Genomic DNA, 135546 nt, shown 5'->3' with positions numbered 1-135546 from the left:
CACCACCACCACCTCCCTGGCTCTCTCCCTCCTCGCTCTCCCTCGCCTTTGTATGACTAAATTTGGTCCGAGTGTGGAGCCGGGCCAACATTTCCACGTGTGCGTTCATCCCAGCTGAGAGAGAGAGAGGGGGAGAGGGAGAGAGAGAAGGGGTTCTCTTCCGGGTAAGGAGACAGCGAGGAAAAAAAAGATCAAAGGCTTTTCGGTTTTGGAAGCAGAGTGTGGATTCAAAGAGCCGAGACTGGCTGCATTCCAGAGTAGAGCGGAAAACGCACGCGCCCTTACGCACACACATACACGGATACGCACGAGCATTACGCACGCGAGAAACAGGCACCAGCACACGCACGTAAACACAGCACTGAAAGAGAGAGAGTTAATTAGGAAGATTTCACACAGGCAGTCCCAAACAACCATCCTTTCATTAAAAAAACCTTTAACATTATATTTTTTGTTTCCAGCCCCAGAAATGAGAGGAAATATGTGATACAAGCTAAAAACTCTGGCTGTTTTTCTTTCCTTCTCTGTTCTACTTAATTACAGCATTTCTTTAATTTAATTATCCGCCACTTTTTTTTCTGGCACAGTTTAAAATGATGCTACCTACACGCACCCTAAAACCAAGCTAGAACAACCTCATTGCCTTGAAGTATATTTTTCTTCTGTGTCTCTTTTTTTCAGCTTTCACCTAGGATATGGTTTTAATCATAAATTTCTGGGGGAAGGGGAAATCAGAAGAAAAGCGATTTTTAGTAGGCCTATTAAGTGACTAAAAAGAGACAGTGCAGGCCTGCGGGGCCTGAGGTAAGAGGTGAAGAGATGCAAACTGTGGAAAATGAAACAGATTAAATAAATCACAGGACAAAATGATTCATGTTGGGTTTTTGGCTTTGGTTTATTGGCATTGTAAGGTATTATAAAATGCAACTTTGTTAGGGATACCAACCTTAATCCAAAAGCTCTGTTTGTCATAAGAGACCCAAGGCCTTCTTTAAAGCTTTACCTCATGATATACTCAACACTTCTCTGAGATTATCGTGGTTAAATGCAGTGAATTTCTGAAGATAATCTAAATAAAAAGGAATCCCTAGAGCAGCATATCTGGTTGACCCCACAAACTCTGAGAAAATAAGCCAGTGTCAACAGAACTGAACAGCATATCATGATGCAGGCATACCCTGCTGAGGGATTTTATAATCTAACAAAAGCTGCATTGTTGAATAATGAAAAAAAAACAGTGATTTAAAAAAAAGCTGATGTAGTGGGAGGTATTCCATGCAACGAACACATAAGAAGTAAAACAGAAGAATGCATATTAGTGGCCCAGTTTTTCAACATATAAAACAAATGTTAGAGATGCAGTTTTTTAGGATGCATATATGCCTTTAAAGAAGCATGTAGAAAGATATTTAGGGTATGAAGTGCACCTCCACAGTTTTTTTTAAATAGCTCCAAAGTTTGCCTTAATTTCATATTCTGGTCTTGTAAAGGGAAAAACAGTTTGTAGAGGTCTTGAGTGAGTGAGAGATTCATTATTTAATGCCCTCTGCAGCATGATGAGAGCCCACTGCAGAGAGGTCCGTCTGCCTGGTTAGAAGGCCTGTGATGAGGGGTCATTTGTTCAACACAATCATACCTTTCAGCGAGAAATACAGATTTTTAGAGGTCTGTTGAATGTATTTTATGAATATTATAAGTAGCAGTAAATTAACTTTGTCACAAGCCCACAAAATAAAAATGAGGCTTTGTTTGTAATGATTTAGCTTGATGACAAGGCCACAAATGGCAGTCACAACCAGTCACACTTTATCTTTAAAATAAAAATGCATTATATTTTCCAGCATGGCTTTGTGTATCAAAGCGCTGATTGTTTAAAAAAAAAGCACAAAAAAACATGGAAATTGGAGTGGAGAAACGGTAGAGAACGAAGGAGGGGAGGAAGAAACAGAGCTACATTTGCATTTCTCTTCTAATGAGTTCATAAGAGTGACCCCTCTGGATCTCACATGAAAAGGAAGATTTCCTGCTGCGGTGTGACCTCATTTCAGTTGTCTCTCACTTTAGATACTACATTTTGCATGTTATATAAGGAGGAAATATATCTATACACACGGCATAATTTATCATCAGAAGATTTTGATTTCTTATCTCTGTCCTTAATGACCAGTGGTCAATCTGTGGAAGGAAATAAATGTATTTTCGGTCTATATATAGTATAGTGGTGAGATACCCAAGCGTCAATGAACATAATGCACAATAAGCATATTTTGTTTTATATAATGTTTTCACCCTCACAAAGTTGGGAGAGCATATCAGTTTAGTAGACAACATGAATTGTGTCAAACAAAATGCTCTTTGTTGGAACAACATTCAGTCAAGGTCCTCTTTAGATCTATTATTGTCTCATCTTTTATCTGTTCTATTTTCATTGCGACGCATAATACTTCAAACAAAAATTACCCTAATTATCCCCTGTTTGTGTTTTGTGCTTCATTTGTGTGTGTTCTATTTTCCCTGCGGTGTGTGTGTGAGCGAGTCAGCCTGTTCAGCGTTATGATTTGTCAATACCGGTTCCTAAATTCACCTGCCAGGTGAGTTCGGTGGTGAAATCTCTGCTTTGCTGTCTATTCACCTGCTAGTCATTCATAACAACTTCCTTGATGTAGAAATTACAGCCCTCTAGCTCGCAGCCATCAGCGAGAAAACGACAGGAAACAAACACCAAATTATGATGAAAAGAGCTTCCAATTAAAGTAAGGAAAAAGACACCATTCATCAAAGGTGCTAATCAAAAACGGGGGAGGTCCAAGGTGAGTGATCATTTGGGCTGCTCTTGATTGGTAGAAGATGAGTCACCCTCTTGAAGGAGAGGAAAGTGTCTTGGGGGTAAGGTGAGGAAGAGACGGGAGGATGTATGATCTGTTGATTTATGACAACGCTGTCAAGAGGCTGTCTGAGACAAACTGTCATTAAATAAAATTATCTCCTTGATGGAAGAGGAGGGGAATTTGTCATGCTATGTATATATTTAGGAAGTGTCCAATTTGGAAACCAGAGGCTAGACTAGACCAAAAAAAAAAGGATTCACTAAAAAATGTTTTGCCTTCAGCTATTAAGCAGTACAGACGAGCAGGAGCTCCATGCTAAGACATATTAGTATGATGATTTTTAGCAAAATTTTTAACACATTTGCAACCTGAGTCTAGTGTGTTAGCTAAAATGTGTTTATTAAAGGTGACATATCATGCAAAATCGACTTTTTAATGGTTCTCTACCTGAAATATGTGTCCCTGGCATGTCTACAAACCCCCCGAGAATGAAAAAATCCATTCTGCCCCTGTTTTGATTTCTACACCTTTCTGTAAATGTGTGCTGAAACAACGCGTTTCAGACTTCCGTGTTTTGTTACGTCACAACAATATCCGGTCTGTCACGGAATCAGAGCTCGGAGCTTGTTCAGCTCATAGACTTTATAAAATAACACTGAACTCCCTCTGTTTTTCATACCTGCACACATGTGTGGTAACAAGGGGCTTAGGAGGGAGGCATGCTAGTTGTAGGCTGTCTTAATAAACACAGAGGTCAGTTTTACTCCCCACGTCTGCAGATTTGAAGATCTAGTGGATGATTTTTATTTTTCATGGAAAAGTACTAGCGCTAGTTAGCATAGCCACATAGCTACATATTTGAAGCTGTGTACCAAGACACACCTCAACATACTGACAAATGAAACAACAAGAAACACAACATCTGTGACCAATCCTTCAGAAAGGTCCTGCGGCAGGCGCCTCTCCATCAGGATCAGATTCTGGATCAGATTTAGAGGGTTGAAGTAATGCGGGATCTGTGAGCAGCCGTGTATATTCAGCCAATATGTAAACATTAGATCAACGTGCTGGAGAGCCGAGGGGATATCCACTTCCTGAGGGGGCGTGGTCAGAGAGAAAACCGACCGTTCTGAGCAGGGCTGAAGAAGAGGGTTCTTCAGGCATGCCAAATCTGATTTCAAAGTGTTTTTTTTGAGTATAAACTTTAAAGACATGTTTTGGGGACCTCTTAGACCAATATTATTTTGATCAAAAGTTTTGATGTCACCTTTTAAAAGTCACTTGATGGTGGTTAGTATGGTAAAAGGTTAAAGGCACATTCACACCTGCATAAAATGAAGATAGGCAAAGATTCACTTGTTCAATTCAAATGTATAAAAGAGAAGGGGTAAATAGTCCTGTGGCAAAGATACTTTTTATCTTCACAATGATACGATTTAAACACTGATGAACATTTACCTACACTGGCCTAAACTAATGGCAAATAAGTGTAATAAGTATTTGTGGATGATCCACTTGGCACTTCTGACATACTAAACATCAAGATACATCTCTCTTCCTGTCCTCTGTAAATCCCACCTTTTAGGCCAAGTCAGTTGTGGAAGATGGCTGTGCACCAATGAGTCTGGTCTTACTCAAGGCTACTGCCCATTAAAATTAAGTTTTCCTTGTCCACAGTTGCCAAGTGTTTGCTCATTAAGGATTAATGTTGGGTCTTTCAAAGAGTTTAGTCTTATTGGGCTCTTAGTGAAGTGTCCTGAGAAAGCTCCTCTTGTGGAGAAACTGTGCACTGTTGCTTTTGCATGGACTGTAACTCTGATAGGGATTACCCTGCGAGGTTAAACTTAAACCATCAACAAGGACTTTTGTGTGGTGACCCCAATAAGAACTGCCTACTTTCAGTGCAACATGATACAGCCACAGTTGATGGCCATTTGCCTTATTTGCATGCGTCGTGACCAGCTTTTTCACAAACTATCTGACTGGACTAATGAGTTTTCAAGATGATACAAAATGGGGAGCTTCTGCAAAACATTTTTTAAAGTTCAGAAACATTTGCACCAAATTCAATAGCAATACACTCCGTAGATGTTGATACTTTTAACCGCAGCTATAAAATTAGCATAACATTCTTGCTCATCAGTGATGTCATACTCAGAGGGCCATGGATGGATGGAGAGCTGGGGACGAGCAGAGGCTAGTGGCAGAGAGAAACCAGGGCCAATGCAACAAAGTATGATAGACTCTTAATGTGGAGTGCGCACACTTTAAACACCAAGCTAAACCTCCCCTCACGCAACCATAAAGCCCTTGATATATTTAAACCAAACTGGGGGACCAACCAAGTGCACCACACTGCAGTTTAAGTCCTGCGGCTAACAGGGCTAACAATGCAACATTGCAGCATCTTACATGGGTTAAAAAAACGTTCTTTCCTTCTCTATGAAGAAAATATTGTAGCCAGCAGCAGACTCCTCAATTGTCTTACTACAGAGATAAGCATGAGTCACACCAAGTGGCACCTGACTCCACCTTTCTATCCTTGCCAGTCAGTGAAGCTGACAGAGAAGCACTGAGTCACTCCTTAAAGAGGGAGAGACATGGAGGTTTAAGTAGCATTTTCTCGTGAGACTTGGCTCACAATGGAGACAGCATCGATTTACCTTCTCCAAGACTCAAAACCCAGGTGCTTGCATACAGCAGTCATCATTAGACAACATCAGGCAAAATGCACATGCAAAGACACAATCACATCTCTTCTTTCACTTTCCTCAAGCTCCATCACCTCAGGCACAGTTTCATCCAAGTGTTGCATCACTGCAGCCAAAAGAGCAATCCTCTGGGGCATATAATATCATGCAGTCTTTCTCTTGTGTGTGTGTGTGTGTGTGTGTGTGTGTGTGTGTGTGTGTGTGGTGTGTGTTAGCGCCGTCCTGCTGCCACTAGTGAAGATTAATAGGCAGATTAACACTTGGCTGACCCAGGTTGCCTTGAGGGAAATGATGGTGAGGGTGTTTACTACAAACTTCACCCTGATGGGACGGCCACCATCTCTGCAGAGGACTCAGTTTGCAGGAATTTGTGGAAATCTGCTGAGCGGAGGCAGTTGGGACCATGCTTTTCTGTTGTAGATAGGGGTAGCGGCTTGACTCTGTGCTTGTGCTTTAAATTATTATTGAATTATCTATCCCACGTGCAACAGTTGTTCCTGAAAATTTTAATCCCCCAAGATCTTACCACATTTTTGTTAGACCCACTGTGGCCTAAAGTTCTGATTCTGGTGCAGCTTTTTTAAAACCGTGATTCATGTTGTGATGTTTTGAGTCTTTTCTTGTTAACAGCTGCTAAGAGAAAACTATCTGATAAAAGCATCCATTGGAAGGTGTTTGAAATCATTTCTGATACATAATACATTACACAGGGGGAAAATAGGTATTGGCCAATGTGCAGATAGTTGCAGTGATTAGACAAAAACGCAAGGCCAGGAAGAAAGCACAAGGACTGGTTGAGTTTGTGTGAACTGTTGCAATTGAGACATATACAAACGTATTTTCAGATACACTGTGGGAAAGGACAAGGTCTCCCTGGGTCTAATTGATCAAGGCAGAGAGGTATGACAGGCTCTTTTTTATTGAAAGGGCCAACATATGACAGGTCCAGCCTCACCACCAGCATTCCCCCTCTCTGTGCTGCTGTGTTGTGCAACATTTTTCAGGTCTAAAGGGGAAGTGGTCCAGTCTTCACCGAGCACAGAGCTACTCCATTCACCCCAATGTGTTATTGGAGAAAGCATTGAGCAGTGCGTCAGGGCCTGCTGTGTCAGGGTCAGGGGTCAGAGCTGACCTGCAAGAGGTCGTGGGGGCCCCCGTCAAGTCTGTAATCAAGCACACAGCACACCTCGCTGACCCCGGCTCTCCGTCTGTCCCGTTGGCCAGCCACCTTGGCTGCTTGAGATCAAAAACAGAGCGGCTGTACCTCTGGCCCTGTGTGTTATCAGCCCGGGTGTCTCATCACATCAACACACAGGACCAAACAGTAAACACAGCCCGACTGGTCTTGCTCACTATGTGTGTTCCTGGTTGTGTGTACAAGCTTGTGTACCTATCAGTATGTAAGCCTATGCATGTATTCAATGTATGAAGGTTGGGGAAGATATTGTTTGATTTATCAGTCCACATTTTTATTCCTTTATCATTTCTGACTCCTACAGAATTGTTGTCTGAGTTATGAAACAATTACAACATTCAATACTTTTTTAGTTTAAGTTTTGGCTCCTGGCTTTCCAACCATTTACTGGGTTCACCAGCTGTCTCAAACTTTGCCGACTGTTCGGTGCAGAGCATTTGGGTTTTTTAATACATTTTAACAGCTGGGTGTAACAGAATATGACTAAGCCTCAGGTATTCAAACCAAAACATCGAGCTGAATGAAGCTTAAAAACACCTCTGATGTGAGGGTTAACTTTAAGTAGGTTCATGATAGAGTGATACCTTTCATACACACTCAATTTAAATCATTTATTTAAAAATCAAACAGTAAAAAGCTGTTCAATAATACTCCAGATATTTTTATGAGATTGATGTATGCTAAATCACTACACATCGCCAAATGTAGAACACAGCGATGGTTGAGTAGAGGGCCCCATGATGAAACGCCTTTTATTAGTTTTCTAACAAGTTGGGTGTTGGTGGCAGCATTGACGTGTCAGAAAAAGGACAAAAAATTACAAGTGTGGGAGGTGATGGTTGGATTTTTGTGGTCGTCAGGGCATTGGAAGTACAAGATTTACTTTTGCAAAAATACAGGATGGATGAACATTGCAAATCCATGAGAAAGAAACTAATTTCACCTTCAGATAAAGGCAAACCGTCAAAAAGCTTAGACGTAGCATTAGTGAGGAAAAACAAGTTTCCTGTTATAAAACGTATTAGAACAGGTGACACAAAAGTGCACACAACAAGGTTTTTTCAGACTGTGGCTTAACGTTTACAGAGTAGGGCCCACTGTTATACTATTACTTTGACTAGAGACATCAAAATCAATGCAATGATACTGAACTATGTACATGCGCCCAATGTAGGCGGTTGTCCTAGTCACAGGTACCACTAATTCGATTCCAACACTTGTCGTTTTCTGTCTCTCTCTTCCTGATTTCTGATTCTATCCACTATCCTATCTCTCTAATAAAGGCACAAAAAGCCCCCTTAAATAAAATAATAATAACTTATACCTTGGTTTCAGGAGTTGTGAAAGAAGTTGAGTTGAAATGTAGTATCTTCGTACGAAAGTGCGGTGCAGTTTTGAGCCAGACATGTGGCTATACAGGTTTGTTTGATTGCACATCTAAGTACATTTCAAAGAGCATACTATAACCACATCAGCTCTGGTAGTACCATCAGTGTTATATAAAAGGTTTATTAGAGTCCACAGCTAAAGAGAGCCTGTGTAGAGTACCCAAGAAAGCAATATTTAACCAGTTTTGTTGCTGATTTCCTGTGTGCACCAGCCCACACCATCAGGATATTAACTGTTAAAACCACTGGAGTGTGATACTTACTCGTGCTGATTGATTTCTTTTCGTCTCACAGAGGAAAAGTCCACAATTCCCTAGAGTTGTTACTAGAGAGGAAAGCGTTTCCAGACACAGGCACATGCTGCCAATTTGACAGGTTTAGTTAGGCACCTTGGCTCGCTCCTTTGTTGTATTTAAAAAGCATCAGATGAGTGTGTTGTTTTTTTTTTCAAGGCACACTCTGGTTGAGTGTGTTTCAGAGCGGGGAAACAACTCATTTCATTCCTTTGTCTGAGGGTTTTCCCCCACGTCTCCCAACATGAAGAATTGTTGCAAATGAGTCATTTCGTCTTGGCAGGCCTGAGGCGAATAGCAATAATAAAAAAAAAGAATAGCCACGTACTGAGTAGACAAAAATGATTTACTTACCTGTCAATGCTTAATTACTTCTGATAAAGTGGTTATTACTTTATTGGCATGGTATTTTTCTGTGATATCTTAAATTACATCTTCAACAGTGTATTGTCCTCACTGGGTTTGAAAAAGTGATATGTCTCAGACAAACCAACACAAAAGTAAAAGGTGGAGTCTAGGATTGAGTGTTTGGGTTTGAGTGTGTGTGCATGCATGACTTCATGTGTTGGTAAATGAACATTGTTCTTGTTGGTCAGGGAGGGGAGATCAAAGCAAACCTCCTCTCTCTGTAATGGCCTTTGTTCTGCTCTGACTCCAAACTCAAATGTCAGATTTTCTCCTCCGACTTCCTTCGAGTTCCAACATGTGGTTGCAGGTAATATTTTTGAAGTAAAATACATACAGTACGTGGGGCCTGAGACATTGGTTTACTGTAAAAATTACCGCCTGTTTTGTCTTGTTGCTAGTTTTATACAGCTGAAATATGCGGCCAGGAGAGCGTTTGAACTCTTGGCCCCAGTCTCGCCCAAGTCGCGGCCCAATTTGAGCCAGATTTGAAACAGTAAAATCCCAGAGGATGTATAGTAAAGAGGCTGTGCCAAAATCCTCCTCGCTCAGCCTCGCCCTGCCATCTGCTTCATAAAGTGGAGTCACGAAAAGGGCCTGTGTGTGTGCCACCACCACACCTTAAAGTATTCTCTGTAAACACTTGTGTGTCTTTTCCAAATTTTCCTTGCATTTAATTGACGTGTATAAGGAAGGCATTACATTCAGGAAGTGGGACCAGCTGCCCCGGCTGATTTTTCCACTCTTTGTACCTTTCCACTGCTGTTTATGTCATTTGTCGTCCTCAGATTTACGTGACTTGACTTGGCTTTGACTTTGGAGTGATGCTCATGAACAAGCCTCCCTAGTGCATTACTCTGTTTTTATCTCAATCCAGTGCAATCACTGCCCAGAGGTTTGATCCATCTGGGTATGCATTTGTGTTGGGGGGTCCCAATTTTAGGCACTACGTTGTCAGATGGAAGGATAAAGAGACAGAGAGAGGTAAAAGGGAAAACCTGCCAGTCCTCGATATACAACACTGAAGTGTTCGCACCGCTTCCCCTCCCACCACACATAAAAACACACAACAATGTTTCCTCTCTTGTAGACTGCCACTGGTCCTGCTTCAGACTTAAAAGGCATTTCCAACCTCTTTATCAAGCCTTGAGCTCATTTTTATATCGCTTTAAGACGACACATTCAAGGACTGCTTCAGGTTTATGAGGATTCTAAGGGTCAATGATACACAGCTGATATGGGATAAAGTCCAGTCCTTCACAAACATATCAAAGGGGGAGGACATGCAATGCATTCGCAGACAACATCTTAAACGTCTTTATTTCAGCAGTTCAATATTTCAGATGTATCCCTTCTTAGTGGCAAAGAGAATGTCCTTATCATGGGAACCTTGAAACTTATTGTAGTTTATCTTGGTACGTACTGAACAGTTCAGTATTTGGGGAAGTACGATAAATTAGTGGGGAGTTACAAAAACAAGTATTCTTTTAAGATTTTTAGTTATATCACTGCTGGGCAAGACATATAACAAAACAAAAAAACATCTCATAACATTGCAAGGTCAATTTTAATGCACCAGTTTTTGGAGAATCAAATAAAACACAGATCCTATTAAATGGAGAACTTAAGAAGTGAAGGCAGGTGGATTCTCTACTTTTGAGCTGCCAGGCAAGCTGCTTCCCCCCATTTTAAGTTTTTATGCTAAGCTATTTTGTGCTTTTCATGCAATCCTCCACTAATTCACGAGAATTAACATATTTCCTGAAAAGCCAATCTACTCCTTAAGACCGAGAGGACACCCAGGGAAATGGAAAACATCCACTCAATAAGACAGTTTGCCAAAATTTCAGGGTTATTTTGTGAGTGTTAATATGGTGCACTAGCGCTGTAACTATCCAATCCTCTCTCAGTCTGGACTGCACTGGAAAAATCATGACCCAACACAGAAGAAGGGAGAAACACTTTTCGTGTTCCTCTGACAGAGAGAGAGGCAGCTCTCCATGCAAAGAATTCAGTGTCGTCGCAGGCCAAACAGCATGAATGGAGACATTATTAGTTATAGGTCTACAGCAACACTATAACCAAGCTGGACAGTGTTGCGGCCCAGCATGAGTGTTGGAACACTGAATGTATGTTTTAGGCACCCTGAACGCGGCTTGGCTGCGTTGCATTAGCAGATCCAGCCAGATGCTCAGTGTGATTTGTCAGAGGGGATCGGGCAGGATCACAGCGGGTGAAAATGAAATTAATCTTGCTGAAGCCCAACTGTTTCTTCTCAATGAGATGAAAATGATTACAAAAGAAAAGGAAACTGTGGCTGTGTGCTGTGGCTGTGTGATGATGTGAGAGTGTTGTGTGGGGAGTTCTTTGTTCTCACAATTAAAGGTCAAATGTAATGATTAATGAAACAAAAAATATTTTCCCCAGATGCTGTCGTCATGATGACAAGGAGGAGATTCTTCTGAAAGTCTAATTAAAACATTCTTTTTTGATTTATAATTAAACCAGCTTAATATATAATGGAACCACTCAGGTGAGTAGAAAAAAATCACGAGGTGTAACTTAAATCCTCTGATACTGAAATTATTGTAAGATTATTAAAAAGACAGGAAACATAAATACAGATTTAAAAAGTTTTCTGCATTTCTTTAGTATGGAATTTCAGATTTTGTAGTTTTTATAGATTGCTCGCTATAGACAAATATCTGTTGGCTCATGCTACAAAGAAATTTAGAATATTTATGTGCAAAAAAATACATGTCATATATATTTTTTAGACATTAAGTAAACATGTAGCTTATTTTTTGTTTTCATTATTGACTTTTATGTCATGTATCGTATGTAAACTGGGCAAAACAATAAAAAACAACATAAGAAAAGACAACAACCATCACAGAGTGGTATGACTAAATGTGTCCCCATCCTGTATACACACCTGATTTGAAATCTGTGTGAAAGGATGCTTCTCAAAAAACAAAGCTCCTCATCACACCCTTCCTATTTTGAGCAGATGACACAGCCTTAGCATACATTACACATGCATATTATCTCCACTAATCACTCTATTTGTGGGCCTGATTGCGGTGTTACTTAAGACGGGGTGAGCGGGGGGCTCCTTTGTGCCCGAGCTAATGATGTCCCTTTGTGATGGCGCTGGGTGTGAGGGTTGAGGACACTGGGATAGACTCGAGGAGCTGCTGTGTGGGTCTTAGTGTGACTGGCAGCTGCAGTAATCCGCCCTTTGTGTCTTCAACAGGGCCCCACTGAGCTCCCCTGACAGGGACCGATGTTCCCAACTCCAGCAGACAGCCCAGATGGGCAGAGTGACACTGAGAGAGGAGGAGGAGGGAGGAAGACAGAAGACAGAGAAATAGATACAGGGAGAGAGGAAGTCAAAAGAGGAGAGGAAGTAAAAGGAAGGAAATTAGGAGATCATTTGGGGGTAAAAACAGAACCTGAAGGAGAAAGAATGGAGGAAAGGAGGCTCTGTCCCTGACTGCCTCATGAAAGCTCTGTTGCTACAAAGACAGGACAGTCTTCCTGCCTTGTTTGCCCAACATTTGTTTTTTGTTCCCTTGCAGTCACACTGAAGTGTGCCTGAAAAAGGAATGTGATTGGACGAGGCACTCTGAGCACAGCTATATTAAAATCCATGCGATAACAGCCATGGCATTTATTTACATTATGTGGCCTCCTCATGACGTCTGGCAGCATGAAAAGTTTTTTCTGTTCCTGCTTGTGGTTTGTGTTTGTCTCATGTCATTAGTCTCACAATGTGGTTTTCCAACACGTCTTCAAATACGCAATCTAAGCAAAGGCTCACGCAATAAGGCCCCATTAACACTTTTCACATCTGCCTCAACCACATCCTGCTCAACAACGTCACTGCAGATCATCCACAGCAGCAAATCTCTTACCAAATCACTCATATCGCATTTAAGTAGCACAAACATTTCCTTGTGTGAGTGTTACACAACAGACTATTCAGTCAGGGGAAAACACATGTACATCTATTTAAAATAACACTGACACTCCTTCATAGTCACCTTCTGTATTACTATACTATACCAGACTATACTATACTATACTATACTATACTATACTATACTATACTATACTATACTAGTTTAGTCAGTGAAGATAGAAAAGTGGTTCTATGTAGCTTAACAAAGTGGGAGCTCAAGAGAGTGAAGATTTTTGTGGTGGAGATGTGTGTGCTTTGCTTTAATGATACTGAAGTTTCACTTTGTTTCATTTCACACGCTGAGATTGGACGTTGTTATTTTCTCTGTTTTTAACAAATTGGTTTCAGCAGCCGAACTTGAAACAAACGTCATCAGTTAGATGTGTATCTAGAGATATTGTTTTCAGTTTACACAAGATGCAATCTCCAGTCTTGAACTGTGAAGCCAATGCAGAAGCGCCAAAAACTGCAGTTCCTCGAGTGTCCACTTGAGGCCGGCTCAAGGAGCAGAAGCCACACACACGTCCATTCTTATAGCCTGGTTGAAACAGTGGTTTTGGTCTGAACAGCTAGCCAGGAGACTAACAGCCCACTTGAACTCCACCTCTTTGCCTCATGTCAGGTCAACCAAAAGATATTCAGTATTTCCATTAGGGGGACCGCCGTCAATAGGCTACAAAACTCCACATCCGTAACCAGTGGGGGCGTCACAGAGAATATGTCTATGTTTTACACAGTCTATGGGTTTACAGGTATTTTCAACATATTGAAGCAGCCAAAAAAGCTCAGGGAAAAAATAAATGGATTGACCATTTGTCTGCTTACTGTATGTTACACTAAGTTGAATAACATTAAGTTTGACAGAATTTTTTCATAGCAAGTCTCCTAGCTGAGTTCCTCATGATCATTTCATAAAATAAATGCAAACTCTGTGAGCATAGTACCAGATTCTGATTTTGGTAGTGTTCTGGTGTCTGTTTGTAGTACCAGGAGTCTGTTTGTAGTTAGAAAACACTACAGGTGTTTTGGAAAACATGGTCTGTGTACAGGAAAACGGTCTAAAAGGAATGGGTGCAATTTGTGCCATCATGATTTCCTAGAACACATCGACGGTAATCCAGCATCAACTACGTTTTAAAACCAAGGTCATTAAACAGAAATCTGCATACATGTATAGCTAACAGATCACTCTTAGAAATCATCTGTCAAACTTTCTGAGATTTTAGTTAAAATGTAAACTAAGTCAAACACACAAGGGGAAAGTCTTGGCCAAAAGCTCTTCATCACTTCCACTGGAAGTTTCAAAAAGTTGGTTATTGCTTCCAGAGGTCATAACATTGTTAGACAACATCTGATGGTTTCCAAAATTGGAGGTACAACATGTAACTGTATCTAAATTTTAACAAAAATTATGTATTTAGACATTTACAGAGTTCTCTGCCATTTCTATATTTGATTATCACGATACCAACAACTGCACAGACAGAGCAGGATCATTTAAAAGCACTCATCCCACAGTCTGGTTAATATCCCATGGGGCTTTTCACTGGTCCTCTCTGGCGATCAATAAGTGGTTTAAAGATGTGGTCAGCAGGCAGAGAGCATCAGAGTCAAAGACAAGCCCAGATAACCTCCAGTAGAAACAACAATTTCCTAAAGGCTTTAAAACTAACCAGTATACCCAAAGTCCCGCACCGTGTATATCGCTCTTACTGCTTCCAAGTGAAGGTCTTTGATTTCAGTGTGAATGAGATCTTCACTTGAGACATCAACAGAACATAAGCACGGGGATTCAGACTGATAGAGGCCCCATTGATCTTCCGTTCTTCTTAATTTATATTAACCATTGGCTTGGCACCAAAAAGATTGTGTTTATGGCCTTCTGAAACCATCATTAATTTTATGCTAAACCCAGGCCAAACAATGTTGTAAATAATGGTAATCGCACATGAAACTGAGTGATTTCACCATCAACATTCCTCAAACAGGGCTGGTTTACCCCGGCTCCCACAACAAGCTGTTGAGCCTTAAAGTCTTGTACTAACGAGAGTAGAGAAGTAATGTCTGCATTGAATTGCATGAGCTCAAACAGGAACTTCTATCAGATGTGTGTTTGGAAACTAATTGGGAGACAGACATACCAGTAGCTTGGTGACAGCTATGGTGCAGGGAGCTGGGTCAGTGTAAATCAAAACTGAAATAGACTTTAATAATATTAAATTCATGATTCAGACAACAAGCTGTGGGTAGGAGGGATGTATGTATGGCTCTACGGCAACATAGCAGCTTTAAATGAATCTAGTCACTAAATAATGTGTTAAAAGTTTTCAGCGCTGAAACAGGAGGATGACCCATAACTTTACCTTTCTTTAAAGTCAAGATCAAACTCATGACCTCTATTCTAGAGTTACATAAAGTGATAATTTCCAATTTTTGAAAGTCTTAAATTATTATGACTTTTTTTGCAAATAAGAGGTAAAATACAAGCTGTTTTTTTCACATGTAAAGTGAATATCACACCAATGTGCTCTAGCCCATCTTAGTTTGCTGACAGTAACACTGTTAACAATTTTGGTTGATTTCTAACACTCTAAACCTTGTTGTTCTCAGGCTATCTAAAAAAAAAATCACATTCTGCTTCATAACAAATGGCACACAGAGCAAGTTATGGTCAAAATGTTGGAAAGACAGAACCATTTATTTGCTAAAAAAAAAACAGGATTTTGACTCAGGAGGTGGAGGAGACCGAAAACAGAGCCAAAAGAGGGTTGAAATTAAACTTGGCCACCAAAATTAATTGTCTGCTAATGTTGCTCTGTTTCAGCTGGATAGTAAATAACACTACATTATTAAACTTGTCACTGTTTATTTCACCCATGTTTGTCAGCATGCACAGAAACCTGGACCCCTGGAAATGGGGAAACTACTTCACATGGATGGTCAAAGCAGGAAGAAACATAAAGAAAACTTTATGCTTCAGGTTGTGATAACACCAAACTGAATACAAAAAAGCTTAAATTGAATAATGTTCTTTTTTAAAAGGTTTAAATTTGAATTAAATCAACAAAATAAAGCCTTACACTCTCGCCTCCATATTAATTTGTGTGTGGTGTTTGTGTGTGTGTGTGTGTGTGTGTGTGTGTGTGTGTGTGTGTGTGTGTGTGTGTGTGTGTGCATTGGTTTGTGGAAGTAAAATAGTCCCTGTATGGTTTCACAGATGTGTTAAATGAACAGCAGCAAGGGATCCAAATCTGATGCACTAGGGCTCTGAAGATTTCCCAGTTCTGGAGCGGCTTGGACACTGGAGATCTGCACATCTTTCAGTCTCTGTCTAATTGGCAGTTCATAATTGCCACTGCACAGAGCTCAATGAAGTTTGGACACTGAATTTTTGAAAGCTGCTCAGCAATTTCTGAGCGGAGCTGCAGTGTTTGAGGCCTGCAATTCAGTAGTTCTGGAAACAGAAAAGCTGAGAGCAGGGTTACAATTCAAGATAATTAATGTCAATCTGCATCTGGTGACTCACTTTTCCTTTCCCTTGAACTAAAAACATATATACATGAATAAAGATCTGAAGATAACCAACTGAGAGACTACAAACAAGAAGCAAGAGCTGACATCCACAGTACAGAAAAGTATACTGTAAAGGGCCCAACAAAACTTTCCAGGGAGTTTATGCTAGTTTCACATAAGTCATATTTGAGCTTGGTCTCAAGTGCTGCTTCATGAACATGATGAAATGGCCTTTTAAAGTTCTCTCAGAGGAGCCAACACTTCAAGGGCTTCTTAGAACCCACACCACTGCCTCGTATCACCCCGGGAGAGGGAGAAAAGAGGGCCAAAGAGAAATAAAAAGAGATAGCGAGCAAGAGGGAGAACAGTCTAAAACCAAAATGTAAAGAGTCATAGGGGTTGAGATGAGCAGAGAAACGCTCACAGAAAAAAAAGAAACTCGAAATGAAAGAGCGAGGAGCTCGTAAAAAAACTTTTATTCTGAGTCGATCCTCAGATCAGATGAGATAAGAGCACAGTAAGTTCACTCTCCGCTTGCAGCTGAGTTCAGGCGTTTCTTTCTCCAACTTACTGAGTGTTGGACTAAAAGGAGGACCAGAGGAAGAAGGAGGCAGGAGCAGCATGAGCATGCCCACTAGCTTTTAGTCAGGAAGCCTAATGAGTTCCTGTGGATGGGGGCCGCCTGTCAATCATCCTCATTCTTCACCAACAGTACGCTGTGTCGTCCTGTATGCGCAGAACCAAGGGGCATGAAATAATTAGAGATGGCCGAACAACCGCAGCGTGACTCGGTTGTCTGTCTGGCAGAGGAAGGAAGTCACAGCGTGTCTCTCTCGTGTCATTTGAATTCGTTGGATTGCGGTGTTGGAAGACACTGTACCCACCTTCACTACGATGCTAAAATGTGACAATGAGGTAATAGTGTTACAGCCTATTGCGTAATGTTGCTGAGATTCCTGACCCATTGTGAGGGTGATGAAAAAAAAAAAATGACGAGCAACGGGTTCAGCATATGATGAAAGGGAGCCCCTGCTGATAGGGCATCTGTGAGCCTCTTTATAAGGCAGTAAGGCAGAGAATAAGATTAGAAAGAGGGGGAATATGAGGCCTATTGTTCCGCTCATTTCTTTAAAAAAATGGAGGCAACAGAGTGCATGAGGGATGCTGTTTAGAGAATGATACCAACAATAAAATATTAATTACTCACTATCTATAGAATCATTCAGCACATGCAGGGGTATATTATGTAGACCATCTGATCATCAATTAACATTTCTGTACCATCCTGTTTCAGGGCTTAACCTCTTTTTTGACAGTGAACGAATAAGACGCATAGAGGGGGAAGTGCTATGAGAGGGGGAAGCAATGACAAAAATGAGCCAATCTTGAAAAAGAAAAAGAAAAGGATTTAGTAACATCTGTTTGTGAATAAATGTTGCCCAACATTGACAGAGGCAGTGAGGGCTTTATGTAATTGCTGATGAACAATGTCACAGAACTGGCAGGTTGAGGGAGGAGACAGTTTAGACTCTAAACTGTCTCCTCCCTCAACCTGCCTCTAAACTTTAGAGGGTCATGTGACGAGAACTGTCTTTATATTGTAAGCAGCATTTAAGCAGTGAGACTGTGTAGATTTAAAATTGAATGGAACACATTGACACATGATGTATCGGCTACAAGTAAATCAAAGTGAAGGGGAACAGTGGGTGTGGTCTGCAAAATGGTGCAGTGTGGTTTACAGAAATAACATGGTAGACAGATTGTTGGGTAAACAAGTCCTCAAAAATCCTGGTTCTTACGTTGTGAGCATAGACTGTATAAATAATGGACGCAGTATCAGTGACGTCACCCATCTGTTTCTGAAGCGCTGTTTTGAGGCTAATCGTCGGCGGGAGCCATATTGGATATGCTGAACTCAACCTAACTGCTGTCGAGATAGTGTGAGGTAAAGAGGCGGGCTTTGAGCCTCCTAGCCACAGTGTGTGCCGATTGAAAAATTAGCTATCCAGATTACACTTGTTTTTTTGTACCAGGCTGTAAACATTTTATTTCTGCTGTAAAGATCTCTTTTTTATGGGTGTGTATGTGGTTTCCGGTACTTCTGGGACCAGCCTCAAGCGGACATTCAAGAACCTGCAGTTTTTACCACTTCCGTATTGGCTTCAATTCTCGCGGCCTGAGGCTGCTGCTTGGTTGTGAAAAGTCCATCTACTCACAAGATTTATGGAGATGCTGATTTGCCCACAGTGCCAAAACTACTACCAAATGGTTTGCCATTTAGTTTTACCACGGTATTACTGTGCTTAATTCGCCAAATTTGCCGACCAGAACTCTATTACCTCTAATATTGACAAAAATACAGACCAGCTGAGGGCTGCTATGAAAGCTACCTAGGTTTAAAAAAAAACCTCAGCAGTGTTACAGGTGCCTCAATGCCACACAGTACTGACACAGTATTTTGTGTTAAAGGAGGCCAAGTATCGATTGTATAAATGGATTACAACACGGGCATGACTGCATTGCATTCTGACTAAATTGCAACAGGGCCTGATAATGCTTTATTCACTGTAGCATGTTTCTGAGGCGTCAAAAGTGGCTCTTCTCCTCATTTGTGCAGCTAACAATCCAAAAACCATTGAACTTCAGCTCACTGCAAGATAACACAACTATAAGGCAATTGTTGCAGTTGAAAAGCTGAAACCTACTACTAGGCTTGAGATGTGACTTGGAAAACAAGAAATCATTGACCAAAATAGTTGCAGATTAATTTGTCTGATTGTAGAAGCTCCAAGTATTAGCATGCTTTTCGCTGTTTACATAGTTGTGATGCAGCCAGATCCCAGGCTGAGTGAGCCTCAAAGGTTAATGTGAGGCTTTTTTCATTCATTTAGCTCCCCCTCACACTTTGCTAACAGTTCTGACTGTTAGCTAACCTGCCTTCAGTATCCCTCTACTAGTCTTGACACAGAGAATAAACAATCATGGTCCGAGGTTAATTGCATGTCCATCTCTTAACAAAAACACTGCATTGTATCCTCTTTGGTTTGTGTAAAAATCTGGCATGGAAAAGCGGGATTGTCTGTGCCAGCGGTGGTGGGCTGGGCTTCAGCTCAGGGGACGGAGTGTGAGGGTGTAGAGAGCAGCCAAGGTTGACCTACGAGGCGGGGCAAGAGAATTGGCTCGGGATCTGAGGCAGTGGTGTGAGGACGCAGGGGGGCCACTCTATGTGGGCACCGAGCCAGCTATGATTGACTGTATTTCACCGTCAGACAGATGTAGTGATGCCGTGAAGAGAGGACAGAGAGAGGAGAAAACAAGAAGAGAAGTGATAGTTGTTAAAAGGACAGTATGGGATAGGCAGAGAACAAGTGTGGAGAACCTTGCACTAAATGGCTTGAAAACAACCTGAGTCTGGGTAACAAAAATCTGTTTTTCTACATACCCATCTGTTCCATATTTGGTGTCAAAGGTGTCCATGAGAGGGGGCTGGCGAGCACACATATAATGAAAAAAAAAATGTTTATCAAGTAGGGCTGACGCATTGTGACGTCATGACACCATAGCCGTAGATCTTCAGTTGGCCCCCAATGAATCGCCTCAGTCTGTGAGTTTTGTGATTCTTAACAGGGCTAGGGTGCTACTGGATCACAATGCTCTCTGATCTCGCAGCGCATGTTTTACGGAGAAGGTGCTAAATAACTAGCAGAAAACCTGATTTAGGGTCAGGGTTACGCTCTGTCATTGCAAGTGATTGAAGGTCAGCCCGTGAACCTCTGCAGGCATTGCTGCAAATGGACCTCCCTTTGCCTGGAGCTCAAGCAGAGTAACGGAGATTGTATTTTATTTGTACAGTATTATCCATCTCCAAACTTTTGTTTGTTTTTGATGCTGCTGTTCTAGTTAGCTGCATTTATGCAAACTGGAAATAACTACCATCAATTAAATCATTTGATTATGACATGCCTGTCAGCCAACTATGGGGTTTCTCCCCTGTGACTAGTCATAAATTGAATCAAAGGTGTAAATGATCAGCTGGTCTACTCTCTGCCTACTCTGTACATTTCTTTCTATTCTGGCAGGGATCCTCTGTTGTTTCTCTTTTGTTTCTGTTACAGTATGTCTTATCAGCTGAGGAGCTGCAGGTTCAAAGAATGAGAATATCGTTAGTTAGATAAGATAAGACAAGATACTTTGTTGATCCACAGGGGGAAATTCCGTTGTTCAGGTTGTATGTTGTCCAGGTAGTAATCCATCTTCAGTAACTCAACAGCTTCAAGGTCTGCTTGTATGATATTGATATGTGAGATTCAGACTGAAGGACACTAAAACCCATGATCCTCTTTCTTAATTGTTATAAAGGGACATTTTTGTAAACTTTTAACTTGACACGATCAGTAGTATCACTGACCAAAGCTCAGTACTGGTGGATTTATTTTTCTTGAACTACAACATTACATAATTGTACTGAAACCCTTAATGGGTGTAAAAAATGTGTTTTAAATCTCCCACATATCCTCATCTTGCAGTACTAAGCACAAAGTTATGTACGACTACCATCAGTTGATGAAACATAAATATTTTGAAGTTGTTTTACATGTTATTTGACAGCAACTTGGCAAAAGAGACAAAATAATAGGGGCTTAAATCTCTACCTCACAAAATCATCCAATCCAATTGGACAATTCATTAAAATAAAGAATGATTTAGCTCAGTTGAGTTTGATGCAAATTGATAAGTGAATAATCAGAAGCTTAATGCTTTGTTTTAGGTCTTGTCAAGTTAAATTGAACTTGCATCCAATGCACCTAATCACTCCTCAACAAAGTGTGCTGATGAGAAGACTTTGGAAAGTTTCACCTCCTTCAGGTTAAGTCCACATCACTTGATTCCTGAGGAGGAGAGTGTAAATCACTCTGACGCTGTAGTTTTCTTATGAGCTAACCAACTCTTACTGACCAGCCACCTAAGCTAACATTCAAAGGTCAAATCAGAGGCTTGCAAGAGACTGGAGACTCTGAGCAAATTTTGAAGAAATAAAACAGTAAAACCTCAGTCAACCTGCCTACAACTTAGAAACCAGGCCATTGACCGGGGTGCAGATGACCGGATCTTAAACATTAAGATCAGTAACTTATTTGGATCAGTGAATCTCTACATCACTAGATAAGATGGAAAAAAAGAAAGGACCACACAGAGCGTAGGGCCTAGGTTGGAATTGAACACCAGCTTAGAGACCTCAATGGTCATTTTCTTATAAGGTGATGTACCAGGGTGCCCCATTATAGCAATATTTTTAAAACATCATCTTTCTGCAGCTTCTCTGTAAATTTCTTAGGAGTGAGTGTTTGTTTTGTTCTAAAACAACTAACTTTTCTTACACTTTCCTTGTGAAAAACAGTTTTAACTTTAGAGGTTGAATTTCAACTGGTCATGCTCTAGAGGGGCAGAGTAATGGGCAACCATTGCATGTTATGTCAAGGTTCCCAAAGATGGAGACAGAACACAATCTTCACTCTGTCTCCATCTTCCAGAGGAATAACTCTCCAACTTAGTACTGTTTAAGTTGTTTCTTCCTCTCAAACACACACTCTTTTCTATTTCACTTTTCTCTCATTCCCATTCCCCCTCTCAGCTCCTTCCCCTCTCTTCTCCCGTCATTTTCCCGTTACTCCATTTCTCTCCTCTTTCTCCTCGGCCTCTGCTGTCCCCGGGGGGTATGAGACAGGCTGGGAGAGTGGCTGTGTGTGCTGCTGTCATGGCCTGAGCTCCCTAGTTGAGGTTCCTTTGATGGTGTTGGGGATTATTCATCCTGTTCATTGGGCCGTACACCACTGTCACAGCAGCATCACATACACAGACATACACATACTGGCACACACTTAAAAAATAACTGCACCAATACTTCCTCCACAGGAATTTCTGCTTCTTTCATTTTCACTCTTTGATGTCTGAACTGCTGTTGTTGTTATCTAGATGCTGTAAAGTTACAACATTAACCCAGAAACTGATATAAACTATGTGGTTTCTTGTGCTCAACAGTTTGACAGGTCAGATTGCCCTGTTACAAAGGACATTTTTGACAATCCATAATATTCAACAAAACTACATTCAAAACAATACTAGAATTAGTTGAAGGGACCTCCGATTCATTTTTGATGCATAGCCCTGCCGTACTGCTCGTTCAGCACCTATCATCACCATCAGACAGAAACCTTGTATCTCCAAAACCACTACTTTCCAGGATGTTCAAAAAAAAATTTGGCATAACTTAACCCTGCATGAGACTCGAACACAACCTTTTTTACATTTCATCTGGAAGGAATTGAAACCAAATAAAATGATTAAATGTAGAGATACAAGGTTTCTGCCCAACAGCCATGATATCAACTATGTTTGATATTTACAGCTAAGCGTCTAGACAGGTTTTATAATCTGAAATCTAATCCTGCAGTAAAACGTGCCAACAGTGAATGAGAGCCAAACAGACACTGATATGAGATGGGATTTGTATATAAAAGTTTATAGTTTTCTCATTAAGTGAATTTTTAATATCAGTAAAACAAAAATGCAGAAGTAGATCCCAGGACAGTAGCTCTCCAAAAACTGAGCTGCTTTGATGATTATGTAGTGGTGACAAGGCAAACTCTGCCTGGATTATGTACAAAGTGCAGAACTGAGACACCAGAGTGCAGGGTTTGTATCCACACTCAGGATTGTGGTTTGCTTTAGGCAACAGTGGCATTTAAGTCAAGGCAAAGGAACGAATACAAAAATACTACTTCAGTAAGCCGCCCTAAGTCGTATGTCACTGCTAACATTTTCAAATCAAAGATAAGCAGACAATAAATTAATGATTTAGTCACTACAATTACACTTATACATTCAGGATCAACCTTTTTCCAATCTTTGTTTTTCTCTCTGTTGTATGACTTTGATTTTGAGGTGAGGATCTCAAAGATTACAATCAGCAAGATGAGCCTGCCAAATTGTCTCTTTTCTTCAAAGACATGATCTCATACCTTCAAAATAAGAGCAGCTAGCCTTGGGGCACTGGTTTGGTACCAACTGTTACATCCTGTGTCCCCTTGTACAGATGCTGCAGCCCTCAAAGTAGGCAGCTTGGGTTCAAATCCAACCCATGGTCCTTTCCAGCATGCCTTTCCCCACTCTATCTTCCCAGATTCCTACTCTATCCACTACCCTATCCACTCAATATAGGCATGAAAAAGTCCAACAAAGTAATCTTTAAAGAAAAGAATAAGTGAAGGGCTGTGTCTTGATCTCATTTATTTTTTATCTCAATCATTTTACTTCTTAAAAAACGACTGTTTAGAGCAGGACTGTCTGAACAAACAGTAAACTGGTTTGACAACTATCTTACAGATAGCACTCTGTGTTCAGGAGGAAGGTTACTCTTCTTGCTCACTTACAGTCACCAAAGGAGTGCCGCAGGGGTAAGTCCTTGAACCCCTCCTTCCAATCCTCCCTATCAAGAATATCAGTCAAAATGTCTGTAACGCAAGTTTTCGTTTTTATACTGACGACACCGTGACGTACTGCTCTCATCCACCCCAGAACAAAATCTCTCCCAGCTGCAGCGTGCTTCCATGGCACAGATTGAGTGTGTCTCACTACAGATATCTTAGTATTTGAACTGATTAATCTTATTTTTATGTGTCATATTTAACAACTGGCGAGAAGATTAAAACTGAAACTGTTTTATTTTAGGACCAAATCCTGATGTTCTTTTCAGTCTAGTGATCTGTCACTTTTATGTTTGTGCTGGACAATGGTGATGTCTTGTAGTATATGCACGTCTCCTCTCAGAGTTTACACTGAATATCACAGAGAACTGAAGTTCATCACTAACTTTCAAGTCCTCACTTATCAATGTTTGCTTTATGAATGTGTTGGCTGGTCCTCTTTGTCTGCAGGCACACTTAAACACTGGTGTATTCTTATTTACAAGTCTATTTTGGTTCTGCTTCCTTCCTACCTTCTAACCTACATCAGACAGAAGAGCACAGGAACTTATAATCTTCTGTCCCAGGACCTTTTCTTAGTGCCTGTTCCAAGGGTCAGAATTGAGTGGGGGAAAAGGGCGTTTAAGTTTTCTGCTCCCTTCACTTGGAACAAATTACAAAAAGACCTGAAGCTAAATGAACTGGTATCATTCACTTCTTGTATTGTGTTTGTTGAAACTTTATTAACTGCTGCTGCCGATCTTTGCCAGGACACTCAGGAAAAGAAGACTACTAATTTCAGGAAGTTTCTCCTGGTTAAATCAAATAAAAAAAAATGTATCCATGACTGACTGATTGGCGCTTGAGCAGCTCTTCAGGGGTGGTCAAGGATAAGTCTGCTGCAACTGAATTTGTGATATGTGTAGTGTGTGTGTGTGTGTGTGTGTGTGTGTGTAGGTGTGTGTGTGCGTGTGTAGGTGTGTGTGTGCGTGTGTGTGTGTGTAGGTGTGTGTGTGTGTGTGTGTGTGTGTGTGTGTGTGTGTGTGTGTGTGTGTGTGTGTGTGTGTGTGTGTGTGTGTGTGTGTGTGTGTGTGTGTGTGTGTGTGTGTGTATGTTGAGATGTAGGGTGTGGCAACTGGCAACTGGAGTGTAGATCTCACCCAAACTCCTGTGTGACAATCTTGAGTGCCTTTTTTTTTCCCTTTCTAGTCTTTTCTTTCAGGGGTCCCTGGAGGAATTTGGGAGCATCTCCTTAATGATGGTGAACGGTGCACAGTGGCAGTATGTGGGGGCTGCTGGTGTGTAGGCGATGGGAGATAGAGCAGCGGAGCTCCACAGCACCTCATTAGGGCCCAGGACTCCCGAGCTGGAGCCACATTAAAGAGCAGCCATGCCTTTCAACATGTGCCGGCTGGTCTCCTTTCCGCTTTCCCCTCAGCTGGAGCAGTCTCTCACATTTCAGATGCAGCCACACATACACAAAATGTAAGGGGGAGAAGGAACAATAAAGTGAAGGAAAAAGGGAAAAAGAAGAAAAAGAGGAAGTTTTTTGATCCTCCCTGCTCTGGTGTTTGGTGTGATGCTTGCTTTTCGGCTGTTTTAAGATTGTACGATTCAATAAGAGACATCATCCACAGATCTACAGCACACCAGAGTCAGTTTGACTCCCATTTATATTCAAGCAAAGTGACACTAGGAAAACAATGATGGCAGCAATGGATCCTCCTAATATTCCTCCTCTCTTTGAGCTCAGACGCTCCCATGCGTGTGCCAGCCAGGCAGGGATCACAATAATCCACCAAAGCCCTCCACCTCTTCACACACTTAACAGAAGTGGCGGGAGGCTCCTTCCCCCTCTGTGAAGTTTGGATTTGGAGGCTTCATGAGGTCAGCCCCGTTGTTATAGTTGTTAGATTGATGAAACAGCTCGGCTAGCGATGGCTTCGCAGCCCGCCCATATTCCATCTGACAGCCCGGCGCTCCTCTAAAAGGAGAGAGATTAAGTTGCTCCCTCCGAGAGTGCATAGAAAGAGTACAAAAAAAGGGTGTATGCCAAGGATTGGTATTGAAATTGCTGTGGGAATTTTGCACGCATGTGTTTGCTATCTGTGTTTATGATTTAAGCGGGTTTCGCTGTAAACAAGCAGCCATGAGAGAGCTGTTTGGATGATATGATAAAACGCACATCTCTTTTAAGTGCTGGAATCAATATAGCAAATAATCATAAACATGAGGGCATTAGAGAGTGATGTGCTTTTTGGTTGGAAGGACATACAGTGTGTCATATTTATGCAGTTTAATTCAATTAGCTCTTTGCTGGGCGTGCCACTGAGGCCCAGAGGGATATTTTGTTGATGCAAAAGAAGTGAGCCGAGAGAGGCTTGCCAGTTAATATGACCATATGATGAGAACATTTGGTGCCATAACAAGCAACAAACTGGAAAAAGTTTTAATTAAAGGGAAAAGAAGTCTGCGATCTTTCACATGCTAAGTTGGCTGCAGTGAGGAGTGAGAGAGCCCAAGGTTTCATAAAGGGCTGAAAAAGGTTTTTAGATGGAGGGAATAATTAAAATCAGACTCTTTGTAGGTCTTTCTTTTGAGTGCCAAAAAAATAAAACAATTTTAAGTTTGAAACTTTCAGTTCAAGCAATTTTGGGAAAGAAATTGTGATTGTCACCGCACTGAACAATGTTATAAACATAAAACACGCATAAAAAACGCAGAAGAAAAGTGAGCCCAAAAGGTTTTTCCTCTCGAGCGAGACCCTGTCAAGAGTGACACAAGCAGTTATTTTCCTATTTGCACTGTATTTCATTTAAATTTCCATTCTGTGTCTTAGAAATGAATATTTGATCTTTTCCCCCCAAACCTGTCACCGCTGGGCCTTTGAAGCTGTGAGACACAGCATTGTGTTTGTGACACTGCGGGATATACAGGAGGAAAAGATCAAACTACTCTGTGCACAGAGAGAACATGAAGTGGTAAACACAGTGTCCTGGCGGTTTACCTGTTTAGAGGCCCTCTTTGTTTCAAATGTTCTGACCACAAATGTTTGGGGGCTACACTGTTGTACATTGTTTGCTTTTCTGGAAGTGATTGTCAGCATTTAAGTTTTCTCTTTTTTGCTAACTTGAAGTGTGTTTGTTCTTTTAATGCTGCTGCTGTTTGCAGAAAAACTTTCTTTATGCTCTGTAGACTTTTCTTGTGTTTCAATGTGTCGAGCATGCGTTAAGCTCGGTCTGTGTGTATGTCTGTGTGTACAGCCGGAGCAGAGCTGGAGGTCTGTGCAGTAGCAACTTGTGGAATTCCCCTACCTGAGATCAAAATAAGATATATGGGCTCTCTCTGCTTTCCAATTAATGCTTCACCTGTGTCTCCAATAAGATGAAAAGTGATAAGGACAGAGCGGGGGACAGCCAGAGGTTGAAAGAAAGTGTGAAACACAGCTGGAATGAGCTTTGTAGGTGTTTTGGAAAGTCTTGAATGAGCTCTCATGTAGATCAGCATAACAAGCGTGGAGGAAATATACTGGAAGGTGTGTAACAAAAATGTTGATTCTATGCTCCAGATTATAGTCCTATGTAAAAATAGAGAAAAACATGATAAGCACGGTCTCATAAAAAAGTGGAAATTGAGCAGCCTAGTTAGTCATAATTGGCTAATTTTGTGTGTAAGGTCACGATAGCACTTGAAGCCTCTCTGGATCCTTTCCCGCAGAAATGCAACATGCAACACAGGCAGCCCTTTTGTGTGCCAGCGAGCACTGATGTGCTTTCTGTTTCCATGCCAACTCACTTTCATCTTTCATCTTTCTTACCAGCTCATCCTACGCTTCAGATGAATTAGGTTTGTTGCAAATTCTTTTGAAGTGCACACACAGACCCCCCCACCCCCCAACCATACCACCCCACTTCAGCGAAACAAAACAAAAACACTGAGGAGCTACAAATGTAAGCCAGTAATCTTGCTCGTTTCGGCTCCTTGGCTAACCAATGGCACCGCGGACGGGATATTTCCACTTCATTTCAATTTGGAATACATCCCTTGCTCCTTCTACCTCTTGGCTTCCATTTTCTGCTGTTGTGAGCGGCTCTGCGACGCACAATTCATTTCCATTATGGAGACGCTCGCTGAGAGGGTTGCATTGTGGGTCGGTAATGATCTTCAATTACACTGATGCCTATACCTAAGGGGTAAAAGGAAGGTGGGGGTCTCTTAAGGATCAAAGGTTTGGACCTGAAGAGGACTTTCTGTGTCCTTGCAGATGCATTTGCTCAAGATGTTGTGGTGATTTCTGCCTCTGGACATAGAGAGGCAATTTCCAGGCCCTGGGCTGTGTGTGTCAGTAGAAGAGGTGTTGGAATATTTGGTCTCTGCTGGAGCTCTGGTCTTTGAGATATAAATGATAAACTTATTCTGCCCTGACAGTTTTTTAACATTTATTTGACCCTAAGATTAAGTTTTCACAGCTGCCCATCAACATTCTCATTTCACTATTGGTTTATTTACGTAGCAAATTTCAAAAAAGTTGGAATTGAAAACAGGAAAATCTTAGTATTTCAAAAAGTTGGGACAGGGATAACAAAACACAAAAATGCTGTGTCAGGGCAAAAACTTGGAAGAACACTTCCCTAATATTTAGATTAATCTGCAACAGGTTAGTAGCATTAACTGGGTAAGAAATGGGCAATTCCAGAGAAGCTGATTCTCAAAGGAGTAAATACGGGAAGAGGTTCACCACTCTGTGAGAGAATCTGTCAGCAAACAGTTTGGGGGATTTTATCAACTACAGTACGAAATATAAAAAAGTTCAGAGAGTCTGAAGATTTCTTGTACACAGGGGATAGTCTGAAAAACCAGTATCGAATGGTTGTGATCTTCGGCATCAAGACAGCACTACACTTAAAAAAAGACATGACTCTATAGTGGAAATCACCACATTGCTCAATCACTTACAAAAACCGTTGTCTGTGAACACAATGCAGGTTAAACTGCCCATGCAAAAAAAAACAAAAACACAAACAGGTCCAGAAACGCCAGCAGCTCTCCAGGCCTGAGGCTCGTTAGAGATGGACTGAGGTCAAGTGGAAAACTGCTGTGGTCGGTGAATCTAATTGACTTGCTTTTTGGAAATCAGGGAAACTGCATCCTCCACTCTAAGAAGAGAAGAAACACCAGACTTTTCATCAGTACACACTTCAAAAGCCCAGCATGCCTGATGTATGGGAAATGCATTATGTGCCCATGGCACAGATAGCTTACACATCTGGCAAGGCACCACTGATGCTGAATAATGTATACCAGGTTTTGGAGCAACATATGCTGCAATCCAGATTATGCCTTTTTTCAGGGAAGACCTTGGATATTTCAGCAAGACAATTCCAAACCACATTCCGCATGTGTTACAACAGCATGGCTCAGTACTAGAAGAGTATATGGGAAGAGTATAAGAGCATACTGACTCGTTTACAGAGTGTTGTTACAGCAGAGGTGAGCAACACAAAAGTAAACATGCTCAAAGTTATAACTTTTTTAAATGTGTTGCTGGCATCAAATAAAATATATTTGTCATAAAACAATATTTTTCTGAGTTTTAACATTGATATGTTATCTTTGCTCTATTTCCAATTAAATAGAGGCATTCAGTGATTTGCAAACCAACAAAATTATTATTTTATTTACATTTTACACAGCGGCCAACACTTTTTTTTAATTGGGGTTGTTCTTTGACAAATAAAAAACTTGTATGACATGAGTTTCTGCTATTCTGATTTCTAATGTAGAGGGTCAATTCATGCAACTCAAATCTGCTGAGCAATAGCCATTAAAAAAAGCTGTTTATGCTGTTAGCATATTACTGGACATTCCCATTACATATAAAAACATATCTGAAAGTAGCAACCACATATACATGTGTATAACAATTACACTTGCCCAATACATACAATTTGCCCTGGGACGCTCTATTTCACTCCCTTTGATGGGTTAGATGCAAAGGAGACGTGTTTGGTTTTCACTCATGAACCTATACTTCCTCTGCGTGTTTGTTGGAGAACTTAATCCATGTGTTTAGCATATCCTTTAAAGCTAAATTTTGAAAAACTAAACATTTTAGAGATTCAATTTTATGCCTGTTTTTTTATTAAAAAGTCAGCTTGAGTGGCTCAAAAAAGAGAAAAGACTTATTTCAAAGGTCAATTTGGAGTTACTATAAATGAATTCAAACTCATTCCACAACACAAAGACACATATTTGCCACATGTGACATGAGACATGTCCTCTTCACTCATGAGGAGCTTCTCAGCTCATCTTCTCTAAACTTTGCGTCAGTCTCAGCTGCAATAGAAGTCCCTGGTGACATCAAACATGCTTCACACGATCAGTTCTTTTGAGTTTCCCAACCAGAGAAAAAAGGAGGAGGATTATCAAACATGCTATCTGGAGTTTTTCATCCAGTGTATCTGGACATGAAGCTTCTGAGGTCTTTCTTTATTTGATGAAAACAGAGGAGATGCCAGCTTTGAGCAAATGGGATTCAAGAGAAGAGAGGAAAGTCAAATTTCAGGTTGCCTCTGAGGTTCATCGGCACAAAAGATGAAAAGAAAAGCACTCGAGGAAAAATCAGACTGCACTCGGTGAGGAAATGCTTTGTGTTAGCTTGCAAATGAAGACTCATACGGGTCAACGAATCAAAGGAACATTTATAGTCTTCCAGTGAGAAAGACTTCATCTACTCATCAATGTGCAACACAAAATGTTGGAAGAGGATTCTGCATCGTGGTTGTCATTTTCTATGATTTATATTACCCATAATGCACTGTTTGAGCCTCTAATTATTTCCTGATCTACTTGAAAACACTGACAGCATATGGACATGGCAGTGAAGCCTATACAGGAGTGGGGTAGTTATAGAAACGTCACAGAGATACCAATGCCAAAGCACGTCAAAACACACACAAAGGACATGCGTGTAAACCAGAAAAAGCCATGTAGACCATGTTGTCAGAGGATCAGCTCATTTAATGCCTGATTATGCCCGGCTGGTAGTTTGTGTTGAAATTAGAGACACTAAAATTCCTTGGTCAGCCTTTCAAAACTGGGATGCTGTGATAATTTAGTTGATTGGAATACAATTTTGAGGTTCAATTAATTCCAAGCTGATTTGGAATACATTAAAGGAAGAGTGATTTATTTAGGTTAAGCTTCCATTGGTGCCGTGCGGAAAGAGTAAGGAGGCTTTAACAGAAGGATATTTCATAGTACAGAAGTGAAAAATATTCAAGCCCGTTGAAAAGGCGTTAAAGGAGCATGAAGGGAGCCAAGGGTGATACTATACCCCTACAACATTTGGTTAATTGGAGATTGGTCACGGGCTGTAATATTTGACTGTAATCTGAAAGGCCTGTGAAAGCAGTGAGGAAGACAGAGAGGAGAGAGAGATCAGCACAAGCTGTGAGGAGCAGCCAGTGATAAGATTAAACCCATTCACGTCCCATAATGAAAATCAGCAGCACTCGTTCCTTTTATCGGCCTCATTTCTTACATCGTCACTCCTCTAGGTTGTTTTCTTGTAAATAACTAAACAGGAGGCTCGACAACGACGCAACAATACTCATTCCCTCGCATAACACGCAGTTACATACGCTCAGTGAGGTGTCACAGAATACCAGGAGGAATCAGAGGTGGAAAATAACAGCATAAATATCAGCCCTGGCCTTATTTTCTCCCTGTTCCTGCGCGTAACCAAACTGACTCATTACGAACTTCAAAGACACAGATAGGAGTTTTAATTAAGAGAAATGCTGCCGAGCTGTGGAGATAAGTAACATCCCCCTCCCCCATTTTCCCCTGCTCCCCCACCCCTCCGTACATCCCCACCCCTCGGTGCTCAGACAACATCATTAGGACGGAGCAGAGGCTGGTGGAGCACAGCAGCCAACCATCGTCCCCACCGCGTGAAACCAAAAGCGCGGCGTGGCTTCGACGTGCTAATCCTCCCATCACACGTCCTTTGTGCTGATGTGGAGCGACACTGTGCATGTTTCAGTATACACATGCAAACATAAACACAGGATTATCTGGCACCAGCTGAACAGAAACACCCAACCACTGGTGCTGCGAGTCAGCTGTACCGTATGTGGAACAGAACCAAGAGGTTTGGGAGGCCTACTGTGCACTGTTCATCCACAACATCATGGCCTTTTATTTAAGAAATACTTGCTCAGATTATGTAACTCTGCAATGGTCACAGATCATCAATACTGCCAATTACTGTCCTTAAAAGACAGTCACTTGATACTGAATCACTGTTTCATTCACAAAATCATACTGAGAGGTATTAGATTAAAAAAACGAAAAAAAAGGGTCATCATTTTGAAACCCAATTCAAACTTTTCTTAAAGATGACAGGCCTGGCATCCCCTTGTTAAAGCCATAACTGGGTGCAAATTTGCTGGTTTTCGTGTTAGCAAACTTGATGTCTATATAAGCTACAGCCATCAAAGAAAGCTAGATGCAATATGTTTTTTTCATCACTTGTAAGGATACATTCTAACAACTTTAACATTTGATTTTTTTTTATTATATTTTTTACTTTTTGCCTTTATTAGATAGGACAGCTGTAGAGAGATAGGAAACAGGGGAGTGGAGAGTGGGGGAAGACATGCAGGAAATGCTTGCGGTCGGGACTCAAACCAGCAACCTCTGCAACAAGGACTATAGGATCTGTATGTGGAGCGCTTAGACCACTAGGCCACCAGCGCCCCACAAACTTTAACAGTTTGATAAAATTTGCAATGATTCCTCATATTATTGGTTAGTTTGTGCCATCAGTTTAATCGCAAACACATTATGCAAAGCAACTACTCAACTTCAAGATTCATGATTCTAATCAGACTAGCTGTGTTTTAAGTGAGAAAACTGAAAAATATTTAATTTTCACTTTTCAAATGACAATATTTCTTTAGTTCTTTGGTGAAACTAGGGCCGTCATATTTGGCTTAAAGACACAGCGATCAACATCTGTCAATATTTTCTGACAATAGACCACACAACTAATCAATTAAACCAGACAAACTGACACAAACATGTACAGCTAAATGCATATTTTTGGTATAATGTCTTTTGCAGATGTTTGAATTAGGCCTGCAATATATTGAAAATTATTTTTAATATTATTCCTTTCTGCAATATATCTTGCAATAAGAAAAAAGACCTTTTTTTTACTTATAAACAATTACAATCTCAATATTACAATTACATTTTTTGTTACTTGGCTCTATTCTGTGCCTTCAAATTGGATCCCTCTTCTTCTTTTGCCACACTATGTCTAGCTCTCTGAAAGCAGCTCTGACATGTGCATGGAGAAGTAGAGAGACAAGACGCAGAGAAAGTACACGTAGATCACAATTATTTCATAAACTTCACTACTCAACATAACTGACTTACTTACATGCCATCACTCTTGTTGTTTTGATGTGATATGGTTGACAACACAGGTCCTGTGATGCACACATTGCTCGTGTGACGGTCATAGATACATTGTTCAGCCCTAGTTTGAGTACTTTCTGTCTCCAGTCTTAAGTTGTCATTTAAAGTAATAGCTCAGCGTTAAGATGCCATCAAACTTTGATGGGGCTCATAAAAGACTTCTTAAAACCATCAGATAATGTCAGAATGCATTGTCATCAAAGTTGAGTCTCGGCTGTTTGACTAAGATCCTAAAAAAAAAAAGGCCTGCTCCAGAGTTTTCACATGACATGATAACTTCTAATTTACAAAGTGGGTCAGTTTAAAAGCCACATATTTAAGATGACTTGCAGCATTATGATAGGAGAAAATAATAAAAATGTCATGACATTACTTTAAGTGCTTTCTTACGCTTAATTACCCTCCGATCACAACTAATCTTACATCACACCATCGACTGCCAGGTGAGATGTGCCACTGCTCATATCTCAGGTGGATCCCCTCTTGCCTGGGTAGACAGGGTGAGCTCTCAGACCGCCCACACGCCCCCAGGGCCCGCTGTTTGGCGGAGATCAGTAGCAGCAGAGAGAAATCTACCCCCCCTCCTCCCCTCCTCCTCCCCCTGGGGTAAGGCCTGATGTCGGAGAGATTAATTGCAGACTACGGAGCTGCAACATGCTGAGAGCACACACCGCTCGCAGGCTCCAATAGATTCATCTGCGTACACACACAAACACACACAAACCATGTCTCCCTCTCCCCCCTCACAGGCAGGATCCATCAGCATGTTGAATCCCAGATGAACATCAACCCCCCCAGAGGTGCTGCTCCTTTGTCTCCAGGTAGCGCTGCCTGGCGTTCTGCCCACCGCCTCTTGCTTTCATGTGGCCGAGGGAATTATCCTTCCTTTTGTGTGTGTGTGTGCAAGCTCTGGTGAGTATGGTTTGCAGTAGAATGTGACGCCTTCACAGGTACTATCTTTCATATCTTTTTTCTGTTTTGGCAGTGGGCCAGCCAGCCAGCCTACCTCACAGGTGGCTTGGCTGGCTGGCCTTGTTTTCCCCGAGGCTCCTGAGCAAGGCAGCGCTGTGGCTGAGGCTGCAGCCGGCCGTCAATTATGAGAAGAGCAGCCAGAGGAGGGACGTAACTCTCAGACTCACTACTCTAGCGGTAAAGGGTTAGGAAGTGGTTTGCCATGTGTGTGTGGCGTGTGTACAAGTACAGTAAATCACTGAGGCTTTTTGGTGTATACAGCCTGCACTGATTCTTAAAGAGTTTTCCTGTGTGCTCATGCATGGCGGTGTGTGTTTGCGTTTCCCCCCCATGTTTAGTTTTATTTGTACAAGGAGAAAAATTGAAGGTACAAACCCGCAGTGTGCCGCGCTGCTTATTTTGGGGAAACATAACAACTGGTATTTCCCACTCTTCAAAGAAAGCTGCATAATACTTGGTTTTGCCGTCCTCTGAGCATGCTTTGTGGAGATCCCCGCTGTGAATCCAGCTTAAATGCTTTTTCCAGCTCGCAAACTCTTCTCTGAGCGCGGCGGCTGACTGAACCTTGAAGATGGCTCTAAAGTCTCAACTAACTTTTCACAACAAAGATCATGTGGAGCTTTGCCAGTGCCATTAGATGTGTGTGTTTAATGTTTGCATGGTTTGTGAGTAAAGTCTCGTCATCAGGAGCTTTATCTTTAGTCCTCTACTAGTCTAGCTCTGAATATGTTGTGTGCGTGTGTGTGTCTTTGCATTCTCACCACCTCTTTTAATTACTCCATAAACTGGTTGAGGTGATTCATCAGAAGTTCAGACAAAAAAAGAAGACGCCTATACTGCAAAAAAAAACCTGCTGTTTTTAGTAAAGCCAATGTAAGCTCATTTTCATCAAAATGTTGATCTCAACAAACACACTGCATACGTGTATATCATGATCATGACTTACAATTGAAAAAGGTGTTGCCTAACTGCATATAAAAAGAAGTTAAGTGCTGTGCTGACATTTTAGCCTTCCTGGCAGTGTGTGTGACTCACCACAGCTCCACTAGAGTCTTTACTGGAATCCAGCAGAGCCAATCCCTGTTCTGACCTAAGTTTGTGTAAAATTAGCACCTTAGCGCGTGTGTCTATGTATGTGTGTTTTCAGCTTCTCCCTGATGCCTCAGTCTCAAAAGCGTGCAGGTATGTTTATGCTGCAGCAGAATGGGCCTGCAGGATAAAGCAGCAGGTGGCTCCTCTGTCTCTAGTGACAACAGCTGGGACCCGTTTGTTGATGCTGGACAGCAGGAGGAAGAGAGACCTGCACAATAACGGTCTATCATTAATCCATCCTATCAAACTCACAGATCTCTACGTTTAGGAGTCATGGATGGACTGAGCCTTTCCATCTGATGTATAGATTTTGGTTTTCTTGATAAAGACACCTCCACATGCTGTGAATAATGTGAACTTGACCTAAAATTATCAGTTTATGGAGTAATCAGTTTTTCACAGTTTTGATGACTTTATTTTGTCCATTAATCAAGCAAAAAAACAAAGTATTGCTTTGAGCTTCTTTAAAGCAGTGTTTTAAGATTTAACAGTAATGGTAATATGAGTATCAAAATCACACACATTTTTGAGCAACTTTTTAATAATTCTCTTTTCTCTCAGATTAATATTTCAGTATTTGCCTCCTTTTTGACAGCTATAATTAAGAGATACTTGCCAGGTTATGATTAAATGGTTTCTAAGCATCATCAGTTTACACAATGATGCATTGTTTTACTTTAGATGAGACTTATTACACTCATTTTAGTTTTCCATTAAGTCAGTCTGGGACACCTATAGAGAAGCTTTGCATGATTTACAGCTCTAAAAAAATCCTTATTTATCTTACACAGGCGTCCAAGAGAACTCTCGTTGAAGCACTATTCAGCCTGTGCCTGAAACACTTTGTTTTGGCTGTTTTTCCAGTGGCATAAAGTTTAACACAGCTTGTGGGTGTTACTTTTCACACAGCTTTGTACTCACGAAATGACCCGAGAATTATGCCTTTACAGAAAACATCTGAGGCTAGCCGCTAGCTCCCCATTATAGCTATTGGCATTAAGCTGATGTTACATTACCTTGATGTTATAATGTTACTTACAGCATGTGGATCTGATCCTTTATGGAAGCTCTTAATAGATGGAACAACTCCAGGTTTTAAGATGCAAATCCAGCTCCTTCTGGCTTTTTGTTTACAAAGGTGTCATTATTAAAGTGACGATCACAAGCAGCTACATTGTGGCTATTGTTGTCCCAAAAACAGAAAAACTTCCCACTGTTTTCTGTTCCCTTCGTCATAAGGAAGAGGAAATAGCTGTAAAGGCGTTTTTCGACCACAGGAACTCTACCCTGGAACTAGGGACTTTACCCCTGAACTACATGTGTTTCGACCGGAGGAACCAGGGTCTAAAGTTAGTTCAGGGGTAGATAATCTCCCCCCTGAAAAGCCCCTGCTTGGGGGGTAGTACTTTTCAAAGGTCCTGGGACTTTTGGTTGAACGTAACAGTGTTTGTGGAGTCTACACAGTTGTTGAAACACAGAGGGAGTTCCTGGGAATGCATACTAGTTTAGTTTTTTATTAAGATTTCAAAATATTATTTAATATAATAATTTTTCTCCATATGTCACTGGCCTGATTTGCACAATCTACCCAGGACTTCAGCTCACGGTCGAAACGCAGACAACAATGGGGGCACAGGAACCTTTAAGTTCTGGAGAAAGTAGTTCTAGGGGCTAAAAGACCCCGGAACTCTTGGTCGAAATGCACCTTAAGTGTCCTTACAGGATGGCAGAGTCTGTCATGTTCAGGCCTAGTCTCACAAAGTTCTTGAAGCAAGCTGTTCAGATGAGCCGCAAAACACATCTGGGTATTACGCCAACAAATGTGTCTCATGTTTTGAAACTATGCCAACATTCAACATTGTAATTTAATGTGTACGAGAATACAAGTCAGTTTAACAATTCTCCTTTAAACTGTCTAACAGTTCATTGTGTTAATGCATCAGAAAAAAATGTCTTTTAATATTATGTATTAGGGCTGGAACAACAGGCCAATATTGATGATCACCGTCTTTTTGAAAAAAAAAACGAAATATTTATACTAGATTAAAATAAACAAAGAAGAAGCAGAAAAAGAAGATTCAGTAACCAGCTTGCGAGCTAGTCTTTACTGCTGAGTGTGGCAGCGTAAATAATGTCGTTGGAGATGACATATGAAAGTACGATACACTACCTGCAACCAAAAGAAGATTTCAGGGCGGATTGGGAGTTTATGGATTTCGTAAAAGATAAAAAAGGGAGTTGTGTGGACAAAGTGAATTGCACAAAAGAAGATGGTGAGTTTTTGTGTTATTAGAGGTTTCTGTCATAGGGCTGATAACCCAAATAAAACAACAACTTTGACATGACATGTAAGTTAGTCAGTTGTGTGTATTGGCTAAGTTCATAAAGTGACATGTTGCTCCACCCTTGACCATTGGATTTTTAAAAAAAGTTTTCCCTAAATATAGCGTTAATATCTTTATGGTGATTTATTTGGGCAAAGATAACTGCGAGGTGAAAATCTGATATTGTGACACCCTATGATGTCTGTGTAATCAAATAATTAGAAGGAGAAATCTTCATCAAGTGAAACTCTTTAAATTTTGACCTTGCTATACTTTTACTTAAATTGTAGTAATTTTCTTACATTGTTGCTTTGTTTGTTATATGTGAGTAAAGGGTGCTTGAACTTTGCTTGAAATATAAGAATTTCCACCTTTTTTTCTGGTAATTGGGTTTTTGACTTCGACACACTAACTTTGCCATAATAGATATCTTTGGCTTTGAGAAACTGTACTTTTACATATTTTTTTTCCGATAAAATGTATCTTCATAACCATAGTAGTTGGTAATGGCAAACAAAACCACATAACACATGAAGATGCAATATATCTATCATTTGGCTTAGTCTTTCATCTATTCAGGAGAACTCACAAATAATGCAAAACAGATACCAATCATGTTTTGGGCACGAAAAACACGGCACCCTACCAATGATGAATGTTTAAAAGAAAAAAAAAAATCAATTTGAAGATTCTGTAATATCACATAGGACAGAAAAGCTGGATGCCTCATCACTTTAGTGCCTAAAGTCAATATTTCTTCCAAAATAGAAATCCATTCTCCCACCCCCCCAGTTCCCTTTGATGTGTGGGTGTCTGGGTCTTACATCAGACATCAGGGTCAAAGCCTGAAAAGGCAAGTCAATTTAAAGACAGACATCAGAGAGAGGCTTCTTCTGCTCAGGTAGGCCAAGAGAGCCGGGGCCGTGGATCCACAACCTTCTCATCTGTCAAATTTGAATGAAACAGACAGTTCGGACAGCTTGGCTAAAGCTGCTTCATTGTCAGGTTCGTTACACACATCGATTTACGAGCAAGAGCGCAAACAGTTCAGCGCGGAGTCCCAAAGCGTGGGTTGGCTGAGGTGGTGTGTCCACCAGCGGTAATAAAGGTTTGTATGTCGGTACATCAAAGCCCCGAGAGAGCATGCTCCAACAGCCAGTAAACTGTTATATGGTATTAGCAATTTGCCCATGTTCCTTTATCTTCATGGCTTTTAAATATCCCTGACTTCGTTCACAGAGACATGAGACGGATGACAGGAAGCAAGAGATCACTATAGCAACAGCGGCTTGTCCAGAGAGCAGCTGGTTTGTAACTCGATGTAGCACAAGGTACATTACACAAACAAAGCAAATGTTGTTTACATGCCTGCGGCCGTATTGGAATTTGAGTTTGACCAAAGTTAAGATTAAACTTTTCTGCTTTGATCTGCATGAGGAGTATTCAAACCACTGTAAGGGAGAAAAAAATACATGTTTTACTTTGAACTGCATTGAAGTCAAGTGTAATATATGTCTTTGTATGAGGAGATGTCAGACATCAAATAAATGCAGGAGCTAGTAATAATACATTTTTTTTCTTTTTCAGATCAGCTTCAGTAGAGTGTTTGAGTCTGAACCCCACAGGATTGGAGTCAGTTTCTCAGAATTAATTGCTTTGACTGGTAAAAAATATTTAATTTCTTGACCAAGGCTTGTTTGAATTTGAGATGTGAACGGGTGCAATATCTCAAATGTTTGGCATGATGTTTTTTATAAGAAAACTCATTTACAGAAGCAGTAGTTAATTTGATATCGGTGCATTCAGTCATAATTTGGATTTCTCAATGCTTTCAGAAAGAGATTGAATTAACATTTCACAAGTTGTGTGCATTCATGTTTCTTATTTTGAGTAAGCTGTGGTGTGGAATTTTAATATCTTTTTGTTTTTTTTCACTTGCTTTTCAATCCTCAGGGGTTGAATGGACAAACTTTTCTTGTAGGGGATTTCAAACAAAAAACGTTTCACTCTAGTTGCGGGACTCCTACAAGTCTATTGATTTAAGTTGGCCTGATCATACTTCAAATAGCTTTTATAAAGTTTTACATCAAATCTGACCATTCTGTGATGCATATGTACTGTAATACTTCTACATGAAAGAAGAGAGCAACACATCCATCAAAGCCATAAACAACTCTCCCTGCAGTATAATGATCTGGCAGCCACACATCAAATGCAAAACGGATGAAAGAGGAGGGCGAAGCACCTCCAACACAGCTCCTGTATGTGCCATTACATGCAGCAGAGTTCATTAAGCTGAGTATGTGAGGAGAGATAAAGGCCCCTGCATTGGGGGGTTTCCCCCTGCTAGCGTACTGTCTGAACATGACTGCCAGTGTCTTTGAATACTGTACAAATGCATGGCTGAGGGCAGATTCTCATCAGATCCTGTCTTCTTTCCGCACACAGATGGAAGTTCCTTTTCTGTCTTTTTTTTTCTTTTACTAGCATGCTAGTTAAACGGTACATACAGAGATTGAAATATGCCTTTGATAAGGATGAAGAATTGATTTATGGCCATACTTTTATCATCGCTCACTCATAACCCGCTGCCCTCGAGCACCGTATCCTGTGGAGAGGGCTTTTGGGGCGGAAACCACCTGCTTTGATTTATAACCCCTATGGATTGAAAGTTGTGGTCTGCACTGTGATGTGTGAAATCCCTGACATCTCTTCTAGGTTCGGTCCCACTGCTGGGCTCTGGGATGTCCAGACTATTAACCTGATGTTCTGAATTAGGAGTTGGACTTGAATATGGATTGCCAATATGTAAAAAAAAAAAAAAGTGTCAAGTGTGCTGTAAGTGGTAAGCGTTTAAGTTTTTAAGTGGTCTACTGAAGATACAAAGGGTGTGAGTGCTGGTAGTGATTAAAAATTAGAGACTGTCAAGGGTGTCACACGGGGATAAATCGACTTGATCTTTCCACCATCTGAGGGCACATATGCAACTGCATCAGACATAAAGGTTTGACTCTAAAACATATGTGTTTTAGGCATTACAGCCAAAGCATGTCCCACAGACAGCTCCTGCTGTTTAGTTCAAACAGATGAAGGCAGACTGTCCAGACTGCAGTATAAAACCCGTCTTCAAGAAAAAGAGACAAGTAGTGAATGGATACTTGTAAAAGCTGATGTGGATCTTGTTCAAAGTTGTATTTAACAAGACAGTATGTTTTCTTCACGTATAAGGGTGTAAATGATAGTCCAGTAGAAAATATTTTTCTCTTTAGTCAAGAAGTTGGATAAGAAGCTTTTCATTGAGCCTAAACTGAGACACAATCTTTGGTCTGCCATAAGTATATGTTTAACATGTAAACTTTAGTGTGTATCAACTCTGCACTGCACTTTCCAAAAAAGTTATGATGTTGTGTATCAAATTCAAAACCTCCCAGATATAAACTGTGAGCGTGCAGAATTATGTAAATATTTATGTTTGTTCAGTAGACATAGGTATTACACAATATGTCACCATACTATTCGTTTGTCTGGATTTCAAAAATAGAGAGAAGGATATTTTATTAACCCTTGCCTGTCTATGTGTTTTAGAAAAACACATTGATGTATGTTCTAACAGTAATATGTGTAATAATTTTTTTGCATTGAATTATGAATTATAGGTTGATTTCTGTCCTTCCATTCTTTCAGTCATTTTTGCCTTTATTTGAGAATTTTTAACACCTGGACAAAATAAGCTTGTCATTATAATTGCTGCTATTGTGTCTTATTTATGTTTTTATTATTACATTATTACTCTTAATCTTTCCATGTCTAATTAATTTAGCTTGTGCTGCTTCTTACTGCCCTTGTTGCTACAAATATTATACTCCACTCCCTCATGCAATGTTAATGAAATGGCTCTATGCTTATTTTTCTTTGTTAAGTCAACAGTTGTTTGTACTGTCGAGCTACAGATGGGATTTCCTCCAGTGAAACACACTGGCAATAACCCGACAGGGGCTTCCGATACTCTGGGATCTGCAATGGAAATGCAGTTCGTCTCCTAGGGCTACAGGCCCTCCTCCATTGTTTCACGGCTATCTTGACACCCACTCACCAGAATGGAGGCATGCCGCAATGAACCCTGGGATCTGTGATCCTGCCACCGATAGGCACAGCAGTGCCACAGATTCCATTAAGCTCCAAATTAAAGCAGGCACATCAAAGGGCCTGTGAGGAGGCAGCATGGAGATGTGACAGTGAGAGGGGGAACGAAAATGAGTGAGGGGAGAAAAAAGAAAAAAAAGAAGCCTCATTTACGCAATCCCTGAACGTGACAGAGCCTAATCCAAATCAATATCTGTGAGTGGTGGAGTGTTGTGTTACAATGCAAGTGTGGAGCATATTAGCGGAAGATGAAAGCATCAAAGTGGTTAGCTAGATGAAATTACGTCTTTTATATCTCAAGAAATAATTGGAAAACTCTAGAAGAGATGGGAGACATTTTTGCTAACATACTATGTTTTTATACGCCATCGACCACGTGAACTAGAAGCAGTCACTTTCTTTGGCTCCAGCGACATTTTACTAGCCCAGTTTCAATGATACCTGACTGACAGCTCACAGAAGATTGACTTCCCACTTCACCAGCCATAACAAACAGACATTATGAGCAATTACATCAATGGCAATCACTTGACTTACAGATCCACCCACATTTCCACACGAGAGGCTGCAACATCATTACAATGCTGAGCTCTGTCGTACACTGACACTACATCTGATTGCATTTACCAGTCCCTCTAGAAACCTACTGGTTTTGTTTTTTTAGAGGATTGTTGTTACCTGAAAAGCCTAATTGTTGCCGAAGATTTTTGATGAAAAAATTTCAAATAATTTGTGATGTTTTTAGGATTTTTTTTCAATTAAGTTACTGGAGAGTATGAATATTGTACGACTACTTGCCACTATGATGAGTATTGTTACATTACCAAAAAAAAAGCTCTTGGTAAGTGACAATGTCAAAGGAGTGTTCAAAGAATGTATGTATTATTTATAACATTCACACTGTTCTACTTCCATCCTCCAGCTGCAATGCTGTAAAACAATTGATAAAGAGACGCAGGGTTACCGTCTTACAGTACTCTGAGATCAGCAACGAAGCCTCTGGTTGGTCTAAGTTTGGAAGATGCTTCTGACTCAATCTCAAGGCCTAATTAGCTAAGTGGACAGCATATGGTTTTTAACTCCTCAACATTGATAATGACTGACAAGAAGATTTATTTATAAAGTTATTAGATTTCAGGTTGTTGCTATCACTGTGATTTGACTGGATAGAGTTTCAAAACAACAGTAAAACACTGTTGTTTGAGGCTGGATCAGAACGCTCCTTAAAGGAAGTCTATGGCACCAGAGTGCAGCTGTTTGCTTCACAGCGATAAAAGTTAGTCTCTAGCATTCAGAGTTCAAAAGATATGACATATTAAACAATACCCTCTGATGTTGCATACTACATCACAGCTTTAAGGTGATTCTTTTCTTTAAGAATAAGAAAGTGAGTTGTGCTGTGTACATGATGATGTATGAAGGAGTTAAGGCAATTACTCAAATTAGCAAAAAACTTGTGGTGGTTGAAGAAAATTTCAAGCTAACAACTGGTTGTATTTCATCATTACTTTCCTACATTGTGACTTCCTGAAGGACTATTTTCTTGTACATGTTATGCATGTTAGAAGCATCCATTTTTTTATGCCAAAATCTGAGAGTCCTTATCTGTGTCCTCGATGCTTGGGCTAGAGTACAGTGGGACCATTGGGATTACATTGTCTGTATTGATAATCTTTATTTATTTTTCTGTCCAGGGTGGAAAATTTGCAACAAATCCCCCGGGTTTTGGCAAGTGTTTTATCACTTGATGGTAGTTGTGATTCGGGAATGGGAAGGACACTACATGATACCGCCCGCATGATTCCCAAGGCTTGTCCAGGGGCTTCTGCAGCCCAAACAACACCCATAGAGCCTCCAAGCAGTCCACGAGCATCTTTCTTTGGTTTCCAGCAGCAGAGGAAGGGCAACAGGGGATATTGGACAGGAGGGGTGGGAGGGGGGTAGCGGCCCTACAGCAGTCTGCCTGATTGCATCGCCACACAAGCGTGCCTTCAAAGCCTTCCCCTCCCCACCGCCCAGTTTGACCAGATAAGGGCCCCCTCACGCTGTGGTTCAGCTAAGGGACAGGAAGACACACGGAGGGGTCAACGGTAGTGCCATCTGCTCCCCATGTACAACAAATACTGTACATCCACATCAACAAACAGCCACACTGTCCAAACACATGTCCTGCCCTGTATATGGACCAGCTACTTGGTCTGGTGCTTTGATCGCTCTATAGGCTTTATATTGGGGCACATACTGTGAAATACATACAGGATGTTTATGTTACTGCTCATGCAAGTTTCATGAGGACAGGGCAGATTGAGACAATATGTTTGTTCCTTCGCTTTGTCAGTTTCACAGGCAAATGGAAGAGGACTGTCCTTGTGCAACAGGCAGCTGCCAGCAGGCTGCTTGGTGTATTCAGTGTTAATGATGTGTATTAAGGGCATGCTGATATAGGTCAGCTCCCCTTGACATTGCATTCCTGTGTGTCGCTAAACCACGAATGCCTTGAAAGTGATTGACAGCAAGCCCAATGCACGGGACTGCTCATTCTTGGAGTGACTGGCACGTTGGAATGCAACTTAATCTGCAAGTAACAATTCAAAAAATGGAGGATGGTGTATCATTTGCCTTGTGGCATTTTTTAAACAAGCATGCCAACCCAGACCCCACACCGCCAAAACACAGATGCACCAAAGTTTCCACACTCGTAGTTCATCGACTGGTTCCACAACCTCTAAGTCGGTACATCAAGCAGCGTCAGCAGCTGTCACAGAGGCTGTATCATATTGCATACAGGCAACCTGGCCAGTGCCTCCAGGTTTACCACTCTCTGAGGTGGCTTTAACGACAGCTTTTCATCTTTTCTTTAATACTTCTTTGATATGTCCGTCTATCAGTCCTTTTCTGTTATTCTACCTCGCTCTCTGAACAGGAAGTTGGCTCCTGGTGCTAACACATTATCAAGCCAATCAGGAGATAATGACTATCATCAAGATCTACGCCTAATTAAGTAGTTTCCAGTACGTTCCAAAAGCACACCTCTGACTCGCACCGCAAAACAGCCCTCTGATGACTTCACCTAGAAGAGGTGCTTTCCACTGTTTGGTAGGTAAGACCTGAGGGAGTTTGCTTCTCAACAATCAGGGCCCCCCAGAATCCGTGATCACACTAAAAACTTCAATTACATCTGTGGCTCCAACCATTTGATGAATGAATGGTTTACTTGCCGAGACAACAAAGGCGGGAGCTGGATACAGTCACCACGCAGGGTAATAAACCCGGAGAATATCAAAGTGTTTAGTCAGTTTAAAGACAAGCATGAACTCTGGTGTAAGAGTATGAGCTGTTCCCCAAGCACGAATCTCTGCAGTGAGTGAAACTGTCATGTGGGGCCTTGTCATCGAGCCAAGGAAAACAGAATCGGCTTTGCATAAAGGAGGAAAGTTACACAATAGAGCCTGTAATACCTGGTCAAACAAATCTGTGATTGATGCCTCTTAGACAATGGAACCGTTCAAGAGTGAAAAGGATCATGCGACCAAATAGTCTTTAGATCATTTTTTGGGAGAGGCCTGGATGCGGTGAGTGCTTCACCCAGTGGTGATCATGTTTTGTTTGGAAACCCTGCTTTATATTACAGCTAATGGGAAACAAATTGCATGAGCGTGCTATCCACTCAAACTGAGGGATCCCCAAATCCAAGTCCACAACTGATAAAATGAAAGGATCATAACTTTGCATGCTAGATTTAGCTGGGAGGTATAATGGCAAAGAATATCAAAAGTGCTTGGTTTGACTCCTGTCATGAGCGTGAGAACCTATGAAAAATGAGTACGTCACTTTTTAACCCATGACACAACACAGGGATGAGAGCAAGAAACAGTGAAAACACAAAAGCAATGACTGCAAGAAAGACAGAGAGAGAGAGAGAGAGAGAGAGAGAGAGAGAGAGAGAGAGAGAGAGAGAGAGAGAGAGAGAGAGAGAGAGAGAGAGAGAGAGAGAGAGAAAGAACTGAAACATCAGACTACACATACAAAGTAAAACAATGAGCTCTTTCATTTGGGCTCGATGATGAAGGAAAGATGAGAGTAAAGAGGATAAATGAGGGTGAAGTGTCAGTGCAGACTCTGCATACAGAATGTCTAAGATCCTGCCCCCGAGAGAAGACTGAATCAATGTCAGGTGTGGATTTGAAGGCAATGTTTCTGCAATCTTGCAAAACTTTGGATGTGGTGAACACATGGCAGCTAAAGAGAACAATATGTGTTGATTGATGACGAAATTACACACAACTCTGTGAGTGTGTATGCCTTTGTATGTTCGAAAACATGTGCGCGGATGTGAGTTTGAAAGGGAGTGCGTGTGTTCGTATGGTGAAAGGGTGGGGCGTCGAATCGAGGCCCCTCTAGCCCAGACTTGAAAAGGCATTCTTTCATCATTGCTAATCTCCCAAACATAAACATGAGAGCATCCACACAGTGTCTCTCACAGGGCCAAGGGGGTGACCCTCCCATGACAGGAGACGAGGGACCGCACCAGCGCAGGACTGTGCGTGCTTCTGGAAGTCTCACTGTTTGTGTTAGGAAGAATCAGCGACTATATCAATCAACATATCAGGTTTATTACAGTTGCTTGTGAGCTTAATTTTAGACATTTTGTGTGATACCGTGTGGGTGGGTGGGGGGGGGGTAATCTTTATGGCTGTGAAGGATGCGTGTGTTCCTGTGCTGCTGGGTAAATCAGGATCCAAAGCTGGGCATGACTCTGCATGTGAGACAGTTTCATCCACAACAACTGACAATTAGTTATTTTTCCACAACAACCACGTTAACCATAATTGCATGTGGTATCAACAGGAACAAATTATGTCAAAAGTGCATAATTCTCAGATATGGAGACGAAAACAGATTGTGTATCCACTGCAGATATCAAGAAAAAATATTGTAAGAGATGGAAATGGAAAACTGATTGAGTTGTTGACAGTTAATCCTTCCCAGTATCCATTCTCATAGACTTGATGATATTCTTATACTAATATATATATAAATACTGATAAGAAACACTGATTGCTAAGATTTTGCTTGCTAAGACAAACTGCTGAATCAACTCTGTTGGTGTCACTAGACAGTTCATCTGAGACCACTGCATTTTTTAACAGAGCTAATTTGTTATTGTATCAGATGTTATGGTGCAATGACCATGATATGTCAATACCCAATACTGCACATTAAACAGAATTGAAGGTCATTGAAAACAATGGTTGAAGTATTCCAGTAACTTAGGTAAAGCTTTCTGGCTTCCAGGTCACTAAAGGTTTGGGGTGCAAAAAAGCATAAGGTGGCATTGGTAGTGCTCCTCTCTATAATAAGGACACTTATTATAGAGAGGAGCACTACTTCGGGCCTGTATGGCTGCCATCAAATAAGCTCAGCTCGCGTCACACACACACACACACACACACACACACACACACACACACACACACACACACACACACACACACACACACATACATACATATACATCCCAGTTTGTACAGAGCACCATTCCCTGTGTACAAGCCAAAGCTGTTTTTGCAGAGCATTTAAGCGATAAGGCCAGTGAGTTAATGCAGACGTACTGCCATAATCCAGTTTTCCCCCTCTTCTGACTCTCATCCACCCCCCTCTCAGCTCTCCTTTAACAGCTTCTCTGCACTTCAGCTGCGTATCTGTGACAGATTAAGGCAGATCACCAAGGATTACCTCCAATAGATACAGCCTCTACATGTTGACCATAGAAACCCCCTCAACTCCCCCATAGGGAGCAGGAGAAAGGGAGCACTATTCTAATTTAATACTGTAATGATATAAATTGATCATATGTTAGTAGGGGATCTCTTTATCCATCCATATTTGCAAACGCAGTATGGTCTATATTTTGTATTCACATGCAGTCTTCATATCCTGTAAGGCGGTTATTGTATTGATAGGAGGGCACATGATGCCCAGGTGCCTGTCATTCCTTTGGGATGCTGCTGCAGAGTGAATATAGGTCAGACCTCGCTTTGGTTGTTGTTTCCTTTGATTCCTCCATACAAGGTGTCTACAGTCCCCGTTACCTGCTAATGATCACCCTTTACTAAGAACACAAGCAACTCTCTGTACCCAAAGCCAAATATCTGACAGAGAAATCATTACTTTATTTTCTTTGTTCCAGACTCAACAACTTCATTTTCTTGTAGCACACATCGCAGCATCACCCAGTGGTCTGTTTTGGTACAGCATCCTGGGAGGGGAAAGGGGGTGGGGGGGGGGGGGGGGGGGGGGGGGGGGGGGGACTTGCAGTGAAGGGTTTATCTTGTGGATTTGATGTGAGCGAGAGATAAAGTGAAACTGATATCTTACCACTTTAAAATGTGTTGCTTTTGGGCAGTTTAAGGCCAACTTTGTACATATGAAATGCATTGGAAATGAAGCAAAGTTTCTGCACAACTTTGTAGAGTTGTTCGCTGTTGTAGTCCAGAGAGAATATATTACCCATTTCCATTAGAAGAGAGAGTCTGAATTCATTAGCAACATCCTTAATAATTCTGTATCCATCCACTGCTCTTGACAGCAGTGATCTTGTTTTTAATCAATAATATATGATTCAATTAATATGTGTATATCGTACGTATATGTTAATTACTGCCCTATTTTTGCATGGTCCTTTTTTTATAAATATTTCTTTGTAAAGATACTTTTTATCCTTAAAATACCTTCTCACGAGTCTCTGAGTTGAACCTAAAAGATCAAATAGAATATTTTACTGTGTAATTAACATTATGGAGGGGTAAATTATTTTATAGGCAAAGTCAGATTTGGATTAGAGTCACCATCCCTGATCCAAGACTCGTTTTTCACATCTAATTTTGAAAACGCCCAATATATTAAATTCCCATAACTCAGCATTTAAGCATCATTTTTTCACTCTTAAATCTGTGTTTGGTTGTGTGGAAATGAAATGGTGTGTGGATGTTTTGGTGTGTGTGTGTGTGTGTGTGTGTGTGTGTGTGTGTGTGTGTGTGTGTGTGTGTGTGTGTGTGTGTGTGTGTGTGAGAGTGATGGAGCAGGTGTGTGTGTGAGATGGGCAGATAAGGGAGGAGGGGGGCCGGGGGTTGCAGAGACCCCACCTGGACTCAGAACAAGCGGGGGACTGACTGGGGACACCACACAGCACACACTACAAAGGGCTGGCGGGGCGAGGTGCACGAACGCCATAACACAGCCAAAGTCCCATTGTTCTCCCCCTGTTTCATCTCCCCTCCTTCTCTCCAAATATTTGGAGGAACGCTCTGAATAACATACTGGTACTGAGAATATTGCTCTGTATATTGTTGAAAGGAACCTCGGCAGTCTGAGTTTCTTGCTCTTCAAAGATGCTTGCTTTGTTTTGTTTGGGTTTTGTTTGCTCCTGTATTTGAATTGTGTACCATGATTTCGTGGATATCTCATTGTTCCAGGATTTGAGATTGTTGGACAGAGAAGCACCCACTGGCTCATTTATTTTCATTGCATCATGTGACTCATTGTAATTGCAACACACTGGGAAAAAAGCAGGGCTGACATGATGCAAAAAATAACAACTGACTCCTGTTTCCCACTGCTGCTACTAGGGTGCTGTTTGTATGAGAAGTTTCATTCTCCTTCATCATTAGCCTGTTCCTGTATAGACTTCCAGGGTGCACATTTCCATACCCGGGCCAATGGGAAGTCAATGATTAAAAATACAAGACCACAGCTTTGCATCACAGTTCAAAAACACAGAGCTGAAAGAGTGGAGCTGTGCTATTAATCATGTGATCAACAGGGGATAAGCATGAAGCTTGGTAATACAGGGTTACAGCATCGTCTTACAGGGTTGTTTGATGGCCCTTTCCCGGGGACCCCAACATTGATTGGGCCCTGAGGGTGCCCTGCGGCGCTGCCCCGTCGCCAGGGCCTGACTGACAGCTCTAATGAAGCCTGCCATCGTCGGGCAAGGGACCGCTCTAGAGCAGGCAACTAACTTCAATCGGCCCCGTGTGACGTCCAAAGAGTTTTGATTTCTCAGCAGTGGTGAGGGGGGTAAAAAAGGAGACCCCTGTGGGAGACAGGCAGCCCGGGCCTGCCTTTGAATATTTCTCCGTTTACCGCTTGTCAGTTCCCTGTGTTGGAGAGGCGCAGAAGAGAGACATAGGGGGATGGCTGTGGTGAATTTTTCATAAGGGAAAAGGGGGGAAAAAAAGGAGAAGAGGCCTATAGTCCCATGAGATTAGGTTTAGATGCTGTCATATGTCATTAGCCGTCATTGTCACACTGCACAATAAGAGTTTGTTTCTGGACAAAGTTTGGGATATAAAGTGGTGAAAACATGTCAGGTAACTTAAGTAAGTTGAGTGAGGATGGACAGAAAAGTTGCAACTATCAGTACTTCTCTGACGCACTAACACAAGCACACACACACAACCCTTCTCCCTGCGATGGTGGGATGTTGAAGAGCAGTGGATCCTCAGAAGACTCATCCTCACTTTGTTCTATTATTCACCATCTTTGGCTTCAGAACTCTCTAGGATCTCCATGGGGTTACACTCTCTATCCTGATGGAAAGACTCCTGCACCACTGAGAGCCTGTTTACCTCCCCGGCACCCGGCCCCGCTGCTCCGCTGCTGGAGTGTACAACCAGTCCCTTTCACTTCCATGCTCACATCAGAGCCATCAAAAATAAATCAAAAACAGACTGGTGCAAACCATTTGTAAATCTCATGTTCACTGGCACTTTATGAAGCCTCTTGCTGAATAAAAAAAAAAAAGCTTCATTTCCAAGATTGGCAGGCCACTTACATCAACCGGTGGTGATGACATTCTGGCAAACGTCACAAAACAAATTACTCTGCTGTATTCCATCTTCCTTTTGTTCTTTCCAGTCAGCATGAATCTTTACATCTTCAACCGCAATGATACAATATGATCCCCACTCCGAATGCTCATTTGTAAGAGCATAAATAGTTATTTGAAAGATAAAAGCAAACATGTTTGTTTTTTGTTTGTGTTTTTTTCCTCTTCTGAACTCCCCAAAGGCATTTATGAGCACTTTGGTAATAAGGACCAGAGAAGGATTCAGCTGAAGAAGAGGAGCAGAGGATGCTTTGATGTACTCTTAGATTAAGTGAAGTCTACGCCGATGTCTACAAAAATACATGCAGAGTGTACACTGAGCTCAGCTAGACAGATTCCTCTCTGCTGGCCCTTCCTCTCTGGTCCCAAACCGCTGCAGCATGAAAGACGGTCTGTGTGCTCTGTGGTAGCAGGAGACTTGTATGGACCTTGTCGACATCTTCAGATGAACCATTCCCCAAAGAAACACAAACCGGGGAGATTTTATTTTTCTCAAAAGCTTGTTTTTTTTTTTTTGCTTTCCCCAACCCAGAGATTTCCCCCAACAAAAAATCTAAACTTTTAAAAGACTGGGTTCACAGTAGCTTTGATTTTTTTGATATACTACTCTTCTTAAAAGAGATTTAGCAACTAGGCAATGCTCTGAAGAGAAGCATTGCCCTGGCGACTCGACACAGTGTCAGTGTGAGTTAGCGTGAGGAAGACAGAGTAAGAGAGAGAGAGAGCGAAAGAGGAGGAAAAGATAGAGAGAGAATGATTTTAAAGGTTGTTATGAAACACTCAGCATTTTCAATTTTAAATTTATCTTTAATTTTAAACATTGGATTCAGTGTGATGAGCTATTCAGCCAGAGGCAACAAAAAGTCTCCAGTCTTACATTTTTATGTATTCTAATCACAAACTAGTTAGCTAGCAGAAAGAGTGAAAGAGAGTCGGCCAATGGTTTCTTTTAGAGAGGATGTGTGATTCACAGAAATAATACACAGATGATGGTTTACAAACCAGCACGCAGGCGTTTTCTTAAGAAAACATTCCTTGGCACAGTGTGACTGCTATGATTCCCTCTATGCTCTGCAATTTGTATTTGTTTAGGGTGTTAATGAAAGGTTGCATGAATAATTTAACATAAACAAAGTGTGTGATTCCAAATTGACTGCAGCTCTGCAAACACATGAAGCTGCTCCACTGTGGTGAGTGGTAGATACTCTGGTGATATGATGCTGACCTCTGCTGGACGGCTCTGCTGCAAGAGTGTCACCCAGCTTATTCCACAATATTCTCAGGCACTATGTTAGTCCTGTAACTGTGAAGATGTTCTAAGCTTAGTCTAAGATACTATGTGCTGATTCAAAAGCATTAGATGAGACATGTGAAACAGTTATACATGTAAAAGTATGAATGATCAGCTTTACATTACAAACACTGGACGCCTGGGGCCTCTAATAAAATCTAAAAATCTAAGAATTAAGATATTATATTCTTTTTTCTTACTATCTTTTGTCGACAAAGTGTGACTACATATCTGTGAAGCCATTTTACAGTACATTAACTCTAATATTTTTGGATGTCTGCAGTGCAGTTTCTCGTTGTTTTTTTAGATCACACCTATACCTAAAAGGTTAAGCTGCAAAAATAAATATAAAAGGTATTATCTCCTGACAAAACTCTCCCCTGTTTTCCTTTAACAATCAAATATGTCACTAATTTTGAATATTCACTATTGAAAAAGTAAATAGAGGCCTTCTGTGAACCATCTGGTCTGACACCTACCCCCCTCGCAGCAGTTTCAGGCATTCAAAATGATTATAAAGAAATTGTCAGTCTTGAGTTTGATGGTCCGTTATGCTATTCTAGGTTAGAAAGAAGCATTTGAATCAATTTCAGTCTGTTTCACAACTATCAAAAAACTCCTCACAGTGGCTTTAACTTGTAAATCTCTCATGACCCATCATATATTTTGAAGGAGTTGGGCTTCAACAAGCATTTTTTTCATTACTGATAAACATATGGGCTATTTTCCAGAAGGATGAATTTATCATTTTGTTTTTTAAGACGTGAAATAGTTTAAGAGGTCCATCAGTTTTGCAGTTTCCGGTGGTCTACCTGTATCCAACGAACAGATAAGAGAAGCAACTCTATAATGCTTGCAAAACTGGATCAGCTAATGTGCTGTATATTTTTAGCCCGATATGATTATATGAGAAATAAGTAAAAGGCCAAAACAATAAAGCTCTTATATGTGATGTGATCAACACTCAGCCTTCTCACTGAAATGCTGAGTTGGTTTAATACTAAAATGTGATTTACTTCTCTTTCAACCATTACACAACAGGCAAAGACTGAAAACTATGTATAGTGAACGGGTGATAATGCGATTGAGAATCCTGACAGGGTAAGCAAGACCATAAAGTGAGATGGAAACATTTACCGATGTAGAATGTTAACAGAAAGTACTGTGTTGTGCTATAATATGCTTTCTATGGGTTGAACTGATCTGACGCGTGTGGTCAGATCAATGAGAATGCCTCATCAATGATAATTTATCACTGTTATTATGTGCTTCCCAGCCCTTGTTTTTAATCATGAGGTAAACTCCCCTTTTTGCCCACACATAAACTATAACTGTGATGTCCAGTTGCCCCAGAGCCTCATCCCAATGGACAACAAAACAAACCTTTCCCCTTTATTCTCTTCAAGTTAAGGAGGGCCCACTTCCCTTTTCCACCTTACTTTAGAAGCCCCTCCCCCCTCGCACGTGAACACACACCAGCACTGCCACCCCACCCAGCTCAATTAACACTGCGGGTCCAGGGGTGTGAATTATTTAGCGATGAATTATTAATAAATAATAACAAAGGGGCTCGGGGGAGACGCGGCCCGGTCAATTAACAGAGAAGGGAAAAGTGAAGAAGAGCAGCGGGGGGTTGGAGGCGGGGGATATGCAGCTGATCTGATCTGCGCCTCATCATTATCCCCGCCCGTCAGACACAATTACCTCGACTCCCCACTCCCCGGCACTTCAAACAACAGCCCCGTCCCTCTGTCTCTGACAACCTTCCACTTTCTACTGCCTCTGCTCAGCCAATACACACACACACACACACACGCAGGCACACACATATAATGCATATTAGCTGACTAAGTTACAAGCCTTGATGTGTATGGCATGTGAATCATGCGTGGTATATGTCAACAATATTGTTTCTGATTGGCAGGTATCCACATACTGTATGATGTAAAAGAGTAAACAGTGATTAACAATGAACTTAGTCAATAATTAAATAAAACGTGTATCCAAACATAATATGCAAATCACTTACTTTAAGATTACGCACCTAAATAATAACAATAATTATAATAATACATTTTATTTAAGAATGCACTAACAGCCAATAATAATGAGATCACCAGGATCAGAAACTTTCAATATGAATAGATTATAGGCTGGTCAAACTTTTGTTGAGTTAGATGGTAAAAGCCCCACAATATGACATTAAAGAAACACTCAAATACATGTTGTAAAAGGGTTTGGATCTATTGATCAGTGACAAAAAAGCTACTGTAAAAGTGGAAAGTGTTGACCCTTCTTGTCATATTCAGTAACTTTTTCCTCTTTGTCCAATAGTTGTCCATTCTGTGATCATGCTGAAAAAAGTCTGGTGTTTGTTCAGTCTACTCTAAGCTATGTAAATGAGAAACAAACAAAGCTCATAGGAGCAAGTTTAACGACTCGATTACAGTCAAATAATAAAAGAGAGGATTGTATTGCACCCAAACCTCTGCTTCTGTCCATACTCTTCCTTGTCTTTGCCCAAGGGAGGTAATAGTATTAAAAACTGGTTCTCCTATTGAGTATAATTTGCACTCAGACAGTAGTTTCTTCAAGTTTCATGATAGCTCATGTTCTTAGTTCTTAGTTATTACAGTCATTTCCCTAGCTGGTAGTACCAGTACCAGTTGGTACGTTAACATGCACAGTTAAGCCTATAGCTACGGTTATAAGCTCCATTAGGCAATTTAATAGGACTACTGTCCTTGTCCCAGTGTACAAGCACTGGCAGAGAATCCATTTACTGAGAAAAGGATGTCCACTTTCCCTACAATGTGCCCCCTTTCAGCTAGTTGCTATTGGACCTTCTTCTAGCTGACATATTGAGCCACATACCAAACAATCAATAAACAAGTTAGCAAGAGACAAACTGTTTGTACGTTAAACTGTAAAAAAATGGACAACTTTACAACGCACAACTTTAATATTCTGTGCTTGACTTTTGGTGCAAATGAGATGCATGCGATCTCTCAGGCTTATGGTGATATCCAAAGGCAGACAATGGCTTTCTCTGATGCATTTATAATGTTTGACTTCCTGGTCACAGCCCAGCATGCAAACTGTGCAGCATATGCGGAACACCTAGGCCAGTGATTCAGGCGTACACATGCAAGAGAAATCGATCCCCAATCACATTATCTAGCTATGTTAGACCGCATTTGAGAAATCTGTCTCAGTGCGGTTCCAATATTTCAAAAGTCCAGTTTCAGTCAAGGACTAATGCAACAAATAGATTTTTTAAACATCATATAAATGTACTGAATTAATTTGGGTATTTAAGCTTTTGAAGAATCACTAAAAGGAGGGTTGTATTTGTTTTGCAATAGAGTTCAAATATCAACACATTTTATACAGAATCACAAAACCTGCCTTTAACAGTGCAAGACTGAACCATACAAAAAACTAGAAGAGGGAATAATCTTTTTCATAGGGGCTGTACCTTAAGACTATGGTGAACAACAGCAGCAACACTTGTGCCTACAGCATTTTAAATCCCCGGGATGAGACTAACTTACTCAATATGATTGTTTGGCTATATAAAGTTGACTGCTGTTATTGAAATACCATAAAAGAAGAAGAAATATTACAGAGATGTCTTAAAGGGGTAACGGTGAACAAACAACTCACAGAAGTACTTACTGCCAGACGTTCTAAAAGAAATTCAGATTGAGATTTCTTTGTCTCAAAGTCTAATTACTCAAATGGGTCTGACATGTTATGGTTCATTTCAAATGTTCCACAGGCTTTTGATACTTGATATTAATATAGTTATACATTTTCAGGTTTGAGCTTTGTGTGCATCAGTCTCTAATCAAAGAGGTTTGGATTCAGTGCGATATTCAGACATTCACAAGAAAGTTTCTTTTCTTTTTTGATTTTTATCATACTCCAATTAATCAGTTTGAAAAAAACAAAGGTTTTCATTTGTAAAAGTCTAATGATTTGAAACTTTATGTGACTATTGGAAACCACCAGATAGCACTGAATGCCCACACTGTTTAACATAATAGAGAACACTAATGATTATTTTAATCATTTACAAAGCCAAACAAAGTTGGCTTAAATGTTAATTTTTTTGATCAAGTATTAAATTCTGTTTTTATGTGTATGAGTTTCATACTTCTATACTTCTACAATGTTTTATTGTCTTTTTCTTTTGTGATGGAATTTGTAATGCTAGCACACGCACACAAGGTGGCAGTCTTTGTCTTTTAAACAAGACAGAGCGAACTAGAGATGACATTAAAAACACAAAGGCCCTGTCCCATTTCTCCACACTAAGCTGAGTAAGCTTGGATACACACACACTTTGGTGACGTTTTGCCACGTTACAGTGTTTAAGCACGTATTAAGTGGTCAAGTGCGCAGGGATTTTCAAAGGCAATTTGGCAAAGGCAAAAAACACTAGCCGACCCCCTGTTCATCAAGCAGTAGATTGAGAGGATAACTTTCCATAAGTCAAAAAAAGCCGCTGATTGTGCTGGTGTTAGTTGGCGCTCTGCTTGGACAATTTCCTCAGAGGAGCCACCAGAGATTAATGTTCAGATGTAGGCATAGAGAGCAAAACTCATACATTGATCATCGGGATGTTTTGCTGTTAACACATCAACTGTAATATGTGACTGTAATAAAACACTACAATCTGATTAATGAATAAATGAAAAAAGAAAAAACTACCAAGTACCCGGGTAAAAAGGCGATCATTCTTTACTCTCAATTTGATAGATTGGACCATTTCTTTCGTGGTCCCTTTAGAAAATAAACGTAACGTTATTAATAGCTGTGGACCTGCTGACAGCAAACGTATGGCCATATGTATTGCTATGATATGAATATAATGTAAAGTAACCAATTTTGCATCTTTAAAACATATTTCTTACATTGAAATGTATTCAGTGGCATCTGGCGGCAATCTTGTGTCTCTTAACTTCATTGGAATAAACTTCACCATCAAGATGCATTATGGGACTTATACCTGGGCTACTGCACTTTTGATTGCTGGAGAAATAGGAAACACTTGGACAATGACACTAAGCACATGAACGCACATGCCAAGCGCCCAAGCGTGGAAGTGTGATCGAGTAGGCGTAGTGGGACAGCCCCAAACTCACCAAATCTGCTGTTTTGTCCCTGAATCCCATCAGAAATGTGTCTGACCTGGATGCCAGAGCACAAATAACTGCTGAAACAAGCAATCCAATCTGCAATCCTGATCAAAGAAGCAAAAAATACTTTGTACAAACCATACTGAAGTCCCAACAATTGCATACTGTAGTGTGGTGTATTAGGTCTATGTAAAAAATAACTTTATCTACAGAGAACAAGGTGTGCTGGCATCATTTAGATTGAAAGACTTTGTCATCACAAATATCGATATCTGCATGCATTACCTTGCTACTCAATAATAACCTGCAGCCAAAATGCGGCACATGTAGGTTGTGTTACTAAAGTGCAGCATCTCTCATTGGCTTATGGCACACTAGCCATCTCAGTATAAAAATGGAACTTGGCACACTTCCAATAGATACATTCATTCAGTAGGAGGGCTGAATAGAGCCTTGCTCAGTCAGCTCACCTCCAATATGAAAGGGAAAATCAATCAGCTGGATAATAGAAAATAGCTGAACAGAACAAGAATAGTGACTGGGCAATTGCAGCTTAGGTGTCTATATAAAGGAGAGTTTGCACATGCTGGCTGAAACCCAATAAAACTGATAAGATATTGTCAGATGGTAATTTTTCAAAATGTATCATAATGCGCCCTCCTGTCATCCCCCTCCATGTCCTCATAGGAAGCGTGACGTAACCAATCGGTGCACTGATCTGTGGGGTGTGGCATAAGTACAAGTTTGATAAGACTTCTTTTGTGAATAAAGCTTTCTCTCCTTTCTAATCTAACTTTTGACATAGGTGGTTTTTACCCTTGGATGCTCAGAGGGAGCGGTAATATCTCAATGTCTATATAATTCATTTAAATATGTTACAACAGGCTTTAAGAATAACATCTTATTGCAGGATATATGAAAAATGAAATGCTGCACAAATGTTCTCCAAAGTGTAAACAATGTGTAGAAAATGAGCTGCAGAGATTACAGAACTAATCAATAAGTCAATCGAAAGAAAAAATTGCAGACTATTTTAATAATTGATTGGTCCTGATAGTGAAACTTAATTTTCAACACAGTGCTCAATGCAGTTGTACAGCTTGGCTTGGCTTGGGTGTCACGAGGTAAACAAATAATTTGGTTGAGTTTTTCAACAGTTTCTATCAACAAGGGTCAGCTTGCCGAGTACAAAGTTCAATAAACTACTGAAATATTAATGCACAAACTGCAGTGACCAGAATCAATGTTATCACAATGTGATCTTTCCAGGCTGGCATTTTGTCCACCATGAGATGACTGGTGGTTCTTTGAAACGAGAGCTATGGGCAAATTACTTCTGTATTGATCACACAGCTGATGGTTGACTGATTAGTTTGGAAGCAAAGAACCAATAGGTCCACACCAGGGAAGCCTTAGTGCTTCAAGTAATCAATAACACTTATTAAATGTTTGTGCATGTTCACACATTCCCACCCCCTTACAGTAAATTAATTTATATTTAACTAATTGTATATGATAACTAATGAAGAAGATATTAAATGCCTAACACAAAAACTTAAATGCTGCAAGCACAAGTGACAGTTGCTGGCCAATATGTTTTTCACATTTTTTAACCATAGTCAGGTATGTGTATAAAAAGGATCAAAGGATTTTGAGTATGAAAACGTTGCGTTTTTGTAGGTACTAGGCTGTTAGAGCACAGCCATATGTTGGTTTCTGGAGTAATATGGATTTTTTAAGTGCCCAGGCCTTGCTTGTCTACAAAGCCCCAAGGTGCCAAGTCAAGAAATGGAAGAGCCAAGTACCAATGGGTTTCCAAGTCTTTGCGCACAGTTTATAATCTGATTTGTAACTCAAAGGTTACTCATGGGTAATCTGTGGGGATACATTTTTAACTTGCGGGAAACATATTTGTAATCGATAATGTGCAGATTCGCAAACCATGGGATTCGATTGGATTTTGCACAGGTTACAAATCTGTTCTCACTGACTACAAATCTGTGAGCACGAATTTTAAACTTTGCTCAAGGGTTTACACATGGCTCCTTTTTTTGTCTTGACCTGATACCCAAGGGGGCTTCATACTTCACCCCTTCGCTCCCCAATCTCTCTTTTTTTTGGTCTATTTAGCCAATATTGAGAGTGCAAAAAGAGACCTGTTTACTTCCAACACATATCAACAAAAATAAACTTACTTTGCTTATAATGTAACTTGAGTGCTACTTGCCTTGATGTTACTAAAGTCAAGCTATGTCAAAACAAAGATGGCTGACGTTCTTTTGCCGCCAATCGTAGTAGGCCTACGGCTTATTGCTATGACTGGTAGAGGTGTGAAAAAATATTGATACAGCAATATATCGCGATACTTTGACCTCCAATATGATATTGATATTCCGGTTCTTAATATCGTTTTTCTAAAGATAAAAATAAATACTTTAGCAAAGTTGGAACTAAAATATGACTTCAGTATTTCAAAAACATTAAAGTGGAAAAGTTGTTTTCAATCAAATAGTTTTGACTTAATTTGTCCTATAATTATGAGTAATATTGTGTGATTTACATATACACCATCTCTATTTTTTTCTTAGTTAACTGTGTAGAATATCGCAATATATCACAATATTGTGATATCGTGATATAACGTGATACTATCGTATCGTGACCCAAGTATCGTGACGAATATCGTATCACGAGGTTCTTGCCAATACACACCCCTAATGAATAGTGGTCGAAAACGGTATGAACACCGTTTGACAGCTGACAGTTCTTCTTGTCTTGGGTTCACCTTGTTTTTCTACGGTGGCCCTGAAGGACAAAACAAATTTACAAAAGATGAAACACTCTTACAAAGTTGGAGTAAAAATGTACATTTTGGAAAACAAATTTACATTTAAGACAACAAAATTACAAAATCAAAAAACACTTTTACAAGCGGTGAGATAATTTTACAAACGGTGGAACACTTTTACCATTCCTGAAACAAATTTACATTCATTTTTAACCAAGCGGCAACCTCCGGTCTCAAGCAATGAAGCCCATGCGGAAGTGTTATAAACTGCAATACATCGAGAATCCGCTTGAGGCTGGCTGCAGAAAGACCGGAAACCACATAGACATGAATGGGGAAAAGACGATCTTTACAACATTAGGGCTTGGCCCTACGAAGCTAATCTCTCTAATGGCACACACTGTATGGTGGTTGATTTTATTTCTAACGTGACGGTTCAGAAGATATTAAGAGTTATTGCCCAGATAAGGACATGACTAACTTGACTCCCGGTCGGGAACACATAGCTATTGGCTAGGAGGCTCAGAATCTGCCTCTTTACGTCACACTCTGCCTGGTTGAGTTCTGCATTTCCAATATGGCTGCCGCCGTCGATTGGCTTCAAAACAGCTCTCAGGAACAGATGGGTGACGTCACGGATACTACGTCATATTTATACAGTCTATGTTTTTAACGGAAAGGGAATGTACCAAATACTGGAAGTGATCTGGGAGTGATCGAGTGAGGGGTCATTTAGGTTTTTTGGATGGAGAGAAACCAAACGGATTGGCACTGTTAATCTGTTTGGTACCAGATCACTTCCGGTGTTTGGTACATTCCCTTTCCATTAAAAATGAATGTACATTTTTTTTTTCAGGAATGGTAAAAATGTTCCATCATTTGTAAAATTGTCTCATTGCTTGTAAAAGTGTGTTTTTGATTTTGTAAATTTCTTTTCTTAAATTAAAATTTGTTTTGGCCTTGGTTAAAGTGTTTCGCTATTGTAATCTTGTTTTATAAAATGTAAAAATGTTTTCCAATATGTAAATTTGTCTCCAACTTTTTAAAAGTGTTTCATCTTTTGTAAGTTTGTTTTGTCCTTCAGGGCCACCGTATTTTATCCAAAGGAGGCAGCATTAGGACATTGTACTTACAATAGCAAACCTGCCACTGGTTGGGGGCTTAAATTGAGTTAAGGATAATCTCTGTGCCTCAAATGTGTGACAGCCTAATTTATCCATATCTTTCATATTGTAATATAGTTTGGGCTAGTACTTTTCCTACGACTCTCCATAAAATTTTGCTCCTTCAGAAACGTTTTGTTAGGATGGCAACTCGATCGAAGCCACACGTCTCATCTGCTCCTTTGTTTCAGAAACTCCAGCTTCTTAATATTTATAACATCAATATCTCTCAAATATGTGTTTTTTTTAATATAAAATACAACGTGAAGGGAATATCACTAATCACTTCAAGTCTTACTTCAAATTAAATTCACAGGTCCACTCTTATTCAACTCGTCAAACTTTATTTCTTCATCCTCCTAAATGTTTTACTTGCAGAAGTCAATTCTCAATACGTTTCAGGGACAGCAAATTCTGGAATATTTATTCCAATGTGGCAAAAAAAAACTGTTTATCTTTAAATGTTATAAAGGATGCTTGAAAAAACTTTTAACCACTGTTACTTAATTATAAGCATCATGCTCAACCACATACTCATAGAGTAGGTGTCCATATTCCTATTTTGTACTTTTGAATTCTGTTGATGTAATAACTGTATTTATATTAATTGTTAATTTTGTATATTCTTATGTTATTTTATTTTTAGTATTAACTATTGTCTTTATATGTGTCAATTTAGTACTTTTTAATTCATTTTTGATATTAGAACATTATTTGGGTGGAGGCTTCAAATAAGCTCTCTGAGTTTTCTGCCTCTTCCTGCACTGTATATTATGTGTCTTTGCTATTTTTTTTTTGTATGTATTTTATTTTAATTGTGCAAATAAATAAACAAACAAACAACAAACCTGTCAAGTAAACGCTTGTATGCTAATGAATGTCGTAATAGGCATACTCAAGCCAAAATCCTACACACTGGCTGCTAACCTGCTCATCTTTGTCCACTGTATGTAGGCTCCACAGTCAATTTACCCTCACTTCAGCTGGGATGAAACATGAAGCTCAGTGGCTCCAGCCTCCCTGCTGACTGGTCTGCAAAGCCAGTCTTGGACCAACCAGGCAGAGAAGCAAACTGGGGAGAAAAAAAAGGGAGCGGAGTCTGTCACAGACCGCGCATGTTGTGAGGAGGAAATGGTATGCAGTTCGGGCTGGGCTGTCCCTCCCCTCTGTCCCGCAGCTTTAAGCTCATCTGTTGTTATTTGCACCGAGAACATCCTGTTTTCAACTGAAGAACCGGGGACCTGAGGCTCAATTTGAGGGATATTATCGCCCGGTATGCCCGAACAGAGCAGCTGAAACACGGTGAAAGGCTGACGATGGCTTCGGTTCGGATGGTCGGCAAAGTTACAGCGAGACTTTTGGGAAGTGTTCGGCCTCTTCACTGCGGTCTGAAAACTACTCGCCCGGTTACATTTCTACAACAGGTAAAAGTCTTTTATTGCTTTCTCAGTCAGTTCGGCGTGGGTTTGTTTCAGCTCAGTGCAACTACTTCTGTCTGTTTGAAAGTATAAAGTAAAGCAAGTTAAGCTGGTTTCCTGCGTTTTCAACACAGCCGTGTACTGAAGTGACGTGAAGCTAACCTCAGTCATTCATAAGCGCTGTCTGTCAAATGTTTTCTTCTTCAATTCCGTTTTTCCTGTCTAAAAGCTACGGTGGCCCTGAAGTGCAAATCAATAGGGCACATCAGAAAACACTACAGCAAATCAGACCACACTACAGCAAATCAGAAAACACAATGGCAAATCAGAAAACACTATGGGTTGAGTTAGAAAACACTATGGCAAATCAGAAAACACAACAGCAAATCAGAAAACACAACGGCATATCAGAAAACACTACGGTTGAGTTAGAAAACACTACGGCGAATTAGAAAACACTACAGCAAATCGGAAAACACTACGGTAAATCAGAAAACACTACAGCAAATCAGAAAACACTACGACAAATCAGAAAACACTACAGCCAATCAGAAAACACTACGGTAAATCAGAAAACACTACAGCAAATCAGAAAACACTACAGCAAATCAGAAAACACTACAGCAAATCAGAAAACACTAGAGCAAATCAGAAAACACTACGGTAAATCAGAAAACACTACAGCAAATCAGAAAACACTACAGCAAATCAGAAAACACAACGGCAAATCAGAAAACACTATGGCGAATTAGAAAATACTACAGCAATTCAGAAAAAACTACGGTTGAGTTAGAAAACACAACGGCAAATCAGAAAACACTACGGTTGAGTTAGGAAACACTACGGCAAATCAGAAAACTCAATTACATTAACCAGACCAGAAGAAGTAGGTACCCTCGGGGGAAATGACTCGCTGCTGATTGGACTGAAGGTACCTACATCTTCTGGTTTGGTTAATGTCGTTGAGTTTTCTGAATTGCTGTAGTGTTTTCTGATTTGCCGTAGTGATTTGCACTTCAGGGCCACCGTAAATATATCGGATACAGCTTGGAAAAACGTTTGGTAAACACAAACAAGTTTGTTAGTTGGACTTGTACCTAAACAAGTTAAAGGTGCTTTAATATTTTAATTTTCCACATAAAAGACTGAGATTGGCATTTCATACTTTACATCTATCTGTCACTGGCTGCATGTCCTGTGATTTTCATCATTACTTACAGAACACTGAGAACAGAATCAATAATTCATATGCATTGTTGCTCCATAGGGGCTTAGAAAGTCCAAACATGTGTGCATAACTGATTAAGCCTTGAAAATGTGATTGGGTGAGCATTACTGTACATTATCTCATCTCTAAAGCACAGCTCATTCAATTGCTCCTCTGAGGGAACCATTCAGGCACCCATCTGGAGAAAGAGACCGTGATCAGACTGCTAAATAGACGTCTTAACTTCAAGTAGAGGCTTGATTTCCTCAGGACAATTGCAGTAGACCTTACTATCATTGCTTACCCTGCAGCTTATAACTAATCCTACTGTCTGAGCAGTATGCACTGCACTGTACAAAGCATTAAATGGAAATAGTTGTGGGTGTTGTTAAGCACCATGCTGTACAAAGTGAAATCAAATAAGAGCATCACCAAGAGGGTGTTTATTGTGAAGCTGTACTCATTTTTTTTTATTAATAAGCGGTTAAATAGCCTGGTTTAAATCACCTGTCTTTTATTTTCCATTTTATCATCCGTGCTTGTAACGAAGAGCCTTCGTTACTCATGACGGACGGCTGTTGTATTGTAAATATTGCACAAGGGTTTGGGGCTCACGGCACTTTAATAAACAACACACAGTATTGATGGCACTTTGCACTTTATTAGCGATCTTTGCACAGTACATTTGCACATTGCGTATTTGCACATTTGTTGTTGTTATTTATTGATAAAGGAATTAAGCCGGAGTTAGGCAAACCATAGTGTGTGGTTGAGGTGTAGTGGTCCGGGGGTTGCTGGCGTGGGGGCGCTGCTCCACCTGAAGAAGAGAGGAGAGTAAGAAGGTTCCGCGAGACGATGTTTAACGTCAGCAATAAGTAATCATGTGTGCAGTGTTTAGGAATATGTGCGGTTGTATTAACGTTAAAATGTGCCAGGGCGGTAGTGCAAATAGGTTGAAATTGTTTGTTTGACTTACCTGGGGTTGCTGTTCTGTGTCCGCTCCAGGGTGTTCCGGTTAAAAGATTCCCCGAGGAACGGACACCCAGATAAAGGTTCCGGGGTGGGACCAGAGCACAAACTGGTCAGGGGGAGTCGGAATTTGGCGGTGCAGGAGAATTAATTAAAGGGCATGTTTTAGATATATTTTAGGAAATGTGGGAATTATGAAATGTGGTTAATATTGTGGAAATAACGTCAGAAACAGGGGAAGGGGTCTAAGTTAAGGGAGAGCAGAATAAATAATTTGTGAACACCTCCAGATGGTTTGGTCCAGGAGGCCAATTAGTGCCACACTATAAAGGTGCCAGTTATAATCTGTCTGTGTCGTTGTTGGTTGGTGTCTGATGTCACTGTGGCTGTCTGCTAAATAAACCTGTATGTGGTACACCTGAACCACCGCCTATGATTTTGTTCGTCATGCCAACTGTATCATCCAGCCGCTAAAGGGTCATTCTAACAGTGCTAGAAAATGCACAGGTCAGCTAAGTCGGGCGTGGGCTGATCCCAGGTGGACGTCTCAGATCTCAGCCAGAAGCAGAAAGAACAGGGCATAATCCAGAGCTGGATGCTATAATCGTCTCCATACTGAGAGAACACTGACCTACAGTTTGTGGGGTTGAGGAGAAAGCCATTTTATCTGTGAAATGGGCAAGCTGTCATGAGTCACTCCTGCATGCAAGAATGACTAATATGGGTTCTATTTTTAGCCTGAATCATATGTAAAATCGTAGCTGCAGTTTTCCCCATTACAGAGGACACACTGGATGAAAGATGCACCTATAGCAGACCCCACACAGGCATCCAAAGGTAGAGACACACCACATGCAACCACAGATACCACTTTACCCATCATGTTGTGTATTCTTTCCATGTTCAGAACAAGTTGTGTTTTAATGTTTGATTGCTTTCAACAAGGAAATCAGAATAATCACTAGGCCCTGCACTATAGGAGAGAACTCTGCAGTGTTTTGATAATATCGTTTTTTTTAAGCTTTGATGAGGAAATATTTAAATGAGCAAACTAGTTATATATTTTCCCCATATCTCCCTGCTGTCATGCATACCTCCACAATGCAGAAGTTCTGTGTTTTCCTCCCAAACAGCAACATCCAATGAAGAAAAATTCAGCAGAAGTGCTAAAAACCGCAATTATTTGTGGCTGGCTCCAAAAGCTTAGGAAAACCCATTGACACCCATGTTAAAATGCCCATATTTGAAGCAGGAATATAAATGTTTACAGCCTGGTACCAAAATTGGTTTTGGCCTGAATAGCCCATTTCCCTATTTGGACACTGTACACTTGGCTGCAGTGGTTAGAAGGGTTCACTATCAACCTGCGTTTTGAAACACACAGTGTTGCTGTTATCACTCACAAAAAAGGAGCCAGTATATTATTTTGGCACAACCTGTACAAAACAGAAACAAAGTGAAACCTGCGGTGCCCCCGCTCAGTATGCCATGCTTATCAAGAGACATGAAGGCTACGGTACATTAGCTTAACTATCACAAAGGCACAGAGCAGCAAAGTTTTGTATCCAACAAAGGAACAAATTAAGTTGGCAGTGTGGGAGAATTTCAGGCACACCGAGAATGACCTAGAAGTTAATCAAGACACAGATCACCCGTCTGCAAAACCTGCCACAAAAAATGTTGCAGCTAAAGGGTAAAACCATAGACTATAGTTCAATGGACATAGTATCCGTGACGTCACCCATCTATTTCTGAAGCGCTGTTTTGAAGCCAATTATCGGTGGAGCCATATTGGAACTCAACTTAATGTCTGTCGAGCTAGTGTGAGGTAAAGAGGCAGGCTTTGAGCCTCCTCACCTGCAGTTTTTAACACTTCCGCATTGGCTTCAATTCTAGCGACTGGAGGTCGCCACTTGGGTAAAATACATCAAAGTTTATGCAGCATCTGTGGGATATCTACCATTTACTGCATGCTCAAGTAAAAGCATTAGTGGCAAGTTCCTTAATGAAACATTGAGTTGGTAGGGAATTAGATATAAATGTGTCAGTTACAATCAATGGCATAGTGGGGAGAACTGGGTATTCACTGCAAAGTAAACATGCAACACAGCAGCAAAGTGACATGAAGTCTGTGGAATAGAAGATAATCCCCTTAAGGGGCTTTGGTCAGTGACAATTCAATGTTGCTTCCTCCTGTCTGTGTGAAGTAAACACTAGAAATTGTGGGTGAAATAACCTGGTGTCAAACACTAAAGCCTGGTTTATACTCTGGTGTCAACCCTAAGCTGCAGGGGTCGACGCGGACATGAGGACTGCATACTTTTGCATCGATGTGTTTGTGACATGCAGAAATGCTTGAGGGCAGTGTGGTCTCTCTGATAGTCAGGTCGTCTGTTTCTTGAAGAATCAAGAAACAATTGTAGGTAATGAGCCAGATAAATCATGCACTCATTCAGAAAGTAGTCTTGATGAAGGAAAAGACGTGGATCATTCCTGAGGACGTGGATAAGACATAAAAATGGATTTCTCTCAAATTTAGATTTAGCTAATCTTTGCTCATCCTCTGGTTCTGTTCCCCTGTGTAACATAAAGTCTTGACTACAACGATATTGTCAGTGTGAGCAGACGTGAACAGATTATCAAGCTGTAAGCATGCAATAGTATGCACTGAAGAGTATCATATTTTACGTCACATCTTATTTTTAACGTTGTAAATAAGTGCTTCATCTGTTAAGAGCCCAAAGGAGATAAAACCCCAAACATCTGCTGTTACTCTTTTACTGCCTTAAGCAAAAGTTTGCTGCTGGGAAAGTATCATGAAGGCAGGCACTTTCACTTTTATGAGAGAAGCTTGAGGGAGTTTGTCTTTCATGTCAGTGTGTGATGTCAGATCATTTCTTTCTCCTCTGCAGTCAGCGCTGATCAATTCTACACCTGTAAACATGACATTATGCAGCTTGTATTGCTAAGCAGGGGAGGAGTGTTGAGAGAAATTTGACTGACCTGTGTGTCCCCCCAAAAAGCAAATCAGGGAAATTGTTCTGCAGCAGTAGTTTGTTGTCTGTATTTACAGGAAGAGAAATACACAGTATGGCGTTTTGGCAGCACATTTGTTTTGTTGGCAAAATGTTCCTGAGTCATAACAGAGGCTCTATCGAGTTTATCTCAGTGCTAAACAGGAAGACAAAGGGGAAACTATTAGAATAGCTCCATCAAAAGTGGAAAAAAACTGGGCCTTCGGGATGTCCTACGCTTTTAATTCATGCAGTCTCTCCTGTATAACCGGATGCTCTGTAAGGATCTTAAATGTTGGAGTGAATGCAAAACAGTGTGTTCCTTTAAACATGGAGAGACAACACTGCTGATTGTAGAAACAAATCATGCACGAACAGGGTTTAACCAGCACGGAGCAGAGCAATCCAGAGGAAACAGTCCTGTTGTTATCGCCATTCTGTCATATATAGTTTCTACTTAGAGAGGGCCAAAATGATAAGAACATTTGCATCCATGAGATACAGTATGTTTCTGCAAGCTGAAAAACCCAAAACATCAAGACAGCTGAAGCAGGCATCAGTTTGTCTCCGAAACAGTTGACGTTTTTGTCTGACAGCTGGCTCCATCTGCTGTCTTTCACCTTTCAACGTCTGGACTGGCATTTACTCTAAGCTGGATGCCTGACTGCCTGTTTCTGAGTGTCAAGACTGGTCATGCCAGGCGTGGAGGCTGTTCCTCATTAGCACACCATCCACAGACATAGGACAGGACTGAACTCCTGGGAGAAGCTTGTAGACATCACCTGAAGGGAGTCTGTTGGATTTGGATTTTACCTAATGGATATCAAGGTCTTTAACGTAGGAGCAGTGCTGCCCTGCATGGAAAAATCCTGAGCACAGCTGTAGTAAGACAATAGTATAGTATAGCAGAGTAGAAGACTGTATATCTGGTTTTAAATGAGATGTCTGATGGCCTCGTGGCATACCCTATAAATGCAAAGTCCCCTGTTGAATTTCCGCTTGACACTTTCCTCAGTGTTTTACACCTTTCTTCTTATCTGTTTCCGAACCAGCCAACCAGTGCAGATGAAACAAGCAGAAAAAAATTCTAATCTCTACATCTAAGTTGGAGAAAGGAAAACTCACATTGATGCAATTTTTTCTATGCATGCACAGCCGAGTGCAATTGGAGAGCTATGCAATAAAACAGGGCTGGAGGTGGTCTGGCTTGCAATGTAATCAGATCAGAGCCAGGTAGTGCAATCAATAAGCTTTACCCACATTTTTAATCTAACTCGGCATCTACCTCCTGTCAAGTAGTGCTGGAAAAACACTACAGACGTGTCCGTCCTCTGCTGATGAAAAATACACGGAGTCAGTGAAACAGTATCGCATCCCTTGACCTGGGAGCCCATCAGCCAGTCCACCTCCCTTATTTGCACATTCGATCTGCAAGTCAACCCACAAATGGAAACTAGAAGGGTACCTGGACAGCAAACACATCTCTCAAGGGCCACAGTCCACATCTGTCCTATCTCTCAAGGGCAATAGTCCACATCTGTCCTTAATAATTTGCTTTATGCAAGTGTTTTAAAACCACTGTAGGTGATTTCATCTGTTTGTTTGTTTTGTTTGTAAGACAAATCCACTGTTGTTGCTTTTTCACAGGGCGGATTGGCTTTCATTGCTTTCTCTTGATCCCAATCCACTATAGAACATTGCCACAAAGTTTCACAGAAATCAGGCCTTTAGTTTTTCTTTTATACCTGCTGACCTGCAAACACCACTGAAAACAGTTTCCTTGGCAGAGAGAAAAAAAAGAACAAGGACGTACAACCCCAATTCCCAAAACGTTGAGATGTTGTATGAAATGTTAATAAAACCATTTTTTAAACCCCATATTTGATTGAAAATAGTACAAAGGCAACATATCAAATGTTAAAACTGAAAAGTTTAATTTTCTATAAAAGACATATCCTCAGTTTAAACTTGATGTCAGCAACACCTTTCAAAAATAGTTGAGACCAGGACAGCAATACACTGAAAAAGTTGTGAAATTTTGAATTAAATAAAATGGTTTACTCTTTGGCAGTAAATGTGCCTAAATTAGTCCGCTATATGTACCTTACAGACTGCTGCTTAAATTCAAATTTAACATAAAACATGAGCCCAACATGTGTGCAGCTGCCCATTATTTTATCGGTTAATATCGGCGTGTTGGCCTATATCAGATAGTTTATTTGAGAGCCGATATCGGCCGATACTGATAATGTGCCGATAATATCGTGCATCCCTAGTTTTTGAGCAACATTTGCTGCAATACAGGCTATGCTTTTTTCAGGGAAAACCTCAAGTATTTCAGCAAGACAATGCCAAACACATATTCTGCACATATTGCAACACCATGGCTCTGTGGTAGAAGAGTTAATCTGCTGAACTGGCCTGCCTGCAGTCTCAATTTGTCACCCATTGAAAACGTTTGGCACATATGTTAAGACATATGATAAAGGATATGACAAATGTGACATTGTTTTTGTTTCAACATTGTGCATTATTTTCAATTAACCATCAAATTATTTCTCTATCAACATTTACAAAGCATCCCAACCTTTTTAGAATCAGGCTTGTGAATGCGTCCTACTTTAGGGCCTGTACACAGTTTGCAAGTTAAAACAAGGTGTAAATTTGATCTCTATTTTCAGTATTTCTAACACTTTAAAATGTAAGTAATCTACTTGATGCAGCACTTTCATTTCTGAAGCTGAATGCGTTTCCAAGACCTCACCAATCATCTTCAAATAGCTTGATATCTTCTACAGTGTGTGACTTCAGTGCCCTGACTGTTAAAGCTTACTCTTGCAGTCTGTGGCCAAGTATTGATTTCTTGCAGAAAACTGAGTGAATTTCCCTTGTGGTCCAAAAAGATACTCAAAAAGTGTGTTAATGTTATTTGCTGAGGTCTGTTCTGTCAACAGCACATGTTGGATTTACAGTTAGCAGGCAATTGAACCATCCACCTTAATGTTATCAGTTATAAAGATGTAGTTGCATAATATTCACATAAGGACTGAGACCTTTGACTAACACATGAGAGCAATGGATATAAGAATGACTTCACTGATAAGGTTTGGTCTTGAAAATCCTTTAGCAAACATGACAAGGTTCATACCTGTACACTGCATGTGACCATGAACTGAAAGTAAAGAGGTTTATGACAATGAAACAGCACAAGTGTTCTTTGTTAATGTTAACTTGAGACACAGCTTGTTCAAAGTTAAAACTGTTTCTGAATCCAACAAATTAGCACTCCATTGTGCTCCTGGCACTGGTGAGACCTTGTGATGATGCATTGCTTTTAGACCAAAGGGGGAATATGACTCACTCAAGATTGCAAAGACAAATTTATTGTTGAGGCTTGGCTTTTCTTTAAGAAGGGAAGTTTTCTGAGTTGTGGAACATTTGTTCTCCTTTCTAAAATTGCTATTTTTTCTGACCTTCTTTAAATGCAGTTTGAATTCCTAAATCAGTGTCCTCCTTTTCAGTCCCCTCTTTTTTTTCTGTTAAGCTCCTGTTTTGTGTTGTGTTAGGCTGCAGAGGAAAGCACTGTTTGCTGTTTAAATCTTGGAGTGTGTGGTGGCTTTATATTTTGAACTATGTAAAAACAACTTGTAAGAATAAAGCTATTGTTCATAAAAGTTCAATACAAACAAATAAAAGAACTGTCTCTGCTTGCCATCCTGTACCACCTATTTGGGCACGAAGATAAAAAGAGAAGTTATGACCTCAGAGCAAAATTACTTATTGGAAATTTGAGACCAAATAACATCCATTGCATGTATTAAATACATGACAACAGGCTTTTTATTGTTGGTAACACTCTGTTGTTTCTGTGTTGATTGATTCCTCATCTTTCCACAAAAGTTCTAATAAGTTATTTAGATTGTCTCTTTAATATTTTGAAGAGTTGTCAAGATGGCCACACAACCAAGCACCAACCCCCTGTGCTGAAAAATTAAGCTTATGCAGAAGTGCAAAAAACTGCAGTTCCTCAAGTGTCCACTTGAGGGTAGCTGCAAAAGCTAGGGAATCCCCATAAGGGCTCATGTTATAAAGCCTGGTTCAACAAATCGGTTTTGCTTATGCAGCTCGTGTATTTATTGAGACATAGGGTCCGTCTGCGACACCTGCAACATGTCAGTTAAAAAAAGTGATGTCTGGAAGTACTTTGAAAAAAACGGTGAAGTTAATGTGCAGTGCAAGATATGTGGCGTTAAACTTGGATACCATAGAAATACTAGTTTGATGCTTAACCACATGCGCTTAAAGCACAAGGGGAAAGCAGCAGAGACAGATGACAGGCAGTCTCGCATCACATCTTTTGCTCGCCCTGTTAGCACACGTCGTTGTGACGAAACCAAAACGGAGAAGATTAGTCTGCTAAAAAATAATAATACTTGCGAGTACTCAAGTAGTCGTTCATTAGGTAATTTGAGTAATCAATTACAAGGATTCCTCTAAATTCCCATCCCTAATAATTAGAAGATGTTGACTGACAGGTGGGCGCGTTGTTGTTCGCCAGGAGGTTAAAAGTCCACCTCAGCTCCGCCTCTCTAGCTGTTTCTTGGTTGATCAATAGTTAGTTAGAGTAAGCATTCTCAATGTGGCAACCTCAATTGTTGGGCTTCAGAGCAGCTCTCCAGAGGCGAGTGGGAGATGTCACAGATATTACATCAATATTTTATACAGTCTTTTCTCAAGTGCTTGTAAAGTTGTCACAAAATGTATCATATCCTGCATATGTACATGAAAACCAGCATTATTTATTATTATTTATTTTCTGATAGACGTACTGTTGTGCCTGTTTGCTTAAAAAGCTGTCACTAAGTCAGATTTGGGTCACAGTTTTGTTACGTTAAGGCACCCACACTTCTAACCTATGTTTAGGAAAGAGTCTTGGTTTTGGCTAAACAATTCCAAAACATTGATTTGGTTTCACAAGGGTCAAAACAGCAGAGTCAGCAGAGAAAGAGCATTCTGGCACAAAGCCATGAAGGCGTTCATGCCAACACCCAGTCATGCTTTCTTGTTATGTTGTGCTGACCATGTGAAAGATTAAAAATTCATACCCATTTCTACAATCCTCTGGATCCCATTACATGTCTTTTTCACAAACTACCATGAGACCAGGTTGGTGCTATGCAAACTCACATCTTGTCTTTTCATATCCCTATGCTGTCAATGTCTTTCCTTTTCTTCCTTCCTAACCTGACGGACCATTAACTGGTTAAAAGAAGACAAATGCTTCAATGCAAATCATTTTCATGGTACAGCGCTGGCTCTTTTTTTTGTCTTGATGGCAACAGGGAGTGATTTCAATTTCTCCTCTTGGCAGCCTTCATATTTCACTCTGGCCTTTAGGCTGTTTATCACTCACACATTTTTCCTTCCTGCTTCAAGTCCTGCCTGCAAGATAGTGTAAGTCCCCACATTATGACTGTGTGTGTGTGTGTGTGGGTTGGTGTGTGATGTCGAAGCATCCCTAACCCTTTGCTTAGTGGTATCTAACCCTCTAAGAGAGTGGGAGGACATACCTTTAGGAGAAGGGGAGCAACAGGCCATAGCTCAGTTTCGACAGGATTCATAATGGAATGCCCTGCTGGGAGCCTGCAGGGAAAATGAGGCTGCTTGTCACCATGATAACCCTGTTCATTGCTTGAGATGGGCGCCCCAGCATGCCTCACTGCAGAGGAGGGACATGGTTGTTAGTCACCGCGTTGCTCAGTTTTCCATCCCCGTCTTCTGCCTCTCCATGGCATGAATAAGAAACGCATAGCTTAGGGGGTAAATATACCTTCAGCTGATTGTTTTGACAAAGAACAGTTGGGAAAATAATTCGATGAAGAAGAGCAGCTGTGCAGCACCCTATCCTGCAGCTCCACATTGTCTCTCAAATGTGTGACGGACAATGGATAGACCGCAAACACCCTGCTCTATAAATACTGATTTACTCTGTAAAGGGGAAATGTGTTTATGTTTTTTGATAAGAACACAAATGTCAGTCAAGATGCCAATGGTTAAGTTAGAGATCACATGAACTTCTTTCTGCAGGCTGTGTTTGCCTTATTCTTACACCGTGCACAATGACATGGGTGTGTTAGCTGTACGGGCTTGTTTAGGCATGTTGTCTTTCAACCAAGATCTTGCATAATCTTTTGTTATGTTTTAAACTGTGGGTGTGTCCGTCTATTTGTATGGGAGTCTCCCTAATGAAAGGATCATATACAGCACTGAAATTGTACACTTAGAAATTAGAGTTGACCTAGTGATTTGAAATCATTGACCACAGTATTTTAGAAAGGGTAAAATTTGTAATTATTACTCATGTAAAAGAAAAAATGTATTAAAATAAAAAAGTTGTATCTATTTATTAGAGATAGTGCTGGGCAATATTGAAAAAGATGTCATCACGATAACATTGTTCATATCAGTCGATATCAATCATTTTCACAATGAATATCAAATCATTCTTTTATGTCATTTTAAAGGTAGATTTTTCTTTTCTCCTGAGTGAAAGTTGAAGAAACCAGACAGTTTGTTAGCTTGTATCTGGGATTTAGTAGTATAGTAAATAGCCAAAATATCTTCACTAATGATGTTTAGTGGCCTTTCTTGTCGAGCATGTTTTCACTCTGCTTTGAGCTGGTGGGTTTTTCGTTTTCAGTCACTCATTTCAGTTGTTTACATTCCACTCCAAACGTCTTTAAGCCTGCCTACCTCTTACCCTGCAACATGATTGGCTGTGCAATGCCGACTTCTTCTTCTGTTTAATGTTGGGTGTGAATTAATGTTTAAGACACATTAGCGCCCCCTTCCAATTCCAGTGGTTAAGGGGTGTAGTAACAGGTTTAAATATATAAATGTTTTATTTGTTATATTCATATTGAGAAAAATAATATTACGATAATTATCTTTATCGTTTTATCTTCCAGCCACAATTAGAGATGTTCCATAGCAACTAATCTCCTGTGTCCCAACCAACCAGTCTAAAAGGACGAAAACGCTCAGAACAGTCCAATTGAGCATAACCAATGTTACCAAACTAAACACTGGAACACAGAGTCTGCAGCTGCTAAAGACATCTTTTAGTTAGTTTTGGTATGTTAGTTATTTAGTCAATAAAATAATGGTTTCTATTATCAAGGAAAACAAAAGTATTGGATCAGGGCTTAGTACTGACAGATACTCAATATATAAAACCCTATGATAAAACCGGATTGAGATCAGGGTCAAAAAGCTGATCAGGATATCTCAACCAACTAGTAGTTCTGCATGTTGCACAGTTGTTAGCCTGCTAAAACACCAAGATTAGATTTTAAGATTTCATTACCACTGAAAAAAGTATCTGCTAAACCTCAGAAAGTTGGATGTAATTAAAACATGAGCATGTTTCCCTGCTGATGTTTTAGTTAGCTCTATATAGGCACTGCTGTGCCTATATACAGTAAATACAACCTCAGAGAGCAGCTAGAGTAGCCTAGGATACTCGTGTTAATACCAAATGACTCTCTGTAGTGTCCGAGGCAATTAGAGCAGCAGTCACATAAATCTCACAAGGTACATAAAAACATTATTGCACCTTTTACTCCTGTAGGTCATGTGGTGAAATGAAACCAAGGGGCTCATTCACTGTGCAAAGTCTGTTATGCGTCGTGCAGGGGTCATATGTTACGTCACACACCAAAATGTAGATAGATAGTGTTTTCTTGTATCATTTCTTTCCCACAATTCTTCTGTAATGTGACTGCGCTGCTGTGTAATTGTCTTTGTCTGTGCATTTGTAACTGTCTCTGCACATGTAGGCTGCAGAACCAAAAAGGTCATTTCTCATAGTCCAGTGTGCTACACACAGTAATAAAAAAGGGCAAGGAGCATGACTTTGGAAATGGACCGTTATTCATCATCATCACACAGCTCTGGAGAAGCATTACATGCCACAGTGGTCACGTCCTGTTGATTGAGAGCGGGACAGGTTTGTGTGCACACAGCACAGCAACTGCCTGGAGTCAGTCAGCTGTTGAATTGACTCCGGTCAATGATCTCACACAGAGGAGACAAATAGCCCAGCCTCACCCTTGAGGGTTCAGCAGGTACCCTATTTCCACATTAGCAGAGCACCGGAGTGCTGCGTGAGTACAGATGTTTCTCAACTCAATCCCCTGTTAAACTGCTGTGACTGTGTCTATGCTCTAAAGAGTGTCATTGTACAGGAGAGGCTTTCTATTCCCTTGCACCTGCTGTATATGATAGCACTCAGCTCCTGCACTCAGTTTAATGAAGCACTATGGTTACAGCGCTGTGGGTGGCCTATAAAAAGCGGCTCCAGACTGTTTAGCATATTGGTAATGTGTTCCCGGTCTAAGGTTAACTACGAGGAGTCGCTGAATATCTTTGCTCATTTTCAGGTTTCAGGGACAGCGCAGTTATGTGAAGATGCAATCTGGATGTACATTATGGTACCAACGTTTTTAATTTGTCAAAATAACTATCTCTGCACGCATATACTGTGACAGGAATCCACTTCATTTACTTGGCTGAATCAGACCAGAGTTACAAACCGGTTTTGCCTCTTGACCCCTCAAAATACAGCTATGTCTGGGCGCCAGGTCAGCAGAGCAGGTGTCCCGTTAACATCTCCCCATTTTCTTTCCCATATTTCCTGTCTCTCTCCTCCTGACCAAAAGAAGCAAAGTCCAGTAAAGTAATCGGAAAAAAATATATTGATAGTAATGAAACAAAGCTAATGCTAATTTTTAGAATGCTCGACTACCCGAATGTAAACCAAGGAACAAAACAAATAGGCCTAACAATAATGGCCGACTCAACTAGTTGTTACATGTGACAACCAACCCCAAAGAGAATAGGACGACCAACCCCAATTGGAATTTTTTGTTAGCATCAAGGCTAACAACCATCTAACAATTAGTTAGCTAGCTAATAAAAATCTAAACTATAGCTTTCCCCTCACACTTTGTAAGGGTAACACTTGTTTTGTTATAAACACATCGTTTAAAAGCCTAGAAGAAAAATACTGAGGAGCTGAATATTTACAATTTGACATGAAAACACAAAAAGTCGTCTCACCTCAAGTTCAGCTGTCTTACTCCAGAGAAGACTATGTAGCTGAGCTCTGATTCTAATTCTGGAAATGTCCATACCCCAATTTGAGAGACAGTGCCCTCTGGTGGCGAGATATAACGAGTGTGCCAACCAACCCGTGTGACAACCAACCCCGTTCTCCCATACTCCCATATTGATTACGTCAATATATAAAATCGAGCATCCACAGGAGAAGGAAAGGTTTTCCATTTTCCATATCACTCATTGCATACTGCACAGTGTGGAAACAAATTCAAAACAGAGAAACTACTCAAACCTTATCCTCCTTTATGTTAAATTATTCCACCATGCTAGTGTGATTACATGCATTTAGATGCCTCTGATATTAAAGAATATATACAGCACAATAACCCCAGACTATTTTTTTATGTGCCCATGTGTAGGTGGTAAAGCTCTGTAACAGCTCTCCACTGTTTAATAACATCTGGAGATCTCACACAGGCTGAACAGCAGAACCTTGTCTCATTGGGATTACTTTTTGTTTAGGGACAAAGAGGATTCATAAAAGCTCATTTTCCTTCACGGTGTGCTGCACAGCTTCATTAGCAGGATGAAAAATACGTAGGACAAACTTGTATGCAATCTCTGCAAAACAAGCTCCCTTCATGATGTTTTTTATCCTGGTGTGAGCCGCTATAATCCATTATTGAATGTTGTCTTTGTTGATTACATTTTCTCAAACACACACTTCAGGACATGTGAACAGTTGGTCTTCACTGCATGTGAATGTTGTTTTTTCTGTCACAGTTCTTTTTCTTGACCAGTATATGAGTGTGCTGGACCTCTGCTCTATACACTCTGCCTCAAGGCTTGTTTGCTTTCTCAGCCCTTAAATCTGGACAGCTCCCGTGGTTCTTCTCTTTAATGTGATATTGATTGAACAAACTCACAGTTGGCTGACAGAGGGTGGGTGAGAGTAGCTGTCACACCCCCCCATGTCAGTCGGATGAAACTGTATTTAAGTGTGAGCCCTCTGACTCGCTCAAAGGAAATCATGTGAAAGAATCTTGTTTTAGAGGTGCTTAAAGGCCGCAATTGTTCTACTTCTGGAAGTAGAGCTGGGCGATATTGAAACAAAAATTATCACGAAAAAATGTCTCATATCAGACGATATCGATAATTATCACAATAAATATCAGATCATTATTTCATGTGTATTTAAAGGCAGATTTTTGGTCCTGGGTGAAAGTTGTTAGCTTGTATCTTTATTTCGTTCTCTGATAAGCTTCTTGAATCCCTCATTTTTGACAGTGTTAACAGGAAGCAGGTCTTTTGTGTAAGATGAAAGATGAGATTTTCACAATAGTCACGTTGGACATTGGATGTGTTGGAAATAATAGTTGACGCAGTGATAGACTAACGACTCTTCTTTGAATAACTAGGTTTCTTCAGTGTTGCTGTCGCTTGAGTCAGCTGTGTTTACATTCCACTCCAAACATCTTTAAGCCCGCCTATCTCTCACCCTGCGACATGATTTGCTGTTTGATGTTTGATCATAGACTGTATAAAATATGGACGTAGTATCCGTGACGTCACCCATCTGTTTCTGAATGCTGTTTTGAAGCCAATCGGCAGCCATATTGCTTCTGTCGAGCCAGTGTGACGTCAAGAGGCGGGCTTTGAGCCTCCTAGCCAACAGCTGCAGTGTTCACGCAGGCAGCTGTGCCTCGAAATTGCCGTGTTAGAAAAAAATTCATCCCCCTCACAGTGAGAGGACATCGAGAAACTAGCTACTCAGACTACACTCATCTTTTGTACCAGGCTGTAAACATGTTTATTTCTGCTGCAAAGATCGTCTTTTTCCCATTCATGTGCATGTGACTTCCGGTACTTCCGGAGCCAGCCTCAAGCGGATCCTCGATGAACTGCAGCTTTTAACACTTCCTCATTGGACTCATATTTTTAATGATCGTTATCCCATTATCGCCCAGCCTTATCTGGAAGCTTGTGTTTGGATTAATCACTATTGTGAATCACTGAACATTTGAATGTCACCATAATGTTATTAAGTTGAGAGTAAACCTCTTTCTGTTTGTGTCTCTGTGCTAGAACTGCTGCTTCGTTGCGTGTCCCAGCGGCCCTAAGTATTGAGCAGAAATAAGAGTTTGCATTTGACAGAAAGAGAAAACAACAAGAGAATGAGGATTACAGAGAACGAGGAGTATCTCTGTTGACTAGCATTCGAGCTGTTCCTTATGGGTGGCCTCTCCATTATCAGAAGTGTGCGGGAGAGACTTGCAGTGTGATTTTAATTGAATTGAGAGACACTGGCATTTCATTAAGCATTAAGCATTTAGAATCAAGAAAAGGCCGCAGCCTGAAATGTAATTAAGTTAATGAGAAGGCGCTGGTCTGCTGAAACGATGATGGTTTCATCAGAAGAGTCTGTGCCATTAACAGATTATTACACTGCGTTGAGGTTTAGATGCCAAGGATGCCATAGAAGAGATTTATAAAAGGGTGAGAGCACTATAAAAGCAGAGCCAAAGGCCAACCTCAATTTATTTAGCTTGTTGGCAGACTGTCTTTGGGTATTTTTTTTTCCCTTCAGACCCTCCTTTTCAGGATGCTGCTTAGCTGTTTACTCTGCAGTGTCAGCTTATGTGACAGTTTACAAAAGGAGAGGTCTCCTTTAAGGGACGGATTACAAGCTGAATATGTTGCTAATGCCCATTGTTTTTCTTTCTTTCTTTCTTTCTTTCTTTTACAGGCTCATCAGAAGTTGCCTCCTCTTGGAACTTGTGGAGCTTTTTTCTGCAGCACAGTCCCGCCCTCCTGTGGTAATGAAGAGTCACTACAACCAAATAAATAAAAGCTATACATGATCACCTGTGCACAAAACTCACAACATTTAGTCCCCTAACAGAAGATATCCCTCTTGTTGTGTCGCAGACGTGTCCCTGAAGTACAAATATGGCCGCTTGGTTCTGGAGGTCCCGTTGCCCTCAAGGAATGAGAACTGTCTGTTCTACCTCCGGCCCATGCTGATGAGCGTAGGAGACCTGCTCACAGATCTGCAGAGAGAGGACCCCGGAGTCACTGCTTCTGTTTTGTCCAACGGTAAGACATGACACACACGCTAGACATGTAGGCACCAGAGTGACCACATTCTTCAGCATTAGTCAGTCAGGTTGAACCATTTTTGTCTCAGCCTGGTTCTGCAGGTTGTTTCTTTAGAGTTAAAGCTAAGGAAAAGCAGTCACCAGATTCTAAGGGGATTCTATTTGTGCACATCGAAGTCTATGTACAGTTCCTGTGGAGCACAGCAGCATATTTGGAAAATGTTTGTGCAAGACAGCTCTGTGAAGTCTGGAAAATGGCCTTAGGTCTCAAGTGGGTGTGAGCTAGAACGGAAGACTATAAGCATGAAAGTGGGACAGAATCTTCTGTCTTACATGGCTTATTGAAAATAATTTTTCAAGTCCTAAAGAGAGAGAAATATTTAATATTTTACATGAAAAAATATCAAAAAATTCAAAAAAGTTGTAATCAGCACAAAGAGAGTTTATTGATTTCCTTTTTTTCTCTTACTCTTTCTGTGACCTGCCTTGGGTCTGTCCTGGGACCACAGGTTGAGAAACATTGCGCAATGTCATCTAAAGGCCAACTGTAAATAAAATATCATGATGCTGTCATATGTACAAGGCAGTTGTAATGATGTCAGGTACTTAGGATATCGTTGTTGGTTCATTAAGCAAAACCCCTGCAGTGCATTTTAACTGTTATATCCAACTCACTTCACCTGTCTAGAAAAACATGTCCACCTTCACCACCAAATGTAACACATGCAAGCGAACTGTGCAGGGACTGCAGAAGCGTACCTGAACTCAAGGACTGATGCAGACTAACAGATTTCTATCATTTAAGAAATTTAAGCTCCAGATGTTTGAACTGTGGTGTACAAATTTTGTATGACACAACGTTGGAGCACTCCATGTTGTCCATGTCGTTCCCAAAGTCTTCGTTTTGTTTTGCTGTAGTGTATTGACTATCGCTTGGGTGTGTTTAATCTGAGGTTTATGGAGTTTATACAAGAGTGACATGTCAACATTTTGTCTGTTTTATTGTGTTAAAGTGGTCTTATCTGATTGCAGTAACAGTTCTCGTCTGTCCTCTTCTGACAGATGGAGAGGGTGTAGCCAACACCACCCTGATAGAAGCCCTGCTGGACAATGACTTCAAGCTGGTCATTAATGATGCAATGTACAACGTCTGCTCTCCTGAAAAGGGTACAAACACATCTCCATCCGGTCATAAGTGTTCTCCATTCTATCTGCTGTGCAATTACAACATAGGCCTGCTGTCGGAAAAGCAGTTATCATTCAGCCATGACTCATGTTACTTTTTCCATCCTTGTCTGCCTTGTTGTCACAGTTTGCACATCCAGTGAGACCGCCATGGAACTGGAGGACATGAAGCATGTTGTTCATCTGCTGCACACAGCACTCCACTTGCCTGAACACCACCTGCTGAAAGAGAGGCATCTGCTGGAGAAACTGGACAACCTCAAGCAGCAGCTGACACCTCTAGAGAAGGTAGATTATGATATTTTTGCTGCTACTTTTATAGTACAAGTTTCTACAATTTAGCTGTGAACTAATACCTCCTTGTGTTGTGTCTCGATAGATAAAGGCACAGCTGTCCCACAGAGCAGAGTTCCACAGCTCCAGGATTGTCTGGACCGGCTTGGCCCTGCTGTCTGTGCAGGGTGGCGCTCTGGCTTGGCTCACATGGTGGGTCTATTCATGGGATGTCATGGAGCCTGTCACTTACTTCATCACATATGGCACTAGCATGGGAGCCTTCGCCTATTATGTCCTCACCAAACAGGTACGTCTCATAAGAGGAATACTTCAGCCCTCGCCTTATCTGATTTTATTTATTTATTAATTTATTTATTTCCTTAAAGGAACAGTGCATATTAATGAACATGTCAGCGTAGCATTCATGTAAATATGCCAGAGTTAGGCATAAGGCTAATTTCCATCCGTAGTCCCCGGCAGATCAAAACAGAGTTCATAACAAACGATAAAGATAAATAACAGATGGAAACAACACATCATGATAGCATGACAATGAAAACAACAATACATCACAACAGCATATATAAGTTATACAAAAGTGATTTAGGGGACTTTTCAAGATAGCAATGTAAAAACACTTTGCGCCTGGTGCGCTATAGTTCCTTTAATCTTGTCGCATTGGTAAAATGCAATCATAGCTTGGCTTAGCTTAGCATAAACACTTAAAAAAATGCCTGGTTCGAACTAAGGGTGACATTCGGCCAGCCACATCAAAAGAATCTAGAGTTATACGAATTTATAGTTTTATGTGCTGGATTAATTTGATTGCTGGCCTCTTGCCTCTGTTGCTTGTCTGGAAACATCACTGTGCTGACAAGGCTGCAGAACGTCTCTGCGCTATGCCAAGATGTGTTTTACACAAATTGACATAACTTTTTTTTTTACCCCAGAGACAGAGATAGGCTAACTGTTGTAAGTTTTTATGCTAAGCTATCTGTAAGCTAGCCTCTGGATCTGGGTTCTTATTTAATATATAAATATAAAAACGCTATTAATCTTCTCATGAAGAAGGCAGCACTTTCTGGTCAGAGGCTGCAGAAAGAGACCTGAAATATTAGCGTATAGCAGGGGTTCCCAAAGTGTGGGTGTCCCGAGACACAAATGGGGGGTTGTGAGATGTCTTCTAGAATGTTTTTTTTAAAGTTATCTAAAAAATTTTAGTTTTAGTTTTTATCTTTTTTACCTTGTTTTCTTATGTTTATCTTACTTTTTGTTTGTCCTGTTAATTATTATTATTCCTTTATAATAATTTTTATTTTTATTTTTTTGTAATTATTTATTTTTTCTTCTCTTTGTTGGTTTTGTATTACTTATATATGACTTTTCAACTCTTGTTGAACAAAGAAATACTGAAAGAATGCAATAAAAAAGTTGAATGACAAAAGTTATCTAAAAATAGTAAATTTTACCCATTATAGGAAAAATATTGACAAAAATAGAAGCTAAACTTGAAATAAAACCCTGAAAATATAAAATGTAATGAGTTTTCTGCCTTCTTTTTGCCAAATGACTCCTAAGTTTAGGGATAGTGAGCAGTTAATTATCAAAAGCATCAGTAGCAGTAGGTTAATTCATAACGGCACAAGAAACACAGACACATGCTCATATAGGTAGGGTCATTTTCTGCAGACCAGCTAAATGAAGCCACATTAAATCACTTTGAGGGACAGTGGGGGTCGCGAGTCTTTGGCACCTATATTTTGGGGGTCATGGGCTGAAAAGTTTGGGAACCCCTGGCGTATAAGAGCAGCTGTTGCTCAGTGGTAGAGTCGGTAGTCTCATAGTCTGAAGGTGGTCCTGCAGTCCACATGCTGTTGTGTCCTTTAGCAAGACAGTGAACACAAAATGACTCCCTGTGGATACGCCAGCAGTTTGTGAACAGGATTAGCTAATACCTGTGGGAGCTCTACTTTGACAGCTTCTGCAATCAGTGCATGAATGTGGCTTGAATGGGTGAATGTGATGTAATGTAAATTTTCATTTGTCATTTACCATTTTTCCAACATGTCCAAGAATCCTCTTTGTGATAAATATTTAACTCTGATGCTCAATTGGACAGAATCATTCTCATGTCTTCAGAACTGTTTTTATTTGTGGGGCTACCGACATTAATAGCAATCCCTCATTATTCTTTCTCCTAGGATTACGTCTACCCGGAGGTTAAAGACCGACAGTTCCTGCATTACTTTTATAAGGGGGCCATCAAGAAGAGATTCAACGTGAATAAATACAATGAACTCAAGGTTGAGCTGGCTCAGGTTGGTCATTTGATTATTACTTTTTACAATCCCCCTTATGCTAATTCTTTATCCACAGGTAGAGACACTCTAATCGCAATCCACTGCACTATGTAACCATGCATCCTACAGTTGAAGAGTTTCAGAGCAAAATCAAGGAGATAAAATATCTTGAATTCCATTGAGTCATTATCTTGCATTTTTATCAAACTAAACAAGGAAAGAGCTTAAGACTTTTTTTATAAAGATAAAGTTAAGTATATTAAAAACAAGAGTTCAAGTTTGGTGCTACAATAGCAGCTCTATTATGCTGTACCTTCAATAGCAAACAACAGTTCAGGGAGATGCTAATGTCACAAAGCTTACTCAAGCTTAGCAGGTTTTATGTTTACCGTGTTAGTCATCACTTCTTTTGCCCTGGCAGATAGCACTTCAAACTACAGCTGATACTGTTGGAATTGTCATTAGTTTATAAATAAGCTAAATCAATTTGATTTGACCTCATAGTTGCAGTAGCTGTTTTATAAGTCTTTTTAAAGGTAGCCATCTTAAAGCAGCTGTTGGTAGTCACAGAGTAAACATCTGTTCAGAGAGAGGGACTTCAAATGTCAACACTATCCCTCCCATCCAGATTTCCTCTTAGCCCCCCAACACAGATCGGTGTGTGCAGTCATAATAGTGCCGGACTCATAACCAATCAGAGGACGTAGTAGGTGCCGCCCTTTAACCAATCAGGACAGAGGATTGGAGATTAGTTATGATTGGTCTGTCATAACGGGAATGAGGGGAATAACAACATTGCTTGATACAAAGGCATTGGAAAATGCAGAGATTTCGCAATAGTCTCAAATTACTCCACTTACCGATGAGTAACGATGGGTATTATGACCGTTTCTCCAAACCCAGCAGAAAAAAAGATTTATTTTTTTTACACCATTCCTACCAACAGCAGCTTTAACTGAACAAAAGTGATCTACTTAGCAAAGCTGCTAACATTCTAACATGGCTTAAAACTATTATTCATTATTAGTTATGTCATGTATTCTTTTTCCAACAAATGTGATCCACTGCATTCTTGGTATTCTACTGATTTCATGTCTGGTAATACATGCTCTGTGTTTTTTTTTTGTGTTAGGCGGAGGAGGACCTGAAGCGTCTGAGAGAACCAACGCAACTTCAGCTACCACTAGAACCTATCCAGCCAAAGCCATAGTTAAAGCCAAGCCATAAATAATGCCCAATAACACATAAACTTCAGAGAAAACAAATAATATCCTGCTTTATTTTGATAACAAGTGACATTTTTACCTGAAATCCATATCCTTCTGTGTTATGTTTACAGTCTTGATAATGATGCTAATCATGTCTTTGAGAAATGAAATATTGGATTAAATATTATTTCCCATACATGGAGAGAATCTCCTGCCTTATTATGTGTCTTATTATGTTGGGAATGTATTCCTAATAACTACTTCTTAAGTTGATGAGATGTGTAAGGACCTTCAAAGTGCTGTTGAAATGAAGATATCACATGAACACAGTACCTAAAATGTCAGACAGATTTTATTGTAATAACAACAGTAGGACCACAAAAATACAGGATCAATGTATGCTGGTGGCTTTGTTTTTCCTGAGTCAGATCATGTGACACAGTATACAGTACAGCTTTAGAAACACCCCGCCTCCTCCCTGAGGTACTTTCCAACTGGTGTTTGTTGCCATTTTTGGTGCAAATACGCATGATCATATTTGTTACTGTTAATTGCCACAACTCAAAGAACAGCACAAACATGAATTCCCTTTTTGGTGGAGTGATTTTTAAGACTCAACAGCATATGTGCAGTGCCTTGATAATCTTTATAAGAGATACTACTTAATCATGAACACTTACAGAAATATTCAATCATTACTATAGTTGCTATGTACCTCTAAAGATTCATTAAGTAGGAATGTAATTGTCTGGCTTTGAATGTGTCTGCAACTTTATTTACACTCAAGAAAACTAGACTCACCTGACATCTAGCAACATCAAAATTTAGCATGAGGAAAGCTTCCCTGTGCAAGGTCACTAGAAATTTCAGCTTGTGCAGTCTTCTTAGACTTTTTAAGAAACAAAAGTAAGCTTAAGGATACTGGAGTGTTTTTTGTACCAAAGTAGATAAAATGGGATCAAATAAGCAAACAAAATCTGACAAAAAGGCTAATATAGATTTAGGAGCTGGTCCTTAATCAATTCAATTCTCATAAGAGTGCAAAATATGTGCTGATCTATAAGAGTTGGAAATAATAACAGGAACACCTCAAATCATAATGCAATCCAATACAAAAACACAATAAATTATGGTTTAAATAATTACCTTTGTTTTGTGTGAACACTTTCTACTTTAACATGTTCAAAATAAAGACATCAAATCAAATCAAAAAATCAAACACACAGATAAGCAGAATTTAAACTACAGGCTTATCAGTCAGTTTTCAATTCTGAGTAAGACTCATAATTTACTTCTAGAGCCAATTTGGTTATTCTAGATTTCAAACAATTTTAGTAGACACTGGGAAATAGACTTTTATTTAATTATACATTTAGTTCTATTCAAGGACATTTCTTAGCTGGGATGTTGAGCCTCCTCGATCCTAAAGCATCCCATCTCAACAACAGTCTGCTCTTCCCCCTGAAGGTTCATGTTTTATTGAATAGGAGAGGTGTTTGTCTTACGCCCACCTGTGCTGAGGTTAAACTTTGGCATTTTTCACAGGGATTCCTCGTAAGTAGTTGAGCTTGCTTAACATCATTATTTTCATTTCAGTCAATTAATACATGTGAGCAAGGTAAGCCATTATAAATGCTTTAACTTTGAATTCAGCTCAGCTGTGAATGTATTAGACTGCATTAGGATGTCTACTTAATGTTTGCATTATTCATTCACACAAGAAACCAGACAAGCATGTCAAACCAGATTCAGTGAGGTGAGATAAACCAGTACATCTGATACTGCATCACTCTCCTCTTGATGCTGCCACTGATACTATCCCTGAGTTCATTCTCTTTCATACAAATGTAAAAACCACACATTCTCCGGAGGAAGTTTTCTTCAGGGGCAGGATATATGGTTCCCCCAGAAGAAACTAAATCTGGTCAGGCATAAACTGGTCACCTAAGGCTGGGAACATACAGATTACTTCTGTGCATGAGTATAAGGTTGTTCCTGTTATGTACCTGATTGTTCAATGCAAATGTGATCAGGTGTGTTTTACTGAGTGGTGTTCATGGAAAAATACACATTATAGGACTAAAAAAAGACTTTTAAAAATCAAAGTAATTTAAAGAAAAGCAGCTCGTTCTGACTTTTTGGAAAGTGTCGAGCTATTCCTTTTTGGGTCTAAAGTAGAGCTTCTTGGTAAGCATTGAAGCAAAGCATGGTACTTGCTTCTTCCCAATGGAAGACTTGTCACTACTGTTCCCTACACTTCTCATGGACACTTTCCTGTTCACCAGGGTGAGTAGCTCTGTGAATTCAAGGGACTCCCCATACTTCTGAAGCAGCTCACACAGATCCTGGACATACCAGGAGCCGTTGAGGGTCTCCCTGTGGGAATAGTAACCTGAACAGAAAACACAAAAGATAGGTAAGGATAGGTATACACTACAAGACGTTGAGTGGCTTTATGCCTTAATTAACTTGATCCAGTTTCAAATTAGTACCTTTGCACATCTTTAAAGGCACTGTGTGGATTTTTTTTTTTTTGCTAACATTGTTCAAAATGACACAGTTAGTGTTTAAGTGAAGGCTCTTCTTGCCTTCTTGCAACAGACAAGACAGTGAAAAATGTACAATGACTGAACATATTGGAAAAGCACGGTGGTAAAAAGGTAAAGAAGCATCAATAAGCATTAGTTATTTTACATAAATTAGTATAATGAATGATCTAAGTTGGCGTTCTAATCTGGAAATCTAAATTATTTAACACTCACCTAGATAGTATTGTGTGATCGAGAGCATTATTTTGCAAGCCAACCAAGGTTAGCCAGCTATCTGTTACTTAGCTTGCTTGCATGGATTTTAGCTGATTAAGCTATTTGCTTACTACAAGTTTGCCAATGAGAGCTGTAGTTACTCATTTCAGCATTAGCTGAGCTTAAGGTTACCTGATAAAACCTCACAAAAGTCCTTTCATGAAGCCAATGCCATGCCAATGTCAACTGAAATTCCCCATTCCTGTTTGGCAAGACAAGCAAGTTGAAAACTCTGAAAGTGCTAAGTGCTGGACTCCAGTGTGATGATCATTTATTGACAGTGGTGTAATCAATTCCACAGTTAACAGTGATCACACATCCTATCAGATCAATCCATGGAAAGGAATTTGGCACATTTCATCTCTGCCTGTTGACACTGTGGCAAAAATGTTAGTTTCTGTCTCAGGCTGGTCTTGAGAGTTGAGAAATTCTGTCAGTTACTGAGCACAGATGTGAGCGCAGCCTGAGGAGCTACTGGGCCCTAACCATCTCTGTTAGAGAAAAGTGGAGCAACATCCTGTCCTGCAAGTGCAGCAGAGCTGGTGGCCCCTCATCTTCTCATTGGAGTCTTGCTCACCCTGTCAGGATCCACATAACCACCAACTCACTATACATTATCCCTACTCAGTGTTACCTGTAAATTAGCCCACAGGCTGTCTGGGCCTGTTTATTTATTTATTTTTTTACGGTAATCTACAATCTTTTCAAGCATGAGAAATTCTTCATGTATGATCAATTTCATGTAAAGTGAAATCAAGAGTGACTTGTCTTGTAGACTCACCTTCTGCCACAGAGTAGCACATGATGAAATCAGCTCCAGCAGGGAGGGTGTGCACAGCACTGGCATCCACCACCACCTCATTTGTCTTCAACTCACTGTCCACAGCGTCACAAGCCATCACTGGATCATCATGCCTGTCTCCGCGGCACGCCTAGTGAAAGAGTACCCTAAAGCATTAAAAATCTAAAACCTCTGCAAGGGGCCGTTTAATGTGACTAGGTCTTGGTTTTAGTTGTATGTACCTGTAGTATAAAGATCTTTGGCTTTCCTACAAGGCTCGGGCACTTGTCTCCTTTAAACAGGGCTGTGATGTCCTGAATGCTGATCTTTCCATCGTAGGTGTACACGTGATCGTTTTCACCATGGCTCAAAAAGATGAGTAGAAAACAGTCTGTGTCTGAATGGTTGGCTTCTGCAGCTGTTGAGACATAAGGTATTTCTTAAAAGTCCTACCGAAAGAACAAGCAGCCTGTAATAATGCATGTGACATGTGTTCAAAGGGGACAAATAGGAAGCAAGTTGGAATTTAAATGACAGTAATGATGAAGTGATGATCATGTACTTACCCTCATTTATTTTATCCAAGACTTCTACTTGTTTGTAGTTCTCATAACACCTCACATCAAAGTTTAGGTCAATCAGTCTAAAAAGAGAGATTAGAATAAGTCAAGCATTTTAGTGGGGCATGCAGGAATTCAGACTTTACAGTCACAAGTGGACAAGTAAACAAGTACAAACAAGTTCCTCAGCACACACACATCATGTTCCCATCATCTTTTGCAAGTAGCCGAGAAGTGATACCTTTTCTCTAAGTTGTAGCGATCAGCGTTAGTTCCATGTCTGTCATTTAACCCCAAGCGCCAATAAAAGCGCTCCTGGTTGAAGATGAGTGCAAGGCCTCGTCTTTTGTTGTTCATTTTGTACTCCTCTGCAGGATCTAACCCTAAAGAGCTGTTGAACAAAGACAATAATAAGTAAGTATGGGCAAGAAAGAAAATGAGAAATTCCAGCTGAGAAACAAAGGAAGAAACTGTTTACCTGCTGATGAAGGCATCAGTCTCCGTGAGGTTTTCCATGTATGCTATTAAAAATGGCACATACATTAAAAAAACATGCTGACCCACAAAGCCATCACAATACGTTTTTTTTTTTACAGCTTTCATGCACTTAAAGTGATGGAGAAAACACGGGAGAATTTGGCTTTTCAGGCTTCTTTGTTAAGCAGCACAGCTACAAGTGCATGAATTGCTCCACTGAGCTGGTACGGGGTCAAGCAGCTATTGTTATATCAGCTTAGCATCCTCATGGATTTCAATAGCTGGTTGACAGGTAGAGAAAGATCGAAAAGGCTGCTGAAAGAAAAGAGGTGACACCTCCATACCCCTCCCTACAGAGATGGAGGTTAGATTTTGTGCTAGAGCAAGTAGCTTGGGGTTGTTTGACAACTTTTACAGCATTATCTGACAATCTTTTCAACATGTTAATCAGTGAGCACACACATATTTGTTTGTCTGATGCTTTTCGTAACATAGGCAGATAATCAGCACCGCTGGCAAAACTACAGCAGGCTTATACAACAGGCTGCTTTCTATCCTAAATTCATTTAACTTTTCATTTCTCTTTACTTTTATACAGGGGTGGTTGCATTTGAATGGTCATTTCGTACCCTGTATAAAGAGATGTTACGTGTTTTAACTGCACACTTATCAAAATTAGATGGAGAAGCACCTTGAAAACTCATCATTGAGAAACAATAGCATAATTGAAATACTCTTGTTAACCCTCTTGTTATGTTGCAGGTCAAATTGACCCTTTTTAAAGTCTATTGTTAGGCAATATATGCCTTCCAATTCAGCTAAATGCAGCATAAAAATCTGGGCAGCATGTAACAGAAGAGGTGTCTTGTGTTAATTTATCAACATCACTTCATAGAAAAAAAAAATTCTAAATGTAATATAAAATAAACAAAAATCAATGTCATGTAAAACTATTGTATTTATATTTAGGGCTTTCAAATGTACATTAACAACATTAATTTAATGAAAAAGGAGCGAGTTATCCTTATTGAACCATGATCTGTGAGAATTAGGGGTGAGTATTGGCAAGAACCTCATGATAACATATGCATCACAATACTTGGGACACGATACCATAGTATCACGATATCACAATATATACAGTTAACTAAGAGAAAAATAGAGATGGTGTATATGTGAATCACACAATAGTACTCACAATTGGAAGGACAAATTAAGTAAAAACTATTTGATTGAAAACTATTTTTCCACTTTAATGTTTTTGAAATACTGAAGTCATATTTTAGTTCCAACTTTGCTAAAATATTTATTTTCATTTTTAGAAAAAATCAATATCAAGAGTTGGAATATCAATATTATATTGGAGGTCAAAGTATCACGATATATTGCTGTGTTGATATTTTTTCACACCTCTAGTGAGAATTAAAGAACACCAATGTACTAAATTTTGATTTAAATGGTTAGAAATTGAGTTAAAATTTAGAATTAAAAAAAAATGTGTATTGGGATTTTTTTGGGTTCTGACACTTTTGGATAATTGAATATGCCCCGGGTCAAATTGACCCAGGAACATTATTGCTGTTCCAGAGAAACAAACATAAAAGGAAGGTTAAGTAGCATTTAACCTAAGCTGTCTCTTGAGTTTTTACAACAGTGTTTATCACAGGACGTTCAGGAAGTGATATCCAGTCTAAAGGATATAAAGTAATTATAAAGGCAGTCTGAGTTAATGATTACTTTTTGGCCCTTCTGAGTCGCTGTACTTTATCTAACCAGGTAATGACATGTCTGAACACCTGTAACTTGTTCGTTTCGCTTTTCCTTTGACAATAGAAAACCTTTATTTTAAAAAAATAAAAAACATAAACCCACTCAGCGTTTTAAAATAGTTTATATATCTTAGAGTAAAACACTCACCCGCACTGTCGGTGGCTGTTTTGTTGTCTCTAGCAACTCTTCCTGGAAAGGTGAGAGAAAGGGTAATGAAGAACTGACAATGAAATCAGGTTTGAATGTAATTTAATAAAACAAAACCTCCCTATGTGTTTTATCAACTTAGAAACAGACTGAAGAGAAACAAGACTTGAACAAAGGCGTGACAGCCCTTACGTAAGTATAGTAAATGATAGTACACAGCTTGAATGAGGACACTTACCAGCGTGTTACATCGGGAATACAAAGTAACTGAATGTGTATAACACAACTTTTACAATACCATACGAAGAAGCTCATAAGTTCTGAATACTCTGAATTAACCATGTATGTTAGACTTTTACCTCTGTAGTTGTCTTCTGCCATGTTAGAAATGTTATCAAGCTGACTTCTCTCCGACTGACACACCACTGAAAACTGAATTTGCTTTGTCAATGCAACAATACCAAAGTAACATGATTTAGCCCCTCCTCCTCATTCTCATTGGCTGAGAACAGAAACCAGAGAAGATGATTGGCTGTTGTGGTTGTCAATCAGAGGTCTGTGACGGGACTTCCGTGTTTGACACACTGTAAGAGCCACTCATGAATCAGAATCAGAATCAGCTTTATTGGCCAGGTATGCTTGAACACACAAGGAATTTGACTTTGGTAAACTATGCTCTCTTTGTACAAGGCATAAGAATAAGACCTACAAATAAAAATAAAAATATAATAACAATAACATCAGCTATAAATACAAAAGAACAACAAGTAGGCATGACTAATATGTACAGACTAAAATAATATGATAATAGTGCAGTGGTGAGTAGCAGAGGTAGTTTTTAGATTAAAAAAATAGTAGTTAAATAATAAAATAAATAGAAATATGGAATTCTGCTTGGAGAATTGTTGCATTGTATATTTATATAATTAATGAAGTAGGCAAAAGGGGTTCAATGGATTATAATCTAAAGAGTGAATTGGTAACACTGTACAGTAATGGAACAGTTTTATTAGCGAAGTAATGCTTAATTCATGTTGAAGTCATGCAAGACTCATGATGAATTTCTGCATGAATTAATAATTAATTCCTGTTGTTCACCATGAACTAATGATCCTGTCACTATGACTTCATGTAATGACAACGTGTTTAATACATCATTAGTTAAGGTATGGTAGTTAACAGTTACTTCATACATCAGTTCATGTATGACCAAATTTGCTGGACATACAAGTTTGTTTTTTTTTAGGATAATTGCATATGAACAGCCTCTCAGGCTGAATTTTTAAATGTCACATTTCTGATGACAAAATGAATGGTTTGTGTGTATACATACATATACATACATATATACAGTATATATGTATATGTATATGTATATGTATATATACAGTATTTACACTCATATGTTTGTTTATATATATATATATATATATATATGTATATATACAGTATTTACACTCATATGTTTGTTTATATATATATATATATATATATATATGTGTGTGTGTATATATATGTATATACATATTTTTCTATCTGTATATAAACACACAAACCATTCATTCAAATAATTTGGTTTTACCTGAGCTCAGATCTTCTTTTTCATGTTTTTATGCTGCTCTTTTTTTCAACTTCAAACAGCCGAGCCACATCACCATATAACCAGGGGATTATAGTCCCATACAAACAATGAGTAAATGCATTGAACAAATCAATGACTGGACGAGCCAGAACTTTCTTCAGTTAATCAAAGAAAAAACTGAAATTATTGTTTTTGGAGCCAAGGAAGAAAGGTTAAAGGTTACTGCTCAGCTCCAATTTGCAACGATGAAATGTTCAAACCAAGCCAGAAACCTTGGTGTAATCTTAGACTCAGACCTTAATTTCAGCAGCCACATTAAGACAATAACAAAGTCCGCCTACTATCACCTTAAGAATATATCAAGGATTAAAGGACTTATGTCTCAGCAGGATGCAGAAAAACTGGTCCATGCATTTATCTTTAGCAGACTAGACTACTGTAACGGGGTCTTTACAGGACTCCCTAAAAAGTCCATCAGACGGCTGCAGCTCATACCGAATGCTGCTGCTCAAGTCCTAACAAGGACCAAAAAAGTAGACCACATCACTCCAGTTCTTAGATCCCTACACTGGCTTCCTGTCTGTCAGAGAATATACTTTAAAATCCTGCTGATGGTTTATAAAGCACTGAATGGTTTAGGCCCAAAATACATTGCTGATCTGCTACTACTTTATGAACCACCTCGACCTCTGAGGTCATCAGGTACTGGTCTGCTTTCAGTCCCTAGAGTCAGAACGAAACATGGTGAAGCAGCGTTTAGTCATTATGCACCACATATCTGGAACACACTCCCTGAAAGCTGTAGGTCTGCTCAACTCTCACCTCTTTTAAATCAAAGAGTAAGACTTTATTATTTGCCACTGCCTTCCTATCTTAGATTATTTGAACCCACTTTAAATTAAAATTTTAATGTAATTTTTAATATATTTCTAATTTTCCTTTTCTTTTCGGTTTTATCATATTTGTCATTTTAATTGTGTTCTTTTATGCTTGTCTGAATGTCTCCAATGCTTTTAATGTTTTAATGTAAAGCACATTGAGTTGCCCTCGTGTATGAAATGCGTTATACAAATAAAGCTGCCTTGCCCTTGCCACTGCCGAGTCACAGGCGGCAAAGAAAGAAAGAGCATCATGAGCAAATAAAAAAAAATGTGATCACAAAAAACAGTTACCAGCCACAACCTTAATGTAAGTTGACCAATTACATTTTTATTGTCTTCATTTATTAAGAGATTCCAAACACAATTCTCACAGTGCAGTCATTAGGAGAATTGTATTGGCAGCTCTGACACATTTACTCTTTTGGTCTAAAGTACAGTTGCTTAGTGAGCATTGAAGAAAAGCAAGGAACCTGCTTCTTCTCAATGGCAGCCGGGTCTGTACACTTCTCAACACTCCTCATCGACACTCTCCTGTTGACCATTGTGAGTAAATCTGTAAATTCAAGGGAGTCACCATACTCTCCAAGGGTCTTGCAAAGATCCTGGATGTACCAGGAGCCCTCTAGTACATTCCTGAAGGAAAAGTAACCTAGACAAAAAAAAAAAAAAAAAAAATGATCGGATATATATTGGCTTTAGGACATATTCAATCTTTAATATTCTACTAGTTTCTCAAAGGGATCATCATTGCACTCTAGATCTGTCCTGAAAAAGCATAGTAAGAGTTTTAAACATCCTGGTCCACTCACCTTCAGCCACGGAGTAGCACATGATGAAATCAGCTCCAGCAGGAAGTGTGTGTATGGCACTGGCATCCACCATCAACTCATCTTCCTTTGGCTCACTTTCACCACCACCACAGGCAGTCGCAGGATTATCATACTCTTCTCCACGACATGCCTAGTGTCAAACATATTTATGTTCACTTTGACAACAGGATGGATTTTCAACTGAGGTGATCACACAAAGGCAATACTTTATGTTTCCATAGTCTAATAATTTTACAGGTTTTTGGATTTTCTTAAATGTTGCATGTACCTGTAGTATAAAGATCTTTGGCTTGCCTACAAGGGTCGGGCACTTGTCTCCTTTGAACCGAGCTGTGATATCCTGAATGCTGATCTTGTCATCGCTGGCATGAATGTGATCTTTCTCGCCATGGCTCAGGAAGACGAGTAAGAAAGAGTCTGCGTCTGAATGGTCCGCTTCTGCAGCTGTTAAATATCAGGTGATTGTTAACAAAAGTTGTGAACAAAAGTTACCTTTACCGTAATATATGGATTTTATAAAATATAATTTAAGCAGGACAGGAATACAAGAATTTTTTTAAAATTACAGTATAATGATTTACTGCTGTCTTGTGAATACATGCCTAATTATCTGAATGTTATTTTTCATCTTGCATGTGCTTACCTTCTCTGATTCTGTCTTCGACATCTTTCTTTGTTTTGTCGTTATACACCTTCACCTCAAAGCCTAGCTCTTTCAGTCTTAACAAGAAAACAAGTAAATTATATCAGTGCATGAGGCAATTCTTACAGGAAAAAAATAACTACCACTTCACAAGTTAAGACAAGTTCTTACACACACAAACATTAACATCCTGTTCCCTGCTGCAGCTGGCTGAGAATTTTTACCTTTTCTCCAAGTTGTTACGGTCAACTTCAGTCCCATAGCGGGGTTTGCATCCTGTGTAAAAGTGCTTCTGATTAAAAATGAGAGCAAGGCCTCGTCGTTTTTTGTTCATCTTGTACTCCTCTGCAGGATCCAAGGAGCTGTTTTCAAAAAAGAGAAAATATTACAGAAATTATAGAGTGCATACTGAATGGAAAATAAATGAAAATGACTGAGACCCAAAAAAGAAGAAACAGTTTACAGTTTACTGAAGGTGCCAGCAGTCTCTGTGAGGTTCTCCATGCCAGCTGTAGAAAACAAAACACACATGAACATGAATAACCCACACACTTGTGCAGATACTTTTATTTATTAAAAAAAAAAGCACACAGAAAAGCCTTTATTGTCATATGTTTTTGAAGTATGAAAAATACTGGACGGAATTGCACAGGATGATTAACTTAAAAAAAAACCAACTTGTAATTTGTGTCATTTGATGCTGTATCAAGTATGGACAGTGTAGCCAAAGTTCAATTACAAGAGATGAAATGAGATAAAGCCACTTAAACTGCCTATAATATTAAAGTTAATGATTAATCTCACCATATTTAAATTGACGTTGGCACCATGAGCAGTAAATTCTGTTATCTTTACTACATTAGACGTTTCTTTCACTTTCACTTTGATGATACCTTACAAGAAACCTTTATAATTTTACAGTTTTTTGTATTTAGTATGTTACTTAGAGTTTTTCTTCATGAAAAGCACAACTGACCTTGTTGGTCACTTTTCTGCTGTTTTTAACAAAACCTTGTAGGAAGGTGAGAAAAAGTTAACTTAATTCCAGACAATGAGGATAGTTGAACGGCTTAGAACACATAGGATAGAACACAGCAGCTAAGTTAGAGCATAGTAAAAACTTGACCAAAGATATTGAGCCTGGATTTCATATGTAAGCACAGGTCACTGAATGTACCTGACTAATCTAAAACTGCTGTGCACAGGAATTCATAACTTAAGTCTATTTCTATTAAAAACATGAATTGAAAGTTCTTACCTTTAACGCTGTCATGACTTGTTGTAGACATGTTCGCGGGCAGACTTCAACACAACTGGTATCACAAACAAATCTCACACTTATAAAAAGGGTTTGGCTACTTCCTCCTCATTCTCATTGGCAGAGTATGACAGCCAGATAACAGTGTAGGCTTTCACAGCTGTCAGTCAATGATCAACAAAAGGAATGGGACCTCTCCTGAGTCTTCATATTCCTCCCTCTCGCTTTGGGGATTATTTTGGGCATAATCTCTGTACATATGGGCTGTATAAATAAACGTAAACCAAATATTCAGGTTCTTGTGTAGCCAACCGTGGGCAATACAGAGGGTCAGGTTCAAGATGTTTTCTCCTTGCACTGTATTGTCTTAAGTTCAGCTTGGGAAGGAAAGGTAGAGTTGGAATTAGGGAAGCGTCTGAGAGTGGAATTACTAGCTTCCCTCTCATACAGATATATGTTATGAGAGATTAAGCAAAGCTAAGTAGTTGTCAGATACCACTATTGGGAGGTGGGATTGCATCAGGGTTGAGTGCATTTGGCCTCCTTTGCTTTCATTATGGTCTGTTCACTGTATAAAGTCCATGGTTGTTGAAATGCTAGTGCAGAGGTTTTTCCAAGTGGGGGCCGCCAGGGGGCGCTAGGGGGGCCTCAGAAAATTGGAGGGACTTTTGCCAAAACAATACAATTGGGACTTTTATTCACATGGTTTGGCAGTGACCAGAGGTTTATAGGTTTTGGGAAACTATTTCTGGCATCTTATCCACTCTCTGTGAGAGAGCAGTCCCTCACTCACAGTCTCTGCTGTTGCTTAATGACACCTCATCCTTGGAGCTAATCATTAATGAAAAACCGGCACTTGTTTGCTGGTCTGACAGCTGCATTAAAAATTGGTGGCTTGCCGCTGGAAACAGCCGCATACACTTTCAGTGAGGGAATGGCTCTCCACTTGTAAGTGCTGTTACTTTAATTTGTCCCATATTTGTATAGTCATAAATAATTTCATGTTCGTAATAAATATATATAAATAAATAGATAAATATAAGTTAATATAAGAAGAGTTAAAAGGTTAAAATGCAATAAACAATCACGTTTTTAAGTGGAACTAAAGTTCCAGGTTTTTGGTTCCGCTACGACAGAATTTAGAGACGGACTGCATGCAAGGCAGATGCTCGTTTACTCCCATGCTTTGCAGTCATGTACATGAAGAGCCAAAGGAACTGCAAAAAACACACATAAGGCCCAAGAACCTCTTCTTGCGACAAGCGGCCAACGAGGTATTTTATTTTAGTTATTTAAATGTACTTTTACTAATGATTGTACCAAGAATGTTTTGTATTTACTTTATCTTGATGCATAATGTACAATGTGGTGATAATTTGTACTCTGTTCATACTGATTGCAGTTCTCACGGCGTCTTGGTGCTCCACAAGACTGCTCCAACATTAAACGCCCGTTTCAAAGAACTTACCTGTGTCTGTGTTGTCGTGACGAGAGCTACAGTGAGAACTCGCCTGCTCAACACGGGTGGGAGAGACAACGAATCTACGGCGGCTAACAACATACGAAGATCCAGTGCACCAGATAAGCAAAGCTCACATCCATGTATGCAAAGCCACAGTAGGCAAAGATGAACAGACTGTGTTAAAGGTGCAACTAGTCAAGCTAAAGCTAAGAAGTGCTCTACTACTATTGTCAAGTTATTGTGGTATGAGAAGTGGTTTTACTTGAAAATTGCAAATAAGTTCTATGAATCTTGCATACTGCACTTACATGTATAAGGAGAAATCTGATGTTGGTATAAGGTTGTTACATGCTGCAAGGTTTAGAGGAGAAGTTAAACTCCATAAGAAAGTTAAGAAATTAAGTGTTAAGATTTGTGTTTCATGAAAGGGGAATAGTTTAGAGGGCAATTTGTGTTTACAAACACCAATTAAGTTTTAAAAACAATTTTCGTTAAGTTAAAGGGTCATTTCACTTAAGTTAAAATTATTTTCTTTTCTAAAAAAACATGATAGAAAACACTTATTTTTGAAGTCTTGTTCAGTGTAGATGCAGTTATTTGGAGCAACATTGAAGTTCATAGCTAAGAACTGTAACTTGCATTTACACATAGCTGAAGAGAATCCTAAGCTAGCAAAGTAGTTACAGAAACTCAATAGCCTTTCAAGTCATCTTAAAATGTCTCACAAAAGCAATGAAAGCTCCAGCAAAACAGTTAGAGGGTCTACTCAACCAGAAGTAAAAGATAATGAAAAGGCAGAAGAAGAAGATAAGCCAAGGAGGGGCGAAAGAATTCGTACTCCGACAGAAAAGGGTAAGGAACTTCATGAAGACAGAGTAAAGGGTGTACAGCATTGGTACAAAATCCTCTATGAGAAATGGAGATATCAAGCAAGAATGGGTAAAGAAATACTGAAATATGAGACATCAAAGGAAGATTTAAATGAGCTGATTGAGAACATAAAGCACACCAGCTCCAATGTGATAACTATTTATGAAGAGTTGCGTCGAATGCAAACTCCTGAACCAGACCTGCGGCGCAGAGTCGACACATGCATATCACTTTCTGGATTTATTGTTCGAAGGGCAGAGAAACAGCTTGGAGGATATACTGAGGAAGAGGAAGAAGAACCTTGGCCTGATGTTGGATCAATCTTAGACTCAACAGGTTCTCTAACAAGACCACCCTCTCAACAGTCAAAGTCCAGCTCTACCTCCTCAAGCGCCCAGTCAGCCAAAAGAAATGAGGCTGCAGCTGAAGCGGCTGCCTCCAAGGAAGTCTTGGCAGTAATGGAGGAACAAGAAAGGGAAGCTACGGAGCTACAAAGGTTAGAAGCTGAGAATCTAGCAAAACAACAAGCGATTCAGGACAAGCGTAGGAAGCTTGAATGTCTCGAAGAAGTTAAGAAACTGAATGCTGCAAGAGCACGAGTTAAAGTCTACGATCAAGCCGAAGACAACCTCGAAAAGGGCAGCTCACAGTATGATGTCAAATCAGAAAGAGACCCTCAAGTTATTTATCCCTCTAGCTTTCCAATCATTCCTCAATCTTTGCCAGTTATTACACAAGCCCTTAGTGCCTCCAGTCCTCCATTCATTCCACAAATCTGCCAACTTCAAGTCAAGCCATAAATCCATCAGGTATGCAACCACTGCTCCAAGCTCCACCAACCGCAGTGCCCACGCCTCCAGTTCCAAATGGCTCTGACTTCATCAACATGCTGGCAGAAGCTATTGGCGCTAATTGCCTTCCAATACCAGAGCCTGCAGTATTTTCTGGAGATCCTCTGAAGTTCAAAGATTGGAGACTGTCCTTTGAGACACTAATCGGCCGGAAAAATCTCCCTAAGAATGAAAAACTGTATTACCTGAGAAAGTATTTGGATGGTGAAGCAAAGAAAGCTGTTGAGGGCTTCTTCATACTAGGTACTGAAGAAGCATACGATTCTGCCTGGCAGCTGCTAGAGAAACGTTTTGGAGACCCATTCATTATCAGGAAGTCCTTCAGAGACAAGCTGCATGGATGGCCAAAGCTCAATGCTAAAGATGGTTATGAGCTGAGAGAATTTGCAGACTTCCTCAAGAGTTGTGAGGCTGCAATGCCCCATGTTAAGACATTGGAAGTTCTCAATGACTGCAGCGAGAGTCAAAAACTTCTGCTAAAACTTCCAGATTGGTTAATAACCAGATGGAATCGAAAAGTCATGGAAGCCAGACACATAGATGCTGGATATCCACCATTCAGAGTCTTCGTGGACTTCATATCGAATGAAGCAGATCACGCCTGTCATCCCATATCATCAATGCAAGCTCTAAAAGGTGTTGATGGTGAAAGGCCAAAACAAAACCAGACTATTCAAGCAAAAACACTGTACACAAACACAACACAAAGCAGCATTCCATCATGCACTTTCTGCAAAAGAACAGGGCACGCACTTGCCAAATGCAGAAAGTTCACTGAAAAGACAGTGCAAGATCGCATCAAGTTTGTACAGGCGGAGAAGCTGTGCTTTGGATGTTTAAAAACTGGTCATCAATTGAGGAAATGTGAGAACCGAAGCTCATGTGAAAGGTGTCAGAAGAGACATCCGACATGTTTGCATGACGACAAGTTCAAAGTAAAGGATAAAGATAGTCAAAGGTTGACATCTCAAAGAGGAGACAACAACTTAAAGGACAAACAAGACACCAAAGAAATCACTGCAACAGCAACTACAAACAGAGTCATGCAAGAAGGCATTAGCACACAAACTTCCTCAATCGTACCAGTCTGGATCTCATCCACAGAACAACCAGATAAAGAAGTTCTTGTCTATGCACTCTTAGACACACAAAGCGACACAACCTTCATCTTGGAAGAAGTAGCCCAAGACCTTGAAACAAACAAAGAGAATGTTTGTCTACGGCTATCTACAATGTCTACAAGGTCAACACTCATATATTGTCAGAAGCTGAAGAACCTACAAGTAAGAGGATACAACTTGGAGAAAAGGATCCAGTTGCCACCACTCTTCACAAGAGAGTTTATTCCAGCAGAAAGGTCACACATCCCGACTTCTGAAACTGCTTCTTCGGCTTCTTCCCCTGGGTGCGCAAACTTCGGACTCAAACATCTGGCATCACAAGGTCAAGGAAAGTTCAGCGAGGAGTCCATAAGGTTCATCCAGAGAAGCTTCTATGTTGATGATGGCTTAGTAAGCGTAAAGACACCTGCTGAAGCCATCAATTTGGTGGAAGAGTCAAGAGCATTGTGCAGAACTGGAAACCTTCGACTTCACAAGTTTGTTTTAAATGATGAAGAAGTACTCTCCAACATACCACCTGGAGAATGTGCAAAAACCAAAGACCAAGACCTGGCTCTTGGAGAGATCCACATCGAGCAAGCACTTGGTGTTCAATGGTGCATCGAGGCAGATGAATTCCAGTTCAGGGTCATCATTAAAGAAAACCCATTGACAAGGAGAGGAGTTCTCTCAACAGTTGCCTCTGTCTATGATCCGCTAGGGTTTGTAGCCCCATTCATACTAGTCGGCAAACAGATCCTTCAGGCGCTATGCACAGAAAAGGTAGGCTGGGACGAAGACCTTCCAGAGCACATCCTGCTACGGTGGGAGTCGTGGCTTCAAGACCTACCTCTCCTTGCAGCCCTGAAGATTCCAAGAAGTTATCTACCTCCAAACTTCGGTGAAGTCAAGCAATATGAACTTCACAACTTTTCAGATGCAAGTTTCAGCGGATATGGTGCATGTTCATATCTCCGAGCACTGAGTGAAAGAGGAGATGTTAACTGTTCACTTATCATGGGGAAAGCGAGAGTAGCCCCTACCAAACTAACGACCATCCCACGACTTGAACTGTCATCAGCAGTGACTGCAGTCCGCAACGGTGATGTTATCAAAAGAGAGCTTGAGATGGAAAACTTGCATGAGTTTTACTGGACTGATTCAAAGGTTGTCCTTGGCTATGTAAACAATGATGCAAAAAGGTTTCATACATTTGTAGCCAACCGGATACAACGCATAAGATCAAGTACAAACCCCGAACAAAGGCGACACGTCTGCTCTGAAGATAACCCAGCCGACCTTGCGTCAAGAGGGACAACTGCAGCTCAACTGAAGGAGTCCAGCTGGCTCAAAGGTCCTGATTTTCTCTGGCAGGAAGTTCTTCCACTTGAAGAGTAAACGGTGGGAGATGTAGAAGCAGCTGATCCTGAGCTTCGCAGAGTTCACATTCACACAGTCAAGACAAATGAAGTAAAGTCAATAACGAGCCACTTTACAAAATTTTCTGACTGGTCCAGGGTAGTAAGAGCTGTCGCTAGACTCAAGAGATTTGTCAAAGAATTTAACCCTTAAAGACCTAGACCATTTTTGGGGGCGCCAGACTCTCCTGTATTTTTCTTGTTTTTCTAACCTATTGAAGCACTCAGCATCAAGTGCCATACATCATTTTATTCAGGAGAACCTTATCTTTCACTGTGCTGCATTTAAAGTACCAGTTTTACTTTAGTTTTGTCTGATAATGGATGGAAATACTTAAGTTTTTCAAAAATCGTCTGGAAATTTTGGTCATTTTTTACTGTGAACTCAGACAGAACATCAGGAAGTTTTGTTTTGTTTTGTTAGAAAGTTGTACTTAGGTGTTTTAGACTTCCAAATACATTTTTGTCACTATCAAACCTTTACTGAGCAAGTTACAGCCATTTGTTATAGTATTTTCTAAGACGTTTTTAGTGGAAAAAGCAGGTGTATTCTTATGTTTCATTTACTGACCCTGTGGATGTGTCCAAAAAAGGTCTTAGAGTAAGTAGAGATATTATTATATCATAAATTAGGACACAGAGGTAAAAGGGCCTTTTCAGATAAATACATTCTGATCATGAACACATGCAAACATGGTCACAAATAGTGGAAACTGTCTTCATAAATGAATTGAAATACACTTAGTGCAAATAAACAAACTGTAAATTATTTTCACTAACTATGAACATAATGAGAGAGCTGTAAATTATTTAGTAAAAATTAGCAAAAAGTGCAGATGATCTTCACCAATTATACACATAAATTACAGAAACATATATACTATATATGTCCTGGAAAGGATCGATGCAGCTGCTGCACTCCTCCTCTCTGCCCCAGTTGTGTCTGCGTCAGAATCAGATGACTCCTCGACAAAATTTTATAAAATTGGACATAGTGCCTCTTCTGTTGTGTACCTTCGTGTTGTTATTTTTATTTTGTGTTGAGTTCAAATAACGTGCAAATCTGTTCGATTTTGCTGTCCGGTTTTGTATACGGATTCTCCGTCTTGTTTTCCGCTCTTTACATTCAAATTTCCCCCAAAAAACACTTTTATTGGTGGAGTAGAAGGTTGTCATGGCAAAACACATCCTGGACATTTACATTTTGAACGAATCGATACACAGGGGTGGGACTAAGCATCTACACCCATTGCCAATTGGCTCAGAGGAAGAAACTACGTAGGTTTCCCTGACGAATCAATGCTGCAAAATGTGATGGCGTCATCACGGTCACCACGCAGCCGCTGAATATGCAAATGATACAAATGTGGTATCGATGGAAAGCTGAGAATGTCCGCTGTAACTGAGTTTTTAAAGCTTGTTGATAGGATCAGCGGTTCAGAAGTTATTAAACATTTAAGAAGAAGAGCTATTTGTGGCCGCCGGCGTCCGTCTCGGTCTTTGAGGGTTAAAGGTCTTCAACAAAGAACAAATGAAGCGACTAGTCTCAAAGAAAGGAAAGAAGCAGCAGTCTTCATCATCAAGCTTGTGCAAGCAGAAGCATTTGCTGAGGACATCAAGAAGATTCAGAAGAAGGACACCTTGACAAGACACAACAAGTTACAACAGTTGAATGCATTCTTGGATAACAATGATGTCCTCAGGGTGGGAGGAAGACTAACCCTATCAGCCTTACATTCCAATGTAAAACATCCAGCAATTCTTCCAAAGAAATGTCATGTGTCAGCCTTGCTAGTCAAACATCATCATGAGCTTGTATGTCACCAAGGAAGAGGTATGACCATGAATGAACTACGTGCAAACGGAATCTGGATCATTGGATGTGGAAGTGTGGTTTCATCTCACATCTACAAATGTGTGAAGTGTAGAAGGTACAGAAGAACCACAGAGATTCAACAAATGGCAGATTTGCCAGAAGAGAGAACTGAGACATCACCCCCCTTTACTTATTGTGGCATTGATTGTTTTGGCCCTTTCATAGTAAAGGAAGGAAGAAAGGAACTAAAACGATATGGACTGTTGTTTACATGCTTATGTTCCAGAGCAGTGCATATTGAAACACTGGATGATCTAACTACAGATGCCTTCATGAACGCGCTTCGAACGTTTGTAGCTATAAGAGGGCCTGTACGCCAACTGAGATGTGATCAGGGAACAAATTTCATGGGTGCTAGGAGAGAGTTTTCTGAGCTACTCAAAGGATTGGATCAAGAACGTCAAAGAGCAATAGGATGTGAATTTGTAATGAATGTCCCATCAGCGAGCCATATGGGAGGAGTTTGGGAGCGTCAAATTCGGACCATCAGAAGCATTCTGACAGTCATGCTCGACAAGTCTGCAAGTAGACTCGACACTACCACCTTGAGAACATTTCTCTATGAAACGATGGCTATCATCAACAGTAGGCCACTGAGTGTTGAACATCTTCATGATCCAACGGGTCCAGAACCACTCACTCCCAACCACATCTTAACCATGAAATCATCGATCATTCTACCACCCCCTGGACAGTTCTGCAAAGAAGACCTGTACCTGAACAAACGGTGGAAAAGAGTACAGTTCTTAGCCAATTAATTTTGGCAGAGATGGAAAAAGGAATACTTGTTGAATCTTCAACGACGACAGAAATGGCAAAGAACATCACGGAACTCACAAGTGGGCGACATTGTGATTCTTAAAGATTACCACTCTGCAAGAAACGAATGGAAACTTGCCAGAGTTGTGGAAGTCCACCCTAGCACAGATGGCTTAGTGAGAAAACTAAAGCTAATGGTCAGTGACACCACACTTGACAAAGGAAAGGTACACACTAGAACAGTTCACCTTGAAAGACCAATTCATAAGGTAGTCACCTTACTTGAGGCCAACTAAGTCACATACATATCATTTCACTTAACACTCTTACTTTTACATTCAAATTTTGTTTGAAGAAAATCCCACATTAAAGGGTAAATGAGTGATTTGGTGGGAGTGTAAGTGCTGTTACTTTAATTTGTCCCATATTTGTATAGTCATAAATAATTTCATGTTCGTAATAAATATATATAAATAAATAGATAAATATAAGTTAATATAAGAAGAGTTAAAAGGTTAAAATGCAATAAACAATCATGTTTTTAAGTGGAACCAAAGTTCCAGGTTTTTGGTTCCGCTACGACAGAGTTTAGAGACGGACTGCATGCAAGGCAGATGCTCGTTTACTCCCATGCTTTGCAGTCATGCACATGAAGAGCCAAAGGAACTGCAAAAGACACACATAAGGCCCAAGAACCTCTTCTTGCGACAAGCGGCCAACGAGGTATTTTATTTTAGTTATTTAAATGTACTTTTACTAATGATTGTACCAAGAATGTTTTGTATTTACTTTATCCTGATGCATAATGTACAATGTGGTGATAATTTGTATTCTGTTCATACTGATTGCAGTTCTCACGGCGTCTTGGTGCTCCACAAGACTGCTCCAACATTAAACGCCCATTTCAAAGAACTTACCTGTGTCTGTGTTGTCGTGACGAGAGCTACACCACTTACAGAGATATTGCACAGCTGGAACTATCGACAGCTAGATTACATTATACTAAAACTTGTTGGCTGAAGCTACTACAAAATATCTCTGACTTACTATAGCTACTTGTGATTAGGTACCTCTATATCATATGTTTGTCTTGGACTATGTACATATGCATTCATGTGTGTTTTCTTCTTCATAAATGTATATGTACTATGTATGTGCGTATATGTGTATGTATGTATATGTGCATATGGGTGCGTATATATACGTATATATGTGTGTGTGTATATGGAATATATATATGTATGTATACATGTGTGTGTGTATGCACAAATATCTGTGATTGTTTAAGTTTATGTACAGACTGCTAATGGGATACCAAGATGGGGGAGGGATTGGAATTTTATTTATATATTTACTTTTCTTAGTTTACTATCAATGTCATCATGATTAATAATTGATTATTGTTGTTACTATTACAATTATACTTTTACCGATACATTTTTTAATATTTTTTGTTTTCAATTATTATTATTATTATTATTATTTGACTATCTTTTAGGGTCATATTTTTCTTTTCTTTTTTTTCCTTTTTTTTAGGTGTATATGACCCTGTCCTCTTTTATTACTACCCTATGTTCTAATTATGTTGAAATGCTGAGCATTTCAACATAATTAGTTATTATGTTGAAAACACACAGACACACACACACACAGGTGTTTCAGATGACCTCATCAGTGCTGACACACACAAGCACGCATGCACACACACACAAACACACACACACATACACACACACATACACACACACAGGTTAGACATTTTCATAGTTTGTCAAGCAGTTTTATAGGTGCTACCACTTCTACCACTCCTTCCACTTCTTCCACTTTTTTCACTCCTACTTTTTACACTTCTTCCACTCCTACTTTTTTCACCCCTACTTTTTACACTCCTTCTACTTTTTCCACTTATTCTACTTTTTCCACTCCTACCTTTTCCACTTCTTCTACTTTTTCCACTCCTTTTAATTTTTCCACTTCTTCCACTTCTACTTTTTCCACTTCTTCTTTTTCCACTTCTTCCACTTCTTCTACTTCTTCTACTTTCACTAAATCAACTACTTCTACTACTCTTGTACTGTGTTTCACAGCTTTCAGCCTTCAGCTTCAGCATTTCAAAGCAATTGCTTTCAGGAAATGCAACCTTTCTAGTCTTCTTTTGAGATCAACAAACCTTAACAAGGGGGCAGGGTTACAGCGTGCATGATTCAGCCACCCTTCCAACACATGACGATCTATGTCAAAAATACAAATGCCTTTTTAATATTATGAGAAAACTTTTAAAAGCTGTAAGAAATACTTACAGCATAATGAACTTTAACCTTTTACCATCTTTATATAAATGTATATATTTATCTTTAACATTATTGTGATGGAATTCAGCAACAAACTGGACACTGGACACAGAAGACTCAGGAGACTCTGACGGCTTACATTGAAATAGTTTATGTAGAACTCGATTGAGGAGAAATAACATAACAGTACACAGGCAGGAGAGTGCAGTGCAATGCCAAGTCAGTTCTGGCAGACAGTTCTGCCCTTGGCATGGTATTTATTCCCCCCGAAGATGACACTAAAGTTAGATAACCATGTTTGGACTATAGGAACACAACAAGTGGGAAGAAGACCTGTGCTCTGGTTCTGGAGACAGTAAGTTGGCAATAACACATAGATAAAGACGGGAGCCGGGGGAAAGACCTTGATTACTACCCTGACACTATCTCACCTGTCACAGATGACATAGGAATGAAGTTACTCTAAACTTGACACTTAGACTGAAAGAATACAATAGATAAACATTCTTACATACACATATATAAGATTATGAAAATTCCACAACACTTATAAATTAACTATCTGTGTATTATTACTTTGCACATCAACTTAAATTATTACAACATCATAAATTGCATTTAGGCTCCTACATACAGTACCATGCTATATTTATTTTTTATTAACTTGCATTAATGTTTTTTTCTTTTATTTAATCCTTGTTTTTATTATTTTACTATTTTTAATTTTTTTCACAGTTCTCATTTGATTTATTGTTGTAATTGTTTTCAGTAGGTTCTCTTTTACTCTTCTACTCAGCTGTTGCCTTAACTTGTTCTTATTAAATTCAGTATGTCTTGCTACAGTAAATCAATATGTTTCCCTGTCTTGATTTGTTCATTATTCTTAAATGTTTTCATGATGTAAAGCACTTTGTAACGTCTGTTTTGATCACTGCTATACAGAGAAACTCATTTATTATTATTATAAACCTGAATAAAATATGTTCAGACAGAAAAAAACAGAGAGATAAAGACATCATAAAGAAATACTAATTTAAATACAATTAAATAAAACATGAATTAAATGGACTAGAAATGCAGTCAAAGCATAGTTATACATTGTACATTGCCCCAGTTGAAAAAAATAAGTTGGACTTTATTGCAGAAAGCAATCAATCAATGACACAAAGGCAGATTTATAATATCTTTATGACAGCACATTTATGACATCAAAATTTGGTTCTACCTAAACTCAGATCTTCTTCCTCATGTTTTATGCTGCTCTTTTTCCCCACCTCCAACAGCAGAACCACTGCCGAGTCACAGGCGGCAAAGAAAGACCTTTTGGTCTAAAGTACAGTTGCTTAGTGAGCATTGAAGAAAAGCAAGGCACCTGCTTCTTCCCAATGGCATCCTGGTCTCTACTCAACTTGACACTCCTCATCGACACTATCCTGTTGACCAGGGTGAGTAAAACTGTAAATTCAAGGGAGTCACCATGCTCTCCAAGGGTCTTGCAAAGATCCTGGATGTACCAGGAGCCCTCTAGTACATTCCTGAAGGAAAAGTAACCTAGACAACAAAAAAAAAAATGCCAGGATAATTATTGGCTTTAGGACATATTAAATGGTTGAAACTCATCCCAGTTTCTCAAAGGGATAATCATTGTACATTAGATCTGTCCTCAAAAAGTATAGTAAGAGTTTTAAACATCCTGGTCCACTCACCTTCAGCCACAGAGTAGCACATGATGAAATCAGCTCCAGCAGGAAGTGTGTGTATGGCCCCGGCATCAACCATCAACTCATCTTCCTTTGGCTCACTTTCACCACCACAGACAGTCACAGGATTATCAAACTCTTTTCCACGACATGCCTAGTGTCAAACACACTCATGTTCACTTTGACAACAGGATGGATTTTCAATTGAGGTGATCACACAAAGGCAATACTTTATGTATCCATATTCAAATAATTTGACAGGTTTTGGGATTTGTTTTAAATGTTGCATGTACCTGTAATATAAAGATCTTTGGCTTGCCTACAAGGGTCCGGCACTTGTCTCCTTTGAAAGGAGCTGTGATATCCTGAATTCTAATGTTGCCATCCATGGTGCAAACATGATCTTTCTCACCATGGCTCAGGAAGACGAGTAAGAAACAGTCTGCGTCTGAATGGTCCGCTTCTGCAGCTGTTGAATATCAGGTGATTGTTAACAAAAGTTGTGAACAAAAGTTACCTTTACCGTAATATCTGGAATTTATAAAATGTCTTTAAAATGTTAATTACAGTAATGATTTAGTGCTGTCTTATGAATACATGCAGAATTATCTGAATGTCATTTGTGATCATGCATGTGCTTGATGATGCGACATCTTTCGTTTTGCTGTCGTTATACACCACCACTTTAAAGCCTAGCTCTTTCAATCTTAACAAGAAAACAAGTAAACTATATCATACAGTGCATGAGGCAATTCTTACAGGAAAAAAATAACTACCACTTCACAAGTTAAGACAAGTTCTTACACACACAAACATTAACGTCCTGTTCCCTGCTGCAGCTGGCTGAGAATTTTTACCTTTTCTCCAAGTTGTTACGGTCAACTTCAGTCCCATAGCGGGGTTTGCATCCTGTGTAAAAGAGCTTCTGATTAAAAATGAGAGCAAGGCCTCGTCGTTTTTTGTTCATCTTGTACTCCTCTGCAGGGTCCAAGGAGCTGTTTTTAAAAAAGATAATATATTACAGAAATTATAGAGTGCATACTGAATGAGAAATGATTGAAAATGACTGAGACCCAAAAAAGAAGAAACAGTTTACAGTTTACTGAAGGGGCCTTCAGTCTCTGTGAGGTTCTCCATGCCAGCTGTAGAAAACAAAACACACATGAACATGAATAACCCACACACTTATGCAGATATTTTTTATTTATTTTAAAAAATGCACAGAAAAGCCTAGGACAGAATTCAAAACTGTCTATTGCAAACTCTTTTAAGCAGATGTGAATTTGTTCCCAAAAGGTTTTAATCTTTGGGCATTGCCAGAGAACATGCAGTAGTGTCCCTTCAGAATCCTGATATTTCCAGCAATCGGCTGTATTTTTGTCCTGACTAAGTATCTTAGAGTAATAATGAGAGGCCTCATGGCCAATTCCAAAAATTTCAATGATACCAGAAAGCAATTTAGATTGCTAAGGGGGTGTTCTTGGTGAGCCTGGTACAGAGGACAGCAGATGTCTAAGTTGGAAAAACTGCCACCTGCCGAGGGAAACCAAACTCCTGGATTAATTCTTCAAAAGATTTTAGTATACTACCTATATACAAATCTCCCTGAGTGTGAATCCCGTTATTCATATATTCCAGCAGAATGGAGCTCTGCCAATACACAGCTTTGGGTTATACCAAATACTTGACTGATGAATGTCTATTTTATAAATCTTGGCAACCTTTTTCCATATGTTATGCAAATGAGAGATGATTGGTTGGGACTTCCTCTCTTTCAACAATTTAGTGGACAAACATGCTAATGGAGTGAGGGGTGAACACACCTCCCTTTCGATGCTAGTCCATGGAGGAGCACCCTCTGGTGGAATAGACCACTGAGCTATGTGTCAGAGGCTAAATGCATAGTGATAGAATAACAATTTAGGAAGTCCCAGACCACATCTGTCTACTGGGAGTTGCAATTTTTCTAACCACATCCTTGGTCGTTTCCCATTCCAAAGAAATTTGTTACATAAACGATCAAATTGTTTAAAATACTTTATAGGAATATTTATCTGGAGAGATTGGAGAAGGTAGTTAATTTGGGGAATATGATTCATTTTCAGAGTGTTAACTTTCCCCCACAACGACAGAAAAAGTGGAGCCCATCTGTCAACATCCAAGGAAATTTTCCTCAGGAGTGGTTCAAAATTTTTGTCTACAATTTCTTCCAGTTTAGGTTGAAAAATGATCCCTAAGTATCGAATGCCCTCGGATGGCCATTGAAACAATCCAGCTTGAAATAAACTTTTGGGGCAGAAAGCAGTTAAGGGTCGCACTTCTGATGTATTCCAGTTTACCTTGTAGCCTGAAAGCTTTGAAAAATTGTTAATAATATCAAACAGGGCTGCAACAGATGTTGCAGGGTCAGATACAAAGCAAGGCAAGGCAAGGCAAGGCAGCTTTATTTGTATAGCGCATTTCATACACGAGGGCAACTCAATGTGCTTTACATTAAAACATTAAAAGCATTGGAGACATTCAGACAGGCATAAAAGAACACAATTAAAATGACAAATATGATAAAACAGAAAAGAAAAGGAAAATTAGAAATATATTAAAAATTACATTAAAATTTTAATTTAAAGTGGGTTAAAATAATCTAAGATAGGAAGGCAGTGGCAAATAAAAAAGTCTTAGTCTTTGATTTAAAAGAGGTGAGAGTTGGAGCTGACCTACAGCTTTCAGGGAGTGTGTTCCAGATATATGGTGCATAATGACTAAACGCTGCTTCACCATGTTTCGTTCTGACTCTAGGAACTGAAAGCAGACCAGTACCTGATGACCTCAGAGGTCGAGGTGGTTCATAAAGTAGTAGCAGATCAGCAATGTATTTTGGGCCTAAACCATTCAGTGCTTTATAAACCATCAGCAGGATTTTAAAGTCTATTCTCTGACAGACAGGAAGCCAGTGTAGAGATCTAAGAACTGGAGTAATGTGGTCTACTTTTTTGGTCCTTGTTAGGACTCGAGCAGCAGCATTCTGTATGAGCTGCAGCCGTCTGATGGACTTTTTAGGGAGTCCTGTAAAGACCCCGTTACAGTAGTCTAGTCTGCTAAAGATAAATGCATGGACGAGTTTTTCTGCATCCTGCTGAGACATGAGTCCTTTAATCCTTGATATATTCTTAAGGTGATAATAGGCTGACTTTGTAATTGTCTTAATGTGGCTGCTGAAATTAAGGTCTGAGTCTATGACTACACCAAGGTTTCTGGCTTGGTTTGAACATTTCATCGTTGCAGATTGGAGCTGAGCAGTAACCTTTAACCTCTCTTCCTTGGCTCCAAAAACAATCATTTCAGTTTTTTCTTTGATTAACTGAAGAAAGTTCTGGCTCGTCCAGTCATTGATTTGTTCAATGCATTTACTCAGTGTTTGTATTATACTATAATCCCCTGGTGATATGGTGATGTAAATGTGTGTGTCATCTGCTGCATTTTATTTTGTTGTTTCTTATTATCTGACCAAAGGGGAGCATTTAGATGTTGAATAGAAGAGGCCCCAGAATGGATTGAGGTACTCCACACACCATTTTCATCCACTCAGACGTGTATTTACCTATAGACACAAAGTAGTCCCGGTCATTTAAATAGGACTTAAGCCAGTTAAGTACTGCACCAAAGAGTCCCACCCAGTTTTCAAGTCTGTCCAGTAGTATCTTGTGGTCAACTGTGTCAAAAGCAGCACTAGGATCAAATGATACCAAAACTGAAATTTTGCCACTGTCTGTGTTTAAATGAATATCATTGCGGACCTTGACAAGGGCGGTCTCTGTGCTGTGATGTGATTGGAATCCTGATTGGAAGACTTCAAAACAGTCATTTATCATTAGATAATTGTTCAATTGTTGAAAAACAGCTTTTTCAATAATTTTACTTAAAAAGGGGAGGTTTGATATCGGCCCATAGTTGTTTATTTCTTAAGTATCTAAATTGTTCTTCTTCAGGAGTGGTTTAATTACTGCTGTTTTCATGGCCTGGGGGAAGGCACCTGAAAGAAGAGACATGTTGACAATTTGAAGCAGATCTGAGGTCACGTAGTCTGAAACCTTTTTGAAAAACGGTGATGGTAGAATATCAAGGCAGCAGGATGAGGATTTCAAATGTTGTATTATATCTTGTAGGTTTTTGTATTTATTGGATTAAATTGTGTCATAGTGATTGAGTTGCTTTTTGGTGGACACACAGATAACACATTCCCAGTACCTCGTACAGTAGTGCTGACTGCTTGTCTGATTTTCTGAATTTTGGCAGTGAAGAAGGATGCAGGCCCTGGTAGATAGATGGGGCGGCTGTGGCTCAGTGCGTAGAGTCTGTCGTCTATCAATTGGAAGGTTGGTGGTTCGATCCCAGCTCCGGAAGTCACATGCCGAAGTGTCCTTGAGCAAGACACTGAACCCCAAATTGCTCCCTCTGTTGTTCAGAGGTGTGTGAATGTGAACGAATGAGATTAGCTACCACTGATGGTCCCTCACTACATAGCAGCCTCTACCATCAGTGAGTGAATGGGGATGAATGGGTGAATGTGACAAGTAATGTAAAAGCGCTTTGAGTGGTCAGACAGACTAGAAAAGCGCTATATAAGTACAAGTCCATTTACCCATTTACCATGTTCAGAGGCCACTGGCACAGGGCGGTTTGTTAGCCTGTCGACTGTAGCAAACAGGGCGCGTGCATTATCTTTGTTTTTGGCGATAATGTCTGAGAAGAAGGTCTGCTTTGACTTTTTCAGTTGTAGATTAAACATGTGAAGTCTTTCTTTATAAATGGCATAATTAACCTGAAGCTTTGTCTTACGCCACCTGCGCTCAGCTTTTCGACATTCCTTTTTTTCATGTTTGACCTGCATGGTATTCCTCCAAGGCGATTTTTTCTTATTGGAGACCAGTTTTACTTACTTACTTTTAATGGTACTTTCAGTAATGTAACGTTTTGAGATAACCTCAGTTTGAACATTAGTGTTCACAGATAAATCACATTCAAAGAAAACACAGCAGTGATGAGAGAGAGCAACATCAGATACCAGAACCTTGAAAATGTTTAGACCCTTGGAGATAACCAAGTCTAGGATATGGCCCCTGTTGTGTGTGGGCTACGTCACATGCTGAGTGAGTCCAAAGTTGTCAAGGACATAACACAGTTCTTCAGTCACTCTGTCCTCAGGTTTGTCAACATGGATGTTAAAATCACCAACAATTGAAACAGAATCAAAGTCGGTGCAGATAAGAGACAATAGTTCAGCAAGGTTATCAAAGAAATCAGAACAGTATTTAGGTGGTCTGTAAATATTAAGAAATATAGATGTACAGTTTAAAACCAATACAATTCTTATTTGTGGGGCTAAACAGTGATGAGTAATGACCCGAAAGTAAAGTGTATATCTTTTTGTGTCATTTATGTTGAATAGACCTTGTAGAATAAGCATTTTATCAGCCTAATCGTTTGACTGATGTGTGACTTCATTTCAATGTGGAAAATGCAAAACCATGATGCTTGATTGAATTTTACTGTGTTACTGAGTGTTCTGTGATCATCGAGCCAACTGTATCATTTAATATATACTGTATACTCACACCGACAGGTAAACAAGCAAATAAAATCACAGGGTTTCATTAAACAATTGTAGTGTAGAAATTCAGCAGGCATGTAATGATAACCTCTGTTAAATCAGCTACATCTGCCGAATTATGCATCCACCTGTTAGTCAGCTTCATAGACTATTAAAAGTCACTTGTATGTAAATTTTGCATATGGACAGTCCACAAAATAACAGAGACAATAACAGGTAATATTTTGGTAAATAATGAATCCACACAGTTGAAATTATGAGCTGACAGCAGTTTGTGACTCTACAAAAGATCAGACACTAACTTTATGGGTGGATGCATTTTTCGGCAATACTGATTTGTCTGCCGAAATATGCATCCACCTGTCATTCAGCTATAGAGACAATAACAACTCATATTTTTGTAAATAATTAATCTATACAGTCCAAAAGAAAGTGAGATTAGGGTTGGTATAAACAAAAAAAAATCTTATTAAGACCTTGTTTAATCTGCCTTTTCCTACAATATCAACTTCATAAGCTATGGAAAAGTTGTGGCTCAAGGTTTGTGTGAGAACCTAATGAGAGGCCTCACTTTTTAGACTCTACTGCTGGAGCTTCTTTGAAAGGATGCTCCTTATAAGACACAGAATACAGTACTGCATTTGTGACTACCAACAACTGACACATCATTTTTAAAAAAGCAAGTTTTTTAAAAATTTTAAACAAGTTCTTTATCTATTAACTGTTTATGTATCTTTTTATCTTGTTTTTTACTGATGGAATACTCCAACTTATTTTTATGTATTATGTTTTTATTGACTGAAGGTTGATGTATTCCTACTGAGTGATACTTTTTAATACTGAGCACTTTCTCACTTTGTTTGTCACGTCTAGTCTTGAGCTGGTTGTTGTTAAAGGAGTCTGACTCACTACAAATCAACCTACGGGTACAAATAAAGTAACCTTGAACCTTGAAACAATTATATCATTGTATTAAATGCTGTGTACACAGACATTTACTCACTTATACCATGTGTCTGTTGGCTTATTGGAGGGTTTACTGTATTCTTCTTACTGCCAAAGTTTCAATTAAGTTCGTTGAAACTGTCCAGGTGAAAAGGTGGATGCTAAGTTTAAAGAAAATAAAGACAACATTATAAGAGAGCTGTTTTATTTTGTTTATTGAATATTGGCAACATTTTCCTCTTTCACTTAATGTTGAAGTGTTTGCTTGGAAGGAGAAAACTAATGTTCGCAAATGTTTAGAGAACTTGCTCTGTACTAAATAAGTAAACAAAAAATTCCTGCTTTTACCAGTAGAGCATTTAACTGTAATAAAGGAAGTAAGAGAGTCTTTCGTAGTCTTTGATCCTCTTAAAATCTGAGCCTTATTACACACAGGAACACTTCTTACAGGGTTTTTAAGAATCTTAAATAATTTAGTATAAAGCAGAATGAGGACTCAAACTTTAGCTCTCCAGTGCAACACTACACATATATATTAGTTTGTTATTAAAATATAAATGAGAGAAAACCATTCATTTAGCAATCCCAAAACTAAATATTACAGATGTTGACATTTCATAAGTCAAATAATAAGAGGCAATGGACACAAGTCAATGCAGGCCAAAGACACTCAATCCCTGAGAACATTCTCTGAAAGCAAAGTTTAATATTGGCATCCGCCTGTCAGTGTTGTGCTTATTGATCAGTCTTTTTCACAGTCTTCATTTTGTAGTGGTGTCACAGTTCCTTCTTCAGTTCATACTGACACACGCAAGAATCTCTCTGGCTGTCCAGGTACGGCTTACATCCCAAGTGCATAACAGCGTCAAACAGCAGAGTCACTGCTGACTCACAAGCTGTTGAGAAGGAAACAGAAACAAAAATCAGGGTTTTACTTCAGAAGAATGTCTTTTACCTGGATCAGAACGACTGACAAATATGCTCATTCTCATCAATCAAGTAATTCAATTTAGCTCTGTGTGGCCCTCTGCTGGACACGCTGTGTTTCTACACTACTTGCTTTTTTTCTAACTCTCCATTTAGATATGATCCACAGCAGAAATGTACATGTTCATTTCATAAGGTGTAAAAACTAAAAACAAGTGTCACAGTCCACACCGTTTTAATCAGCTCGAACAGAAGCAGCTAACAAGAGTTCAGCTGTTATAATTTAATTATATGTGAAGTTAAATTGTATGTTTAACACTGCAGGACAGTCTATAAACATTTACAGTTTTTCTGATTCTACCCCATCCTCACTCTGCATCAACTGAAAACAAAAAGCATTGGCCCCTCACCTTGAACACTCTTGGCCAATCCCAGAGTCTTTTGTACATTCCTGCAGATGGTCTCGAGGCAGTCCTGAAATTGTTCATCACAGTCACGCTTCTCTTGGCCGCATGTGTCATAGCAGCGGTCATGTTGGTTACAACATTTGGTCATTGATGGGATACCTATATCAAACTGGGAAAAAATACACAGGGTTTTCACTTTGAATAAAGTATTCGAATGAACAGTTCATTAAAATAATACAGTCTACAGCCTATCTGCTCTTTTTAACAGTTTCATGTCTATGAGAAATATATATGTATATGTTAGTAATGAAGTAACAAGCTGCTTTATTATTTGACAAAGCCTTTGAAAAGAACAAAGTATTTCATTTTGAAAACATATGAGGTAAAGTATTACACTCAGTTCATCATTTTTTTTAAATTCCTATTTGGAATTTATTTTTACTGTACTCTTTATTTACTGCACAACGAGGTGATGATGATTTTTTTTTAAAATAGCATAAGTAAGATGTACTGATTGGAGTAGTGCAACATTTGATATGTGATCAAATATTTTGTTATTTCCTATTTTAAACAGCTGACATTTATTTAAAGAAGAAGAATTATGAAATTATCAAGGTCCAGCTTGTTTGTTTAATGAGTGAGTTAATGTCTGTATAAGTCTTGCTAGGTGATACATTTCTTTTTGTTTTCATTTGTTTTTCTTCTCACAGCGATACTTGACTTTTAAGCCTGAGAGTGGGTGCTGTTGGTCTAAGCGTGCGCCCCATATACAGAGGCTATAGCCCTCGTCGTAGAGATCGCAGGTTCGATTCCTGCCTCAACCATCTACTTCATGTCCTCCCTCACTCTCTACTCCCCACATTTCCTGTCTCTCTTCAGCTGTCCTGTCCATTAAAGGCAAAAATGCCCAAAATTATAACTAAAAAAAAGCCTGACAGTGATGCCAATGTAAGTAATTCAAAATAATCAAGACACAAAACAACACTGATTGATTAGTCAGATACTCCTCAGATCAGTGGCGGCTGGTGGAGTTTTCTCCAGCGGGGGCTATAACTCCAAAATAGTACATGTTGGCTTGCTTTTTGGTAAATGTCTGAGGTATCACACCAGTGTATTAACATAAACGAAAACAACAAAAGCAACATTATAATGTCATGTACGGTTCTATTTTTTGTACGTAAATTTTGCTTTTCTTTCCTTGAGAGGAGCACATTTCTCAATGACTATGGTTAAAGTCAGGGATGCTTTTGACAAGTTTCTTCTCCATAGAGAGCATGGCCAATACATTGAGAAGATCCTGTGACATTGTGTTCCTGAGGAAGGTCTTGATTCTCTTCAGTGTTGAGAAGCACCTCTCAGATTCAGCTGTCCTGTCCATTAAAGGCAAAAATGCCCAAAAATACAACTTAAAAAAAAGCCTGACAGTGATGCCAATGTATGGAATTTAAAATAATCAAGACACAAAAAAACACTAACTGATTTGTCAGATACTCCTCAGATTAATATGCAATTTTGACACAGATTAATTTAATGCGGTAATTCAAATCATACATGCATTGAGTGATATACATTAAAATCGAAATACAATTTCCTGAATGAAAACTATATTAAATGGTGACACTGTTAAACGAAATAAATATAGTATGTGTATTCTAAAATATATTGTATTTAGTCAACACTGAGCTCACACTATTCATTGGCAATACGCTCATATCACTCTCTATTTTTTCATTCAAAATGTGACTCATTGAAATGTGGACTGAATATTTTATATAGAGTGAATGCATGTACTTAATTAATAAAAATGAACATGAACTCTCAAATAAAAGAAGCATTAAATGCACATAAGTCAAGTGTAGTTAGTATGTACATGAGGAATCGTTTGATTTTCTTGCCCCAGACATGTGAGAAAGATCCAACCTGCTGTTAAAATACCTGAAATCCAAAGAGTGGGGATCCACATCCGTTGGGTGGTGGCTTTTTGTACCCAGGACGAGGCACCGGCATGTAGTCTGTGAGAGAGGAGCAAAGGTGAAGAGGTTTCTTGTTCAGTCACAGTCAGTTATCTTACTGTCAGAGATAAACACATCAGCACAGATGACTTCATGGTTTACCTTGCCATTCAGGAACATAATGTGTGTAAAGGGGTAGGATTAGATAAGTTTGAACTTCTTCCAACTCCTTTTCGCACATGTAGAGTAAAATGTTTCAGTGCTTGCTAATGGAACTGATTGATTTTGGAAATTTTGTAAATCTATTTCTTCTTATTTACTTGTATGTTTTTGGTTTTTTTTCCATTTTACTTTTACATATTCAAAATAAAGACATCAAATCAGATCAAAAATCAAATATGTTCTGTTTTTTAAGATCTGCATTAACACCAAGTCCATTATGTTTATCTCCTACTTCGTATCTCCAAGTTACAAGAAAAGTAGATATCATAATATTATAGATGTTTATATGTGCTAGTAATCCTAAATGATTACCACACATAGTCCAGGACTTAACCCTCCTGTTATGTTCGTTTCTTAGGGACAGCAATAATGTTCCTGGGTCAATTTGGCACGGACCATATTCAATTATCCAGTCAGAACCCCCAAAAAACATCCCAAAACACATTTTTTTAAATCTAATTTTGAACTCCATTACTAACCATTTAAATCAAGATTTAGTGCAATAGTGTTTTTTTTTTATTCTCACAGATCATGGTTCAATGAGGATAACTCACTCGTTTCTCATTAAAATTCATGTTAAAACTTTTTTTAGTGTACATTGGAAAGTCCTAAAAATAATTACAATTACATGACATAGATTTTTGTTTATTTTATTTAACATAATGAATTTTTTTCTTTCATGAAGTGATGTTGATAAATTAACACGACACCTCTTCTGTCACATGCTGCACAGATTTTTATGCTGCATTTAGCTGGTTTGGAAGGCATATATTGCCTAAAACAGACATTAAAATGGGTCAATTTGATCTGTAACATAACAGGAGGGTTAATGAACCGGGATAGGTAGACAAATCATGGCACTAGCTTACCATCACTACACCTGTAGTGACACAGCCCATCGTCGCCTCCAAACAAGTCCAGTGCTGCATTCAGGTACGTATCAATCTTGTGTATTCCATTACGAATCGTTTTCAGAGTCAACCTCCAGTCTGGAGTTTCTGGCTCTTGTTTGCAGGCAGATAAAGATTGAGGATATCCACAGAAGTACAATCCCAAGAGAATAACACAAACGAATCTACGGTACTGCATAGTCCAGTTGACGTAGGAGCCTCAAAACATAGTTTTCCGGCGTCTGTATGAAATTTGGATGGATTTTATTCCCCAATGTGTTGATCTGACGGCATCTCAATTGTCGGTTCTGGTTGTTTCTATTTCACTGAATCCACTCTGACATATAAGAGGTGATAGCCTACCTGCCACAAGTGTAGATTTCGTTTCCGGGTTTGTCGCTGTCATGTGACCTCTGATCAACCAACCACAATGACGATTGAAGTTGCAAGACGTATATTTTTTTATTTGATTTGATGACTTTATTTCGAACATCTAAAAGTAAAAATACAACCAAAAAAGCAGAAAAGAAGAAAGAGTTATACAAACATAAAAGGGAAAAAAAAAGAAGAAAGAAACAGTTTTACAAAAGAAACAAAATCAATATGAGCAAGCAGTGAAACAATTTACTTTACATGTGCGAAAAGGAGTAGGAAGAAGTTAAAACTTATCTAATCCTACCCCTTTATTCACTATTTTCTGCCATTATACGAGTGCAATCCCACACGTCAAATATTCATATTATCTTCATATTTACGCCAACAAACAAAAGTAAACACCTCGTGATTCTCAACACTGGTCTTCCTATTTGTACCTCATGAAAATCATTTCTTTGTACTTCTTCTTGAATTGAATTATGTTCAGACGTTGCTGTAGCTCCATGTCTGTTCCACAGTTTTACACCACAGACTGAAATACAAAAACTTTTCCTTGTGGTCCGAACACTCATCATCTTTAATCTCAACTTGCCTCTGAAGTTATAACCCCCATCTCTTTCACAGGATAATCTTTGAATATTTACTGGAAGGGGATTTTTCCTAGCCTTGTACACAACTTGTGCAGTTTTACAATCTACGAATTCAATTAATTTGAATATTTTTGATTTGAGGAACAATGAATTTGTGTGTTCGTGGAAATCAACATTGTGAACTATTATGATAGCTCTTTTCTGTAGGAGTGACAGTGGTTGCAGGGAGCTTTTATAGGTGTTTCCCCAAACCTCAGCACAGTAACTGAGATATGGTAGGATCAGTGAACAGAAGAGAATAAGAACTGATCTATGATCCAGAATGTGCTTGGCTTTGGCGAGAAATGAAATGCTTCTTGACAGCTTGGATTGAACGTGTTTTATGTGAGGTTTCCAGCTAATTTTTTCATCTATTATTACACCAAGGAATTTGTGTTCATGCACTCTTTCTATGTTGACCCCCCAATCTGTACTTGTATGTTATTGTTAGGTTTATTGTTTCCAAATACCATGATTTTAGTTTTGTTTAAATTAAATGATAATTTGCTTTTGTCAAACCATATTTTTTAATTTGCAGATCACCAAAGGTGATTAAATGGAAAAGTTGCTGGAAATTTTCACCAGAAACTAAAAGTTTGTATCATCAGCAAAAAGTACTATTTTACATGCCCGAGACACTTTGCATATGTCGTTGACATAGAGAATAAAAAATATAGGTCCCAACACAGACCCCTGGGAGACACCACAAGCTATGTCCAAATATTTCGACTCAAACTGTCCCATCTTCACAAACTGTTGCCTGTTTTTCAAATAGCTTCTTACCCAATTCAAAACCAATCCCCTGATCTCGTACCGTTCCAGTTTGTTGATTCATATTTCATGATTTATTGTGTCAAATGCATTTTTTAGATCGATGAATACCCCGGCAGTGATCTTTTTATTGTCCATGGAGTTAGTGATTTCTTCAATGAGTTCAGTTAGAGCCAGTGATGTTGACCGATTTGATCTGAAGCCATATTGACTGTCAGAGAGTAAATTGTGTTTGTCTATGAATTTTTCTAATCTTTTATTGAAGAGCTTTATAAAAGATTAGAAAAATTCATAGACAAACACAATTTACTCTCTGACAGTCAATATGGCTTCAGATCAAATCTGAACCATAGGTGTGTCGAGTTGTTCAGTTTTTAAAAGTCTATCTCTTTCCTTTTGTTTTGAAATAACGAGAAAAGATAATAAATTATCGTATAGATGTTTATGTATACCAACACAGCGACTCTTACTGGGTTCCGATGTTTTAAATGCTACCCTACTGTCAGTGGTGGACAGTAACAGAGTAAATTTACTTGAGTACTGTACTTAAATACATTTTTTGAGTATCTGTACTTTACTTGAGTATTATTATTTTGAGGTACTTATTACTTTTACTCCACTACATTCAGAAGACAATTATTGTACTTTTTACTCCACTACATTTCTATCAATGCTCTAGTTACTCCCTACTTTTGCTTTGAAGTCAGCTCTTGAATTTCCTTATCTTTTCTGAAATCTGATCTCTCGGTTGAATGTGGAGCAAACACAGAGCAAAATTCACTCAGATCAGGCAGTTCATTTAGAGGTGGTAATGATGGCTATAATTCTCCACCTGAGCATGCATGTCCATATCTTCAGCCTGTGTTAGAGGTTTTTGAAATGAAGAATGATACGTATCGTTTGAAATGTTCACCTTGTTTCCCACTCTGCCCAAACATACAAACATTCACTGTCCAACCTGAGAAAGCGTGTTGAGCTATGTAACATTTGTTTCATTCCAGATGAACATTTCAAACTATGTTGTCTGTGCTTGGAGTAACTTAGTTGCTGTTTTTATTCCATGGTATAGTTTAAGATGATTTCAAGTAATGTTTTCTAAACAAACATGATGTAACAGAATGTACTCCTATGCATTCTTCATTGTGCTTAGGTATTTTGAAAATACAATGTTTTTAGATTTTTTAAGAAGTACTTTGAATACTTAAGTATTTTTAAAAGCAAGTACTTCAGTACTTTAACTCAAGTAATAATTTGACTGTACAACTTTCACTTGTATTGGAGTAATATATGACCAGGAGGATCTATACTTTGACTTAAGTAATGAAGTTGTGTACTTTGTCCACCACTGCCTACAGTCAATAAAATCAACAAGGCTTTACATGTATTTATTTGGAATAAAGTACTAACAAACTTAAAATGCCAATACTAAACAGAATTTCAGAGGAGGTCTCAATGTTTCCATTTATATTGATACTGTAAATATATTTAAAATCAGTGGCTAAAAAACATCTGGCAAAATAATTTGTTGTGGTTCTTTTAAATACATATTCATCTTTCATTTAGATTTGTGAACACTCATCTCAAATCTTCCAAATAGATAATCATAGTTTTATCAGCAACCCAAACATGAAAACATGCTTCATCCAGTTTTTCTTATCATAAAACAACAAAAACTAGAAAAAGAAAACATTCAGCGTCAACATTCAGTTGTAATAATTTTACTTTATTTAAATGATTAGGCGAGCATCGAAGAAATAATTTCTTTCTTCCATAGTTTCTTAAATAACTGCATAAACTTCAAAACATTCAAAAATTAAAATGTACAACCATTTATGGATAACAGTTTCAGTGTCCTCTGTGTTCAGCTCCAACCAATTTCTCGTGTTGAAGTAAACATAAAATGTTCTCTTTTAGCAAAAATTACAGATGTTTCTCTAAAATCCATTATTCATCGCCCTTACCAGGGGGGCAGCAAGTAGCTAGAGGATGCATGGTGTTATTTTAATTTATTTTTGTAACTGTGTTTTTCAAGAAACACATTTGGCTTATGGTCAACTCTTCTAGATCATCCTACTAAATCTTCCATGGTTTATTTACGTAAAGCAGATGATGCTGAAAGCTGACAGTGAATTGCTAATGCAGAATGCTTCTTGGGTTCTGATGACTCAAAAGTACATGCCTTTACAATCAAGTGTCCTTGTCCTTGTCCTTGTTTCTAAAAAAAAATCAACAAAAGCAGAGTAAAAAAAAGAGAGAAGGGGCTTTCTACAGTGTGAGTAGATTAATTAAGATACAACAAGGTGGATCCTGAAGTCGGACTGGAGTGAAGGACACGAGTTGGCAAGGGGGATATGAGGAGACGGATATATTCAAACTTCAACATTAGAGCTAAATTATTCCTTAAGTTTTTGCTCCTAGAGTGAAGACTCTTTCTTAAAAAAACATGAACATACACATCTATTCTGTACAATGAAATCTAAAAGCGTCCAACTCATCCGCCCCTGAATAGGTTGTTTAGTCTGTCCAGCTCCCTGCAGTTATCCATGGTCATGAGTTCTGCCTTCTTACGCATTCGATCATCTCTGTAAACTTTGGCAGCATACAGCAGGTCTGTTTCTGAATGAGAAGAGCAGAAACACAATGTTGGTGTCACAAGAGACAAGGGAAATAAAGGCGAAGCTAAAAGTGTTGGTGATATCAGTACGCCACCTCTAAAGGATACTCACTTGTTTGTCTCTCCTTCCAGCAATTATTTCTGACATTAGATACATAGTCCTCCTCCACATTTTTCTCAATTTGCTGCAGCGCTGAGCCCTTAAACTCTGACTTGAAATCTCTTGCAACATAGTAATCGACGCGCAAGTTTTCTGTGTGCCGTTTTATTGTCTGACCCGTGGATCTGAAATACAAGAGTGAAAGAGAAAAAATAAGAATAAGCAGCTTGGGGTAACATTTCACAGTGCATACTCCAAAAGTAGAAGGTCACATGAACACTTGGTACGTACGGTCTGGAGTAGAGACTGTAAGGTGGAGGGGACACCATCATCTGGCTCAGTATTGACACGACGATCAGAACCACAATGGGCATCAGCTGGATAAACATTGAGAAACCCCCCTGGAGGCAAACACAGTGTGATGAGAACAATAATACACATCTGTGACTGTGTTCAGTCAAAGCATGCACATAAAATAAATATGTAAAAGACGCAAAACCCAAATCCAGCTACGTACATCTCCTCTTTCTTCCGTCCTCTCTTGTCGATAATCTGCCTGCTGGCTGTAACTTGTTCTGCCATTGGTGAAGGTGTGTGTACTCGCTGTGGATCAAAATAATACAACAGGGGATTGATATACAAAGTTATATCAGTAGTAATATCAGTAAATAAAAAATTAATGTTCATCTGTTTTGTACAGTACGTAGAATTTCAATCCATTCATGAAATTCATTGTATAAAAAGAAATGAGCAACAAACTGAGATTCTCATCAGATGTCATGAGTGAGCTCACTTACAGGAAGGGAATCCACCTCCAAAGAACATGTTGAAGAGGTCCTCAGGTGTGATGTCAGCCTCAAAGCCCCTCTGGAAGTCAAAGCCTCCTCCGTGCGAGTGACCAGGGCTGCTCGGCTCATCACCTCCCGTCAGGTCATACTGTCGTCGTTTGTCTGGGTTGCTCAGCACTGCATAAGCATTACCAATTTCTGAAGGAGAACACAAATGATTTATCAAACAGGAGGGAAAAGCTACGCACATACATTACTAAAACTGTATGTGGAATTTCAATACTTAGATATTCATAGCTTGCACACTTGCGTACTACATTTTGAATAGCTCCCAATAGTTCAGTTAAGAATCATGATGAAGTTACTTTTAAAGGCCTCTGTAGCACCCGGAGCATGGTTCTTGTCAGGATGGAACTTGAGCGCTAGTTTCCTGTAGGCTTTCTTTAGCTCCTCCTCTCCGACCTCTTTATTAACGCTGAGCACTTCATAGTAGTCTTTACACCGTTTTATTCTGAAAAACAGAAAGTCAGGCAGTTGATCAGCTTTACTTCAACACAGGGACAGGTGAGAAAATACAGCAAGACAGAAAATTATGTCTTTCCAATAGAAGATTGGCACATACACTGATACTAACATATTAAAAAGTTTACATCTTCATCCATAAGCCATAGCATTATGACCACGTGCCTGTTATTGTGTAAATTTGAGGCTACGTCACCCAAACTGCAACAAACCGCAATGCACTGTGTATACTGGCCCCTTTTTTTTTTTTTTTTCAGAACCACTATCACTTTTTGAGCCATTTGAGCTCCAGTAGCTGTTCTTTTGGATCAGACCACACAGTCAGCATGAGGAGCGACAAATTTCCTGAAGAAAATATTAATAATAATTTATTTAACCAACTCATAATTCTAGTATAGAATTATAGTAGTAGTTCTAGTAAATAGGGTTGCAAAATTCCGTGAATTTTCAAAGTTGGAAAGTTTCCATGGGAATTAACGTGAATTTACTAAATTGAAGGTTGGCTCTTAACAGGGGACTTAAATATAGTTGGGTAAAATATATTTTAGCATAATCCTGACTAAAACAATCAGATTTCATGCAAGTAAAGTTGAATATCTATGCTATTCCTCAATCACATGCCCATAGCACACTGCTTACTGCAGGGTTATTGAGACCACGCCCCCTACATGCACTTTTTATTTGCATGTTGAATGGGTCATTTTTGGAGGGCGAGGGGCTCTTTTCATTTAACATTTTGAATGGGACTTTGTTGGGATTGCAGTTTTGTTAATTTTTGAATGGGTTGGGTCGGTGGTGTGAGTAATATTTAACTCAACATTCAGGTTTTTGTTCTCCAATGAAATAATTGATTGTTCAATAAAATATTTAACACTTGATAAAGTTCTACTTACAAACCAATCTGTTTTAATTGTATTATTTTGGATGGATGTCTGCATATAACAAAACAAATATTTATGCTTGGATATGATACCTTTCCATTAATTACCCTCAATTCCCAATTAATTCCCATGTTAAGTTTCCAATTTGGAATATTTCCAAATTTCCCCAGCTTAACTTCCCATGGAAATGTATCGGAAACTTTCTGGACCCCTTTGCAACCCTACGTGGCAACGATCATTTAGTCAACTTGACGTAAACATCCCTTGTACTGACCACTGCAAACCAAGAACACAGCACAAGAGCTGCAGTTTTGGAGATGCTCTGAACCGGTCATCAGGCCATCTCAATTCAGCTCTTGTCAAAGTCACTCACATCTTTACACTTGTCCATTTTACCTGCTTCTGATCCATCAACTTCATAGACAAAATGTTTACTTACCTCACCCACTGACAGGAGCCACTGTAATGCTGCTCACTTCACCTGTCAGTGCTCATAATGTTATGGCTGACAATTATAAAGTACTTGAACTGCCCTAAAATGAACCGTAGTCCTCTTTAGAAAATAATTTTAACTACATAACTGCCCTTCTTTGGTAGATATGGTATACAATAAACATAATATAGTTAGTTTTCATTAGTGTATCATTACCTGATGATTAGAATTGTGTGTTTTTGTAAATGTTACAATGTGTATATCAACAGAGGGTACAGATCCTTTCAGTGACGTAGCATGTCATGTTATACCTCTGGGTTTCTATAAAAGGAGATATTAAACCCGGCTTCATAGAGAGCCTTTTGCAGATACATGTGGTGGGGAGGGGAGAGTGAAGGAAGGTGTTACGAGCTGTTTGCAAGCTGAAACCTTAGAGCAAGACCCCACAAAGTCCTATGCACTATTCCTTTAGAGATATATTCATTTTCCTGTGCTAAACTTAAATTAAATAGACTGAGAAAATAAATGGGAGAAATGTTTAAATTTAAATATAGGAAGGCTGTTGGTTTCTCAGAAGACATGACACAATGTGAAACCGGTTCCCAAAGGTTTCATTAAAATAACTCATGGGAACAGGAAGCTCACACTGAAGTGCAATAGACTTGAGGGGTTGCAAAACAATGAATTCAATAAATTCTCATATATCTATTGGTACAGTTGCTGATATGATGTAATGAGAAAGTTGTATGTTTCGGATGGAAAGCTCTGACCTCCTCAGTCTTCCTCCAGATCTTACGGTCTAAAAAAAAGCAGGAGCAGTGGTTACCTAGTATCTAGTTCATGCTGCTAAATGTCTCTCTCTTTCTCCCCTCATGGGCACGGCACTAAGCTGAAGGGGTTCCCATGGCAATAGCTGTGTATGCACAACACTGCAGCCACAGATGAATGGTCTGATTAGGTCTGATCTAAAACAGAGCTGATGTGAAAAGGGACAGAGGGACACATAACAGGACAGACTAGCAAATGAAAAAGAAATATGGCATGTCTGAGAAGATCCATTCGAGTCACACCTTTGCACTCCATCGACCTGCTCTTTGGTGAAGCCTTTGGAAGAGTCGCCTCCACCTGACTCTTGACTTTCTGTCCGGGCGTCTGCGCTTTCTGAGCTTTCTGCTGGTCTCCTGCGATATGCGCCATTACCCGCTGAGCTGCCATTCTTCTGTAATGCGTCCAACAAAGCTGAGGGAGAGGAAAGAGATAATGATCAATAAAATGACCAGAGATTGCTTTTAAGTATTTCATCACTGCCAAGCTTTTCACTTCAGATTATTCCCCAAGTGTTTAATCTCAATGCTATAAACATCAATAATACATAGCACACCTGCTTATTCATATTTTGTATCATTGTCAAACTCAAGATCATATCTGATTGTATGAAACATTTAAGCTGCATATACTTTTTAAAAAAAAAAAAATACTACGGTTCATTTCTTGCAGTAGCCAAAATGAGAGAGACAGCACCTAGCACAGTGTTAGAACGTTTTGTTATGTGCACTCCTACCCAGCAAGGTCCAGTTGGACGAACGCCCAGTCAGATCTTTAAATAGCACTTAATTTTATGTTTAGTCAATAACTGAAAAGGCCACACTTAAGCCAAAAAAGGTGCCCACAAAATCAAATTTGAAGTACATGCTTCAATTACACAAGAAAGAAGTTTGTGAGCACACAAAAGGGAGAAGGTTTGACATCCAGGTATATCAAACCAAAAGCTAGAAAGATGCATTAAAACTCTCTTTGACACTACCACGTTATGTGGGAATGCCCTGTTATGTAATGACTATTAGAGAGAGATACACAATGCCCTACAAGATATTTTTGAAGATGTGCTGCCTCTTGAGATCGAGATGTTGTATTTTGGGATTATACCTCAAGATTAGTCGAAAAAAGACAAGTTGCGGCATAAAAGGCGTTAACCAGGAAATGGTTCAGCCCAACTCTAAATGGATGAATGGACATTACAATGGACATTTACAACATGGAAAAGACCACAGCACTTGCTAATCCCAGGTCAGAGCAATTCACGGCTAACTGGAGGAAATGGGTTAATTTTGTAACCCTCCATAGACCAGATTTTATTATCACTGCTTATTAGTTTTATAGTATATTTTAAGTAAAAAAAAAGACTACTCCTTTGTTGTATATAGTTTCCTTTTAGTTTCTGTTATGTTATTTAATTCCATTGTTATATATGTAATTTTGAAATCAGGATGTTAAAGCTTATGTGGAGAATGTAGAGATGATGTACCATGGAAATGTTTAATGCAATATTATATATATTAAATAACAACAACTCTCTTTTACATTAACGTTGAAAACTCAGTTCCAGGTTCCAGCCAATTAAGGAGGAGTTAACAAAAGCCCTTTTAAATTCAATGTTACAGTGTGTGGACAGCAGCATAGGAAAAGCTCTCAAACTCTATGTCCTCTCTGAACACATGACACATTTCTGCTGCTCATTTCATTGCTACTACACAACATAATATCATTGTTAAGCCAGAAAAATGCTTTTGAGCCTTTAATTAAAGAGGGATTTGTGGGTAAAGAAGTTAACTTTGGTAGTAATCTGGCATTATAGTGTCATGGCGGCAGCAAACGTATTCAAGTAAATCACCAGGGCCTAGTCGTTCAAAGGTAAAGCTAATCAGATTAGAAGAAATCTTGACAATGTGTTTTTCAAAAGAATAGAGGAAAATGGATGTTTTCTTATGCCCTCTGGTTTTGTGAATGATTCTTTTGATTGATGCTTCAAAAAGCACTTAGGACCCTTAAGTAAAAAAAAAAAACATGACTTTTTGGGGGTCATTTTTTTGGCGTCTTGCTTTTATCTAACAGGATGCAGGAAAAAATATGGGAAAGAGAGAGTGGAGGGAATAAAGCAAGGGGCCTATGCAGCAAAGGGCTAAACCAGAGCTCTTCTTATACACTGCTTATTACTGGTGTAATAATCTTTATTGTTCTACTCTTTCCATCATTCAAATGCAGTTCTGTTTGATCCAAAAGTAAAATAGATTAGCTTATCTTGGATAGCATAAGATAAAAATCCAAATCTGCAGAACTCTGCACCAGAGAGTCAAGTCTCTCTACCCTCTCTTAAAGAAGGAGACGAAGTGTCGAGATAAAAGACAGCTTTCTAATGTAGAGCTCCAATAAATGACTAAACAATCGCAATCAGATGTATGGGATATTCTGCTTTGACAACAGACATCACAGCTACAGTAAAGCACGCATATCATCTCCTGTATGGCAGCAGGAATGCTTTTAACTGTCCATTATTGTTAATCAATGTGTTATGTATTGTTATATGGGTTGTTCTCGTGTAACACAAGCACACAAGTATTGCTTCTTGCACAACCTTAATCCCTCTTTTCCATGGCACTTAAAGCTACTTAACATAGCAACTATTTCATGTTGAGTGTATTTTCTTTTTGTTCTGCTGTGAATTTATAATCTACACATTTTCCTATGCTGAAATACATGTTGCAGCAACAACAACCATATTCATAGAGTGCTCAGTGGTCTGAGGCAGTATATCTTCTACTAGTCTTGGACATTTGTTAAACATTATTATGCTGACAACTGACAACACATCCTCAGCAGATAGGAAAGTCTAAGTTGAGCCTTCTGATAATAAACTGATTCCAGAGAACTCTAAGACAGAAGAGTAGATATGACGTTTGTTGTGATTTACTGGAGGATCGATAATGTAGAGGTGCTGCCTTTAACTGACATCTTGTGCAAATCTCCTCTGTGTGAGGCTCTTAATTTCAGCACCAGGGAATTGTTGTTGTATCACACTATCTAGTAGCTCAAGGACAGACCTCCTGAGCAAATGTAAACTTCCTGCAAACTGAAAAATCACTTTAATTTGCTTGAGCAAATCACAAGAAATGTGATTTATATATATGTATATATATGTATATTTATTTTATTATTTTGGGTTATTTATATATGAATTGATGTTTTTTCAAATTTGAGTTTTGATTATCTTTATATAACCTTCTTTTCTATTTTTTTTTAAATATTATTAGTATATTTTTTCCTTTTCCTTTTGTATTTATTTTACATTTCTATATAATTTACTTTCCAATGTTGTATGTGTGGAGGGTCACAATGTCAAAAAAAAAGTGTTGTGTCAAAAAGGTTCGAACCTGTAAGAAATGTATATATATATAAAAAATAACATTGACACGATAAAGTATATTAAAAAAAAGAAAGAAAGAAAAATCACTTTAAATGAGGTGCAGAAGGAACTTAAGATTCTTACGGTTTTGGATGCTAATTATTTGCTAAATAAAAGGTTGAAGTTTAACTTCATAAAAGGCTGTCTTGCTCCTGCATATATGAGCTAAATAGTAATCATACTGGTCTATCATTAAGATATCAGCAGTTACTCCTCCCAATTTTGAGGCCCTGGGAGGAACGTTCCCAGGAGCTTCCTAAGCAGCTGTGAAAATAAGGGCTTAAGGACACACAGACAGCTAAACCTGAAGGTGCCAGACAGTGCATAATTATGCAGAAAAAGACTGGACATCTAACTGCATAACATTTTAACTGACAGGTGACAAATAACAGCTGAGGAGCTGAGGGAATTAAACCAGCACTTGCCACCTGCCAAACACATGGAGCATGTTGGGTATGGCAAGCAAAAAAAATCAGGTCACCAAGGTTGTTTTTAATCAATAACAACATGCTGATTCAGCTTTTTAACGTTGTCCTGACTCGTGGGATACAATTATCATATGGCTGGCACCAAATATAGATATTTTGAATAAAAAATTGTATGGGGCTCAAAACAGATTTCCCTTCCAATTTGACTCATCGCATCACTATTTCACAATTTTCTTTGCCGATATCCAATATGCCGATATTTTACAACTCATTTAGCCGATTACCGATACCGATATTATTTTTCCGCACACCTAATTGCAGAGATCATCAATTCTCTTCTGTATTGGAATTAGCATACATTATTATGGTGATACTCGTATCACATTTGTTATGTAATATTAATTTATTGTGCAAAATAAGAAAAACACTTAATACTTAAAACTGCATACTTATTTATGACAATTGCTTTCAAAAAAAATTCATACAAAAAGATACATCCTACTTAAAACTTGGATGATGCTCTCCCTGAGACAATCATAACAATACCCACAACCAGGACAAATTTGGCCAATTTCACATTTGACATAGTAAGTAAACCTAACCTCTGTTCACAGGGAACATGTGAAAAGTGCAACTGTACAGCAATTAAACCTAAATTAAAAAAATGGTTTACTCTTTGACAGTAAATGTGCCTAAATTAGTCAGCTACATGTACCTTACAGACTGCAGCTTGAATTCAAATTTACCTTAAAACATGAGCCCAACATGTGTGCAGCAGCCCATTACTTTATCGGTTAATTATATTGGCGGATATCGGCGTGTCGGCTGATATCCGAAAGTTCATTTTAAAGCCAATATCGGCCGATAACAATAATGTGCCGATAATATCGTGCATCCCTACTTGCAATTTAACCATTATTACAGCAACAACTGGAGCGGGCAATGTATCTGATATTGTTTCATTACATATTTTGAGTCGCCATACAGTTTTTGTGAGTAAATATTGTTTAAAATTATACAGGGACTAAACCTTGATTCTGCCTATAGTTTTAAACACACTGACTTTTTCGATTCTTCATTGCTGCACATAAATACCAGAGGTGTCATACTGAAGTCTGAGGTGCCGGCAGAAACGACCAGTTATCTTATACAGCTGTAGATTATGAAAACACTTAATACATGACCCTGGAAAAGCAATAAGAAATCAATTTTAAAGTTATTTTAACATACAGTAAAATAACGAATTAATTGTATATCAAAGAACCATTTAGACCAGGGGTGTCAAACAGGCGGTCTGTGGGCCAATACCAGCCCGCCAGAGGTTCCAATCCGGCCCGCGGAACGACTTTACAAAGTGAAAAAAATTACAGAGAAGACAATAACTGCAAATTTTTAATAAATGTAATTACTATTTCAGATTTGTCCTCTGGGGGTCTCATAAAATCATAGTGCTGATGGAATGCACCTGAACTGCGCTTTATTTCTGGACTTTTTTTCTCAAAGTGAGAAAATAGATCACTTGCTGTTTGCATAATCCTGTTAAGATTCATAAAGATTTTTTAGAGAACTATAAGATGATCCACTAACTACTAACACTAGTACTACATCCCTGAAAGATAGTTCATTAAATGTGAACATTTTCAGAATTTCCTTGTACTTTTTTGCACTAAAACAAAGGGGAACATTTAGAGTTGTCGTTATTTATAGTAGGGATGCACCGATCCGATCCTGGTATCGGATATCGGTCAGATCGGACTCAAAAAGCTAGATCGGATATCGGTGACAAAGGGCCGATGTATAGTGCCGATCCATATGGCAGATCTATTCATCTCAGTTCTATGCTTTTCTGTGTTTACAATAGCCATGTGCGTCTCCAACGCCATCAGCGCCTACCGGTCTGTGCATTTTTGCCTGGTGGAGCTTGGTGGAGGATAACTACAGAGGCTCTGCAGTTTAGGTGCATGTCACGCTTCTTTGCTAACAACTCCGCCGGAAACTTGCAACATGTGCAGCGGTAACATTTCCACGAATGGCAGTCGCAGTGAAAAATATAATGGGAGCCCAAAGGAAGAAGTTTACGTCAGCTGTAGCCTACTGCAAAGAAGCAAGAAACCTTTAATTAATGGATTCAAAGTGTGAAAAAACAGACAGGTTATTGGATTTAATTGTACCGGATCCTTGAAATTAAAGGGATTCCAGCCTCTGGTTTAGCACTTGGAACCCAGGTACAGTTCACCATCAAGTCAGAAAAGCCTGAAGTTGCCAAAAACATGATTATATCCTCACATTAAGGAATACAGATTTCTAAATCAATACCAGGATCGGATCAGCTAGCATCGGTATCGGCAGATACCAAAGCCCAGGTATCGATATTTGTATCGGGACCTAAAAAGCAGGATCGGTGCATCCCTAATTTAAAAGGTTATTATGTTATGATTTTACTGGTTCGGCCCACTTCAGATCAATTTGGGCTTTATGTGGCCCCTGAACTGAAATGAGTTTGACCCCCTCTCTTTTCTTAAAGCGTGTTTGTATCTCGGACAGATGTGTTTATATCTCGGACAGATCTGTGTCCCGGATTAGTTTAGACTTCAAGGCTTTCTCTGTCTCTGGGTCAATCATTCAATTAAAGGATTGGCAGGTGGCTGGTTAGCATCAAGTCCTCTTCTCGATAAACTACACATGCACCTCAAGGCTCTGCTTGCTTGTTTTGCCCTCATCAAAAACGCTGCATTAACAAAGCAGTTTTATAACTCACTCCAAAGCCTGTACTTTAAAATTAAAGTAAAATGAAAGCTTAAAAATGAGCTATTAAAGGTTAGCTAGTCTTTTACAATGAGTGACAGCTAGTTAGCATTTTAACTACTGATGACTTGTTACGGAGAGACGTTTCTCGACTAGCTTGTTTGTGTTACTTAATGGTATCACCTGGCAGTGACTAACTTTAGGCTTCAGATGTTTATGTTCTTTATTCAAAACTATAAAATGTTAATGTTTAAATGTTACACCACGGTGATGACGAGGTTAGCTCGCCCGTTAGCTAACGCAATGCTAGGCCGACAATCAAGCTTACGCTAGCTAAACTGGATGACAGAGTTTCCTATTTAACCACTGTTAATCATTTCATCAAGTCAACTTCTCACATGAATATGTGTTAAGATTACACAACAGTCAAAAGGTGACCCTCTTAGCTCGATCTGTGAGGCATTTTAAGAAGCGTTAGCTCCTGGCTAGCTACCGCTGAACATCCCTGTTATTCCGTCGCTAGATTAGCTCCACAGACGAGTCAATAACAAACAGGCTTACCTTTAGCTCTGCCGGTAGGATACAGCTTTTCTGCTTTGATCAGAAATCTTAACGCTTTATCTCTGTCACCGGCTTCGAGAGCTTTCGTCGCTATATTGATACATCTTTCTGCTTCGTCCCTGTTCCCTTCCATCTTTATTCCTCTTCCTCCTCCGGCAGTCAGCTGATCAGCACACAACACGTGGTCACCAGACTGACAGCAGCCTCAATGATGCTTATTAAAATTGGATTTGGACTGGATTTATGGGACTCACTTCATTTAATGGTGCTATGTTTCATTGTGGACTTATATTGTGTATTGCTTTTCTTTTGGGGTTTGATTGTAAATAGAATAGCATTACATGATTTCAATACCTCATAACCATGTGCAATATTGTAATTTATTCCATAAAATATCTTATTATTATAATATTCATCTACTACTACTATTCTATAATAAGAAACAACAAAATAAAATACCACAGCTTTGCAGATGACACACACATTTACATCACCATATAACCAGGGGATTATAGTCCCATACAAACACTGAGTAAATGCATTGAACAAATCAATGACTGGACGAGCCAGAACTTTCTTCAATTAAACAAAGAAAAA

General features: G+C 39.4%; 6 protein-coding genes and 2 long non-coding RNA genes across 8 annotated transcripts; 2 read left to right on the top strand and 6 right to left on the bottom strand.

Annotated features, from left to right (window-relative positions):
• Positions 1 to 62084: 62084 nt before the first annotated feature.
• LOC117816090 (calcium uniporter protein, mitochondrial-like) lies at positions 62085 to 85058 on the top strand. Its single transcript, XM_034688197.1, has 8 exons — positions 62085 to 62480; positions 79531 to 79600; positions 79713 to 79880; positions 80945 to 81049; positions 81195 to 81355; positions 81447 to 81650; positions 83545 to 83661; positions 84776 to 85058. The coding sequence occupies exons 1-8, from the start codon at positions 62373 to 62375 to the stop codon at positions 84851 to 84853; spliced, it is 1011 nt and encodes a 336-aa protein (XP_034544088.1). The 5' UTR covers positions 62085 to 62372; the 3' UTR covers positions 84854 to 85058.
• On the bottom strand, positions 64323 to 64962 carry LOC117816092. Its single transcript, XR_004631894.1, has 2 exons — positions 64658 to 64962; positions 64323 to 64498 (listed from the first exon to the last, which is right to left on the bottom strand). It is a non-coding gene; the product is annotated as an uncharacterized LOC117816092 (long non-coding RNA).
• A 127-nt stretch (positions 85059 to 85185) lies between the features above and the next one.
• LOC117816091 (caspase-6-like) lies at positions 85186 to 91841 on the bottom strand. Its single transcript, XM_034688198.1, has 8 exons — positions 91750 to 91841; positions 91391 to 91432; positions 89475 to 89517; positions 89238 to 89387; positions 89003 to 89079; positions 88679 to 88854; positions 88437 to 88587; positions 85186 to 87243 (listed from the first exon to the last, which is right to left on the bottom strand). The coding sequence occupies exons 1-8, from the start codon at positions 91769 to 91771 to the stop codon at positions 87005 to 87007; spliced, it is 900 nt and encodes a 299-aa protein (XP_034544089.1). The 5' UTR covers positions 91772 to 91841; the 3' UTR covers positions 85186 to 87004.
• Positions 91842 to 94159: 2318 nt separating this feature from the next.
• LOC117815382 (caspase-6-like) lies at positions 94160 to 97159 on the bottom strand. Its single transcript, XM_034687066.1, has 7 exons — positions 96585 to 97159; positions 95790 to 95835; positions 95551 to 95688; positions 95327 to 95403; positions 94952 to 95127; positions 94663 to 94813; positions 94160 to 94502 (listed from the first exon to the last, which is right to left on the bottom strand). Exons 1-7 carry the CDS (start codon positions 96613 to 96615, stop codon positions 94267 to 94269), a joined length of 855 nt encoding a protein of 284 aa, XP_034542957.1. The 5' UTR covers positions 96616 to 97159; the 3' UTR covers positions 94160 to 94266.
• Positions 97160 to 97769: 610 nt separating this feature from the next.
• LOC117815384 lies at positions 97770 to 109856 on the top strand. The gene is made up of 3 exons (XR_004631798.1): positions 97770 to 97858; positions 97987 to 98186; positions 108495 to 109856. It is a non-coding gene; the product is annotated as an uncharacterized LOC117815384 (long non-coding RNA).
• LOC117815383 (caspase-6-like) lies at positions 108327 to 110055 on the bottom strand. The gene is made up of 5 exons (XM_034687067.1): positions 110008 to 110055; positions 109769 to 109906; positions 109205 to 109380; positions 108918 to 109065; positions 108327 to 108762 (listed from the first exon to the last, which is right to left on the bottom strand). Exons 2-5 carry the CDS (start codon positions 109803 to 109805, stop codon positions 108464 to 108466), a joined length of 660 nt encoding a protein of 219 aa, XP_034542958.1. The 5' UTR covers positions 109806 to 109906; positions 110008 to 110055; the 3' UTR covers positions 108327 to 108463.
• A 5600-nt stretch (positions 110056 to 115655) lies between these two features.
• Positions 115656 to 120269, bottom strand: pla2g12a (phospholipase A2, group XIIA). The gene is made up of 4 exons (XM_034687843.1): positions 119842 to 120269; positions 118734 to 118810; positions 116802 to 116967; positions 115656 to 116360 (listed from the first exon to the last, which is right to left on the bottom strand). The coding sequence occupies exons 1-4, from the start codon at positions 120059 to 120061 to the stop codon at positions 116242 to 116244; spliced, it is 582 nt and encodes a 193-aa protein (XP_034543734.1). The 5' UTR covers positions 120062 to 120269; the 3' UTR covers positions 115656 to 116241.
• A 3070-nt stretch (positions 120270 to 123339) lies between these two features.
• On the bottom strand, positions 123340 to 135148 carry dnajb14 (DnaJ heat shock protein family (Hsp40) member B14). The gene is made up of 8 exons (XM_034688687.1): positions 134950 to 135148; positions 128046 to 128214; positions 125505 to 125650; positions 125149 to 125337; positions 124869 to 124954; positions 124643 to 124752; positions 124364 to 124536; positions 123340 to 124253 (listed from the first exon to the last, which is right to left on the bottom strand). Exons 1-8 carry the CDS (start codon positions 135080 to 135082, stop codon positions 124129 to 124131), a joined length of 1131 nt encoding a protein of 376 aa, XP_034544578.1. The 5' UTR covers positions 135083 to 135148; the 3' UTR covers positions 123340 to 124128.
• Between the last annotated feature and the right edge of the window lie 398 nt (positions 135149 to 135546).

The sequence above is a fragment of the Notolabrus celidotus genome, chromosome 7 (assembly GCF_009762535.1).
Source record: "Notolabrus celidotus isolate fNotCel1 chromosome 7, fNotCel1.pri, whole genome shotgun sequence".
Classification (NCBI taxonomy): domain Eukaryota; kingdom Metazoa; phylum Chordata; class Actinopteri; order Labriformes; family Labridae; genus Notolabrus; species Notolabrus celidotus.
The sequence above is the reverse complement of the archived record's forward strand: the minus strand, read 5'-3'. Positions and strand labels throughout refer to the sequence as shown.

Excerpts from the sequence above, each read along its gene's own strand:
- LOC117815382 (XM_034687066.1), bottom strand. The coding sequence starts at position 96,615 with ATGTCTACAACAAGTCATGACAGCGTTAAAG. Across the intron at positions 94,814-94,951 it reads CAAAGATCTTTATACTACAG|GCATGTCGTGGAGAAGAGTA; the intron begins GTACATGCAACA and ends GTTTGACACTAG. Across the intron at positions 94,503-94,662 it reads GTGCTACTCCGTGGCTGAAG|GTTACTTTTCCTTCAGGAAT; the intron begins GTGAGTGGACCA and ends TTTTTTGTCTAG.
- LOC117816091 (XM_034688198.1), bottom strand. The coding sequence starts at position 91,771 with ATGGCAGAAGACAACTACAGAG. Across the intron at positions 89,388-89,474 it reads ACTGATGCCTTCATCAGCAG|CTCTTTAGGGTTAGATCCTG; the intron begins GTAAACAGTTTC and ends TTTGTTCAACAG. Across the intron at positions 89,080-89,237 it reads CGCTACAACTTAGAGAAAAG|ACTGATTGACCTAAACTTTG; the intron begins GTATCACTTCTC and ends CTCTCTTTTTAG.
- dnajb14 (XM_034688687.1), bottom strand. The coding sequence starts at position 135,082 with ATGGAAGGGAACAGGGACGAAGCAGAAAGATGTATCAATATAGCGACG. Across the intron at positions 128,215-134,949 it reads TCCTACCGGCAGAGCTAAAG|CTTTGTTGGACGCATTACAG; the intron begins GTAAGCCTGTTT and ends CCTCTCCCTCAG. Across the intron at positions 125,338-125,504 it reads TGCTACAGAGGCCTTTAAAA|AAATTGGTAATGCTTATGCA; the intron begins GTAACTTCATCA and ends GTTCTCCTTCAG.
- LOC117815383 (XM_034687067.1), bottom strand. The coding sequence starts at position 109,805 with ATGGGACTGAAGTTGACCGTAACAACTTGGAGAAAAG. Across the intron at positions 109,066-109,204 it reads CAAAGATCTTTATATTACAG|GCATGTCGTGGAAAAGAGTT; the intron begins GTACATGCAACA and ends GTTTGACACTAG. Across the intron at positions 108,763-108,917 it reads GTGCTACTCTGTGGCTGAAG|GTTACTTTTCCTTCAGGAAT; the intron begins GTGAGTGGACCA and ends TTTGTTGTCTAG.
- LOC117816090 (XM_034688197.1), top strand. The coding sequence starts at position 62,373 with ATGGCTTCGGTTCGGATGGTCGGCAAAGTTACAGCGAGACTTTTGGGA. Across the intron at positions 81,050-81,194 it reads CGTCTGCTCTCCTGAAAAGG|TTTGCACATCCAGTGAGACC; the intron begins GTACAAACACAT and ends TTGTTGTCACAG. Across the intron at positions 81,651-83,544 it reads ATTATGTCCTCACCAAACAG|GATTACGTCTACCCGGAGGT; the intron begins GTACGTCTCATA and ends TCTTTCTCCTAG.
- pla2g12a (XM_034687843.1), bottom strand. The coding sequence starts at position 120,061 with ATGCAGTACCGTAGATTCGTTTGTGTTATTCTCTTGGGATTGTACTTC. Across the intron at positions 118,811-119,841 it reads TCACTACAGGTGTAGTGATG|ACTACATGCCGGTGCCTCGT; the intron begins GTAAGCTAGTGC and ends CCTCTCTCACAG. Across the intron at positions 116,968-118,733 it reads CCCCACTCTTTGGATTTCAG|TTTGATATAGGTATCCCATC; the intron begins GTATTTTAACAG and ends ATTTTTTCCCAG.